Raw genomic sequence first — 121,896 nt, 5'->3', positions numbered from 1 at the left:
TGACAGAGGATGTCACTGACTCAATGGACATGAGTTTGATTAAACCCCAGGAGTTGGTGATGGACAATGAGGCCTGGCATGCTGCAGTCCACGGGGTCACAAAGAGTCAGACACGACTGAGCGGCTGAACTGAATTGAACCCAGTGTCACAGGCCTTGATCCCAACCTCTACAGCCTGATTCTTCCTTGTGTCCCTGGCCCCAGCCCTGAAGGGCTCATGCTACAGACTGAAGGACAGAGTAGTGTGCCCATAAAACACAGTTTGTGGACACAAACTGTCCATTTAGAGAGCTTCTTCAGGTCATAAGCACAAAGCCACCTCATGAGAAAACCAGCCATTTACCTCATGGTGTAGAAGAACACAGCCTTTTCCCAAGTCAGAGAGGAAAGAGTAAGCCCAGGTTCAGTGCATTTACAATAAACCAAAGAACAAACCGGTAAGAAGGAGTAGCTGGGATGTTGCTACTCACAGGAGTAGTGATAGTTACTGAACACTCCTGTGACCCATGAAGGAACAACTAAACCAGGCAATTGAGTGAAAGCTGGTGCCACCACGAGGAGCTCTCAGGTTTTAAAATTAGTCTTGGTGATTCCCTGGTGGCCCCATGGATTTGGAGCTTTCACTGCTGGGGTTTGATCCCTGGTTGGGGAGCCAAGATCCTACAGGCCCATGGTGCAGGCAAACAAAATTTTTTTAATAAAATACAATTCAGCTTTAGCCAAAATCAGAAACCCAAGAAATGAGGAGAGAGGGACATTAAGAAAATTAGTTGAACCCTGGTTCCAAATGTAACCCCCAAGCACTATTTTCTGAACATGTTCTGATTCATGGAGAACCACAAATGGTGAATCAGCTTATTCCAGGACTGCCCGTTGTAACCATGGCCTGAATTAAAGCAGATTTATATCTGCCCCCATAAGCCCTGAAGTGTCACGTCCAGTCCTGTTGCACTGATTTCAAGTTCACTGCTACCAAGTTAAGCGCTCACATTGTTTCATCCGTGGGACTTCCCTGGTGGTCCACCGGCTAAGACTTCGTTCCCAATGCAGGGGGCCTGGGTTCAGTCCCTGCTTAGGGAACTAGATCCCATCTGCTGCAAGTAAGAACTGCAATTAAAGATGCTGCATGGCAGAGTGAAGACTGAAGCTCCCAAGTGCTGCAAATAAGACCCGGCGCAGCAAATAAATATTTTTTAAAAATTTTGTCTAAAAAATAAAATCATTTCATCCATAATGTAGATTTATTCCTGGGGAGACACTGTCCTCTAGCTCAGTAAGTATCCCCTGAGATGACATCGTGTCACGGCAGAGTTCAATGACTGATGTCCATTTATTTTCTAAAATGTCAAGGATGGCCCCCCAAAAGTACATATTCTACATTCATACTGTTTAGTAAGGCAGGAAAGTGGATACTGTTATTTTTATTCATGAAGGATAGCTAAATCAAGAAAGTATTGGTACTCAAAAGAGGAAGTTCCAGTTCTGGAAGTTTCCTTATGTGCAGCAGATATAAGCGTTCTGACTTCAGCTTGTGGCCTCACCCTGGTCACGGGCTGCCTCATCCACATCCTCCGGGGAGCACAGCATTTTGCCGGGGCCCTCCGCTCCTTCAGCCTCATGGCCTGTGGGATGACAGGCATTTTGTAGGTCTTCTTACAACAGCCCAGTCCTGCTCCCCCACCCACAGACTGCCCACCAGAGAACAGCAGAAAGGTAGACAGTGAGGCTAGGGGTCAGGGTGAACAGAGCAGCAAAGAGGTCCTAGTATGTGGGGCAGGCACTAGGGAAGAATTAGGAAAGGAAGTGACACTGGCTGAGCACTTGTGTCAGGCCCCAGGCTATGAGTGTCACAAGAACCCTCTGAGAAAGATGATGATTATGGGGCTGTAACAGGTTTCGTCATCTCCATCTCACAGATGAGGCAACTGAGGTCCCAAAGAGTAACTCTCCCAAGGCTATTCCGCTAATAAATAGCAGTGGCAGGATTCAGACCCAAGACTCTCTGTCTCCAGGGCCCAGAAAAAGTGCTGGGTACACGGAAAGCACACTCTGCTCCTGACGGCTGAGAGGCTGCAACACGTATGTCAGAAAAGGGGCAGAACACTCACACCCCAACCAGGCCACTTCCGGTCACCCCCACGGGAAGCTGTGCACTTATCTCAGGTGGGATCCAGGCCCAGACCCTTCAGCTCATTATCACGGGAGGTCAGGCTCACACTCTCCCAGCTCTCCCCGAGGTGTTGCCCAGCCAGTTGCCTTTCCTCCTTCCCCAGAGTCATACCTTCTTGTTCCAGTCACTACCCCAAACGGATGGGGAGGTCCCCTGACCACACATGGTGGGCTCCCTGTGAGGGTAGGTCCCTAGAGGCAAGCTGGTCTTGCCAGTACCGCCCACACCAGAGTGAGAGTTCCTCCCTGAACTCCATCTCACTCCCAGTTGTCCCTCAGCCAGCAGCAGGCCGCGCCAGGATTAAACAAGAGCCAGCAGGGGTCAGCTCTCACCCTTCCCTTCCTTGCCTTCTGACCACGTACTCTTACTTGGCTGGATGTGGATCTTGAGGAGACCATGATGAACATAAACATTTAGGGAAGTATTTGGGTGAAAACCCCTAACATGCAGGCATACAGAGGTTATTACCGTTTCAGATCTGCAGGCAGCCCTCTCCCAAGAAGGCCACCTTCACATCCTTTGCTTTTCCCAGCATGTTCACTCCTGGCCCCTTCCGCCTCACCTCAGGCTCAGAGATGTGCAACTCGGCAGGGGCAGCAGGGGCCTTGTTTTCCCACTCATGGAGTGGGGCAGATCACATGTGCTCTGAGCCCCGTGGCTTTCTCACCCGGATTTGGAAGGGGTACCTCCAAAAAAGCCCATCACACTTTTCCCAAATGTGGGGGCTGAGGGATACGACAGCCACAGCAGCTCCAGGTGGAGGATACTTCTGTATAACCCTATATTTCTCGGCAACCCCATCAAAGGCTTGGTGGGGCCTGCGGAGCTCAGAGAAAGTGGCCCAGTGACTGGCCTCTGCCTTGGAAATTGGCTTCTGGAAAGTTAGTTACATTTTCCTATGGTTTCCAGGGGAGAATGCAAAGTAACTCTGCAACAAGAGTTTGGCTTCAAAGTGAAATATGCAGCAAAAAATGTAATGTATTAAGAAACAACACTATTACTCTGAAAATAAAACAGCAGGACAGTTGCTAAAGTTTCCTAAGGGGCCCAGTTTTCCTGAAGGTGGTTACCACATAGTTACTATCAGTAACCAACACCCCCACCCCCAAACCACAGGCAGGCACACGCACGCGCACGCACACACGCACGCACACGCACACACACACACACCATCCCCACTGGGGATTAAATACAGACCAGATCTGCCTGGATGACTTACCCAGAGGGGCGGATTCTGGAATCTGGTCTGAAAACCGAAAGCTGGGGAAGAGCAGGGCCAGTTCCCGACGGGCGTCTTCTGAATCCCAGCTTCCATGGACTGCATTAAAGGGCATTTCCGTGCCATACTGAGCCCGGAGACTAGCAGTATCCAAAATGTACAAGAAAGAACAGTCTCATTTGAAAAGAATGTTTTGATCTCTGGCAACGTAGCCACTAGCTACCCATCAACAGGCAGCATTTCTGTGACGTGGCCTTCTCGGCTGGAAATGCCAGGAACAGCATCAAGGGTGATGGTAACCAGCGGTGTTCTGACCTTGTTTCATTTGTGCAGCAACCCTGTGAGGGAGACTAGGGAGACCATCATGACCCCCAGTTTAAATGTGCATGAGTCAGGACTTCCCTGGTGGTCCACTGATGATGAACCCGCCTTGCAATGCAGGGGGTGTGGGTTTGACCCCTGATTTTGGAACTAAGATCCCACACGCCATGGAGTCACTAAACCCATGTGCCGCAACTCAAGAGCCCATGTGCCACAACTACTGAAGCCTTTGTGCTCCGGAGCCTACGTGTGGCAACTAAGACCTGATGCAGCCAAATAAACATTTTTAAAAGGGGGTAAATATGCATGAGTCATGGTGTGAGCCCAGGAGCTGTCATTTTGTAGTCGTTACTACTGGGGGCTAGGCAAGCACCCTGCTGAGGACTTGATACAAATTGGCATAGTTAATCCCTCAAGATTCCCTAAAATAATACTAATACTGCTAAGATTTCCTTTATCTCAAACAGTGTTCCAAGTTCCCTCTTTCTCTCTCTCAATCTGAGGCAGGTCCTTTCCCATTGCAGTTCCCATTTTCCAGATGAGGATATTAAGACAGACGGATTAAAGCACAGATGACCCAAGACCACACAGTTAGCAAGAGGAAGAAGAGAGATTCTAACCACAGCACTCTAACAGCCTCCCAAGATAGGTGCTCACAACCCCATTTTATTGATGAGAGAACTGAGGCTCAGAAAACCTAAGATCTGAACTCTGGGCTCTTTCATCAGCCCCGGCTGCCTCAAACATGAGTGTTCCCAGCTCCCTACAACTATAAAGTACAACTGCAGTTAGTCTCTTGCTAATGTCTGTCTTGTTGGCGGGGCCTCTCTCAGCTTCAAAGGCAAGACAGTGGATTTGGCAGTGGTGGCGTCAGGGTAAACATTCACACGAGGCCAGGGAGCCGACCAAAGCAGCCTAGTGCTGTGTGCAGAACAGGGTGCTCAGACTCTAGGGGACCTCAGGACACCTTGGGTATGGAGTAGGGGATGAGAGGTGGGGGGGCTGAGTCCACACTGCTGATTCTTAGGCCCCACTCAGAGTCTCTGACTCAGCAGGCCTGGGTGTAGCCCTGGAATCTGTACTTCCTGGGTCAGGGTTTCAGATGGCTCTGGGACCACAAACCCTCTGCTACAGACAGAACAGTGAGGACTGGACGCACAGCAGCCTTCAGAAAGAGGGGAAGAGGCAGCAAGAAGGCAACCTCTGAAGGGCTGGGATGGGATCAGAGGGAGAGGATGTCAGGGTCTCCTCAAATACATAACAAAGGGCAGGGACTCCTCAGCATATAACAGAGGGAGCTTCGTGGCCATCAGAGTGCCTTCTGTGTTACCCACAATTCTGGGCTGAAGCCCTAGCAGGGCTCTCAGCTTCCTCGGATGCAGGTGTTGAGATGCATGAAGGACCATTGCTGGTGACATTACCTGTCAGGCTGCTCCCTCCTTGCCACATGAGGGTCACAGGGCCCCATGAGGGTTCGCCAGGCAGTGACCACGTCGTCGGTGCCCTCAGTCCTGGTGAGGATCAGGAGGTGGCTTGGTCCACTGCACATGTGATGTACCAGCTTCTCAAATGTGTCCTAGCACAGGGAGGGAAGGGAGCGGATTAGGCCAGGGGCCCCAGGGGCCCACCCCACCCACAGGATGGGAGAGGGCCCACGAGCTGCCTCACCACCAGCCAGCATGCCCTGGAAGATCCCAGGAAGGGGAAGTGGTACCCAAAGACACAGAGAACCCAAATATAAGTTAAAGGCAGGAAGATGAAGCTCTGAAATGACATGCTGGGGTTGAGCATGAAATTATAAGAAGTTAGACAGCATTTAGAAGACCACCACATACATGGAAACCAGGGGATACAGCTGAGCATCTCGCAACCTTTCCTCCTTCTTCAAGTAGCAGCACTCAAGCTTCCTTTGGGGAGCAGCCCTTCCCCATTTCACTCAGTCCTAGTCGGGCCGACAACCACAATGCCTATCCACCCCTCCCCACACACCCTCCACACCTGAGAGGTGGGGCCCAGGCTAGGAGACCCTGTCTCCCAGGTGGATGAGTCAGAAGCAGAAACAGATGAAAAGTGGTTGAATCTATCCGCCAACAGGGGCACCTGAAGTGACTCCCTGTGAAGTTTTGTTTCAGAAATCCATACCCCTGCCTTGGTTCTTCTTGTCCCCACACCTTCTCCTGCAACTTCTTCAGCCTTCTTTCTCCAGTGCTGGGAGTCACAGAGAATCCCCCCAATAAATTCCTTACTTCATTACTTAAGTTAGAGTCAAACTCTAGTCGTTGGGAGCATACCAAGCAACATCTCCCTGACACAGCCTGTAATCATTATGCTGAGAGTAAATCCATGGCCCACTTGCTGTTCACAATCTTGTTCTTCATAAAAGTCTAGTTTCTCCCAAACTAATATCAATTTGAAACATAATATTGGAGGAGGAGAAAGAAATGAAAGCATGTTGGATAAGTCGAAACTGGAAAACCGACCTCTCCAGCTCTGTGTTGGTAGAAAAGTCGCATTTCTGCTTCTGTCATGGTTCTCTCTTCATTCGTTAAAATGTCAAACCCAGCTTCCTGGATCTGTAGGAGATATACACACATATATACGGTAAAGAGCCAGGCATCCTGGAATGTGAAGTCCTGTGGGCCTTAGAAAGCACCACTATGAACAAAGCTAGTGGAGGTGATGGAATTCCAGTCGAGCTATTTCAAATCCTAAAAGATGATTCTGTGAAAGTGCTGCACTCAATATGCCAGCAAATTTGGAAAACTCAGCAGTGGCCACAGGACTGGAAAAGGTCAGTTTTCGTTCCAATCCCAAAGAAAGGCAAGGCCAAAGAGTGTTCAAACTACCACACAATTGCACTCATCTCACACGCTAGCAAAGTAATGCTCAAAATTCTCCAAGTCAGGCTTCAACAATACATGAACCATGAACTTCCAGAAGTTCAAGCTGGATTTAGAAAAGGCAGAGGAACCAGAGATCAAATTGCCAACATCCACTGGATCATTGAAAAAGCAAGAGAGTTCCCAAAAAAAATCTACTTCTGCTTTACTGATTATGCCAAAACCTTTGAATCACAGCAAACTGTGGAAAATTCTTCAAGAGATGGGAATACCAGACCACCTGACCTGCCTCCTGAGAAATCCGTATGCAGGTCAAGAAGCAACAGTCAGAACTGGACATGGAACAACAGACTGGTTCCAAACCGGAAAAGGAGTACATCAAGGTTGTATATTGTCACCCTGCTTATTTAACTTACATGCAGAGTGCTAAGTCACTTCAGTCGTGTCCGACTCTGTGCGACCCCATAGACGGCAGCCCACCAGGCTCCCCCGTCCCTGGGATTCTCCAGGCAAGAACACTGGAGTGGGTTGCCGTTTCCTTCTCCAATGCATGAAAGTGAAAAGTGAAAGTGAAGTCGCTCAGTCGTGTCCGACCCTCGGCGACCCCATGGACTGCAGCCTTTCAGGCTCCTCCATCCATGGGATTTTCCAGGCAAGAGTACTGGAGTGGGGTGCCTGTGAAATGCCAGCCTGGATGAAGCACAAGCTGGAATCAAGATTGCCAGGAGAAATATCAATAACCTCAGATATGCAGATGACACCACCGTTATGGCAGAAAGCGAAGAAGAACTAAAGAACCCCTTGATGAAAGTGAAAGAGGAGAGTGAAAAAGTTGGCTTAAAACTCAACATTCAGAAAACTAAGATCATGGCATCCGATCCCATCACTTCATGGCAAATAGATGGGGAAACAATGGAAACAGTGACAGACCTTATTTTGGGGGGCTCCAAAATCACTGCAGATGGTGACTGCAGCCATGAAATTAAAAGACGCTTGCTCCTTGGAAGAAAAGCTATGATCAACCTAGACAGCATATTAAAAAGCAGAGACATTACTTTGCCAACAAAGGTCCATATAGTCAAAGCTATTGTTTTCCCAGTAGTGATGTGGAGAGTTGGACTATAAAGAAAGCTGAGTGCCAAAGAATTGATGCTTTTGAAGTGTGATATTGGAGAAGACTCTTGAGAGTCCCTTGGACTGCAAGGAGATCAAACCAGTCAATCCTAAAGAAAATCAGTCCTGAATATTTATTGGAAGGTCTGATGCTGAAGCTGAAACTCCAGTACTTTGGCCACCTGATGTGAAGAACTGACTCATGTGAAAAGAACCTGATGGTGGGAAAGATTGAAAGCAGGAGGAGAAGGGGACGACGGAGGATGAGATGGTTGTATGGCATCACTGACTCAATGGACATGAGTTTGAGCAAGGTTTGGGAGTTGGTAATGGACACGGAAGCCTGGCATGCTACCGTCCATGGGGTTGAAAAGAGTTGGACATGACTGAACGACTGAACTGAACTGAAAGCAAGCACGAATTCACATTTCAATGTGTTGAAAGTAAAAGGTGATGGAAAAACAACATTAAAAGCAGTGGAGACCTTCATTCTCGTCATATCTGACCTGATTCAATTTAAAAATTGTAATTTAGGACTTTCCTGGTGTTTAAGAAATCCACCTGCCAATGCACGGATATGAGTTCGATCCCTGGTCTGGGAGGATCCCACATGGCACAGGGCAACCAAACCCGCGCACCACAAGTACTGAGCCTGTGCTCCACAACAAGAGAAGCCACCCCAGTGAGAAACCCAGGCACGGAAACAAAGAATAGCCCCCACGTGCCGCAACTAGAGAAAAGCCCTCACACAGCAACAGAGACCCAGTACAGCCAAAAACAAAGAAAGAAATATTGTGACTTCCTTCATTGGAATTTTAATTAAACTCCTTAGATGCCTCTTCCCCCTAGGACACTGCTACACTATGCCCCAGCCCTGTTTTTCCAGCAGAGAAGACACAAGTACAGTCTGTAAGGGAAATGTTGTCTCTCTTGCTGCTGGGCTAGGTCTTTCCATCATGTCTGACTCTGTGCGACCCCATGAACTGTAGCCCACCAGGCTCCTCTGTCCATGGGGATTCTCCAGGCAAGAATAATGGAGTGGGTTGCCATGCCCTCCTCCAGGGGATCTTCCCAACTCAGAAGTCTCCTGTTGTCTCTCTTACCTTCATGATAATCTCATCTGTCTTCCCATGGACCACCGCGTCTGGTTTAATGATGGCCAAGGTGCAGGCCTTCTCTGATGACACTGCAACAAGCCGGGGATGTTGCTGTCAGACCCTGGACTCGCAGGAGGCTCTCAGGATGCTCTCCACAGGGACTGTGCAGCTCCACACAGCCCCCGCCTCCCTCCCCCAGCCTCTTGGCTGAGCTTCTGCTGACCTGGACTCTAGTGAATGCAGGAGTCTTGCTCCAGACCCCACCCCCAGCCTGGCTGCAAGGGACACGAACTGGGAGGGAGAGTGTGGGGAAGGAGGAGAGGATGGGAGGTGGAGAGGGAAATCAAATAGACTCAGGAGCAAAACCCAGAAACAACCAAGTCAGCCTGGAGAGGGGACAGAGCTGGAACAGAGGCGAAGCAGGCCACGACCCTCTCGTCCCTTCCTGTGCAACACCCCCCCCTCTCCCCCTGCAATGATTCTTGGTCTCTAACTGCAACCTACTGTATTCTCCTCTCGGTGTGTCTTTCTGACTTTCTAGCATGTGGTCAGTGGTAGCTGCCCCAGGCCCCAAGTCTGCTCAGGGCTGGCACGTTCTACCAGACTCCTCTGTCTCTGTCCCATTCTCCTGAGAATCAGCCGCTTTGTTGTTTGGAGCCCAGGCACCAGTCAGAGCTCACTGGCCAGGCTACTGGGAGGCTATGTCCACAGGTCAAGCAGCTGTGGTGATGAGGGAGATGCCGCATGGCCTCTGTCCACTGCTCAGGCCCACAGACGCCTCGGGGGAACCCACATCTGTACACAAACCCATCCCTGTCGGATTCCCATTTGTATGGACTTGGCCTTGGTGAGCTCTGCACGCTGTCCACAGACTATATCCCCCATGGCCTATTTTCTCTTTTCAGCTTTCACATCAGTTGTGTTGACTCTGAAAATCTAAAAAATATGGGCTGAAAAAGAAGTGTTGATCATGTTAAGCAGCCAATCGGTTCATCCTTCCATAAGCACTATTTCTAATATCCTATGAATCCTTGGACTTTAAATCCCCTTATGAATTGACCAATTAAAGAGACCACACAGAGGTATAAGGTGAGAAGAGAAGAGGCCAGAGCAGGAGCCCAAGAACTCCAGTCTGAAGAGAGAGCAAAAGAAAAGAAGCTGAGGAAGGGGAGGCTATGGACAGGCCAGAGAAAATAAGAAGAAAATGAGAAAGGTTGAGATGTCTCAGACATCAGACGAGAAGAGGGGTACTTTTGTTTTTGTGGGGTTTTTATGCAGACCGTTTTTAAAGTCTTTGCTGAATTTGTTACAATATTGCTTCAGTTTTGGGGCCACAAGGAATGTGGGATCTCAGGGCTTCCCAGGTGACACGTGGTAAAGAACACACCTGCCAGCACAGGAGACATAAGAGATGTGGGTTCAACCCCTGGGTTCGGAAGATTCCCTGGAGGAGGCAGCCCTCTCCACTATTCTTGCCTGAAGAGTCTCCTGGACAGAGGAGCCTGGCGAGCTACAATCCATAAGCTCACAACGATTTGGACATGACTGAAGTGACTTAGCACATGGGGCATCTTAGTTCCCCAACCAGGGATTGAACCCATCCCCCTTGCACTGGAAGGTGAAATCTTAACTACTGGACCACCAGGGAAGTCTCAAGAAGAGGGTTTTGAGTAGGAAGACGCTATGGACGGCAGCCACGCCTGCAGCAGGACACCATAGGCTCTGACTGGCAACTGCCTGCTGGATTTGGCCCCAAGAAGGTCACTGGGGCCCTGGGAGGAACAGGTGGGCAGAGACAGAGGAGAGGGCGGCCCAAGGAGTGCAGACCAGGAAGCCGAGCTGGGAGAGCGGAAGGCTAAGGGCAGGGCAGGCGCTGTGTAGTTTCCTAAGTGGAGAGACTGGATTTAGGAGAAAATAATGGGGAAGAGAAGAAGAGATAATCCGTAAACGAGACAACAAATGTTTCCTGCAGAAGCCAAATCGCTGACTTCTCTTTCATACTTGAAGTTTCTTGCTCTCCTAAACTGCACCACATCCCTTATTAGAATCTATCTCAGACAGTCCTCTTCATCCACACATAAATAGCAGTTTTTCTCGTTCCGGCAGTAATCAGAACTTCCTCCTCTCTCTTGCTTGGTCCCTGAGCCACATCCTGGTTTCCTCTGGTGTCTCAGGGACCATCAGGAGCCACCTTGCCAGCAACAACTTCCCTAACTTTTAGCTTCTCTTCCCACTGTCAGGTCAAGATGTTCACATATTGAAGCCTCAGGAAGAACAGTGGTGCTCAGGAGTGTAAAATCCATGAGTTGATACTTGAGGACTAAGAGGAAGAGGGTACAGGGCTATGGGGAGGGAAGGGGTTCAGTACAGCTGACTTTCTCACACTTGAGAAAAATGGTTAAAGAAACTCAAGTTCTTAACTCAAATAAGGACTAAGGAAACCCCAGCACCTCATCACTTTACCTTATTAGTGTCATCCCCCCCCCTCAGTTTATTAAGAAAGCCTTTCCTGATGCTCAGTAATTGTCATGAAAGTCACACTTGTTATAGTTGAACATGATCAGAAAGACACTCAAGATGCAATTAAAGCACAGGAGGGAGATTAACACAGTATGTTTGAAGTCAGGTGATTGGAGATGAAATGTTTTATGGGTTATTTTCCCAGAGTTCAGATTATTCAATAAACTTACTACTCATATATTTTCTAAGAAACACACCAAGTCCGAGTCTGCACTGCCTTTTGCTTGCTTGTTGGTTCTGTACTCACCCAGGTCCTCATCATCACCATCATTCTTTTCATGAGAAAAGCATTCATCTTCATCAGAAAGAGCTTCATCTTTAATCTAGTACAAAGTGGTCACAGACAGAAAGTAGACAGCTGATTAAAATTCCACAAAGACCTTCAACAACCAACGGAAGCCAAGAAAGTAAAGGTTCCAAATGCAGAGCAAAAGAAAAGGGTCAAGATTATCAGTCTAGGAAACTTTTCAAGGTCCGTTTGAGTAACTGGATGGTGGTAGAGGGTGAGAGCAATTAAATCCATGCTGATCTTAAGGTTTAGAGCCTGCCTGTTTCCATGAGCATCAAATAGAAACTAAGGAAGAATAAAGATGAAATAGAGAGTTGACAAGCAGACAAACAAAGAACTGAAATACAAACATTTAGAAAGCAACCGGCTACACTGCGTGGGGAAGTAGTAAAGATAGATCATTTATCTGTAGAGGAGGCACAAGTGCTTTCTTTCTTGGGGAAAATTTGCCGGTTTTCTGGGGGAAAATATATGATTTGATTCCAATCCATTCTATGAGAACAGAGCTTTGCTCTTTGGAATTGAGTGTGAAGACTTGAACACTGGATACTGCACAACGTTGAGGCTCCTGTGGCAGCTGCTCAGAGCACCAGGAAATACTTCTTTCTAACTAAGGGGTGTCAGTTTTCAAAGGCTGCCAATTCTTTATGAAAAACTCACAGTCCATGTTATTCTGAAAATACTGTACCTAAATCACAACTAGTGCTTACTGATCCTATTTCTCAAAGTAATGACCCCTTTCTAGTTAAAGAAATGAACCCCCTGGGGTCACAAATAAAACCCAGGAATGAGAGGGAAGGGCAGGTCACCAGGAGAGATGTTCCCCTGAGGCTGACTCCTCCAACCCACTCCTGGACCCATAACTTCATTTTCATTTCTGAATTCGCTGTCAGGGTTACAGAAGCCCCTGTTGGGAAATAAAGTGGGGATGAGCGAGAAATAGATGAGACACTAAAGTGTTCTGGATGAAGAAGATGACTTCCTCAAAGACTTCCTAGTGGGCTTTGCACATCCCCTGAGCAGGTGGGCATTTACTGAAGCTTTCCAGGGATAGGGAGGACACTGGCGGGGCAGGGGAGGGACCTGCTGGCCTGGCCACTTACCACCCTCCGTTCTCTGCCTTCAGCCAACACCCTCTTTTCTGCCTCCAACTGCTCGCGGATGGTTTTCTCCAGCAGTGGGGCATTCGCTCCTCTCACCACTGCCACCAGCTCTCCTCCCTGGAACACAGCACAGAGGTCCCTCAGATCACATGACAGCAACCTCTTTCAAGAGCTAGCGAGTGTCCAAGGGCTTTGGGGGTGTGCCCAAGGTCAAGATCCATGGACCCCACACCCATGGCCTCCAGTCACTTCTCTGCCCCCTACCCATGCTCCCCTCCCTTCAAAACTTCCTTCAGGGCAGCGGGGAGTAAGGTGGGAGAGGACCAGGGCCATAGGTTGTGAGTCACTAAGTGTGGCCTCTCTGTGGCTCCTTCATCCAACAAGTATCAGCTGAGCACTTACTATGCCCAACACCAAGACAGAGGCATAGAACATAAACCCGAAACATGGAAAGACACAGACATCACCCTCAGTGACTTGGGTGTGGAGTGGGGAGGGAGACGGTGGTGTCAGAGAAACAACTACAATAGGATAAGGCCATTGCATTCATAAGGGTGCTTGGGATCTGGGGCAAGAGTCAAATCCCAACTCCATCTGGGGTGATCAGGGAGAACCTCACAGTGGAGGTGCTGTTTGCAGGGAACTGGAGCTTCCCATCTTTGATTCTTCAGAAGTCTCCATGCCTGTCACTCACAGACCATCACATATACTGGGTCCTCCTTCTGTGTCCATCCCACCCTCGGGGACCACCACTGCATGACGATGGTGACAAGCTGCCACATGCCCCCACATGGCCGTTATAACTGATGCTTTAATCTGCATGCTCCAGGGTCAGGCAAGCAAACCACTGCGGTAATGATGCCTTTTCTGCCACTGAGCTCTGATGCCATGTGGCTGGGGGCATGTCCATCTCAGCATCTCCCGCTCCCCATCCCCCCGACCAGGTTCCATCGAATAACTTCAATCTCCCTCCTGAAGGCCAAAGCTCAAATGATGTTTCACCAGAAGCTTCCAACTTGTGAGACTTGCTGCCGAGGGCAGGAGCCTGAAGGTTTCCAAGCTAAACAACCCTGGCCCTGGTGAGCAGACCCGTTTCCCTGACTGTGTGACGGAGCACTGCACTGAGTCAGGAGGAGAAAATCAACCCGTTGTCTTCAGGGCCTGGCAGGTGACCTAAAGCCAGGAGCCAGATGTGAGATGGTAGACCCTCAGGGGCCAGGAGCCCCACGTGGATGTCGCAGCTGAAGGCAGCCGGGCAGTTTTGCAAATGCTAAACCACTGGTTGTCATGCATCGACCTTCTCATTTCCAACTTTATGTCAGCATATCTTCACATTTAATGATGAAGCAAAGGTAAATACAGGAGCGTTCATGTTGTGGAGCATTCATGTTCCCTCTGTGGAGCACAGTGGGACTCGCCAAACCCTGTGCCGGGAGTGAGACTTGGGTCAAGAGTGCTCACAGCTAGAAGGCGCACAGGCGTCCGAGGGGATCGTCCTCTGTCCCAAGTCCAGCCCTCAGGAGGCCTGCAGCCCAGAGTGACTCCTCAGGGTTCTGCCCGCGAGTAGTGCCGTGATTGAGGGCATTGGTCCTCGGCCAAACAATAAAGTCAGGAGAAGCCAGCACCTCTTGCTGGGAATAGTGTGGGCTCTTGGTGAGAGGTGTCCTTCTGAACCCTCAGGGGTGCAGCTGTGGGACCATCCCCGACTGTAAAGGTACTCACGGCATAAAACAGAAAGGTTGGCTCACACCTCCCTCGGTATCTTTCGAGCACATCAAGACAGTCTGCCTCTGCCTAAAGGAGACAGATGGTCAGCAAGGTGATGGGAGAGCCGCGTGGGACACACATCTCACACACGCATCTCACACACACACACACAGCCTTCATCCCCCCCGTCACATACCACATACACACACATAGATACCACAAACACACATACCCCCCATCCCACACAGCACACACACACCACACACCTTCACACACCACACACACACACACCTCATCCCCATACCACATACTCTCACACCACACTCACCACATAGACTTCATATACACACATACCCCTCATCCCACACAACACACACATACCACCCCTCCACATACCACACACACCACACACCCTCACATACCACACACACACACCCCTCATCCCCACATCACATACATACACACACACACACCACACTTACCACACACAGACATCACAAACACATATACCCCTCTTCCCACACAACACACACACACCACACACCCTCATATACCACACACACACACATCACACTTACCACACACAGACATCACACACATACCCCTCATCCCACACAACACACACACACCCCCCAAATACCACACACACTACACACCCTCACATACCACACACACACACACCTCACCCCCATACCACATACACACACACAGACACCACAAATACACATACCCCTCATCCCACACAACACACATACACCACACACCCTCACATCCCACACACACCACATCCTCACATACCACACACACACACATACCTCATCCCCATACTACATACACACACACAGACACCACAAACACACATACCCCTCATCCCACACAACACACATACACCACACACCCTCACATCCCACACACACCACATCCTCACATACCACACACACACATATCACATCCCCATACTACATACACACACACACCACACTCACCATGCACAGACATTACACACACATACCCCTTATCCCCATACCACATACACACACACACCTACACCTCATCCCCACACCACATACCACATACACACACACAACACTCTCACCACACAGACATCACATACACACATACTCCTCAACTCACAAAACACACACACATACCACATCCCCCTACATACGACACACACACACTTCATCCCCATTCCACACACACACACACACTACACCACACCACACCCCCAATACTACACACCATATACCACCTACACACACAGCACATACATACATTACACGTAACACATACACCACACCACACGCACTACATACACATAACACACCACACACATGCACACACATACATTATATACCCACACACAATTACACACTACACCACACACAATACACATAACACACATATCACATCACACACACACATTACACATAAGTCACATACTATACTACACAGATTACACATAACACACACCATACACACATATCACACACACCACATCACACATATACATTACACATAACACACTACTACATAACATTACTACACAACACACATATGTTACACATAACACACCACACACATCACACACATCCATTACACATCTCACTCACACACACACACACGCACACACACACACACGAGTGATGCCCTCCCCAGGTGGAGCCCTGGCTTTTCTCTCTCATGCTGCTCCTTCTAATGTCTTTTCATCTGAACCTTAACAAGTGTCCTGTCAGCATATGGGTAAAAAGTGTTGCCAGTGTAGTGTTTTGAGGAATAAAATAAGGAGGGAATGACAGCTGCTCCTCCGGATCAAGGGAGCTCCTCCGCTACCATCCCACGTCTGCTCCTAGTGGCTGGGACACAGGAGGGTGCTTGAGCTCTGCCTCCAGGTTGGATAAAGCCCACCATCAGGCCCCTCCTGCGCTCCTCCACCAAAGCCTCACCACAGGCTCCCCAGAGCGGGGCAAGCCCCGGAAGCCCAGCTTCTCCAGAGTTATCGCGAGGGAGCGTCGCTCCCGTGTTTACTGGCTGAGCCTCACCCCTTGCAGCTCATCCCGCGTCTCCTACGCGCGTCTCCGGAAGTGATTCCCATCTCCATCCAAGGACCCAAGGAAACTTTTGCTGAAAGTCCTCTTTAAGGAGCAAGGATAGAGATCTTAAACCCTGTGCTCTGGAAGTGAGACTCCAGGCTTCACAGTGTCCAGGAGACAAGAAAGCGGAGCACTGGCCTCAGAGTGGCCAAGTAGTCCCTGCTCCAGCATCAGGGGTGGCCAAGCCCACCAGGACTGTGAGAGGCGGGAAGGCAGGAAACCTCCTCGCCCGAGAAACTGGCATCAGCAGAAACTCCACAACGAATACTCTCTCCATGATCTGCAAAAGGCCCCTCAGGCTTCCTGTTCCTGTTTTTCAATGTTTAAGTTTTTTTGCAACCGTTGTTCGACATTCTGCTGAGAGAGGATCTTACTGATGCAAAATGCAGAAGGTCCGGGCCGACCTCCACCCTCATCTTCTGGAAGAGGCTCACCACGGGCTTGCAGGGGCCACACCAGCCTTGGTAGACGTCAACAACTGCGGGGAACCAAGAAACCGGAGCGCCCGGCCACGTCAGGCAAAATTGATACCAGCGCATTCCCACCCACTCCGATGGCCATCTTTATTTGCTGTGGTGCTTTAGCGGTTCAGTCGTTAAGTCATGTCCAACTCCTGTGACCTCATGGACTGTAGCCCTCCAGGCTCTTCTGTCTATGAGATTTCCCAGGCAAGAATAATGGAGTGGGTTGCCATTTCCTTCTCCAGGGTATATTCCCAACCTAGGGACTGAACACAGATCTCTTACATTGCGGACAGATTCTTTACCAACTGAGCTACAAGGGAAGCCCCATTTGCTGGTTAAAAGGATGTATTCTCCCAGCAGAGCAGGAGCGAGAGTGGAAACAGCGTTCCCTTATGAACTCAGTGTTCCAAATTCTAAACTCAATGAAGTGAGTAGAGTGAAAATCACTTACTTAACATGCATCCTTTACCACAAGGAATTTTCAGGCCTAGCACAGAGAGGCCCTCTGTAACTATTTGAATTAGACTGAAAGTATCCCTTCTGAGAGGAATAGTAGGTGACCTGTCAGCATACAATCAACTCTTAGCTACTAAATACAGCATTAACCTTTCCTCCTGACAAGTTAAAAGCCACTTGCTTTGGGTAAAGGGGGATTTTACCTACTCTATCAAATCAACATTGTTCTCCCAGAAAGTGAACCTAAGAGAGACCTAGGTGGAAACTGGGGTGCCTGTTTCTGCCTTGGTCCTGGTCTCTGGAGTGTGGCAGGAACTGGATATGAAGGACCCGCTTGTCTGACGGCACTAGACCTCGAGGCCTGCGAGAAGCTAAGCAACAAAGCCAACACGTGTGCAGCGGACACACACAGGACCCACCCAGCCCAGTCAGACACTGCATGTAAGTGCTAGATGGTGACATCCTGATGGTCACATTTTAGAGAAAGGATGTCTTCATGAAGACCTCAGCAGTCAGGGTTCATGCCTGATCCACACAGCAGGGCATTTCTGTTCAGCAGCAGGCGTGCTTGGTCATGGGGAGGGAGTGTGGACACTGCTTACAAACTCTCAGCTCTGCCAGTTTTAATAGCAAGCAATTTGTGATTTTACTTTTTGAAGGTTCATATTTCAATTTTCACATCATATGAGAACATTTATTAATAAAGCATGGTATAGAATATCTTTTCCCCCCTTTTTTGGCTGTGCCATATGGCTTCAGTTCAGTTCAGTCGCTCAGTCGTGTCCGACTCTTTGCGACCCCATGAATCGCAGCACGCCAGGCCTCCCTGTCTGTCACCAACTCCCGGAGTTCATTCAGATTCACATCCATCGAGTCAGTGATCCCATCCAGCCATCTCATCCTCTGTTGTCCCCTTCTCTTCCTGCCCCCAATCCTTCCCAGCATCAAAGTCTTTTCCAATAAGTCAACTCTTCACATGAGGTGGCCAAAGTACTGGAGTTTCAGCTTTAGCATCATTCCTTCTAAAGAAATCCCAGGGCTGATCTCCTTCAGAATGGACTGGTATGGCTTACGGGATCTTAATTCCCTGACCAGAGGTTGAACCCAGGTCCTTGGCAGTGAAAGCACCAAGTTCTAGCCACTGGACTGCCAAGGAATTCCCTAAATTATCATGACTGAAGTTAGCATAGACTCTGGCAGCACTAACACTGTACCGTAGGAGTTGGGAAGAGGTTACCCAGTGGAGGGGTGACTTGCATTGGACACTGTGGAAATGCCAGGCTTGGATGGGCAGAGAGGGAGCCCATGATGGGAAGCATGATAGGGGTGTACAGGGGCCACTGGGGTTGGGCTGTGGGAAGTGGTGACAGAGACCACTGGACAAGCAAGGAATGTGGGTTTGAGGAGCTCCATCCTGATTTACTAGGCAATGAGGACTCACAGTAAGTTTTTAGAAAAGAGAGTTAATATTTACTAAGCCATCTGCACTTGGCTTTTCTCTCAAAAAAATCCAGCAACATAGGTATTTTTATCCTACCGTAGAATTAGAAATGAAATAACCAACCCAAGGTAAAACAAAATAAAAATTCTCAAGGAGTAGAACCAAGTTTTGGACTGAGGTTTGTCTGATGCCATAGTTCATGCTTTTTCAATGACTCTAGGAATGAAGATGCACAAATTCAAGAGTATAAGTCAGTTCGGCCAAGCTACATAGTTTTACAGAGATAGAATCAGACTGGGTTTGGGAGGGATCGAGAAGCCAGACACAGGGGTGGCAGTGTCAAGGGAGGGATGGAAGGAATGGAAGAATCCCTGAGACTTTGAAAAGGAAGTGGAAAGACTGGGGGGAGGGGGGTGACAGTCCTGCGGGTGTGAGGAATACCCACCATTGAGCCCAGCAGAGGAAAAGAACCGAGTGAAGGCAGGGAGAGAGCGTTTGGGGAGGGAGGGAGGGAAGTGCACTAGCTTCCAGATATGCTCATTTCCCGTAGCAACCAGAGAGTCTAAGCCAAATAGTCCCAAAGGCAGTTAGACATCAGCAGGGGCAAGAGAGAGGGATTTGGTCCTTAGCATCCAGGCAGAGGATGAAGCTCTGGGCTTCCTTAAGGACAACAGCTTCACAGTTGAGCAATTTCAGTAGACCCCCAGTAATGGGAGAGAAAGGCATTTGGGTCATACTGGGAAAAAGTCCTGGGAGACTCAGATGACCCTGTATCCAAGCCCACCAAGGAGAACAGGTTCAAGCTCTGGCAGATTAAAAAACAAAACAAAACAAAACAAAACTGGGACACAGTTAGCTACCAATCTGTATGCAGGATTTCCATTGATAGGTCAGCCCAGTCATTTGTACCAACTTCCCATCTCCTCTCACACTCCCTGGCTCTCCGAAGAGTGGTGGGGACAAAGGCACACTTGCCATGGTTAAGGGGGAGAAGGGACTGGGGACTGGGGAGACACTATATGAAGAGATCGAATGGCAGGAAGCAGAGAAGGGAGGGAAGAAATGGCAGAGAAGTGAAAAGGGAGGTGTGTGTGTGTGTGTGTGTGTGTGTGTGTGTGTGTGTGTGTGCAAACCTGAATAGACTTCTGCATGTTTGAAGGCAGATGGAAGAGAGCCAACCAGAGTTCCAAGATGGTGGTTGACTTTGGGCACAAATCTCTGCTGGCTCTAGAAAGATTCATGTCTTCCTGAGACTGCCTGATGAACGAGGCAGATGAGCCCCTGCTGCCTTCAGTCTGCATGATTTCCTCATGTCGCGCTTAGCGCTGGGCTCAACAATTCCACGCTCCATAGATGGCAGCTATGATCACATAGGGTGCCTGGAACATGGCAAATCCTCAAAACACGATGAGTTTGTGGTTTTCTTACTTATGAGTAGTAAGAAATTCACTTTCTTATGAGTTTTTATTAAAGATATAAAAGTTTTATCCAGGAGCCGTGTTCTGATTGCACAGACAAACAGTATGGACAAAATAGTTAAGAACTGGCACCATCAACAAAGCTTTGTAGCCCCTCAAGTAATAGAGAGTGGCCAGACTCACATTCCATCCTGGATCAACGCAACCGCATTCATTAAGTACCCACTCAGCCCAGGCCTGGACATGTGTGCTCCAGGTAGAGATGAAAAGACATTGGCCCTGTGTCTAGAGGCTGGGTGCAGGCATGGAATCCCCAGCCACACAGGGGCCACACAAGGCTGGCTGTTTGCTGGAAGGCTGAGACAGAGTCCATCCCAGATGCCCTAGAGACACCAGGTGGAGGTGACCACACATAGGTTCAGTAAAGTTTTCATTCAAGGAGGCTGCTTTAGAGCTGCCTGAGAAGGAGAAAGATTTCTACAGTCTGTTGGGGGACCATGATACTCCAGGTAGTAGGAACAACATGGATATGAGTGAGGAAGTGGGGAAACTATTGGCATGTGCTGGAAACAGGCTGGAGGCCAGGACACACCCCAGAGTACAGTGAGTGACAAGGCTGCAGAGACAAATTGAGTCTTGAGAGAGGGCTGGGGGAGGGGGTTTGAGTGCTAAAGTCATGGTGTGGGGGGCAGCGAAGGAGAGAGATGAGAGCAGATACAAGTTGACAGAGCAGGTGCATTGATAGAAAGAACTAACCAGACACAAAAATAGAGCCCTTCTAGAAGAAAAGAAGTGGAGAAAGAAAGAGTGGGGAGCAGCTGTGATGGGCACCCTCTAAGATGCCATCAGTGGGCCCTGTCTCCCAGGATTCACACCTTTGTGTGGGCCTCTGCCCTTGAGTGCAGGCTCGACCCAGAGCTTCTCACAAACAAACAGGGCAAACGTGATGGGATGTTACTTTTGAGATTAGGTTACACGAAGACTGTGACTTTCACCTCTCTTGCGTACTTGCTCGCTCTCTTTTTCTCTCTCCCTGAACCCTGCTTTGGGTGGAGGGGCTGGGGGGAAGAAGCTACCATGTTGTGAGTAGCCTTATGGAGAAATTGATGGCAAGAAACGGATGTCTCTGGCCAACAGCCAGTAAGGACCTATATCCTGCCAATGGTCACAGGAATGGACTTGGAAATGACCTTTGAAGATCTGCCAAAGCCACATGACCAAGTTTGGAAGTAAGTTAAACTCTAAGTTGAGCCTTGACATTCTTGGTCTGACTCCTTAGCTGCAGCCTGGTGAGAGACCCCAAGCCAAAGGCACCCATCTAAGCAACCCCTGGATTCTGGGTCCACAGAAACTGTGGGATAATAAATGTTGAGTGCTATAGACTGCTAAGTTTTAGGGTAAATTGTTACTCAGCGATAGATATTGATACAAGGAGGGTAGGGGACCAGGAGGCTGTGCTGTTTCCTAGTGACTGTGCAGCCCGTGGTTCCACTCTCTTGAGCTACCTGGCTCTCAGTCCAGCCCTCGAGTTCCAAGAGATCATCTGTTCCTTTCAATACCTTCCCCTTTTGTGCCTCAAGTAATTTTAACACCAAATATGCCCTGAGCATGACAATCAGCTCTAAAACAAGGGAACCCTGCTATCCGGCAGTACTGACTAGTTTCCTGAATTGGACTAACAGATGTTGAAACCAGATATGTACATACACACAAAAGAATTACCTTCTTCTTTATTTATGAAACTCAAGGTTATAGGGAAATGATACTCTTTGCAGGTTTTCCCTCCATGGTTCAATATGCCATTTAGGAATTTTGAAAAGAATGGGTCTAAAAAATCATCTTAAATTACCAATTAGTCCTTTGGAGCAGAGCATTTCCTCCCAAAGTTCTTGGGTGCTGACGTTGACCTAGCATCAGAGAGGAACAGACGCTATATTACTGTGGGTGCCCATGGGGAAGCAATTTGGTGCGTTTGCTTTAGGTTACCTACTAATATCTATCAGTCAGGTCTCTCTCTTCTCTCTCCATCTCTTTCTCAGTGAAATACCGACAAATACAGCTCAAGCTGCCCTCTTTGCCCAGTCTTCTTTTCTCCTCTCTCTCCTGCCTCCAACCCCAAGAATAACCACTATCCTAAGAAAAATCTCATTTTAAAAACTGTTGGGACTTCCTTGGTGGTCCAGTAGTTAAGAATCCGCCTTCCACTGCAGGAGACATGGCTTTGATCCCTGGTCAGGAAACTAAGATCCCACATGCTTCAGAGCAATTAAGCCCAGGCAGCCCATGTGGGGCAACCGCTGAGACGGTGCACGCTAGAGCCCATGCTGTGAACTGGACAAGCCTCCCACGGGCAGCAACTAGAGAAGAGCCTGCATGCCACAATGAAGACCCAGTGCAGCCAAAAATTTTAAAAAAAATTTTTTAAATTAAGAAATCATTTTTACTTGTTACTTTGCCAAAACTATATATAAAATTGTTTTGTGTACATAAATAGTATCATATTGAAGATCTCCGTTTGCAATTTGTGTTTTTACTCAACACTAAATTTTGACATTTATCTGAATTTATGTACAAGGAGGTATTCATTTGTTTTTGCTTTTTTTGTCTTTTTATACATTTATGGAGGTATGAATTATACATAGTGAGACATACAGAACTGAACTGTTACACATGAGTGAGTTTTAACAAATGCATGTACCCAGGTAACCACACTTCTCTCACAATACAGAACATTCCAGCTCCCCAGAAAGTTCCCCCTGGTCTCCTCCCACTCACTCCCTACTCCTCTCCCCAGGTAAACACTAACCTGCTTTCTGTCATAACAAATTAATTTTACTGATTCTAAAACTTCATATAAATGAAACAGTACAGCGTGTCTTGTTTTGTGCTGGTCTCTTTTGCTCAGCGGATTTGGGGTGTTCATCTGTGTGATTGTATCTCAATAGTTTGTTCACTTTTATTCCTGAGCACGTTCCATTGTATGACAACGTCACTTTCTGTTTGATAGATGATTTGGGGCTCTTATGAATAAAGACTTAGGAACATTCTTGTTAAATCTTTTGCGTTCAGCCTTTCATTTGTCTTCAGTAAGTAAATACCTAGGAGTTATATTGCTTGGATATTGGGTCAACTGAGGAACCCTAAATAGTCTCACCTAGGGAGAGGACAGGGTTCCTGGTTGGTAGACTCTAGAACACTGTTTTCAAGGAGTTGACCAGGTAGAGAAGCAATGCTTACACAGAGGCCTCAGTGCATAGCGACCCCCCACCCCCTGCCTCAGCAGATGGGCGCACTTCCTTTGAGCACCACAATGAACTCAGAGCTCTGGGGAATATGCATGAAAAAAATTGATAACAAATGTTATTACTCTACAAAGGGAATATCAGACACAGACACATGAAGAGACAATCATATGGAGCAAAATGCTTAGAGCCACAAGCCTGGACATATCTACAGGAGTCTCATCACCACAGCTCTGCCAGGTATGTATCATCCCTCCTGTTTACACAAAGAACAAGGAGGCTCAGAGAGGTTGAGGCTTATTGTGTTGTTCACAGCAATAAATGATAGGACCAGATGCTTAGAATTGATTTACAGACACAGAAAAAGTCTCATAACTCTAAAGTACTAAAATCTCAGTGCTGGAAAGGCCCTTAGGGATAATTCACCCAACATGCTTCTTCGACAGATGGGTGAGCTCTAGCCCAGAGCAGTTATGTGATTTATCCAAAGTCCCAGAAGAGTCAAGAACTGCGTTAAATCTTTGACTTCCAGACCAAAACTCTTCCCTTCTCTGCCCATCCAGCCCCCCTGCATACTATCCTTAGCCTGACACTGCCTTCTTCTTTTTAAGAAGCACATGCAAATTCACATGTAAAGTGCTGATGCCACAGAGAACAATAAAGGAGAAATCAGATGCCTGGAGACCACTGCCCATCTACTGAAAGGTGCCTAGAGCCTGACCATGAAAAGTTTTAAAGTTTACTTTAAAAGGCATCCACGTTACATTATGATAATAAAGACTTCCATTCCCACATCCATCCCCTTCCATGCCTGCATTTTTTTTTTCTTAACCATCGCTTTAGAATCAACCACTACTTATTGGGCCAGGGCCAGGACAATAGGTAGTCATTGTCTTATTAATTCCCTTGTCACAGGTGCAAACAAAGTAAAGCACTCTATAAGGAAAGTATAGCGCATAAAATATCAAAACATTCTTTGAATAAGCAAATGATTTCAAGAAAGCAGTGATGGGAGAAGTGGGTCTTCAGAAAGGGCACAGTTACAGACATATGCCCAGACTCTAAGAACTTATATTCTCTCAGCAAGTCATAATTATATACCTCAACAAAATATATGTCAGATTGAATTATACTGATTCCTATTTTCTTGCTATTTTTTGTTTTATTTTAATTCATGTTTCAGGTTCACGGTTGCATAAGCATTATAAAGATAAGCAGCTTTTATCTAAGTTTATGATTATACATTTATATTTGCATGCATGCTGCTGCTGCTAAGTTGCTTCAGTCATGTCCGACTCTGTGCAATCCTAGGGACTGTAGCCCTCCAGGCTCCTCTGTCCATGGGATTCTCCAGGCAAGAATACTGGAGTGGGTTGCCATGCCCTCCTCATGTTTATATTTACGTGCACACACAAAAAGTTGTCATCATTAGAGGTCAAGATAAGCTTTTATTCCTTTAAGGCAGAAGGGTACAATATTCAAATTTGCGAACATTGTTATATGCCACATTTTAATAGTATATTTTAATTTTAACTTTTTGCTCACACTGTGCAGCTTATGAGATCTTAGTTTCCACACCAGGGATAGAACCCTTACCCCCTGCAATGGAAGCGCAGAGTCTTGACCACTGGACCACCAGGGAAGTCATTTTTATACTGCACTTCCCATTCCAGACCATCCTCCCCCACCCCTTCTCCATTCCACCCCAATCAAGTGCTGGAAGCCAAGTTCGCCTTGAGACTTACCTGCAGGGCAACTTCCTTTTTCTTGCTGCCCATGGCTCTACAAAGAAGACAGAAGCTCTGTTACTGAGGGTTCAGGCCATTCTGGCCGCAGCCTCACGACAAAACATTGAGTAGATCTGCAAGCCTAGAGCCTCCTTCAGATAAGGCGCCCCCCTCCCCAACCCCACTCCTTCAAGTTAATTATGAATGGCAGCAAATAAACGCAGTGATCCAAAGTGAACACCCCACGGAGAAAGCTGAGCTTAAGCCCGAGGGCTCTTGGCTCGCCAGAAGGTTTTCTGTGGACATGCCGAGTCCCTTCCCCGCCGGGAGCTGGCGGAGGGGTGCGCGCGGAGGCCCTAGTAGGGGCGCCGGGCCACGCAGCCCATCAGGCCCTGGAAGCCTGCCAAGGCATTTGGACGGAAAAAGCCTGCAGAACCCTGCCATCCCTACTGTTCCCATTTATTCCTGGGAAACTGAGCCCCTGCAAACAGGTACCGGGTCCTCAACCTGCAGCGAGAGTTTCCAACACAGTTTGCGGCGACCCAGCCACGGTCGTCATGGCAACACTGCGCGGGCGGGGTGGGGGGGTACTAAGGCGGCCAAGAAATGAACCCGAGTACACATAAGCCACGCCCACTCTGGGCTAGCGCTAAGGCAGGAGGGTGTCCCGCCTCTTGCTGTGAGGACTGGACGGTAGAAACCCTCATTGGCTGAAGAGTTTGTCCTCTCTGGGTCTTTTGCACCCACCAAGCACAGATCTGGTGCATCATGTACTGTAGAGCTGCACCCTCCATTCCTGCATCCCTTCTGTCCCACCAGGCCTGGCATGCAGCTTTTCTATTGCTACTGAATACATACTGGGCAGGGGTGGCTCCCAGGTTTTGACAGATCTGAAGAGGTTTCCTTCAGGATAAAGAATACAAAATTACAAATTCAAAATGAAGTATGAAAGTCAAGTGGAGAAAATAGAAGCAATTATAAACATGGTGTGAATGATCTACATCAATTAAAAGAAATTGCCAGGAGGTAAAAAAAAAAACAAGGCCCAATTATATGTTGTCTTCAAGAAATCCACTTTAAATATAAAGCACAGGTTTAAAAGCGTTTTTTTTTTTTTTTTAACTTGTTTTTAAAGACAGAAGTAAAAGGGTGGAGAAACTATGGCATGCTACAGTAATCAAAAGAAAGCTGGAGTCACTATACTAATTTCAGGCAAAGCAGATTTCAGAGCAAGGAAATTTATCAGGGATAAAGAGAAGATATTATATAATGCTAAAGGGATCAATTCTCTGAAGACATAAGAATACTTGTATATGCACCTAACAGCAAAGCATCCAAATACCTGAGGCAAAAACTGACTAAACTGCAAAGAAAAAATAAATAAACCCAAATTGAAGGCTTCCCTTATAGCTCAGTTGGTAAAGAATCCGCTTCAATGCAGGAGAGCCGGGTTTAATTCCTGGCTTGGGAAGATCCCCTGGAGAAGGAAATGGCAACCCATTCCAGCATTCTTACCTGGAGAATCCCATGGACTGTGGCCTGCCAGGCTCCTCTGTCCATGGGGTCGCAAGAGTTGGACATGACTTAGCAACTAAACCACTACCGCTATTATAACTGAAGACTTTAACACCACATCTTTAGGAATGAGCAGATCCAGCAGGCAGCTGAGAATGAATATAGTTGAATATAGTATCAGCATGTCAGTTCAGTTCAGTCACTCAGTCGTGTCCAACTCTTTGCAACCCCATGGACTGCAGTATGACAGGCCTCCCTGTCCATCACCAACTCCTGGAGTTTACTCAAACTCATGTCCATTGAGTCGGTGATGCCACACAACCATCTCATCCTCTGTCGTCCCCTTCTCCCCCTGCCTTCAATCTTTCCCACCATCAGGGTTTTTTCAAATGAGTCAGCTATTCGCATCACGTGGCCAAAGTATTGGAGTTTCAGCTTCAGCCTCAGTCCTTCCAATGAATATTCAGGTCTGATTTCCTTTAGGATGGACTTGTTGGATCTCCTTCCAGTCCAAGTTACTCTCAAGAGTCTTCTCCAACACCACAGTTCAAAAGCATCAGTTCTTCAGTGCTCAGCTTTCTTTATAGTCCAACTCTCACATCCATACATGACTACTGGAAAAACCATAGCTTTGACTAGAGGAACCTTTGTTGGCAAAGTAATGTGTCTGTTTTTTAATATGCTGTCTGGATAGGATGTTTGTGGATAGGAAGAATCAATATTGTTGAGATCTGACCTATGGATTAAACACAATTCCAGTCAAAACATCAGCAAGCAATTTTGTGGATATCAACAAACTGATTCTAGAGTTTATATGAAAAGATAAGAGGTCCAAATAGTCAACACAACAGTGAAGATTCACAAAGTTGGAGAACTGATACAACAAGACTACAAGACTTACCATTAACTCACAATAAGCAAGACAATATTTTAGTGAAAGGATAGATACATACATTAATGGAATAAAATAAAAAGTGTAGAAATAGACCTATACAAATGTAGTCAACCAATCTTGGACAAGGGAGCAAAGGAAAATCAATGTAGAAAAATAAGTTTTTTCAAAAACTGGTGCTGGAATAATCGGACATCCATTTCAAAAAAAAAAATTGGACATAGACTTTACATTTTTCACAAAAAATGACTCAAAATTAATCATAGAAATAAAATGGAAAATCATAAAATTTCTAGAAGAAAACATAGGCAAAATCTAGGTGATCTTGGTCTGGCAATAACTTTAGACACAACATGAAAAGAATGAACCACGAAAGAAAAAATAGATGTACTTTAAAACTGGCTTCCCTGGTAGCTCAGACCGTTAAGAATCTGCCTCTAATGCAGGAGACCCTGGTTTGATCTGTGGGTCAGGAAGATCCCCTGGAGAGGGAAATGGTAGCCCACTCCAGTATTCTTGCTTGGAGGATTCCATAGACAGAGCAGCCTGGCGGGCTACAGTCCGTGGGGTCGCAGAGTCGGACACAACTGAGCAACCAACTCCTTTATACTTACTCAGGGCTTCCCAGGTGGCGCTAGTGGTAAGAACCTGCCTGCCAGTGCAGGAGACAGAAGAGACACGGGTTAGATCCCTGGGTCAGGAAGATCCCCTGGAGGAGGGCATGCAACCCACTCCTGTATTCTTGCCTGAATCCCATAGGCAAAGGAGACTGGTGGGCTGCAATCCATAAAGCCCCAGAGCTGGACACAACTGAAGCGACTTAGCACATACACATACTTACTCAACTGATTTGAAAACAGGTGGACACAAAAACCTGCACATAAATGTTTATAGCAGCTGATTCATAATCACCAAAAACTAAAAGCAACCAAGATATCCTTCGATAGATGAGTGTATAGTCTGTGTTATATCTGTACAATGGTATCTGTTAAGCACAACATTACAAACTGGGTTTACTAGGTGCAAGTGATGGCTTGTGTGTTTTTCTTATTTTTGGCTACATGGTGGTGGTTACTCAAGCTCTTTAATAGTTTGAAATCTCCCTTAGGTCTTAGTTCCAAAAATAAAATTCAGATCAGTTATGAAACTCCTCCTGCCAGCACACTGAGAGATAAAGACTTTTTATTCACTTTAAAAGGGTTCGATTTCTTACCACACAGCCTCTATAAAATGCAGTCACAACTTTGCCAGGCTAACCCACACAATTTAGGGGAGCCATGTGTCTTCACACCCTGACCTTATACCTGCTGTCCTCTGTAATTACTAATAGCAGCCCCTTTTTACTTTCTAAAGTGTACAGTTCAGACAATATGGAACCTCTTCATTTTTTTTTCTCCAAATGGATCACCCCAACTTTTAGTATCTTCTTTTAAAGAAATTTCCATCTTTGTCGTATTTTATAACATGGGTCAGTGATTTGATTTCTTTGCTCAAAAGCTATCTTTTTCATTGATATCTCTTTTATTTAAGCCTCTCCTAAGGAAGGTACTTTTCTGGCTCGTTTGTTTTGTTTAATGCAAAAATTTCCAACTTTAAGGTTTGCCACTGCGTTTTGGAGTGTGGAAGACAGGAAACAAACAGAAACCTTTCCTGGTCCTGCAAGTTATGCTCATTGCCACAAGGTGGTGGTTTCCTCAAGGGAAACCCTTTCTGTGATCCCAATTGAGCACCAGGAGCATTTTCTCTATTAAAACATTTCAGAACTGTGATGTGACTGTGTAAAAGAAGAATGAACCTACTTGCCTTAAGAGCAAATCACAAACCATAGCAAATTTTTTTCCCCAGACAACTTCCAGTTTTCCATGTTAGACAAGAATGTACATTTTTTGTCTAGGCTGACAAATATCTCTGCTCCCAGATATTGTTTTCTTTCCCCATGAGTACCAGCATCTCCTTACTGTAAGTTGCTCTGAGGAAGGGAGCCAGACGTCTTAGAACTGGGAACTTTCGAGTCTCATAGGCTTGGGTTGGGCCCTGAACCTGCCACTTACTGCCCATATGAGCTTGGGTAAGTCACTTCAACTTCCTCAGCCTTGGTTTCCTTGTCTTTAAAAGAAGAAGTATAACACCTCCCATTCGGGGATGTTGTGAAGAGAGACAATGTCCTTTAAAATTTCTTGACAGCAAAGCCATTATTGGTATTGTTCAAGTATCACCTTCTGAAGGCAGTTTCCCAGTCAAGGATCGCAGTGGCTGCTCCCTCCCCTGCCCCTAGATGGAGCTCTCTAATTTTCCTCAATCAGCCTGGTAACTTTGTAACCTAAGTGATGAAGTATTGGAGGTAGAATTCTCCACACTCTGACCCTAGCCACCAGATTGATGTTTTACCAGGTTGGATTTAATGACCATAAATTTTAAATTTTTGAGGAGATTTTTTAAAATTGTTTATTGTTTTCTTTGCCCTAAGAAATCTTTTCCTAAGAAATCTGCCTAGTCCCATGAAGTTATTTTTTAATTATAATAAAAGGAGTTATTTAAAATTTATATGTAGGCTTATGAGCCATCTCAAACTCACTTTTTCACTGAAATTTTTGTTGAGATAACTGCAAATTCATACAGTTGTAAAAACCACCCTGAGAAAATATTTGTATATTGTGACAAGTGTACCCCAATGGTAATATTTTGTATAATTATAATATCACAACCAGGATATTGACATCAATACAATCCACGCATCTCACTCAGGTTTCCCTAGTTTTAGTTGTACTCATTTATGTGTGTATTAGGTTCTATAAAATGTTTTCATGTTTAGGTTCATGTAGCCACCACCATGGGGACTTTTCAGGTGGCACTAACGGTAAAACAAACAAACAAACAAAAAACCCGCCTGCCAATGCAGATAGACTAAGAGATGTAAGTTCAATCCCTGGGTCAGGAAGATCCCCTGAAGGAGGGCACAGCAACCCACGCCAGTATTCCTGCCTGGACAGTATTCTCCCAGGGACAGAGAAGTCTGGCAGGTTGCAGTCCATGGGGTAGCAAAAATTCAGACACAACTGAAGCAACTTAGCATGCACGCACACCCACTGCCATAGTCAAGATTCTGAATGCAAGAATCCTTTGTGTTACCCTTTATAACCTCACCCACCTCCCTTCTGGATCTCCGCATAGTCCCTAACCTTTGGCAACCAGTATTCTGCCTTCCTTTTCTAAAATTTTGTCATTTAAAAATTATCTAGTATAGCACTGGGAGCCCTGCTCAGTACTCTGTAATAATCTAAATGGGAAAAGAATCTGAAAAAGCATGGATTACATGCGTAACTGAATCACTTCGCTGTACACCTGAAACTAACACAATATTGTTCATCAACTATATCCCAATAAAAAATAAAAATTTTTATGATATCTAAGTCGTATCACATGGTATGTAGCTTTTGAGATTGGCCTTTTGTCACTCAGCATAATTTCCTACAGCTGTTGCATGTATCAATATTTTGTTCCTTTTAAATTGCTCCATTCCACAGTATGGTTGTACTACTGTGTGAAGTTCATTTTTGTGGGGGATGTGAGGTACAGGTCATGTCCTTTTTCCCATACAGACCTCTGATTGTGTGAGCACCATTTGTTGAAAAACTTTTCTTTACTCCATTTGGCACCTTTGTCAAATATCAATTGGTGGTTAAGTGTGAGTTTCAGGCTCTCTAGTCTATTCCACTATATTTGTGTATCCTGATGGTAGTAGGATCATAGACAAAACAAAGGAATTCCAGAAAAACATTTACTTCTGCTTCACTGACCATGCTAAAGCCTTTGACTGTGTGGATCACAGCAAATTGTGAAAAATTCTCAAAGGAATGGGAATACCAGACCACCTTACCTGTCTCCCGAGAAACCTGTATGCAGGTCAAAAAGCAACAGTTAGAACCAGACATGGAACAGCAGACTGGTTCAAAATTGGGAAAGGAGTATGTCAAGACTGTATATTGTAACCTCGCTTATTTAACTTATATGTAGAGTACATCATGTGAAATGACAGGCTGGATGAATTACAAGCTGGGATCAAGGTTGCTGGGACAGATATCAATAGCCTCAGATATGCAGATGTCACCACTCTAATGGCAAAAAATGAAGAGGAACTAAAGAGTCCCTTGATAAGGGTGAAAGAGGAGAATGAAAAAGCTGGCTTAAAACTCAACATTCAAAAAACTAAGATCATGGCATCCAGTCCCATCCCTTCATGGCAAATAGAAGGAGAAAAAGTGGAAGTAACGACAGATTTTATTTTCTAGGGCTCCAAAATCATTGCAGATGGTGACTGCAGCCATGAAATTAAAAGATGCTTGCTCCTTGGAAGAAAAGCTATGGCCAAACTAGACAGCATATTAAAAAGCAGAAACATCACTTTGCCAACAAATGGCCATATACTCAAAGCTATGGTTTTTCCAGTAGTCATGTATGGATGTGAAAGTTGGACCATAAAGAAAGCTGAGCACCGAAGAATTGATGCTTTTGAACTGTGGTGTTAGAGAAGCCTCTTGCGAGTCCTTTGGACTGCAAGGAGATCAAACCAATCAATGTTAAAGGAAATCAACTCTGAATATTCACTGAAGGACTGGTGCTGGAGCTAAAGCTCCAATACTTTGGCTACCTGATGCAAAAAGCCAACTCATTGGGAAAGACCCTGATGCTGGGAAAGATTGAAGGGCAAAAGGTGAAGGGAGCTGCAGAGAATGAGATGGTTAGATACAATCACCAACTCAACAGATATGAATCTGAGCAAACTCCAGGAGATAGTGAAGGACAGGGAAGCTTGGTGTGCTGTAGACCATGGGGTCACAAAGAGTCAGACATGACTTACTGACTCAATAACAAGAACAACACCAGTACTTCTCTGACTTGATTGTTATATTTGTATAGTATTATGGACTGAATTTTTGTGTCCCTTCAAAAGAAGGGAAGCAAAAAGCAAAGGAAAAAATGAAAGATTACCCATCTGAATGCAGAGTTCCAAAGAATAGCAAGGAGAGATAAAAAAGCCTTCCTCAGCAATCACCGCAAAGAAATAGAGGAAAACAATAGAATGGGAAAGACTAGAGATCTATTCAAGAAAATTAGAGATACCAAAAGAACATTTCATGCAAAGATGGGCTCAATAAAGGACAGAAATGGTAGGGATCTAACAGAAGCAGAAGATATAAAGAAGAGGTGGCAAGAATACACAGAAGAACTGTACAAAAAAGATCTTTACGACCCGTATAATCACGATGGTGTGATCACTCACCTAGAGCCAGACATCCTGGAATGTGAAGTCAAGTGGGCCTTAGGAAGCATCACTACAAACAAAGTTAGTAGAGGTGATGGAATTCCAGTTGAGCTATTTCGAATCCTGAAAGATGATGCTGTGAAAGTGCTGCACTCAATATGCCAGCAAATTTGGAAAACTCAACAGTGGCCACAGGACTGGAAAAGGTCAGTTTTCATTCCAATTCCAAAGAAAGGCAATGCCAAAGAATGCTCAAACTACTGCACAATTGCACTCATCTCACATGCTAGTAGTGATGCTTAAAATTCTCCAAGCCAGGCTTCAGCAATATGTGAACCGTGAACTTCCAGATGTTTAAGCTGGTTTTAGAAAAGACAGAGGAACCAGAGATCAAATTGCCAACATCCACTGGATTATCGAAAAAGCAAGAGAGTTCCAGAAAAAACATCTATTTCTGCTTTATTGACTATGCCAAAGCCTTTGACTGTGTGGATCAAAATGAACTGTGGAAAATTCTGAAAGAGATGGGAATACCAGACCACCTGACCTGCCTCTTGAGAAACCTATATGCAGGTCAGGAAGCAACAGTTAGAACTGGACATGGAACAACAGACTAGTTCCAAATATATTGTCACCCTGCTTATTTAACTTCTATGCAGAGTACATCATGAGAAACACTGGGTTGGAGGAAACACAAGATAGAATTGAGATTGCCAGGAGAAATATCAATAACCTTAGATATGCAGATGACACCACCCTTACGGCAGAAAGTGAAGAAGAACTAAAGAGTCTCTTGATGAAGGTGAAAGAGGAGAGTGAAAAAGTTGGCTTAAAGGTCAACATTTAGAAAACTAAGATTATGGCATCTGGTCCCATCACTTCATGGCAAATAGATGGGGAAACAATGGGAACAGTGACTGACTATTTTTCCGGGCTCCAAAATCACTGCAGACGGCGACTGCAGCCATGAAATTAAAAGACGCTTACTCCTTGGAAGAAAAGTTATGACCAACCTAGACAGCATATTAAAAAGCAGAGACATTGCTTTGCCAACAAAGGTCCGTCTAGTCAAGGCTAGGGTTTTTCCTGTGGTCACGTATGGATGTGAGAGTTGAACTATAAAGAAAGCTGAGCACCAAGGAATTGATGCTTTTGAACTGGGGTGCTGGAGAAGACTCTTGAGAGTCCCTTGGACTGCAAGGAGATCCAACCAGTCCATCCTAAGGGAGATCAGTCCTGGGTGTTCATTGGAAGGACTGATGTTGAAGCTGAAACTCTAATACTTTGGCCACATGATGCGAAGAGCTGACTCATTGGAAAAGACCCTGATGCTAGGGAAGATTGAGGGCAGGAGGAGACGGAAATGACAGAAAATGAGATGGTTGGATGGCATCACCGACTCAGTGGACGTGGGTTTGGGTGGACTCTGGGAGTTGGTGATGGACAGAGAGGCCTGGCGTGCTTCTATTCATGGGGTTGCAAAGGGTCGGACACAACTGAGCGACTGAACTGACTGACTGACTGGCTGACAAAACGCATATGTTGAAATCCTAATCCTAATGGGGTGGTATTTGACGGTGAAGCTTTAGGAGATAATTGGGTTATGAGGGTGATGCCTTCCTGAATGGGATTACTCCCCTTATAAGTAGAGGCCAGAGAGCTAGCTAGCTCTCTTTCTGCTGTGTGCCATTCTAAAATATGTGTGTTGGACTTCCCAGTAGTTGGGACTCCACGCTTCCAAAGCAGGGGACGTGGGTTTAATCCCTGGTTGGGGAGCTAAGATCCCACATGCCTCAGGGCCAAAAAATAATGATAAAAATTGTGTGAACATCTAAAGTCTTAATTCTAAATGGCCTCTGAATTCTCTAAACTTTGCAAATATTTATCTCAAAGATTTGTGTATTTGAGGATGCTATCATATCCATATTTATTTTAATGTAAAAGTGTTTCAAAATCTTAACCATCAGAGATCTAAAATTCTTCTTTGTTGACAGGGGGTGATGCTACTGGATTTCAGAAAATTGGGCTAAATTGAAATAAGCCAATCTTGTATTTTCCGTTTCAAAATCAGGGCAATTTCCCCTTTTCTGACTTGGTGTACTTCAAATCCTAAGGATACTTCATATCCTAAGACATGAGAACATGCGGCTACAAATTATGATCATTTACCTACCATTTTGCAAGCTGGGGCTGGGAATTATTTAGAAGTGGTGCTCAGGATGCTGGTCCCAGGCTCTGAATTGCAGAATGACATCGGGGTTGACTCCTGTTGAGAAGCTGGCCACGTTGTTCACATGGCAGGGAATGGCTTTCACTCAAGCTCAGCTTCTAATCAGCTGCCAGGAAATGTTCATCAAAGGGTTTTTTCAATGTCTGATGCTTAAAATCTTATTTTTTACTCTTCTGTCAGCAATAACTATGATGAGCCTGCCTGTAGTTTTCTTTGGACTTAACTACATGAATTCCTTTGGGGAATTCATCAAACTCCTTGAATCTACGGATTTATGTCTTTCACTGGTTTTGGAAAATTCTCTCCCAATGTCTTTCTGAATACAGGCATCCCACTTTTTGAAAGTTCACTTTAAGCCACTTTGCTTGTATGAAAGACTACATAAGTATATGTTTTTACTAACAGAAAGAAATCCATAGAGGGTTTTCACTTTTAAGGAAAAAGGCAAAAAAATTGAAAATAACGTTCAGCATTTGTTTTCAGGGAGCTGTTACACAGGCAGCAAAAATGGCAATGCCAAGCTCCTTTCCCAGGAACTACACCCAACATCTCAGCGTCAAGGCACCATAGCTTTGAACAGTGTCTATGAGCATCTCTGCTTTATCTCAGTTTATTTTGTGCATCCATTAGCACCAAAGTAACTGATATTTCATTTTATACCATTTCAGCTTATGAAAGATTTGCTCTACTTTCGGATAGTGGGGGAAACCCATATTGCTTCTGTTCCATTTTCTCTCTGTCTTCTCATTCTGGAAACTTGGGTGATAGGAATGTTAGACATGTGAATATGCCCCACATATCTTTCTCATGCTAGTTTCTCTTTTTCTCTCCATTTCCCACCCTGTGCTTTAGCTTCAGTGTATTCTTTTGACTTGTCTTCAAGTTCATTCATTTTGTGCTCAACAGTGTTCAATCTGCTATTAAACTTATCCAATAACTTCTTGGTTTCAGTTCTCATACTTTTTAAGTTCTAGAGAGCTCATTTGATTTTTATTGCTTTGGATTTTTTTTTTTTGGTAGATTCCACTTATCTGGTGGCATTTTTATCCATCTATTTTATTAATACCTTTTCCTCTACATTACTCAATATATTAATCTAAGTGGAGATATTATGAGTTTTTAAAGTATAGTTTACGCTTGAAAAGCATGGATTTGAACAATACTGGTCTACTTATACATGAATTATTTTCAATAAATATACAGTTGGCCCTTGGTTGCTGTGGGTTCAACCTACTGTGAATTTCATACTTAACACATACCCAGAAGTTCGTTAAATCCACGGATGTGAAACCAACAGATATTGGAGGGCCGACGATGGAGCTTGGATTATCCATGGATTTGGGTATCTATACCAAGTCCTAGAACCAATCCCCTGTGTATACTGGGGGATGACTGTGTAACACACATACAGTGAAATGTGAAAAGTGTTCTTATTGTTTAGTCACTAAGTTGCGCCTGACTCTTCAGATCCCTCGTGGACTGAAGCACACAAGGCCCCTCTAACCTTCACTGTCTCCCAGAGTTGGTGAAAAGTGTACTAATCATTCATGCTCAGCTTGTTGAACTTTCACGTTAGTGTCTATCCTTGCAACCACCACCCAGATCGAGATACATAACATTTCCAGCATCTCTTTCCCACCCATGCAGTTCTCATTCCTCTCCCCCAAGAGAAAACCACTATTCTGATTCCAATCACCATCAATTAGTTTTACTTTTTACTGGACTTAGTATATTTTATCTTTTGCATCTGACTTCTTTCACTTAATATAATGTCTGTGAGGTTCATTTCTGTTTGTGTATTATTCTTAGTTACTGCAGTAGAATATTCCATTATACGAATAAACTATGATTTATTTATTCATCCTGTAGTTAATAAACATTCGGATTGTCTCCAGTTTGGGGGCTATTATGACTAAAACTGCTATAAATATTCTTAAATGTGTCTTTTGGTGAATATACTAATTTGTCTTTAGATAAATACGTAGGAGTATTAATAAAAAATTTGAGTCCAAAGGTAGCTGTATGTTTAGTTTTAGTAGAGTCTACTAAATAGTTTTGCAAAGCCAGTTTTGTCAGTTATCAATTTATTACCTCCAGGTCCATTCTCAGTTACCTGCCCTGTCCTGACGGAGCTGGGTCCTGCCAGCATTTCTCCTTTGCCATCCAGTACAGTGTCAAGGTTTGTCAGTAGGGACCAATGGTAGCCACCATAGGGGAAAGAGGCTTCTCTTCTGGTTCTGATGTCTTCCTTGACAGGTTCCTGCAGCGTGTGGCAGTCAGAAACACAAAGCATATCTCCATGTGCAGCTTCCTTCAAGCCCCCAGAGGTTGACCTTCCAATGTATTATTCCTGTGGGAAATTTTCCAGCAGTTTCCACAGTGTGACTCCCTTCCATGGATGACTTCTCTCAGCACCAAGAGGAAAATGCTTTCCAGTAAATTCCATTTGCATGGACCTTCAGCAAAGGGCCTGCCTTGTGTTTGAGATGGGCCGTTCTTAGTCATCCCATGGGCCATGGCTACATAGTCTCCAACAGTGGAGATTCTCAGCCCTGTGGTAGAAGGTGAGGACTGGGACTCATACACATTTGTTCCCCCTTTGGGTTCTCTGCCTCAGCCCTAGAGTCTACTCCTGACATCTGCTATAACTATATTCTTTAGGGTTATCTTTTCTCCTTAGTAGACAGTCTCCTCCAATGCTTAATAATTGTTTACATTAAAATGCATTATTTATTTTGGGGGCTGGGTCTTCGTTGCTGTGAAGGCTTTTCTCTAGATGTGGAGAGTGGGAGCTACTCTCTCTCTAGTTGCACTTCATGGCCTTCTCATTGCAGTGGCTTATCTTATTGCGGAACACAGGCTCAGGCACACAGGCATCAGTAGATGTAGCACGTGCCCTCAGTAGCTGCAGCTCCTGGGCTCTAGGGCACAGGCTCAAAAGTTGTGGTGCAGGGGCTTAGCTGCACTGCAGCATGTGGGATCTTCCCCCACCAGGGATCAAACCTGTGTCTCCTGCATTGGCAGGCAGATTCTTCACTGCTGAGCCACCAAGGAAGCCCCTGAATAATTCTTCACAGTAAAATTTCCTGTCCAAAGTACTGTGTAGTTTCTGTATCCTTAGTGTGCTCTGGGCAGATACATGGATTTTACACTTCCACCAGCAATGCATGAGAGTTCCAGCTCTTCCATTCATTATTATAAAGTTCTGGCTACTGACTCCAATATTTGAATGATTTGTGTGTCTTTTGTCCATCTTTTTTTCTGTTGTTTATCAATTATATATTCATGCCTCTTCACAGGACTAGTTATGTTTTCCTATGGAAAAAAAAAAGTGAAAGTTAATCACTCAGTCATGTCCAGCTCTTTGCAATCCCACAGATTGTAGCCTGCCCAGCTCCTCTGTCCATGGAATTTTCTGGGCAAGAATACTGGAGTGGGTTGCCATTTCCTTCTCCAGGAGATCTTCCCTACCAGGGATTGAACCTGGGTCTCCAGCATTGCAGGCAGATTCTTTTTTTTTCCCAATTGAGCCACTGGGGAAGCCCCCAGTTTTCCTATACACAGACTCTTATTGTATGTAAGAGGTAGAGAGACCCCAGATTAGGTCATTGGCCCCACAGAGTGTACCCTCTTTCCTCTCTTAAGCAGGTGAGGTTTAGGCGTGATCATCTCAATCCATGGAAGGATCGAGCTAGGTTGCGACTGGGTTTTAGGTTTTGCAAGACTCACCCTATCTCTGGTTTACCCCTACTTCTCATGTGTGGTTTTTGATTGAGGGCCTTGAAGATCTGTCTCCTAAGATGGAAAGCTGTAAAGAGTCAGCTCTGCCCTTCAGAAGTCCCCAACCCTGGGACTTCTCAGGTGGTCCTGTGGTTAAGCATCTGTCTTGCAGTGCGGGAGGTGTGGGTTTGATTCCTGGTTGGGTAACTGGGATCCCACATGCTTTGGGGCAACTAAGCCTGTGTCACAACCACAGAGCCTGTGCACCCAGGCAAAAGATCCCTCGTGCCACAGCTAAGACCTGACGCAGCCAAACAAATAAATAAATACATTTTTCAAAAAAGACATTCTCTTAAGGAAAAAAAAAAAATTCCAACCCAGCTGTCTGGACGCTGTCCCCATGGAGTTTCAAAATCTGGCAAATCTCAGGAGGAGGCAGGCACTGGGATTGGTTTTGAGGCGGGCCGTTCCTTCTTGGGAAAGTTTTATTTTCTAAGCACTGTGGTACTTTGGAAGATTTCAGTCTTTTAAATGCATTGTCAGGCCCGGAACTCAGCCAATGTCATGTGGAGAAAATTGGTCATGTTTTTAAGGCCCCCTGTTTCCAGTTTGTCATTCTAATACCATGTAGCCCCTAAAAACTTTCTCTTTATTCCATTAGAAGTCTTCCTTCTGGGCAAAGAGTGATCATCAGCTGGTATCCCCAGTTAGCAAATGTCCTTGGAGAGGGGAGAGGGCACTGCTGGAGAGCCTCATCTCATTTTGTTGCTGGAGAACTGGCCTGCCACAACCTACACATCCCACCTAGAAGAGGAAATCACCTGAGGGTGATGCCTTCCTGCATGGGGTTATCACTCTTACAAGTAGAGGCCGGAGAGCTAGCTAGCTCTCTTTCTGCCCTGTGCCATTCTACAATTTGTGTGTTGGACTTCCCTGGTGATCCAGTGGTTGGGACCCTGTGCTTCCAAAGCAGAAACTCAGAACCTTTCTCAGATTATTGTCCCCAGCATGTGTTTCAAAATCTTGGTGTAGAATTTTCTTTTTTGACTAACTTTTATCATGTTACTACTCTGAGGCTCCAGGAGTCTAAACGTGGGTCAGTGATTTTCAAACCGTAGGTCACAACCCATTTGTGGAGCATAAATCAGTTCAGTAGCTCTCACTAGCATTTTCTCACCAAACAGGATGGAATAGATCAGAGTGCCTGGCACACAGTAATAGTAAGCACTGTTTCGCAAAATTCTTGTTTCACGTGTTTGTGTCTGTTCTGGGTTGCAGTGTCAAACCTCTTTGTTTCTATGGGTTGCAGGCCGAAATGTTTCAAAATCGCTGGACTTTAAGTAGAGGAAGCACCAAGGGAAGAAAAATAAATGATCAGAAACAAATGTCAGTTGAGTGTGGACAACTTTGGGGAGAAGTTTGGCCTTGAGTGGGAAGTTGACTGATCGCAAGCTGCTCTTCTGGCCCCAGAAAGCAAGACGGAGTCCATGCAAAGGATGGACAGCAAGCATCAGTAAGCATGGGCATCAAAGAAGAAAATCTTGGGAGGCCTCCCCAAATGGGGCTGAGGCAGGTGTGGCAGGTGTAGAGCAGGTAGCAGAGAGAGCTAAAGATGAGAGATGGCTGAACCTGGCTTGGGAAAGACCATGGCAACCCTGAGAGAAGACTCTGTGCAGCTCTTGGCGCCAGATCACGGGCGGCCCAGGGGAAGAAAGGCCTTGTACTTGGCAGAGAAGAAAGGTCAGCTAAGGGGAAGAACAGGCTTGGGGGTGCAGTGAAGCTCTTCTACTAAGCCATGATTGGCGCTCCAGGATCAGCAAGAGATTAATTTGGGCCATAGACCTGAGGGGACTAGGGCTGGGATGAGTGCTAGTGTTTTCTTCACCTCTGCCCTGCTTTCCAAACACATGCACACACATACACACACACACACACACACCTGACCAACTGACCTGCCACCAAGGCCACCAGACACCAGAGAAAGAGTGGAGGCTCTGTGGGCAGAAGGCCCTGATGCTCAGTCCACTGACCGGGAGGGATTGGGCTTGTGGTCTTCTTATGTCTAAAGCAGGGCAGGTAAGACCTTCTGCCCCAGGCCCTGCGAGGCATGCAAGTCATCTCTGTGCCCGTGTGAGGCATGCTGTGTGCTCCAGAGCCCAGTGCTGCCAGAACCCCCAGGGGCTGCTGTGGGCAGAGTTCTGGAGGAAGGTTGTGCCACAGTGACTTACTTGGCTGGCTCCAGGTCCTGAAATCTGAAGCCCTCCTCCTCCAGGTTTGCTTCCTGAACCCCAAGACACCAGTGTGGGTCTGCTGTGAGGCCTGGCGCTCAGCAAGGCTCAGGCAGAGGCAAACACGGGATGCACTGCGGCCCATCAGGCATGTTTGCTCTTGTCACTGAGCAGGGAAGTTCTACTCTGGGTCACAGCTCTGATCTCTGTCCTATTTCAGGAACTATCTCCTGGCCCCATGGCTGGCCTTAGACCTCAGTGCCTGAAACGTGGGCTTTAACCCTGCCTGGGTTCTTGGCCATGAGCCTAGCCTTCTATCATGCCCCAACCATACTTGATTGGCCATAGGGTTCTGCTGGAGTTGAGGCAAAGACTTCAACTCAGCCATACCTCAGTCTATAAGATTTTCTCCCTCCCTTCTCAGCCTAGCTGATTGGTCTTTGTCCATCAAGCCCGGGTTTCATCATCACCTCTCACAGAAAATCTGCCCATGGTGCTTACTCCTCCTCTGGGCTCCATCAGCCCCCATGCCTCTCAACTCCACACCATTTCCAGCTCTGCTGGCACTTGGAGGTAGGATTATGCATTGCACCGGCACATAGTAGGTGCTATGCTATGCAGCGATTAGTCGCTCAGTCGTGTCTGACTCTTTGTGACCCCATGGACTGTAGCCTGTAGGGCTCTCTGTCCATAGGGATTCTCTAGGCAAGAATATTGAAGTGGATTGCCATGCCCTCCTCCAGGGGATCTTCCCAAGCCAGGGATCAAACCCAGGTCTCCCACATTGCAGGAGACCTGTCTGAGCCACCAGGGAAACCCACATAGTAGGTATACTGACAGTATTTACTGAATGAATGAACCATCAACCCCAGGCCTCACTTTGCTGCTCAGTGACCTTGTTCTTTAAAGTTCCTATTTGCTAGCAGCTGTTTGCTTTATTTCCAGGCTCAAAAAGCAGAGGAGGCAGCCCAAGTGGGACAAGTGCCCTGTAGTGGGACTCCAGTGTCAACCTGTAGTGTCTAATCTCACCCTTAGAGAAATCCAGGTACTTGTGTGTTAGTACTAACTGGTTACGTTCCATTTTAAAGGGAAACAGGTTATTAAAGATTTGTGTATGAAAGTGGTATAAAGACAAACCTTTGAGGGACTTTCCTGGTGGTCCAGTGGCTAAGACTCCACATTCCCATCGCAGGGGACCCGGTTTTGATTCCTGGTCAGGGAACTAGATCCCACATGCTGCAACTAAGAGTTCACCTGCCTCAACAAAGATCAAAGATCCCACATGCTGTGACTAAGACCTCATGCAACCAAATAAAAAAATATAAATAAAATAAATATTTAAATATAAAAATTTTTTTAAAAGACAAACCTTTGACTCCTTTGCAAACCAGGACACACAGACCCCTGCCTTCTCCTCCAAAAGTGGAGTGAAGTGAAGTGAAGTCGCTCAGTTTTGTCCAACACTTTGCGACTCCATGGACTGTAGCCGACCAGGCTTCTCTGTCCATGGGATTCTCCAGGCAAGAATACTGGAGTGGGTTGCCATTTCCTTCTCCAGGGGATCTTCCCAACCCAGGGATTGAACCCAGGTCACCAAGGCCTGTGGTAAATGGAAGGGGCAGGGGAAGAGGCAGGTCCCAGGGCAAGACTAGACTGTCAAGATGAACAGCTGTCCCTCAAGGCCCCTCCTCAACTGGGTCTTTCATTCCCTCCCAAGATGCAATAGTCTTGATGGCATTCAAACCCTCCCCCACTACCATGGGGACTCGGGGAATCCACAGAGCCTTCAGGACAGCAGGTGGGGGTGGGTGCAGGGGACACAATCAGTTCAGTTCAGTTCAGTCACTCAGTCATGTCCAACTCTTTGCAATCCCATGAATCGCAGCACGCCATGCCTCCCTGTCCATCACCAACTCCCAGAGTTCACTCAGACTCACGTCCATTGAGTCAGTGATGTCATCCAGCCATCTCATCCTCTGTCGTCCCCTTCTCCTCCAGCTCCCAAACCCTCCCAGCATCAGAGTCTTTTCCAATGAGTCAGCTCTTCGCATGAGGTGGCCAAAGTACTGGAGTTTCAGCTTCAGCATCATTCCCTCCAAAGAAACCCTAGGGCTGATCTCCTTCAGAATGGACTGGTTGGATCTCCTTGCAGTCCAAGGGACTCTCAAGAGTCTTCTCCAATACCACAGTTCAAAAGCATCAGTTCTTCAGCGCTCAGCTTTCTTTATAGTCCAACTCTCACATCCATACATGACTACTGGAAAAACCATAGCCTTGACTAGACGGAACTTTGTTGGCAAAGTAATGTCTCTGCTTTTCAATATGCTATCTAGGTTGGTCATAACTTTTCTTCCAAGGAGTAAGCATCTTTTCATTTCATGGCTGCAGTCACCATCTGCAGTGATTCTAGAGCCCCCCAAAATAAATTCTGACACTGTTTCCACTTCCCCATCTATTTCCCATGAAGTAATGGGACCAGATGCCATGATCTCAGTTTTCTGAATGTTGAGCTTTAAGCCAACATTTTCACTCTCCTCTTTCACTTTCATCAAGAAGCTTTTAGTTCCTCTTCACTTTCTGCCATAAGGATGGTGTCATCTGCATATCTGAGGTTATTGATATTTCTCCCAGCAATCTTGATTCCAGCTTGTGCTTCTTCCAGCCCAGCGTTTCTCATGATGTACTCTGCATAGAAGTTAAATAAGTAGGGTGACAATATACAGCCTTGACGTACTCCTTTTCCGATTTGGAACCAGTCTGTTGTTCCATGCCAGTTCTAACTGTTGCTTCCTGACTTGCATATAGGTTTCTCAAGAGGCAGGTCAGGTGGTCTGGTATTCCCATCTCTTTCAGAATTTTCCACAGTTTATTGTGATCCACACAGTCAAAGACAGAAATATATGTTTTTCTGGAACTCTCTTGCTTTTTCCATGATCCAGTGGATGTTGGCAATTTGATCTCTGGTTCCTCTGCCTTTTCTAAAACCAGCTTGAACATCTGGAAGTTCACGGTTCACATACTGCTGAAGCCTGGCTTGGAGAATTTTGAGCATTACTTTACTAGTGTGTGAGATAAGTGCAATTGTGCAGTAGTTTGAGCATTCTTTGGCATTGCCTTTCTTTGGGACTGGAATGAAAACTGACCTTTTCCAGTCCTGTGGCCACTGCTGAGTTTTCCAAATAAATGGTGGCTTGGGTACCTGGGTACCAACTGAAACCCTGTGCCACAGTACAGCATGAAGGACTCAGGATAGCAAAGGCCTGGGGTGGTGGGTGAAGCTTTGAAAATAATAAGAGGATGGGTTCCAGATGGGTTTATCAGATGTGTAAAGCTGGTTCCAAGTTATCATTAAGGTCTGTCTACAAAAAGAACATCCTCAAAAACGATACTGATAGGAGACTTCACTGGTGGTCCAGTGGTTAAGACTTCACCTTCCAGTGCAGATGGTGTGGGTTCGATCCCTGGTTGGAGAGCTAAGATCTCACATGCCTCAAGAACAAAAATAAAATAAAAACATAAAACAGAAGCAATATGGTAACAAATTCAATAAAGACTTTAAAAATGGTCGACATTAACGGGACATTAAAAGGACACTGGCAATCAAAACTACAGTGAGATACCACTTCGCCATCGCCACTACTAGGATGGCTATAATCAAAAAGACAGATGATAACAATTGTTGGTGAGGATGTGAAGATGTGGAACACTCATACACGGTTGGTCGAATGTAAAATAGCAGCTGCTTTGGAAACCAGTTTGGGGGTTCCTCCAAATGTCAAACATGGCATATGGTCCACAATTCTACTCCTAGGTATATACCTAAGAGAAATGAAAACATAAGTTCATACAAAGACTTGTACATGAATGTTCATAGCAGTTTTATTCATAATAGCCTCAAAGTACGAACCATCTAACTGTCCATCAGCTGGTCAAAGATAAAATGTAGCGTGTCCACACAGCCCAGTCTATTCAATCACAAAAGGGAATGAAGCATTGCTACACGTTGCAACGTTGATGAACCTCGAAAAAATCCTGTGAAGTGAAGGAAGCTGGGTCACAAAAGAGCGCATGCATGATTCCACTTTCCTGAAATGTCCTGAGTAGGCAAATCCATAGAGACAGAAAGTAGAGTAGCGGTTTCCAGCAGCCAGTAGGAGGAGGGAATGGGGAGTAACTGTAAATGGCTTTTCTTCTTCTTCTTCTTCTTCTTCTTCTTCTTCTTTTTTTTTTTTTTTAAAGGGGAGGTAGTGTTATGAAAGTGATCTGGAACTAGGTAATAGTGATGGTTGCACAACTTTGTGAATATATTAAAAACTACTCTATTGCCCACTTTAAAAGCTGGAATTTTTTGGTGTGTGAATTATATCTCAGTTTTTAAAATCAGGGGAACATGATGCCGATGGAGAGGAGTCAGCGGAACTGAAAAAATGAAATGGATCGCGAGTGTCGCCTGTCCCCGTGCATCGCCTCCATCTGAACGAACTTTAGGCTCAAAAACCGGCACCGAGGGGGCCTTCGGGAAGCGACGCTGGGGACTGGATCTAGGAAGAAACACGGCGCGGGATTCGAAGGGAATGCGGTTAAGGTGGCGGCCTGGGATCGCCTAGGACAGGGGAGGCGTCTGTAGGCTCCGAAGTTGGCCGGGCGGGAGCGGAGATTTAAAGGCTGGAGCGCAGAGGCTCTTAAAGAGGCCCGGGCGAATTCCCACTCGGCGTCCACCTTAAAGCCACCTCCCGGGCGCCAGTGGTCGGACCCGGGTAAGTGCGCGGGACCGCGGGGGAGGCCCGGTACGCGTGCCCTGCTGGGTCCCGGGAGCTCGGCGCAGGTGGCACAAACCTCGTGAGCCGCGCGTCCTCGGAGTCTGGGGCCCGCGGGGGTGGCAGGGTCGCAGCGCCGGGCCCGGCCCCCCCAGCGCCTACGGAGGCGGCGCTCTATTTTTAGCAGGCGCTGTTGCAATATAAGGAATGCGCGGCTCGCCAGGCGCTAGGCTGGGGCGCGCGCGGGCTGCGCGGTCGCTTTAAGGAGGCGCCGGGGCGGGGACCGGCCGAAGCGGCCGGGAGGCCGCGGGCCCAAAGCCGTCAGTCCGGCCGCCTTGGGGCCCGGAGGGCGCGGCGCTGTCTTCTGGTTGGCGCGGGCATGGAGGAGGTGGCCTGAGGCCGGAGCCAAGCTGGGCTGGAGTGCGCGGTGAGAGGTCGGGGCGGGCTGGGAGGGAGGGGACCGGCCGGGCGCTTTGTTCCGGGCGGGAGGTGTGGCCGCCCCGGGCCGGGCCGGAGGACGGCGCTTGGGGACTGGCCTTTTGCCCCCATCTCAGGCTCCAGCGTAACTGTGTGCGATCGAGAAGTCGGCGACGATCGGGACCCCAGTGAGATGGGCCTGCTCACCACCTAAAAAGCCCCTTTCATGGTAACCGCCTTTGGGTTCCTTTTTCCTCTGGCGAGAAGCCGCGGGGAGTGGGCGGCGGGTCTCGAGTGGGATGGGGAAGGGTTGGTGGTGGCTCTTTATATTTTTAGAGGGGCGTTAACGAGGGCAGGGATCTGTCGAGAGAGTTGTCACATTTGTCTGAATGATAAAAAGCAGACTGCTGCATTAACAGTCTTTTGCGGCGCCACAGGGCTTGGGGCTCTGGTCACCACCAGGGCCCCGGCTCATTCATTGAATGGAACCTGCAGGGGCTCCCACTGCGTGTGGGGCACAATGCCAGATCCTGTGCCGCGGGGAAGGTAGGAGTGCAAAGTGAGCCCTGTGTGTCGGTTCTGGGGTCAGGGGAGCACAGGGGCTGTGGGAACAGACAGCGTGGAGGGTCAGGGAAGGCCTCCTAAAGGAGGTGATGCCTGGCAGAGCATGGGCACTGGACACCCAGATAGACTGTGGCTGGCCCTGAGGTCTGTGCTGGCTAGGGCCAGAGGCCAGTCTGGAGAGGCAGACAAGGGCCACTTCATATGGGCCCTGATCCCTGCGCTCTGGGATTGTCCCTCCTTTCCCACCCAGCCCCTACTCCTAGTAAACCTCTTTGGACTAGAATGGTTCTTGTCCCTCCAAGACTCACACTGTGTCCTGGACCTGACCAGAGAGGGTAACTGACAAGGCTCAGATCTGTAGCCTCAAAAGAGTGACCTTCCGCACAGCAGGAATGATGAAGAAATCTGACCAAAAAGCCCCGAAGCTCCACTGTAATAATAGCTGCCAGCAGGGCTTTCACAGACCAGGCACTTGACGTGTATATGCTTGCTCATCATTTGACGAGACTCCAGAAGGGTCTTCTTATTACCCCCATGAAGATGGGGTACAGGGGCTAGAAAGAGTCAGTAACTTGCCCAGGATCCTATCTAGGGTCCATGTAGACCCTCAGCTCTCCAGCCCTTCTGGGGAGGGTCTGGCTGCCCTGGCTTCATGGCTCCCGGTGCAGCCTGTGTTAGGCTTTGACTCCGTTGCCTTTCACTGGTTGGTTCAAGTGTGGGGTGGTGAGCTGCTGGTATTAATAACTGACACGTGTCAGGGGCTTTGCAGCAAACACAGCATTTTCACCATGACAATTCTTAAGAGTTGCTCCTGCTTCTCATCCCAGGAAAGAAACTTGAGCTGGCTAACATTTTTGTAAATCTCCCAATTTCCTATAAATCGCATTTCCCTGCTGACTAGGGGACTGAATATGTTTTGGGTCATGATTTTGACCCTCAGTTTCTTCTCATTCCTAGCAGCTAGTTAGCTTCTCTGTCTGTGGATTAGGGTGTAGTTTGTCCTTTCTCTGCTAGGTCAGGAGGTTTGAAGCTTTGATGCTCTGGAGTTTTGGAAGCTACAGGGTCTGCCAGCTTCTATGGGGGTGGGGTGGGTGTTGTGTAAGCCAGGAGCTCTAGCAGAAACTGCCCCTTACCCGCCTACTTCAGCGTTTCCTTACGGGACGGGGGGCGATCAAGGCCCTCTGCTGAACACTGGTGAGGCAAGTGACAGTTGTCCAGGGCTGCCAGCTCTGTGTGTATTTGCCACCACTTATGTTTTCACCTGCCTAAGATATCTTTGTGACAGGTATAACTTTTATTAGCTCTAACCACAGGTATTTCACACTTTCGGTTGATCTGAGTTGCTTAGAGAGAGACAAGTCCATTATCCCTGGGGTTGGCTCCTGAGCTTGAGTGATCACGTGGAACCAGGGAAGACTTCTGGGCTCTGATGGACTGAACCAGTTCCTGGAGTGTCTGGGTTTAATATCAGCTCGATTCACAAGTTGACCAGCCTGCTGGATCAAGTAACTTCTTGGGGAAATATGACCTCCATTTTATATTTCACAACTGGTGTCATCACTGTCTCCCAATGAAATGCCCCATAAGGAGTATGCCTCCCTGGAAGCACTTGGAAACATACCTGCTCATGAATATCATGTAGTTTGCACAAAACACAAGCATGTGAACTATATAGGAACACATTCTTGTGCAAAGTTGGGATGTTCTTAAGCATCCAAAAAGTGTGCATTGAGCTCCAAAGGCTCCAGGCCTGGGGCAGGTATCTGACTAGCTAGAAGTTACAGTTACCTTTGTCTGGGGATGGGAGAAAAGAAGGATGCTTCTGATTGCAAATAACAAAACCCAAGTAGTAGTGGATTAAGCAGAGTTTAGATCTCCCAAAGATGCTCTCAACTCTGGTGAAGTCTCTATACAGGGATGGGATATTAATGCCATTTCCAGCAAGTTCTTGCATAGGACAGGCAGCCAAGAAGGCTGAGTGTTCAGAGCAATGGTTTTTACCTTCTTGGGCCACTACCTCTTTAATATGCCAGTGAGACGCCCAGAGAAACATTGCTTGGATGTATGAAGTTAGGCATACAGTTTGGGAGATTTGTGGATCTCTGATAATGAGCCCTGGATCCCAGGCTAGATCCCCTGCTTCACTACTGTTCACTGAGCACCTGCTCTGAGGCTCTGACCTCCCAGCCAGGCCAGCAGGCTGTCGTAGCAGAGCCGGACGGGCATAATTCTCAGCCATGAGAGGAATTCCATGCAATCAGCCAGCAGATCTGTCTTGTGGAACTCTGAGAACAAAGTGCTGCCATCCCCTGTTCAGACAACAGAGGACGTTGTCAAGGCCAGGGGGACATCTGCACTGCACGCTTTGGTGTCTGCCGTGCATCCCTTGGTGCCCATCTCTAGTCTTCCAGGTAACATTCTTGCTGTCATAACGAGGCTGGTGCTGCGTATTCCGACTCCCCACCCCTGGCCATCTACTGAGCCTCACCACCGAGCCCAGGGTCTGTTACCCGCTGGCATGATCCAAGACGGCTTTCTGCAGTCATCCGCATTGTAGGAGTCATGAAGTAGCAGTGTGTATTTAGCTTTTAAATGTCCCTATCATTGTCCTTTCATGTTTTTTTAAAATATTCATTTATTTGGCTGTGTTGCGTCTTCGCTGTGGCATGCAGGATCTTTAGTTGTGGTGTATGAACTCTTAGTTGCAGCATGTAGGATCTAGTTCCCTGACCAGGGATTGAACTTGGGTCCCCTGCGTTGGAAGAGTGGAATCTCAGCCACTGGACCACCAGGGAAGTCTTTCCTTTAGTATTTTTGATAGCTTTAGTCAGTGGAAACTGCTGATGGCCAGGTGGCCAAATGACAATGTGGGTTACCATTGGTTATAAGATGACTTGCTCAGAGGGGCACATTTTCATCTACAGAGCTGGCATCTGGCCACCTAGATGGATAAACATCGTGATTTGGATGTGGGCTGTGTTCCTAATGAGATTTTGGAGAGTACAGGAAGGGATTTGGCTGTTCAGCATGTGGTAATAGAAGGAGGTGGCAGGGGATGGAAGTCCTCAGCTCCGATTCGGGCCCTCTGTGACCCTATCCATAGAGCCTTGGGAGCATCCTGCGCTGTAGGGGCTCAGGCTCCATCTGTGACTTCTCTAGCTCGCCCTCAGTGTTGTCATGGGGATTAGATGAAATACACAGATGAGAACATTCTTGGGAAACCAGAAAGGGCGGTAAGAACTAAGAGCATTATCAGTATTCAGGCAGCCTTTAGATAACAGAATCACAGACCAGGAAGGGGCCCCTGGAGCATATTTAGTCTCAATTCAGATCTAGGAGAGCATATTTCTCATAGTGGTGAGGTAAATGGTTTTTAGGCAGGACATATTTTAATAGTTACATACATACTTATTTATGTATATTTTAAAAATAAAGGTATGACATCAAACCTATTTTTTTAATGGCTGTTTTGCTCAGATTAAGGCTAAGTAAGGATTTTAAGTTAAAAACTATGCTGATTTTTAAGGTAAAGATTAAGCCAGTAACAGTTCAGTAGTAGACATTTTGGCCCAAATGGGCTCTTGAGTAGAGGCTGGGAAAATTTGTGCAGCCTTTGAGGAGCAGATCTTAGCTGGGCCCTTCTAGAGGCAGGGAGGTTGCTGCCCCTCAAATCAGTTTACCCATTGGGGATTCACTCATCCTTGCAAAGTTCTTTCCTTTCTCACCTTAATCTATCCCACTGGATCTGTGCCTCATGAACCTTGACAGTCAAGCTTTTCTCCAGCACGAGCGGCCTTGCATTCTGCAACTGCTCCTCAGATAACGTGGCTTGGAGATAGTCTCTCTGGATGTCCACCCTCCCTCCGGGCTGGACTGGACTAGAGGCTCTGCACTGGCCATCTCTAAGCCTCACAACGGTTTTGCTGTTGGCCCTTTACAGATGTGCAAACAGCAACTCAGGGTGGTAGTCACCCCCATGGCCATGAGCTGAGAGGAGCAGAGCCTGGAAGGAGTCTCACCAAGGTCTGTTTGGTCCTGGAGGGCATGCTCCACCTGTAACACAGTGCTGCTCCCAGAACTGATAGATGACTTTGGTCATTCTGATGACGCCCCCCTTCTCTCTCAGTGCTTGTGGGGCATGGCTCATGGGGGTCTGGCCAGATATAGTCAGTGCTGGAGTGGAGTAGAGGCCTCATGGGGAGAGGGGACAGAGCAGTTCACACACAGGGATGCTGTGAAGCGACAGCAACCGTGGAGGTGCGTGTGCGGCTGGTTGACAAGAGAGGCAGAGGGGCCCTAGATGGTGGCAGTTTTCCCCTAATTTCCATTAATCCTCTGGTCAACCAGGAAGCCCTGCATCATTTGCGCACTTGACATATTTTGTAATTTTCAAAGATATAAAAATACAAAGGATGATATATAACAAACACCATGTATCCATTACCCTAGTTGAGCAGATGGGACCCTTTTGTCTGCCCTTGATCCCTTCCACGCTGGCAGGGCTTCAGCATGTCCCTGCTCCGGAGACCTGGCTGGCTGGGCCTGCCCTCAGCTTCCGACTGACTTTCAGAGCCCCACTCCCAAGTTTCCATGTCTTGGCGCTCTTAGCTCCACATCCCCAGCAAATTCAATGAATAACCACCTGGTTCTCCATCGAGGTTGTCAGTAGATCTTTTTGCTGCCTGAACTCACACTGAGGAGAGATAAGTGTGCATCTTGGGATTTAACCTCTTTCAAAAAGTTCCTCCACCCACATACACACCTGCCTTGACCATCGTGGTTTCAGGCCAGACTGTGGCTCATCATTTAGTCACAGCTGCCCAAACCAAACTGTGATTCAGATAGTAAATGTAAATATTTGGAAAAGAGAGGAAAAAAAACAATTTTCTTTTTCTAATTAGATGACAGTTTGTTAAGCTGCTCATCTTCAAAACCTTGAGCATTTTATGTTCTAAAGTGCAGGACTGCTTTGAAGGAAGGAAGGTGGAGTCTGATATGGTACCCTGACATGGCCTTGGGAAAAGAGCCTGATGCTGGGAAAGATTGAAGGCAGGAGGAGAAGGGGGCAACAGAGGATGAGATGATTGGATGGCATCACAGTTTCAGCGGACATGAGTTTGAGCAAACTCAGGGAGATAGTGAAGGACAGGAAGCCTGGCGTGTTCCAGTTCATGGGGTCACGAAGAGTCAGATATGAATGAGCAACTGAACACCACCACCGCAGCCTTGCCAGCTCTCCCTCTCCTGGAAACAAGGCTCCCATGTGCCTGGTCCTGGGTCCTCCTCTCTGCCAAGCATTCCAGCTGCAGAGGGGGCAGCTCTCCATGACAACAGGAGATGGTTTCTCACCCAACTCTGCAGGCTCCTTCTTCTACCCCGGCTGACTGAGCTGGAACCTGACATGGCCTATTTGCATGTAGTTTAGGCTTGAGTTAAGACAGTTAGCAAAGCACCACTTGTAAAGCTGTGCAGGAAAGATTTAAAAACCTTCTGGAAAAGCCTTGCATTCCCCAAGCAGATTGGCTTTTCAAGGAGTCACCGTTGGGGACAGAGATTTCAATTAGTTTTGTGATAGAACACAGGGGCCTGAGGTGGTCCCCAGGTTTTCTTTACTAAGTGGTGAGAATGAGTTGAAATGTTTTCTGTCCCTGAGTTGCCAACAAAGGATCCCACTGTCTACATCCTTTCCCTTGACTCGATGGAGATGCTGCAGAAGCTGGCAAAGGCTAGGACCCCAAAGACCTCAGAAGGATCTGCTTTGTTGGGGTTTCTGTTGCAATAGAAATAGTCAGAGGCTGTGCCAATAAAGGCAGTTAAGTCTGTTCTAAACCTGATAACTATTTGTTTATGCGAGAATACACATACATATTCTGTTGATGGCCTACTTTTTAAAGAAAAGTTTTGGTTTAAAAAGAATCTGCTAAGTAATATTTCATTATATATATGTACCACAAATTTATCTATTCATCTGTTGATGGCCCTCTGGGTTGCTTCCATGTTCTAGCTATTGTAAAAACTGCTACAATGAACGTTGGGATACATGCATCTTTTTCAGTTATGGTCTTCTCAGGGTATGTTGCTAAGTCACTTCAGTCGTGTCCGACTCTGTGCGACCCCGTAGATGGCAGCCCACCAGGCTCCCCCGTCCCTGGGATTCTCCAGGCAAGAACACTGAAGTGGGTTGCCATTTGTTACTCAGCCATAAAAAGGAATGCCTTTGAGTCAGTTCTAATGAATGAGGTGGATGAAGTTAGAGCCTAAGAAGTAAGTCAGAAAGAGAAAAACAAATATCATATGTTAATGCATATATGTAGACTCTAAAAAGATGGTACTGATGAACCTGTTTGCAGGGCAGCAATGGAGACTCAGATATAGAAAACAGACTTGTAGACCCAGTGGGGGGAAGAGAAGGGAAAGAGTAGCATGGAGACATATATATGACCATATGTAAAATAGATAGCCATTGGGAATTTGCTGTATGATGCAGGTAACTCACACTTGTGCTCTGTGACAACCTAGAGGAATGGGATGGGGTGGGAGGAGGGAGGGAGGTTCAAGAGGGAGAGTCATATATATATCTATGGCTGATTCATGTTGATGTATGGCAGAAACCGTAAGTTTTAAAAAAAAATTGTTTTCAAAGAATCTGCTACACATACTCTATGTTAGGATGTCGCTTGAATCCTAACTACCCAGATTAAAAGTAAAAGTGTTTGTAAGCATGTGGTGCTGTGTGGAGATAGCTGAAGATGTGCTGGAGCTAGGGAGACCCATCTTCCTCTTAGAGCTGAACATTCTGGGGGGACCTGGGGACAGCTTCTTTCCTCCCCAACAAAATTTGTTTTAATTCAGTTCTGTTTTTTCTTCTTTTTTAGCTGTTAGAACTTTTAACACACCTTGAAAATTCCACCTTTTAGATGACCCCAAACTCACTCCTTTGTATTTTAATTTTACTGGGAATGGAGGTCCCAAGGGAGAGGCAGAGGCAAACACATCTCTTTTGAGGAGTACCATTCTCTCACAAGGAGGCTTGGCAGCCCAAAATAGCATCCATCATGTTCTTTCAATGCCTGCTTTATTGTAACCGGAGATGATGGAAAAGGGTGGAACCACTGTCCCAAAGCCTTGGGGGCATATGTTAAAAAAAAAATAACTTCTATGAGATATGTCTTCTGAGTGGTCCCTCCCAACCCGCATTTCTCAGGTTGAGATTCCCCTGGCGTCAGAGTCAGGAAGGCCTAGGCTCCACACACAGGCTCACTCACACCCATTCTCTTCTAGAAGAGGAAGTCAGCCCCCCCCCCCCCCGCCCCGTGCTCCCCGCACCACCACCTCCTTGCCCTGCTGGTGCTCCTGGGGTGCTAAGACACGGTGACCCCCGCCCTGCCCGCCCACGGGGCTCCTTTCCGCTTATCTGGGGCTGGGTGGGTGTTTCCTGCATGTTTGAGATTTTAAAGAGGAAATCAAAATAAAGAAACAAAGCCTTTGTTTTACTTCTGGGCTCAAATTGAGGGCGGCTAGAGGGATAGAAAAGAGAGAGCAGGAGCAGGTCACTTGGCGCTTCCACAAAATAACCATTCTCATAAGCACTTAACGGGGGCTTTTTTCCTACTTGGGGCTGGTGTGTGTGGATAGAAGAGCTGGGTGGAGGGTGGGAGAGCCCCTGTGTGGAAGGAAGGAGAGGGCCCAGGCAGGGTCTGGGGCCACCAGCAACTGGCCTCAGGGGGGCTCAGGGCCCCTCAGTCCTCACTCCTGTCCTCAGAGGACCCACAGGAGAGTGGGGAGGGTCCTGGGCCACAGGCCCCCCTGCTGACTCTCTCCCCCCTCCCTGTCCTCTGTGTGACCTTGGGCAAGTCCCCACCTGCTTGGCCCTCCTTTGCCATGTCTGTTAGAGGGACGGGGCTGCTGCGACTTACATGTCCTGGCCACACCGCCCTCGTTTCTTGTTTAATCCAGTTAGGCTGGGCAAGCTCTCATCCCACAGATGTGGAAGTGGGGAGATGCTCTCCCCAATTGTTTTTCGTTTTCCACAAAGATTTTCTCCCTGTGGAAGCTCTCTGAGAGTATCATTTATTTTTCTTTGAAGATTACCCGTTCATTGATGGACTTCCCATCTGCAGTATTTCTGGGGATTGCAGGGCGGGGACCAGGCCCGCTGGCCATCTGGGCTCCAGAGTCAGCCGCCACACTTTGCATGGGTGCCCTAGGTGTGACTTTCTCACTCCCTAAGCCCCACCGTGCCAAGGCTGTTGTGTGTAACAGGCTGTCACCGAGGGCCTATGAGAAAGGGCCCATCGCTCAAAATGGAGCAGAAGTTAAAACAGCGCCAGACCTCTTCCCCCACGCTTTGTGACCCCATGGACTACAGCACGCCAGGCTTTCCTGTCCTTCACCGACTCCCACAGCTTGCTCAAACTCATGTCCATCAAGGCAGTGATGCCATCCAACCATCTCATCCTCTGTCATCCCCTTCTCCTCCTGCCTTCCATCTTTCCCAGCATCAGGCTCTTTCCCAATGAGTCAGTTCTTCACATCAGGTGGCCAAAGTATTGGAGCTTCAGCTTCAGCATCAGTCCTTCCAATGAATATTCAGGTTGATTTCCTTTAGGACTGACTGGTTTCATCTCCTTGCAGTCCAAGGGACTCTCAAGAGTTTCTCCAGCACCACAGTTTAAAAGCATCAGTTTTACACATGGTAATGTATATGTTTCAATGCTACTCTCTCAATTCTTCCCACTCTCTCCTTGCCTTGTTGTGTCCATAAGTCTGTTTTCTATGTCTGAGAAATAGGTTCATCAGTACCATTTTTCTAGATTCCATATATATGCATTAATAAATGATATTTGTTTTTCTCCTTCTGACAGACTTCACTCTGTATAACAGGCTCTAGGTTCATCCACCTCGCTAGAACTGACTCAAATTTGTTTCTTTTTTAAAAAAATTTGTTCGTTTTTATGGCTGTGTAATATTCCATTGTATATATAGACCACAGCTTCTTTATCCATTCATCTGTTGATGGACATCTAGGTTGCGTCCATGTTCTAGCTATTATAAATAGTGCTGCAATGAACACTGGGTTACATGTATCTTTTTCAGTTATGGGTATATGCCCAGTAGTGGGATTGCTAGGTCATATGGTAGTTTTATTTCTAAGAATAAAACTCCTAAGAAATCTCCGTACTGTTCTCCATAGTGGCTGTATCAATTTACATTCCCACCACCAGTGCCAGAGGGTTTCCTTTTCTCCACATCCTCTCGAGCATTTATTGCTGGTAGATTTTTTTGGTGATCGCCATGGTGACAGGTATGAGGTGATACCTAGTTATAGTTTTGATTTACATTGGTCTAATGATGAGTGATGTTGTGTATTTTCTCACATGTTTACTGGCCATCTGGATGTCTTCTTTAGAGAAATGTCTGTTTAGGTCTTCTGCCCTTTTTTTGATTGGGTTGTTTGTTTCTCTGATGTTGAGCTGCATGAACTGCTTGTATATTTCAGAGATTAATCCTTTGCCAGCTGCTTCATTTGTAATTATTTTCTCCCATTCTAAGGGTTGTCTTTTCATCTTGTTTATAGTTTCCTTTGCTGTTCAAAAGCTTTTAAGTTTAATTAGGTCCCATTTGTTTGTTTTTATTTTTATTTCCATTACTCTAGGAGGTGGATCATAGAGGATCTTTCTGTGATTTATGTCAAAAAGTTTCTGCCTACGTTTTCCTCTAAGAGTTTTATAGTTTCTGGTTTTAGCATTTAGGTTTTTAATCCATTTTGAGTTTATCTTTGTGTATGGTGTTAGGAAGTGTTCTAATTTCATTCTTTTACACATGGCGGTCCCAATTTGCCCAGTTATCTTTTCTCCATTGTGTAGTCTTACCTCCTCTGTCAAAGATAAGGTGCCCATCGGCGTGTGGGTTTATCTCTGGGCTTTCTGTTGTATTCCCTTGGTCTCTATTTCTGTTTTTGTGCCAATATCGTACTGTCTCGATGACTGTAGCTTTGCAGTATGGACTGAAATCAGGACTGTTGATTCCTCCAGCTCCATTCTTCTTTCTCAAGATTGCTGTGGCTAATCGGGGTCTTTTGCATTTCCGTGCCATTATTCTTGACTACAGAGAAATGATGACATGGAGACTAGGCTGGGATCCTACCCTTTTACTTGTGAAAAGAGCCGTTAAAGAGCTTGTTTGAGCAAGAGGTGTGCACCTGCACCCCAGACCTACACCGTGACCTTCTGCAGAACCACAGCAGGAGCTGTGGGATTGTTGTCATCACTGTTCTGAACCCGGTCAAAGTCTTCCGCCAGGCTTTCTTTCCCAATGACCAGAGCAAACACAAATGTTAATCTTTTTTTCTTTGTGTTAGAACAGTGTGCACTGTTCTAACTGTTCTAACTATTAGTAGCTGTGAGGATTAGAACTGAGGTAGGTCAATATATTTATTGAGCATCTTCTCAGTGTAACATGTGTGCTGGGCTCCAGAGATACAATGGAGGATAAAACGGAGCATGGGCCCTGTCCTCCTGGAACTGACAGTCTAATGGGGATACACACTGCATCATAAACAATTAAGCCATGAGTGCAGCATGCAGAGTGCTGACAAGACAGACAACCGGGTCTCTTGGGAGGCAGAGCAGTGACCTCAGCTTGTCTGAGGTGCTGGTCAGAAAAGGTAGGTGAGTGCTTGGCACTTGGTCAGGACGTGATGAACAGCCCTGGCCACAGGACTCAGCCTGCTTCTGCTCCATCTGGTTACTGCTACCCATCCAACAGTGATAGTTTTGTACAGAGAGATTTATACATTAATTTGTCAAGGGTCACACAGCTAGTAGGTGGCACAGCCAGGATTCCAAACCGGGCCCATCGGACTCACTCCCGTGTCTCTAACACCTGCTCTGCCTCCAGCTTTACCTCCTGTGCTCGTCCTTGTCGGCTGGGATGAGGCGTTGTGGTTTCTGCCTTTCTCTGCACCCCAGAATAAGCCACCCACGGGTCGTGGTCATTCCTTGGGTCATCAGGAGTAAAATGTGCTTCCTTGTTGAGCCCTGGCTTGCACTCGCAGCAGGAGCGATGGTCTTGCATCCCACTGGGTGGCCGAGGTCTCGCTGCTTGCAGGCTGAAGGAGGTGGTCCAAAGGAAGCCCCTTCGTTCCCCTCCAGCCCCATCCTGAGTGCTTCAGGGCAGCCTGGAGGGCAGCCCTGAATGCCCCAGGCACCCTTCTGCGCAATTCTGTGGAGGAGACCCTGGCGAGAGTTCCCACAATACAGTGATGACAACGATGATGACGACGACAGTAATAAACAAACACCTCACGTGCCAGGTGCTGTTCTAAGCACTCACGCATATTGGCTCATTCCATCCTCAGAACAACCCTGTGAGGTGGATACTGTTGTTAACAGGTGAGAAGGCTAAGGCGCTCATGGGTGGAGCGATTTGCCTAAGGTCACACATGAAGCAGGGCTTCCTAGTGGTAAAGAACCACCTGCCAGGGCAGGAGGCATAAGAGATGTGGGTTTGATCCCTGGGCTGGGAAAATCCCCTGGAGAAGGAAATGACAGCGCACTCCAGTATTCTTGCCTGGAGGATCCCATGGACAGAGGAACCTGGCGGGCTCCAGTTCATAGGGTCACAAAGAGTCAGACCCAACTGAATTGAGTTTGCACCAGCCAAGTTTACACACGTAGCCAAGGGGGCAGATGCTTTGATTCACAACCTTCTATAAAAGTGCATATTAGAAGAAAGAGAGGTAGGCAGCCAGCGCCCCCAGCCAATGGAGGCTTCTAGGTGGCCCCTGCTGCTTGGGAACTGAGCGGGCCTGCCCACTCTGCCGTTTGCTCTCTGTCCATCCCGGGCTTGCGGTCCAGCCAGGCCAGGAGGGCAGGGAAGATGCAGCTGCTCTTTAGGTCTGGGGAAAGAGATTGAAAAGTGGTCTCCTGCCCTTCCAGAGTTTGGCAGGGTCCTTGAGAAGTCCGCCTTCCTCACCTCCAGCCAAGTTTAGGCCTTCAGACTCAGGGAACTGGACCCTCCCCCCGTCCTGCCTCCCTGGCCTTTCCCTTTGCCCAGGAACGCCACCCCCATGCCACCTCCCCAGGGCGCTCATTGCCATGCCCGCCTCGCGTTCAGAAAGTCTCCCCTTTGTTTTGCTCCAGCCCTTTTCTCTACAGTGTGCTCACTCATCTAGAGTGGGGGTTGGATTGCCTCTCCTCACCTCAGGGATGGGCCTCAATCCTGTTTCTTTCTCATTTTTGGTTGAACATAAAATTTTTCACATTTTTCATTTATGGTGTTTAACATTTTTTATGTACATGATGGAAAGAAATCAAAGCAATAGTCAATTTTGAATGTGCCTCTCTGCCCTCCTCCTCCTCAGGCTGTGCCAGGATTTGGGGTGGTTGCGTGCACCCCCCGCCCCCTGCCCTTCCCAGCTAAAGATGGCCAGACTGGAGAGTCTCTGAGCTGAGCACCCACCCCCTACTGCTGCTCTTTGGTGTGAAGGTCACTTCCTTTAATCTGTGCTTAGTCACTCAGTCCTATCCAACTCTTTGCAACCCCATGACCTGTAGCCCCCACCAGGGTCCTCTGTCTATGGGAATTCTGCAGCCAAGAATACTGGAGTGGGTTGCCATGTACTCCTTCAGGGGGTCTTCACAACCCAGGGGTCGGACCCAGGTCTCCCTCATTGAAGGCATATTCTTTACCATCTGAGCCACCAGGGAAGCCCAAGAATACTGGTATGGGTAGCCTGTCCCTTCTCCAGGGAGTCTTCCCCATCCAGGAATAGAACTAGAATCTCCTGCATTGCGGGTGGATTCTTAACCAGCTGAACTACCAAGGAAGCCCTTCCTTTAACCTCACACCAAAGTCAAGGCCAAAAGCCAGGCCAGGCCAAGGCTGTGCAAAAGGTTATCTGCCTTGGAGTGGCCACACCACTCAGTGCTGGCATGCTCAGGGTGGCCAGGGTAGCAGCAGGTGCCTTTATGGTCTGGGGTCCCCCAGGAGGGTGATTTGTTGGTCTTACAACTTTTTAATTGGTGCATGTGTGCTAAGTCACTTCAGTCATTGTCTAGCTCTTTGCAACCCTTTGGACTGTAGCCTGCCAGGCTACTCTGTCCATGAGATTCTCCAGGCCAGATACTGGAGTGGGTTGCTATTTCCTCCTCCCAGGGATCTTCCTGAAGTAAGTAAGTAAGTGAGTAAGTGAAGTCACTCAGTCGTGTCCAACTCCTTGTGACCCCATGGACTATAGCCTACCAGGCTCCTCTGTCCATGGGATTTTCTAGGCAATAGTACTGGAGTGGATAGTAATCAAATCCTCATCACTCTCTTACATCTCCTGCATTAGGAGGTGGGTTCTTTACCACTAGCACCACCTGGGAAGCCAACATTTAAAAAAAATTAGTTTCACATAAAAATTCAGATATGTGGCTACTCTTAAAAAATTTGGACTCTCTGGTAACCCCGTTGCAGACATGCCCCTGTCGTGACCGTCAGCTGGTGAAGGCTGCCAGAGGTCTCCTGTTTACCCCAGGCCCCACTGCTCGCCCTTGCCTGTCTCTGTCCCCTTCTCCCATTTATCCACCTCGCCTCTGCCTACATGTGAGTTTGGGGTATCCATTTGTCTCCCGAGCTCCTCTTTCTGCTACTGTGGGATAAAGCAGTTCAGATGGTGGGTCAGCCAGGATGTGGGAGGGTGGAGTTTAACAATTCACCCCTGACAAGGAGCATCCATGTCAATGGCAAGGGGCTGTTGACACAAAGGGAGGCCTGCTCCCTGCACCCAGGCCTTCCCTTTGCTGTCACCATGCCTGCCCTTCTCCTGGGCCACTTGCCTCCTGGGCTGGTGGGAGGCCCTGGGTTCTGGGAGGCAGCAGCTCTAGGCTGGGTCATCCCTGAGGGACAGCCTGTGAAGTTGTGCCCTGGTGAGCACACACCCCACTCAAGAGAAAGATAGTGACCTTGAGATAAGGAATATGAGGTCCAGCCTATAGCTCCCCAGCCCCACTCTAGCGGGGGAGATGTGATAATAAAACAACTCCTGGCTCGTTGATTTGAAGGGAGAAGAGTGAGTGTGGCCGTGCAGCCGAGAAGGGGGCTCGTGGTCACTTGCAGATGGAGATGCGTGGCCTAGACAACCTCGGGGACCTCAGGGGCTGGACAGAGCCCTGTCAGTGAGGTGGCCGTGATGAGTCTAATGGAATAGTGGCCGCAAAGCCCTCTGGCTGCCATCTGGCCAGCACTCCAGGTCGTCACAGGCAAGGTGGCTCAGTGGAAGGTGACCTGGGGAGTGAGAGAGGCCGGGGAGGAAGGGGTGGCTTTGGGAGGCTGGGGGACAGGGCGGCTGTTCCTCAGAGGGAATGTTTTCACAGGCGGGGAAGGTAAAAAGGCAGTGCAGGCAGATAGCATTCATTTGCAGACCCCCTGACAGGTTGGCACCGCCTCTGTCCCTAAGGACGCAGATGCTGGGGCAGTTCAGGTGGGCCTGTGGGAGGAGCTTCCAGCTCCCATGGTGGGTTTTCCAGGAGCACTGTGCCCGGGATTAGGTGAGGGATGACAGCACTGGAGTCGGTGGGGGACAGCGCTGGAGTTGGGGAGGCTAGCACTGGTGGAGGGGTCCCAGGCGACAAGGCAGAGCCAGCCACTGAGGGGAACGTGCCACCAGGCCTTGGCCTGGGATTCAAGCAAGGTAAAGGGATGTTGGAGCAGATGGGGGAGGCAGAGGACAGAGGGCCAGGGCAGAGGGTGGGAGACGGGGCCTGTGGGGGTTGAGCCAGGGCAGCCCAGGAGGAGATGTGAAGATGAGGGGGGCTCACAGGAGCCCTTGCTCCAGGCGTGGCCTGAGAGGGCAGCTGAATCAGAATGGGAGCAACCTGCCAGGCTTTGGGGAGTCTGAGGGCCTCACTTTGGGAGCCCAGAAGTCAGCCCTCTGCAGTGGGGTGACACCCAGCCTGACTTTCCCAATGTGCACACAGATGCCTCTCTAAGGTTGAGAAACTCTCCTCCTCAGCTGTTGGTGGAACTGCCCTGCACTATGGCAACCCATTCCAGTATTCTTGCCTGGAGAATATTGTCCCCTGGAGAATCCTAGGGACAGAGGAGCCTAGAGGGCTGCCGTCTATGGGGTCACACAGAGTCAGACACGACTGAAACGACTTAGCAGCAGCAGCAGCAGCAGCAGGCATCACTGACTCAATGGGCGTGAGTCTGAGTGAACTCTGGGAGTTGGTGATGGACAGGGAGGCCTGACGTGCTGCGATTCATGGGGTCGCAGAGTCGGACACAACTGAGCGACTGAACTGAACTGAACTGAACTGAGGGAAACGGAGAGGCCTCCAGGACTGAGAATAAGGACAACAACAACAAGTATTTCTTTCTTTCTTTGGCTGCATTGGGTCTTAGTTCTACAATGCAGGATCTTTCATCGCAGAACATGGACTCACTTGTAGTTTGAGGGCTTAGTTACTCCACGGCATGTGGGATCTCAGTTACCTGACCAAGGATCGAACCCACGTCTCCTGCATTGCATGTTGGATTCTTAACTACTGGGCCACCAAGGAGGTCCCTGAGAATAAGAATTTAAATTCCTCTCTGCCTCGTGAGGTAGGGCGGCAGCCCTGGCCCTCACCCCTGAACTGGGTTCAGCTCCGCCCTCCCTGTGGCGGTGGGATGTGGGGACAGAAGGGGCAGGGGGTTGGTGGGACCCCAACCCATGAGGACGTGGGTCTGTGAGGGCCAAGTGGCCGATGGCAGCACCCCGTGACCCAGGGGTGCTAACAGAGCATGTGGTTCTGAAGGGCAGTGAGGACCTGAGACCCTGAAGCCCTCGTTAATCCCTTGGTCCTGAGAGCCTCTCAGACCACCCTCCCCTAGTGTAGCTGGGTGGGGAGTGGGGCAGAATTTTAGTTTTTAGTTGTCAGTCTTGGTGCCAAATCCCAGCTTGGCCCTCTTCCAGCTGTGCCCAGGGGCACATGCCTTGGTATCCCTGACGCTGCTCCTGGCTGCCAAGTGGGGAGACCAAATGCCACCCCTTGCAGCTCTGCCTTGAGACCTTTGTGGCCATGTCAGCTCTGCCTATGTGACCTTCCTGCTCCCACCTGACCCTGCAGCCCCATCCATCTGCCTCCCCTCTCCTCGGAGCCTCTGGAGCCCTTAGTTCTCACACAACTTATCCAGTCTCCACTGGGCTTTTCTGCTGGGTGAACATCGCTGTGGTCATCAGAAAGGGCTGTGGGCCCACCAGACTGGGCAGCCTTCCAGAGAGCCTACATGGCACCCTGAGGGGAGGGGAGAGTCCCACCCAGGGCCTCCCGGCCCCCTGTGCTCCCCCTGCCTCGCCCCACAGCCCTGCACTTGTTCATTCACCATTCAGTGCTCATGGGCAGCCACCACGTGCCAGATTCTGTGCTTAGTGCTCAAGATACAAAGACCAACATTCCAGGTTGTCAGGGAGCAGCAGGTGCTCCTCACTGCCGCCTTCCCACCCCTCCCCAACCCTACCGCCGTGGCACACGGGACACATCCAGCAGTCCAGTCACAGTGTGTTGTTTGCAGAACTTGGCACCTGCTTGGTTTTTCACACCTCTGTGCTTTACTCCTTTGCACCTTCTGGTCCTCACCTAGGATGTGCTTGTCTCCATCACTCACCTTAGCTGATACTTACTTGGCCTACAAGACCCCATTTTGGCATTGCTTCTACCAGGAAGCCTTCTGCAGTGCCCACAGGCTGGGCATGGTGCCCTCCTGCTCTCCCTGTGTGCCTACTCATTAGCCTCTTGTATTGTAACCCTCTGTCTGCCCCTCCCCCTGCACACCCCTTGAACCCTGAGGCCAGGGGTGGGGGCTTATCCATCTCAGGCTCTGGGAGCACTGACTGGACGTGCATGCCTCCCGGATCTGAGCCTCTGTGTGCACTGGTGGTCTGTCAACTTTACTCCTGGCTCATTCTCCTCTGGGCCCTTTCTCTTGTCGTGTGTCCCTAATAGGTTTTTCTTTCCAAGGATAAATCTGCCAAGCCAGTAGTAACCCAGAGCAGGGCTACGTTTTATGATGGAGAGCACCTCTGGATTTAAAGAGGGAGAAACTGTGTCTCATGCTGAGTTCCCAGTAATTTGATATTTGCTGTGGTCTCTTCAGTGAACAAGCATCTCCTGAATATTTGGGGAAATGTCTTTGAGGAGCTTAAATCTCCATTGTTGGGTCAGCAGCATGTGGGGGCTTGATGTCTTACAGCATCGCTACAGGAGACTGCCCCCTCCGCCCAACAAGGAGAATGGGGTGTTGAGACCAGCTGGCAGATGGGTGTGAGAGTGCCCCAAGGAGGGACTGGCGAGGGGCTGAATTCTCATGAGTCGTTATCTGTGGAACCAGCTGGTTAGCAGGGCATGAGCTCAGGAAGGACTCTGGGGAGGCAGGAGGGCTTCCTGCAGGAGGAGGGACTTCGGATGAATTTTGAAGGATGCTGATGATGGTAACTTTGTTGTTGTTCAATAGCCCAGCCGTGGGTGACTCATTGCAACCCCATAGACTGTAGCACACCAGGCCTCCCTCTCCATCACCATCTCCCGGAGTTTGTCCAAGTTCACATTCATTGAATCATCCAGCCATCTCATCCTCTGACGCCCCGTTCTCCTTCTGCCCTCAATCTTCCCCAGCATCAGGGACTTTTCCAATGAGTCGTCTGTTCTCATCAGATGACCAGAATACTGGAGCTGTAGCGTCAGTCCTTCCAGTGAATATCCAGGGTTAATCTCCCTTAAGATTGATTGGTTTGATCTCCTTACTGTCCAAGGGACTTTCAGGAGTCTCCTCCAGCACCACAGTTTGAAGGCATCAATTTTTGGCATTGTGGCAGAGAAATGATGGTAACTACCTGATGTTTATTGAACACTGTCTGTGAGCCAGAGCCCCACAAGTCAAACGCTGCCGTCTCCGCTTTTACAGAAGAGAAAACCAAGGTACAGAATGTAACTTGTCAAAGTTTGCAAATGTGTGATTCCTAGCTCAGGCTCCTTGGTGAGGGGTTTTAAGTGAGGTGCAGCCCCAAGCTGGGCAAGGAGCAACCGGTGTGTAAGACCACAAGAGGATGGACTGAGGCAGGGACAAGCACAGTGGAGAGGGTCCCAACCAGGGTGCTAGAAAATGAGGTCTCAGAGCCCTGCTCCCACGACACTGAGCAGCCACTTGATCCCTCAGCTTCCTCTCTGATCCTCAAAACAGGAGTACCTGTCAGTACCAGCCCTGTGTCCTGCTTGGTCACAGGCAGGATAGGGGACGGCGGGGGGGATGGCTTGTCTGTTCCCAGAGACTAGCATTTGCCCTGATGACTCTTGGGTGCAGACGGGCTCAGCTGCTCCTCTGGGGGCAGCAGTCTAGTCATGGAGGTCGCCCTGACTAACACCTCCCCGGCTCCCTGCTGACCTCTTCCCAGCGCTTCTGGATCTTTTCTCTCTGGCCTGGCCTGACTCTGTCCCTGCAATATCCTGCCTATCATGAGAGGATGCCTAGCCTGGGCTGGCCACAGGCTCTGGAGCCATAATGCGTGGTTTCAGACCCTGTCACTGTTGCTTTCTAGCTGATGACCTAAAAGAAGTTTGGGAATTTCCTGATAGTCCAGTGGTTAGGACTCTACATTCTCATTGCTGAGGGCCCCAGGTTCAGTCCCCAGTCAGGGAACTAAGATCCCACAAGCCACGGGGCATGGCAAAAAAAGAGAGAGAGAGAGAGAGAAATGTTATTTTACTTCTTGGTGTCTCAGTTTCTTCAACTGTAAAATGGGGACAATTAAGTTATACCTCATAGGGTTGTTATGAGAATTAAATAAGTTAATTTAGTAAACTCTTCCAAAAGTCTCAGACACATCGCTTACATTAGTTAAGTGTTCCTGTTATTTTTAATAGGGCCACTGTTATAGTCATTACAACAGGTCGTTCCCACACACCTACTCTGGGACTCATAGTGCTGGTTGTAAATGGCTAAGCTCTCAGGCTCAGTCAGGAGGCACCCACAGACTAGCAAGTAAGGCCCAAGTGTTAATGCTGTGATATAAGGAAGCACATCGTACTTGGGGTTCATGAGGAAGGTCAAGGGCATTGTTTTCCTCACCTGACTTACTTCAAGCAGTGGCTTTTGCCTGGGTCTCTGGACTTCTGGTCTGGTATTTCTGCTCTGCTGCTGCAGTCCAGGTGTGATCCTGGCAGAGGAACTTGTATTCGATGGGGTAGAAAAGCAGGGGCTGATCCATTAGCAGAATTCTCCAGAGATAGCCAGGCAGGCTCCCCCTAAAGGTCCTGAGCCCCTCCCATGGAACAGGATGGCCAGTCCATGGGATGTTTTGGAGGGAACCTGAAGAGTAGTGCGGCTTCCCTGGTGGCTTGGACAGTAAAGAATCTGCCTGCAATGTGAGAACCTGGGTGCGATCCCTGGGTCGGGAAGATCCCCTGAAGAAGGAAACAGCTACCCACTTCAGTATTCTGGCCTGGAGAATTCCATGGACAGAGGAGCCTGGCAGGCTACGGTCCATGGGGTCACAAAGAGTCAAACACGACTGGGTTCCATCTGGGATGGCAAACAAGTTTCATCTCTGGACCAGTTGTCTGGTTCTGGCTGCCAAGGGCGCTGCATTGAAAAGGGCTGTAAGACTGAGCAGGGAGGAGGAGCACAATGGACTTCGATATCTGCCTTGGCTCTGGGAAGGAGGGGCACCCATGCCATAGACTCACCATCTAGACCTGATAATATTTAAGGTCCTGTCCAGCATAAAATAACACACACAGTTGGGTTGGTGGTCATCTTTTTTTTAATCCTAACTTGTTTACTTTTAATTGGAAGAGAATTTCTATACAATATTATAGTGTCAGTTTCTGCCGTATATCAACATAAATCAGCCATAAGTGGTTAAGTCTTCATGATTAAGTGAGCTGAGTGCACCAGTAGCTTCCTGGAGGGCCTGAGTGATGCAGTGACAGTGCTGGCCTGGGAATAGCCAAGGTGGGAGACGAAGGGTGGAGCAAAGTCTCCTCGAGGTGAGAATGGAGCCTTAGGGATGCCAAGTGGCCTAGACTCCTGGCGGGTCTGCACATCATTTATGCACTGCCTGCAAATCAGCAGCCCCCGGGGAAGCTGCCCGTTTCTGGGAATTGTGCAGAAGGGAAGGGCAGCTCCTGGAATGCAGAGCTGTTTCCTCCACATGGGTTGGGTCCTCCTCCGCAGTGTGTCCTCATCCCCCTGCACTGGGCACACCCAGACATCACAGAGATGAGATTAACTTCCCCAGGCTGATTCCAACTCAATGTGAATGACAGTCCATTCACTCTCCCAAGAGCTGCATTAATAATGGATGTGTCTCCCTCTTCCAGCTTTATTTACCAGACAACTTGCCGTTCAACTGATCAGTTGAGGAAGGGATCTTTAAAATGATTAGTCTAGAAACAGAGAAGCAAAAAGCACTGAAACGAAACCTTCAATTAGTTGGTGGCATCTTTGGGGGAGGCTCTGGGATGACCACTGCCACGGTTCTTGTGGTCAGGGAGGATGAAGAGTGCCCTTTGGGTTATGAATCACAAAGACAGTCCAAGAAATGTACTGTGATGCTGCAAAAATAACCAGAAGAATTCTAGGCAGTGTGGCATGATGGCCCCAAGCCTGACCTTTGGTGTCTGATCCATACCCAGTCGATGCCCTCTAAATGGCGGGGGTTGTTACTGCTGTGAGGCTTCTCCTGGGCGCCTCTTATTCTGGCCAGGAGTACATGACTCTACTTTGGAAGTGGTGCTGGTGGGGTGGGGTGCATGGAGAGGCCAGGAAGCCCAGTGAGCCCCTTGACAGGGTCTGCGGCCAAAGTCTTCTTTTACCATGTGTCCACTTGGAAAAATGGGCAGTGTTCTGGACTATTCTTTGGGGAAATAAGCTCTGTAGAAGCCCTAGAAACTGGGAACTTAGGGAGGAGGGGGCAGATTTGGTGAGGGATAATAGCCACTGGGCACTGCTGTTCTGAGGGGCTGCTGGGGCCCACCGCTGTCCTAGGCATTCGTTACTATGTTGGGTCCTCCAGCAGCCCTCTGCGGTACGGGCGCCTTCAGGACGGGGTGGGCAAGGTCCAGATCACTGGGGCCTACCACACTGGAGGGAGCCCAGGGGCCCGGCTACTTGCCACATCAGTGCAAATATGCCCTTACTCGGGGACCCCCACCCCCAGTTTTTTTTCCACTGGGACTGTAATTACACATTCTCGAGGGTTCTGTTCTACTTTATAGATGGGGAAACTGAGGCTCCCGGAAATTAAGAAACTTGCTCCCGGTCACACAGGCAGTCCATATTAGAGACACTGAGTGGAATTCAAGCTGCCTGGCTGAAGAGTCCAAGGCTATGACTGACACACCCCTCCAATTCCCCCTTCTCCCAAGAACAGAGTCTTTGCCCAAGACTTCCCAGGAGGTGTCAGGAACCACCCCCCACTTCCAAGCACACTTTGAAAATTGCTGAGTGGAAAGGTTATTCAGGGGTCCTGTGTCCACCTAAGCCCACCCCACCCACACACACACACACACACACACACACACACACACACCTCCTAGGGCCACGACGCTGCCCCTATCAGAAGAGCCGGTGTCTTGCCCTGCTTCTTGATCCAAGGGAGGGCGGGCTGGGTAGTCAAATACACTCTAAGGGGTATACATCCCTGCCTGGCTGCATGAGTAACAAAGGATTGAGGAGACATGGCTGTTGTCCACATGGAGCTCCCCAGTTGCTGGGGAGGTGAATCTGCCATTCAGGAAATAACTTCAACCCATGCAGAACGGTGCTAATTCTGGGGAGAGAAAAGGAGCAAAAGACAGCCACCAGAAAAGCTTATTTCTCAGCTGAAAGATGCCTGAAGTTTTCATATACACGTCACTAAAATCATCCAGACAGTGATACTGCCTTTTAGGAAGAAGTTTCCAATATGAGGTAGAATTTGGGTTGCCTGTGCACTGGGAGGGGCGCTGGGAGCGGTGGTTGCCATGGCAGCCAGCATTCAGCCGCCTCCTCTGCCCGGTGGCTGCTGTTCCAAAAGTTGGTTTCTGAGTGGAGTGGGCTGCCTGGAACCTCAGAGCCATTTCCCATGGAAACAATGTTCTAAATGACGGGTGACGTTGCCACACAAGCCTATTTAATCCGACTGCAAGGCAGCTGAGGTGGCAGTGGGGCCTCTGATGGGGGCGGGGGAGGAGGCTGGGAATTGCTGAGCCCCAAGAGTGGAGGGAGGGAGTCTGTGGGACTGTCTTCTGGGAGCAAAGTAAACAAGGCAAGAGAACAGACATCTGAGCACCTTCTCTAAGCTGGGCTCCTCTCATACATTTTAATTTCATGCTTAGAGCAATCCTGCAAAAGATGGTTCTCTAGCCAACCCCATCCTACAAGTATTAATAAAAACTGAGGCTGCGAAAGGTTAACTCGCCCAAGGTCACTCAGCTGGTGGGTTGGGAGAGTATCAGGTATGGAAAATCAGTGGGGAGACTTTAAAGGCAGCCCCAGACCCACCTTATTTCACCCTCCCACCTCCGAGGGGCCATCTATGACCCCCAAATGGTGAAGAACCAGTGTTCTAGAGTGATGTCGAAGATACTGTCTAGTTGAATAGGCCGGAGAGGAGAGGGATGTTGTAAATGGAAGCAGTTTGCTACTTAACCACCAACCAACCTTTTACCCTGTGGTGACTTTCAAAAACCTTTCTCCACACCACGTGAGATCAGCCGACTTTGTAGGAGGGTGGTACACGCCCCTTGGCATTTTGACTGCCTTCCCTGTTTACAAAGACATCCTTTGAGTCAGGGATTATTTCAGGGGAGGTTCTGCTCAAGAGACCTTATGGACTGGGGAGTTTTCTGGACTCCAATCACACCCTTGCAAACCTTCTTTTCCTCCTAGGCTTACAGTTGGTTCCAGGAGCGTCTTATCTGTGTGACCAGTCGCGCTTGGGAGGGGAGGGAGACAGTCCCAACCTGTGGCTGAGTGAGCCACCTCTGAGCCCTCTGTGTGGAGAGGCTGGCACTGTGTGATAGGTCGTCTAATGGTTGTTTGGACTTCCCTGGTGGTCCAGTGGCCAAGACTCCTTGCTCCCAGTGCAGGGGCCCCGGGTTCGATCCCTAGTCAGGGCACTAAGATCCCACATGCCGCAACTAAGACCTGGTGCAGCCAAATAAATAAACTTTTTTGTAAAAGCCATTGATGGGCCCTGGTACCTCTAGCTAACAACTGTCCTTGCTGATGCTGTGCCAGGCCAGGTGATGAAAGGATGAGATGCAGCCCTCCCCTGTTACGTGCAGTAAGTGTAGAGGACTTTAAGTCCTCTACGAGTAGTGGGGCCTCTGCACCAGGAGCTGCGGGACATGTGTTGGAGGGGGCACCGCCCATGGGAGGTGATTCCTGGGCCTGGGCTCTTTCCCCTGGGCCCCAGTGGGGGTGGGGTGGGCAAAGGGCACCGCATGACTTCAGGGTACACTGGAAAACACAGTCGCTTGGGAGAGAGCAGTGTGAGAGGTCAGCCATGAATGTCCAATGAATCCCCATCTGCTATGGGAAGTGCTGAAGGGTTTTCCCCTATGAGGGACCAGTCCAGTGTTTATGTTAACCATGCATTTTAACCCTGCTCCATTGAGTCTGAGTTTGGAGGGAGCTCTGAATTGCCCCCCGCCCTGTGATCTCTTGGGCTCAACCCCTGAGTGCAGGGCACTGTGAAAGGAAATCAGCCTCATCTGCTTCCTGCCAGCTGCCTCACTTGCAGGCAGAGGGCAATTTTTTCAGGTCCCCAGGTGATTCTGCTGTGGGTGGTTTGAGCGCCGCCTCAAAGGTTGGATTCATGTCCTCTATCATATTTATGATGTATTTCTTGTTTTATTTTGAGAAGAAAATCAAGAGAAACTATTTTCCTTCCTGATACCTTTCCACCCGCTTAGTATTTTTTATTCACGTTGCTGCCAGCGAGAAGGGAAGATAGCTTTCATTTTTTTTTTTAATTGAGGTATAGTTGATGTATAATATTATATTAGTTGTAGTGTACAACATAGTAATTCAAAATTTTTATCGATTATATTCCATTCAAAGTTATTGTGAAATATTAACTATATTCCCTATGCTATACATTATATCCTGGGAGCTTATTTATTTTATGCATAGTCGTTTATATCTCCTTGGAAGGGAGCTTTAAAAACAGCCTCTCACAGGCAGACACATTCACTCTGGCCCATCTGTCACCACCCTCCTCAGGCTAGGTCAGTGGTTAAGGAGAGGCAGTGAGGAGCTGACATCAGACTGCCCTGACCCCCGAGAAGCAGAGAAGACAGAGCGGCCCGTACCCTCCCCGGCCCCCATTTCTGTCTCCCTCAACACGCCTCTCGCCCTTTGGGACCACCAGCTTTGTCATGTGGGAGAGCTCAGTGCATTGAGGCCGTAGCTTATCCCCACCATTATCCTCACCTTTTGGGGGGATGAGGGAGCCAGATGCTGGGGCTTAGCTGGCACCTGGTCCTTTTATCCTTGCACCAGGGGAGCTTAAATTCCCACTCAAAAGGACAGGGAATCACACATTTCCAGGTGGCCTGAACATTCATAATACTGTCTGGCTTTTCTAATACACAAATAGAATACATGCTTATTGTAGAAAATTGAAAAAGGGCCCCAAATCTGCCTTAGAGACAGCTACCTGCCAATCCTCTCTGTGCCTGGAAGCACACAGACATGTAGATTCATAGGTGGGTAACTCTGTGGAAATGTAGTCATATGCACTTGCTGTTTTGCAGCTTTTTTAAAAAAATAGATGTTGTAAACCTTCTCTAGGCTAGTCAATAGCATCCTTTTTCAATGGCTATCTAGTACTTCATTGTTGGATAAACTTTTAACTCTTCACCCCTCTACCCAGTATTTAAGTTATTTCCATTTTCACCCCTGTTCTTAACATCTTTGTACGCTTGTCTGATTACTTCCTTGGACTGCATTCTCACATGTGGTATAGCTTTAAAAGAGGATATGCCCATTTTAAATTTTGACATATTTATGCAAGTGTACTCTCAGCCCAGTTTGGACAGATTTATACTCTCACCCGCAATGTATAAAACTGCCTACTTCCCCGCCACTGCAGGGAAATCCTAAATGTCAACATCAAGCTTCAGTAACTGCACAATTGCCCATACCCCCATGCAAATCAGGGTGGCCTCATGATCCACATTTGTGTCTAACACCCTTTCTGTTGAAATCTAGAATGGAGGACTCTTGGAGCTAAGAACAACTGTGAAAACTCAGCCCTTTAATCTATTAGGTAAGGAAACTGTGGCTCAATTGGTGGCATTCCCAAGCAGCAGAGATGCAAACAGGACAGCGGTGCATTGCCTCCTGGCATGCCACCCCCCACCCTTCTACCAGCCCTGAAGCTACTCGGGAATGGCCCACCGCAGGTGGTTTGCGCTTCCCTCCAGCAGCATCTGCAGTGAGCAGCTTGGGTCTCTGGCAACACCCCCCAATTCTTCCTTAGGTGACTCTCCTCCTGTTTCCCCCACCAGTGTTTAGCCTTGGTGCTGTCACCCTCCTCCTTCTGGAAACTCTGGGCCTCCTTTACTGTGACAGGTCCTAGTTTCCCTCCTGTTTTCCTGAGTGCTCCTTCCATGCTCCCTGCCCACCTCTCCTCCTTGTCACTTTGTGATACAGTTTCCAAAGACCGCTCTTCGTGTCTCTCTGTCTCCTCTGCACAGCCAGTCCTGAGCTATTCAGGCTCAATTGTTTTTTGGAATCTTAGTCCCATGTTTCCAGCCCCTGCCTAGTCACCTTGACACTCTGGACATTTTAGGATGGATAATTATGTGCTGGGAGGGGGAGTCTCCTGGGCACTATAGGATGTTTAGCAGCATCCCTGACCTCTGCTGATGGGACGCTAGTAGCACTCACTTGGTTTTGGCATCTAAATATATCTCCAGGCATTGCATTTTGCCCCTGGCTAAGAACCACTGCCTTCTCTGGACTCCATACCATCAACATAAAACTTGTCTCTGATCCCCCTCTTCTTCCTCCCCAACTAAAAGATGGGTTGACCAGATGTCATGAGATTCTCACATGACTTTCTGCATGATCAAAGGCAAGTTGAAACAGAGACTGGAACCAGGATCACTGAATTCTGAGAGTCAGAAGGGGCTCAGGACTCTGAGTTCAGGTGTGCTAAGCTCTTGTGCTCCTCTTTCCATTGAGCTCAGAAAACCTCCCATCCTTCTCAGCCCTTCAATCCAATGACCAGACTCGATGTGAAAGGTGAACCTCTATGCCCTCCCTGCTCAGACCAATGCCCATGTGTTTAGCTGTACAGGAACATAGTGCAGAATTCAGTGGTGGTATAGCTTGTTTGACATGGCCTTTGGCTGGTTAAAGACTCCATGCCGTCTGCTAGTATTAGGTCCCCAGGGCCAGGCCTGGCACATAGTTGGTTTCCAGTAAATGACTGAATAAATAATTTTAACAGTAATAGTCTCTGGGTGAGGGATCAGGGTTGGTACTTTTCTTTTGCAGGTCTTCATTTGTACAATTGGGAGTATTTGTTACTTTAGAAGAAAAAAGGAAACCCTGTGAATATTTTCCCCTAAGTCAAAGAGGAGGAAGCCCCCTGCCTCATTCCATATGTCTTGCCTCCCCAGGTCTGACCAACCAGCAACATGGCAACGAGTGCAGTCCCCAGCGACAACCTCCCCACGTACAAGCTGGTGGTGGTGGGAGATGGGGGTGTGGGCAAGAGCGCCCTCACCATCCAGTTTTTCCAGAAGATCTTTGTGCCTGACTACGACCCCACCATCGAAGACTCCTACCTGAAACATACAGAGATTGACAATCAGTGGGCCATCTTGGACGGTAAGATTGACAGGCCTGCATGGGGATGGGGCATTAGTACAGGTTTAGGGAAAGTTGACAGTCTTCAGCTGGGTGTGCTGTTTTCTTCCATGTTGCCGTTATGGGGTGGTTGGTGTAAGACTGTGTGTGTTTTCCAGTGTGAATTCTGAACAGCTTTGTAGAAACCAAAATATGTATTCAACAAAGAGGCAAGGCTTAGAATCATGCCGACTCAGTGATGTCATGGTTGTTATATCTGTCTGATCAGAAGCTCTGATTAATATTTATTGCTATCGCTAGCTGATTAAGAAGTTTCCAGGTGGTGCTAGTGGTAAAGAATCCATCCGCCAATGCATGAGATGCAAGAGACCCGGGTTTGATCCCTGGGTCAGGAAGGTCCCCTGAAGTAGGAAATGGCAACCCACTCCAGTATTCTTGCCTGGGAAATCCCATGGACAGAGGAGCCTGGAAGGCTACCGTGTATGGGGCTGCAAAGAGTTGGACACAACTGAGCACTAACTAATTAAAAAGTAGTAAACCAACCTTTTTCTTAATAAGCATAGTGTGTTTGGTAACTGCCCCTAGGACAGGCTGGGAAATCTTGCTTTTGACATTGTGTTTCTAGTTTAGTCTATGTTGGTCTGGAGTAGCAGTTTACCAGCAGGGAATTTAGCAGAAATGAAAACCCTCAGGCCCAGCTGATTCAGAAATTCTGAGGTTGGGGCCCAGCAACCCGTATTTTAACAAGCCCTTCAGGTGATGGTGATACTGATCCTTACTTTGTACTGTTCTGAGTATTGAAGCAAAGACCATTAACCATAGAGTGTTATACTATGAGGCGAGCTTTGAAAACCACCAGGATACAAGTCCTCTATCAGATATGTGAATTGCAAATATTTTTCTAGTCTTTGGTTTGTTTTTTGTTCTCTTAACAGTGTCTTTCAAAGACAAGAGTTTTTAATTTTGATGAAGTTCAGTTTATCAGTTTGTTCTTCTATGGATTGTGCTTCTGGTGTTGTGTCTGAGATATCTTTTCCTAACCCAAGGTCACAAAGGTTTTCTCCTATGTTTTCTTTTAGAAATTTAATCATTTTAGGTATTACCTTTAGGTCTATGATCTGAATTAGTTTTTGTATGTGGTGTGATATGGGACAAAGTTAATCTTTGGGCATGTGGACATGCACTTACTTGTCCAAGCACTATTTGTTGAAAAGAATGTCCCTTCCCCAATAAATTGTCATTTTTGTACCTTTGATGAAAATTGATCGTCCATGTATTCTATTTGTTTGATGTATTGTCTGTCTTAACACCAGTAGCATACCGTCTTGGTAACTATAGCTTTACAATAAGTCTTAGAATCAGGTATAGTTAAATCTCCAACTTTATATACTTTTTCAAGCTGTTTTGGATAGCCTAGTTTCTCTCATTTCTATATGAATTTTGGAATCAGTTAAATTCTAATATTCTGGATTTTGATTGAGATTATATTGAATTTATAGATCAGTTTGAGAAGAACTGACGTCCTAACAATGCTGACCCTTCCAATCTATAAAGACAGTATCTCTCTCCATTTATTTAAGTCTTCCTTAATTTTCTCATCAGTTATTTTGTAGTTTGAAGTGCATAGGTCTTTTACGTATTTTGTCAGATCTATACCTACCTTTGTATTATAAACGATACTAGTTTTTATTTGTTTTTAATGTTTGTTGCTAGTGTATAGAGATACAATAGAATTTTATATATTGTAACCTGCAGCCTTGCTAATTACTTATTAGTGCTAGTGGATTTGGGGAGATTCTATTGGATTTTCTGCAGAGATGATCATGTCTGTGAAAAAAGATAGTTTTACCTCTTTCTTTCCAATCCGGAAGGCTTCTATTTCTTTTTCTTGCCTTATTTCATTGACTTAATGTTGTACTTGTCTTGTTTTTGATCTTAAGGAGAAAGCTTTTGGTCTTTGAGCATTAAGTATGATGTTGGCTGTAGAGTTTTTATAGCTATCCTTTATCGAATTGAGGATGTTCCTTTGTATTCCTAGTTTGATGAGAGTTTTTATCAGGACTACATGTTATATTTGTCCATGTGCACATATCAAATGGTTTTTCTGTGTCTCTTGAGATATTATATGGGGTTCTTCTTTTTAGTCTGTGATATAGTAAATTACATTGATTAATTTTTGTAACATTAAAACATTGTATTGTAGATAAACCTCACTTTTTTTTTTAGAATTATTGCATCTATATTCTTGAGAGATATTCAGTTCAGTTCAGTTCAGTCACTCAGTCGTGTCCAACTCTCTGCGACCCCATGAATCGCAGCACGCCAGGCCTCCCCGTCCATCACCAACTCCCAGAGTTCACTCAGACTCACGTCCATCGAGTCAGTGATGCCATCCAGCCATCTCATCCTCTGTCGTCCCCTTCTCCTTCTGCCCCCAATCCCTCCCAGCATCAGAGTCTTTTCCAATGAGTCAACTCTGTGCATGAGGTGGCCAAAGTACTGGAGTTTCAGCTTTAGCATCATTCCTTCCAAAGAAATCCCAGGGTTGATCTTCAGAATGGACTGGTTGGATCTCTTTGCAGTCCAAGGGACTCTCAAGAGTCTTCTCCAGTACCACAGTTCAAAAGCATCAATTCTTCAGCACTCAGCCTTCTTCACAGTCCAACTCTCACATCCATACATGACCACTGGAAAAACCATAGCCTTGACTAGACAGACCTTTGTTGGCAAAGTAATGTCTCTGCTTTTCAACATGCCATCTAGAGTTGTCATAACTTTTCTTCCAAGGAGTAAGCGTCTTTTAATTTCATGGCTGCAATCACCGTCTGCAGTGATATTGGAGCCCAAAAAAATAAAGCCTGACACTGTTTCCACTGTTTCCCCATCTATTTGCCATGAAGTGATGGGACCAGATGCCATGATCTTCGTTTTCTGAATGTTGAGCTTTAAGCCAAAGTTTTCACTCTCCACTTTCACTTTCATCAAGAGGCTTTTAGTTCCTCTTCACTTTCTGCCATAAGGGTGGTGTCATCTGCATATCTGAGGTTATTGATATTTCTCCCAGCAATCTTGATTCCAGCCTGTGCTTCTTCCAGCCCAGCATTTCTCACGGTGTACGCTGCATATAAATTAAATAAGCAGGGTGATAATATACAGCATTGGTTTGTTGTTTTCTTGTAATGTTTGAGTAATGCTGGCTTTTAGAATGATCTCAGAAGTACGCTCTCTTCTTCAGTTTTCTGGAAGACTTTGAACAATATTGGTATTCTTCCTTTAATGTTTAGGAGTGTTCACCTATGAAGACATCTGAGCTTGGAGTTTTCTTTATGGAAGGTTTTAAACTAAAAATTCAATTTTTAAAATAGATATAGGGCTATTCAGGTTATCTGTTTCTTCTCCAGTGAATTTTTGTGGTTTGTGTCTTTTAAAAACTTGATCAATTCATCAAATTTATCAACTTTATTGGTGTCAAGTTGTTCAGAATATTCTCTTATTATCCTTTTATCATCTGTATAATCCATAGTGCTGTTGCCTCTCTCATTTCTGATATAGGTAATTTGTGTTTTGTCTTTTTTCCTGATCAGACTGGCTGGAGATTTATCAGTGTCATTGATTTTCACAAAGAACCAATTTTTTAGTCAACTGATTTTTCCCGTGTGGTTTTATTGATTTCCACTCTTATGTTTTTTGTTTCCTTTTGCCTGACTACTTTGGGTTTGAGTTTCTAGACTGTTTCTAACTTCTTAAAGTAGCAGCTGATATCATTGATTTGAACATTTCTTCCTTAATAAGATATTCATTTTTGTGTTATAAATTTCCCCTAACCACTACTCATTTAGCTGTGTCCCACAAATTTTAATATGTTATGTTTTCATTTTCATTAGGTTAAAAATACCGTTTAATTTCCATTTTGATATCTTCTTTGACCCATAAGTGATTCAGAAGTATATTATTTAGTTTCGACTATTTAGGAATTTTCCAAAGATCTTTCTGTCATCGATTTCTATTTTAGTTTCACCGTGTCAGAGAATGTACAGTATATTATTGGAATTCTTTAAAGCTCACTGAGGCTCGTTTTATGCCTCAGGATATGGTCTATCTTGGTAAATGTTCCGCATGCGCATGAAAAGAATCCTGCTGTTGCTGGGTGTGGTGTTCTGTAAATGTCAACTATATCAAATTTGTAAGTAGTGTTCTCTAGGTTTTCTGTATCCTTATTGATCTTCTCTCTACTTGTCCTCTCAGTTATTGAGAGAGGGGTGTTGAATTTCAGAGTTTAATTGTGGATTTGTCTATTTTTTTTCCTTTTAGTTTGATCAGTTCTTGCTGCATGTATTTTGACACTCTGTTGTTAATTGCTAAGTGTTTAGGATAGGTACATTCGCTTGATGAATTGACCCTTTTATATTATAAAATGACGTTCTTTATCCCTGGGTTTCCCCTCTCAGCACTGCAGCCTGGTAGTGCTCAGGGCAGTGAACTGGGCACTCATAGGTGCCCTCTTTTGTATCCCATCCCTCAGTAGTCACTGTCCTTTGTTGCCTGTTGTCTGATGTCTTGAAATCCAGTTTCATCTATTTTGTCTGTTTTTTTGTTATTTCAGGTAAGAAGGTAAATCTGGTCGCCCATACTCTATCTTGGTCAGAACCAAAACCAAATCATCACTTTAAAAAAAAATAGAACAATTTTGTGTATATTCTAAAAAGCACTGACATGTATACTTTAAAAGGGCAGATATTGTGGAATAAGAATTTAATTAATTTTAAAAAGCATCCTTCAGAGCTTGTCTGTAGTCCTGGAGCTTAGAACAGTTCCTTCAGGTACCAGGTGCACTCCCGCCTTGGGGATTTGTGTTTGCTGTTCTCTCTGCTGAGCACGTTCTTCCTGCAGAGATACAATCTCCTTCATTTAGACCTCCGTTCAAGTGTCCCCTCTATCTGAGACTTTTCTCTACACTCGTATCCTATCCACCCCTGTCACTTCTGTCCCTCTGCCCAGCTCTTTTTCTTTATTCTACCTTTTGCTGTTGAACATGTGTTTATAAATGTGCAGTATATTTATTTGTTTATTTGAGTTTTTGTTGCTTCCCACTAAAATATAAATTTATGAGAGCAGGGACTTTATTTACTGCTATATCCTCAGCATCTAGAGTATTGAGTAGGTCCACAGTGAATGTCTGTGAAATAAATGAATGAGTCCTGAACAATGTATGTGCAATCACAGGTTTGATGTGTTAACGATATACATTTGCTAACTGACATCAAAATAAATATGTGTAACCAGTAAAGTTTGAAACTTATGTTTACACGCTTTCTAAAATCATCTCTTGCATCACCCATTTGAATATATACCACACTTTGGAATATACTGAGTTAAAGAAATATAAACAGTTTCAATACTACATGATTTGAAAGAACCTTCAGTATACAACATGTTAGAAGTATATTGGAAAAATATAGTGCCCTTAGGGTTTCCCAAGGGACCATTTTTTGCACATCATTCTTGGTCTATTTCCACAGAAAACATTCTGAAAAACATTGCATAATGCCTGTAAGAGAGTAACGTCATGCCTGGTATGTAGATGGAGCTCAATAAATATTATTTCTCTTCAGAGCCATATTATCTTCTCTAGCTTTTTAAAAATCCATTAATTAACTGTGTGGTTGTTGGGCTGGGTCTTTGTTGCTGCTTGCGGGCTTTTCTCTGCTTGTGGTGTGAGGGGCTACTCTTCATTGTGGTGCGCGGGCTTCTCATTGCAGGGGCTTCTCTTGTTGCGGAGCACGGGCTCTATGCGCAGATGTCAGCAGTTGCAGCTCACAGGCTCTAGAGCACAGGCTCAATAGCTGTGGTGCACGGGTTTAGTTGCCTTGCAGCATATGGGATCTTCTCAGACCAGGAATCAAACCCATGTCCCCTGCATTGGCAGGCAGATTCCTATCCACTGTACCACCAGGAAAGTCCCTCTCTAACTTTTTAGAAAGTAACTTTGGGTATTAGACTACCCAACTTAGTTCTAATTAGTGGAGCCAGGGAGGGGGAAGCATAGCCACAGCATTACTTTGTAAGTGTGAATCTGCAGAGCTTGTGTTCTGAAGCTCCTGGGCTCCCCTAGGGGTTGCACCTCTGATCCTGACCCCAGAATCAGACCTGATTTAGGGCATTGCCCACTCAGGCCTATAGGGCTTCCCAGGTGGTTCAGGTAAAGCATTGGCAGGTAAAGAATCCACCTGCCAATCCAGGAGATGCAGGAAACATGGGTTTGATCCTTGGGTCAGAAAGATCCCCTGGAGGAAGAAATGGAGCTTGCCTGGAGAATCTCATGGACAGAGGAGCCTGGTAGGCTACAGTTCGTGGGGTCACAAAGAGTTGGACATGACTGAGATACTGAGCACACACTACCCAGGCCTGCCTCAGGAGTAGATACTAGATTCCCAGGTTAGCACAGTTTTCCACTCAATCAGGTCTTATTAAGAAAAGAAAGGATTAAAACATTACAACTCAGTTCTAATTAGTCTAGCATTTAAAAGGATGTCCCATATTTGGGGAACTTTCATCAAACGCTGGGTATGTTCAGGCTTGGGCATAATTCTGACCCCTGCTGGGACTGAACTCTTCTGAGTGGTTTGCAGCCCTGGGATGGATGGGGCTTTCCCTGACATCTTGCTTCCCTGGAGGCCATAGCATCCTGGGGAGGTGCTGAGCCTGGGATGCAGGCCAAGTGCCCCAAACTCTGGGGTTTCTCCTCTTCCAAATTCAGAGGGAGCAAAAACATGGCAGCTTGATAGTGATGATGAAGAGGAGGAGACAGTAATGATATCTGCGGGTGATTACTATGTGGAAGGTCTGTGCCGCATGCTTTTCGTCCTTACAAACATAATTGTGGTAGCTACTGCTGTTATGAAAATAAAGCGCAGAGAGAGTCACACAGCCAGCAACAGTCTCAACCTCCCTTTGTCTCCTCTGCTCTCTGTCAGTCTGGCTGGGTGGGAAAACCTCTCCAACCTCACACAGCTGGTCCCTGCGCCTCTGGGAATAGAGTTGAAATCCCAAGAGCATGAGGTGTGGCCTGGATTATCAGGGTCGACAGACAGCTGCTACTGCCCTTGCAGCTCCTTGCCCCAAGGTCTCCAGAGGGCCAGGGGCCCCGGTTCTGATCTGAACCTCAGAGCAAAGATGCTCACGATGCTCAAGGGGCCTTCTCTGTGGTTTCCACACTGAAGAGTCTCACAGGCACCCTACCTACTTACTCACAAACCTATTTCTTATTTTCCTTTTTTTTTTTTTTTTTTTGGCCTCTCCACAGAGCACATGGGATCTTAGCTCCCTGACCGAGAATTGAACCTGGTTCACTGTAGTAGAGGTGAAGAGTCCTAACCCCTGGACCCCCTGGGGGCTTCCCTATTTCTTGTTTTCTTTCCAGGAGTCTCATTGCCAGAGTCCTCCCAGAATCTAAAAGACAGGAGATGGATGACCTCAGGGGCCAGCAGCCAGGTTCCTCAGTGTCTGCAGGGGTTCCCTAATTTTGGAGCAAGCCTGCTCTGTGTTCTTTCCTACAAGCGTTCAGGACCTTTGTCTCACCTTCCGCTGTTAAGGGCCCAACCCTGGGAGCATCTCCCCTCGTTACTGGGCCCACCACTCGCTGTGGGGTTGCTTCTCCCCCCCATCTCCCAGGTCTCTGGCTCCCTCTTTGGGGGTCTGTGACTTGGAGCTGTGTGACTCCCCATACCCCAGTCAGAAAGACCCAAGCCTTAGGCATAGTCCTGGAGCTTTGTGGGGTTTGTGTCTGTATGTTGTAAAATAGATATGAGAGTGACAATCTTCATCGTATTTCAGTGGACAGCTCTGTGACATTAAGTACATTCATACTGTTCTGCAGCATCACTACCATCTATTTTCAGAACATTTTCATTTCTTCCAGCTGAAGCCCTTTTACAACAACTCCTATTCCCCATTCCTAGCTCTTGGCAACCCCCCTTCTCCTTTCTGTACTTGGGGTACCGCATATGAGCGCAATCATACAGTGGTTCACCTATGGTACGACATGTGTCAGAATTCCCTTCCTTTCTAAGACTGAATAATCTTCTGTCTGCGTCTGCCACATTGTGCTGAACCATGCATCCAGCGTGGACATTTGCATTGTTTCCACCTGGCCATTGTGACCATTGCTGCTGTGAATGTGGGTCCACAAATATTTGCTCCAGTCCGTTCTCTCCCTCGCTTTGTCGTGGAGTTCTTGCCTGCCTCCTTTTCTTGTTAGCTTGGAGGTGGAAGGCTCCTGAGCTGTGTGGTATCAGCCCCTTTACTTTACACCCGAGGAAAGTGCGGTGGCGATGGAGAAGTGACTCGCCAGGGTCAGACCTCACTGGAGGCAGAGCCAGGCCCAGGGCCTCCTCACTCTGCCCAGCACATCCCGTCCTGTCAGCCTGCCTCCTCCTCTGGCCCAAGCCTCAGGCCTGCAGGGGAGGATGTTGACCAAATCCTCTGCCCACCCACAGGGCCGACAGCCCCGCCCTCGGCCCTGCCAGCCTCTGGAGGCTGGCATCTGTCTCCCCTCGACAGAGGACAGTGGTCCCTGGACACCCCTTCCCACCTGGAGGCTCTCGGGCCCCTGCTTTGCAGCCACTCTGTCTTCAACAAGGGCTTGGTCTCTGCCAAGAGCGAGAGCGTCGGCTCCCCTCCCGCACCCTCAGAAGCTGGGATGTTTCCACCCTGGCTTCTGCCCAGACCACAGACACAAGTGCTGTTGTCTTCACGGAGGGGCCTGGATCTGGCCTTTCCCCGAACACTTGAATCCACATTCTTTCTGGGGAGGTCGGGGTGGAGGGCGTGGGTAGGGCAACGAGAGGACAAGAATGCTTGCTGAGAGTTTATTCTGAGCCGGGGGCTTTGCGTGGTGGGCTCTGTGCTCAGCAGTCCTTAGGTCAACTGCAGAGCAGGCTCTTCTCCGTGGCCCTCACTAAGAGGGGGTTCAGGCAGAGCTGGCTGTCCTTCCTCCACTCCCACTCCGTCCCCACCACCACCCGCCTTTCCCTGTGGGCAGTGATGGGGGAGGAATTCCCCTCTTTCTTCTCCTTTCTGAGGGAGCGAGGCCACAGGCCTGAGATTATGCAATTCAGCCCTGCAGACCTCTGCCTGACCCTTTGTCTCGCCTCCATCAGCCATCACTGCTTGAATGCTCCCAGTAACATGGAGCTCATGATCTCCAAGGTGCTGGGGGCAGTGCCTGGTGGTAGAAAGTCCTTCCTTCCCCTGAGGCCAGGCCACTGTCACTCTGTCTGCCCTCCGCACTGTTAGCAGCTACTGCTGGATAGATAGGAGGGCAGGAAGTCTGGGGTCCCAAGGGGAGGGCTCTTGGGGACACAGGGTGGCCACTGGGGCGGCAGTTTTCCAATGGCACTAAAGTACTGGGTTGGCCAAAAAATTCGTTTGGGTTTTTCCTTAATATTGTATGGAAAAACCAGAGTGAACTTTTTGACCAACCCCACACTTCACCATTTCCCCCACAGGTAGAGTAGCTCCGGCGCTTCCTAGCCAGACTCTGTGCTGAGCGCTTCGCGGGGATTGCTTTGTTTCATCCTTGTAGCAACTCTGTTACACTGAGATTAGTGTCTCCACTTTACCAGTGAGCACAAATGCTCTTTAGCCAGTATGCACCGGTACTACTGTACCAGTGGGTAGGTGGTAAAATCCTTCGGTACCACTGGAAACCTGCTGCTGCTGCCACCCAGCACTCCTCCTGGGAGTGCTCCCAGACCTCCTGCTCCCACACCTGTCCAGCAGCCCTCTGATTGGTCAGGCCTCAGCAGGGGCGGGAACTAAGACTCAGAGAGATCAGTGCCCCATTCCCTCTGACCCCAAAGCCAAGTATATCTTGCTCTGTGCTCACCTTAGCCCTACTGGCCAGCCTGGGAGCTGAGGGACCAGCCATTGGCCAGTGACCTAGAGTCTGCTCGGCAGGGCTGAGCGATGAAGGTCTGAGTGCAGTGTGGGGGTCATTCCCTGCTTGTCAGCAACCCGAACCCCAGGGGGGTGGTTTCCTTTTACTCACAGTCAGGCCCTAGCCTCCTGCAGTTAATTTTGGCTTCTGCCCTGATTTTGGAACTTCTCGTTGATCACTGTTGAAAGTCACATGACGGCCTGGGTTGAGTGCTCCAGCCCACTGTGAGATTTCTCCTGTCTGCCCTTGTGTTGGGTGATGCTCCTGGCTCCAGGCCCCAGTGCAGCCACTGTCAGCCTCTTATCACCAGGGCCCAGGTCCAGTGACTGGGGACTCCTCTTTCCCTCAGACGCAAACACCCTCTGGACCAAGACCACATGCCCTTGTTGGTGGAGTCTCTGTCTGAACTCTAGAGCCTCACAGTTGTTGCCAAGAGTAAATGAAACATTACAGACTGTAGCTCCTGGAGGAGAGAGACTGCCCACCACTGTGTGTCTGCTGCCAGCAGCTCCTTCTGTGCTCGGCTGTGCTTAGTCACCCAGTCATGTCTGACTCTTTGCGACCCTATGAACAGACTGTAGCCCGCCAAGCTCCTCTGTCCATATGATTCTCCAGACAAGAATATTGGAGTGGGTTGCCATGCCCTCCTCCAGGGGATCTTCCCAACCCAGGGATCGGATGCAGGTCTCCAGCATTTCAGGTGGAATTTTTATCATCTGAGCCACCAGGGAAGCCCAAGAATACTGGAGTGGGTAGCCTATCCCTTCTCCAGGGGAACTTCCCGACCCCAGAATTGAACCAGAGTCTCCTACATTGCAGGCAGATTCTTTACCAGTTGAGCTACCAGGGAAGCCCAGTGGTGCCTATCAGATGCTTTGCTATTGTTTGTTGAGTGAGTGAGGGAATGTGACATCTTGTGAAGCACAGCACAGAGTAAGCCGCGTGATGCTTTCATTGTTCGGTTCAGTTCAGTTGCTCAGTCGTGTCCGACTCTTTGCGACCCCTAATGTGACATTTGAAGAGGGTGGCCTGTTGTGTTCAAGAATAGGTCCTGTTGGGAGAAGAGGAGGGTGGGACAAACTGAGATTAGCATTGACATGTATGTCCCCTGGGAAAAAAGAAATGTGACAGTGTTAATTACTCAGTTGCGTCCGACTCTTGGCAACCACATGGACTGTAGCTCACCAGGCTCCTCTGTCCATGGGGATTCTCTAGGCAAGAATACTGGAGTGGGTTGCCATTCCTTTCTCCAGGGGATCTTCCTGATTTAGGGATCGAACTCGAGTCTCCTGCATTGCAGGCAGATTCTTTACTGTCTGAGCCACCAGGGACGTGTATGCTCAGCTCTGTGCTCTGTGTTGACCTAGAGGGGTGAAGTGGGGGTGGGGTGAGAGGGAGGCTCAAGAGGGAGGGAGGGAAGTAGCTGATCTACTTGCTGTATAGCAGAAACTGACACAGCGTTGTAAAGCAATTATACTCTAATTTAAACAAAAAGAAGCAAGCAATAAAATGCACCATCCAACCAGGTGAAAGAAGGAAAAAGAATAGGTCCCATCACACATGCAGGTGAGGGGTTGCTCACCTGTCTGCCTGCATCTGGGGAGGTCCGGAGTGAGGCTTGTGCCCTTGACTTGGACCTGGCACCACTCCCCTCCAGTGATGTATGGATCAGCCCCTGAGATCTATGTAGGTGGGAGTGTTCACTAGTTCATTCTGTGAACAATTCTGGGTACCTGCTGTGTGCCTGGCCCTCTCTGGGGCTCTTTGGTTGCAGCAGTTGGCAAGGTCAAGTCCCTGGTCTCATGAAGTTTCTGGTAGAATGGGGAAAACAGAGTGTAAACAAATATGTAATGTGCCAGATGGTATGAATGTTGTGATGGAGAGTGAGGCAAGGTAGAAGAAATAGACGGGGCGGAAGAAGTTGCTACCTTATCCACACAGAGCAGGGAAGGCCTTCCTGAAGAGGTGATATTGGAACAAAGACCTGGAGGAAAAGCTGGGAGGAAAGGATCTTGGATAGAGAATCAGGGACAAAGGCCCTGAGGCAGGGATGTGTTTGGGGAATAGATAGGAGGCCAGGGTGCAGAGGAGGTGAGCGAGAGGCTAAGAGGAGAGGTCAGGGAGATAGCTGGGGGCAGTGACTTCCAGAACCTAAAAGGGATATAAACCCTTTTGAGCAGAGGACAGGCATGGTCTGACTGATGTTTAAAAGGTTCATCTGGCCGTGGGGTGGACAATAGACCAGAGGGGAACCAGGACTGAACTAGGGAAACCAGTTAAGAAGCTCTTGATGGTAGAATAGGATATCAGTAAAGGAGGTGGTGAGAAGGAGTTAGAGTCTGGATGTATTTTAAGGAGGAAATAACAGAATTTGTTGATGGAGTATGTGGGATGGGTGGGGGGAGAATGAGAAGAGCTTTCAGACTGGACAGTTGGTAGAATAGAGTGATGTTTGCCAAGATTAGGAAGACTGATAAATCAACTATACCTGAATAAAATAAAATTTAAAGGAGATTAGAAAGACTGGGAAAAGTAAGTTTGATGGAAAAATCAGGAGTCTAGTATTGGGTGTGTTAAATCTGAGATGCCTTTCACGCATGCAAATAGAAGTCAAGCCAGTGGCAGAGGTCCAAGTCTGGAGTAAGGGGAGGTGTGCAGGCTGGAGATGGAAACTTGGGAACTTCCATGTAAAGCCATGAGACAGGAGACCTCTGAGAAAAAGTGAACATGGTTAGAGACGGGGTCCCAGGACTGAGTGCAGGCACCCACCAATGTTCAGAGAGTGATTAGAAGCAGAGAAGAAGCAGGATAGAGTGACTCACCAAGGCCAAGTGCAGAGGCTCTTCAAAAAGGACGGAACCATCAAGTGTGTCAGATGCTGGCGAGTGACCCAGTGGGATGAAGACCACAAAGTGTCTGCTGGATTTAGTGATCTGGAGATCATGGTGACTTGACAGGATCAGCTTTGATAGAGTGGCCTGATTACAGTGAGTTCAAGAGACGGTGGAGGAGAGGAAGGGCAGGCAGTGAGGACAGGCCAGTCAAGGAGTGTGGCTGTAAAAGGACTAGAGAAATGGACGATCATTGGAAGGTGTGAGGTTAAGGGGAGGGTTGTTTTTCACTTTGAATTTTTTGGTTTTATTTTTGTTTTATTAAGATAAAAGAAACTATGCCATGTTTACATACTAATGGAAATGAACCAACAGAGAAATGGATGATGCAGGACGGGGAGGGGTCAAAATAGTGCTCTGTCCTTGCACAGGGGCCGGGAGACAGGATCCAGCATGTAGCTGGAGGAGAGGGGATGGCCTTGGGCAGGAGTGGGCTGAGTCATCCACCGCGAGAGAGGCAGGTGGAGAATGCGCTGCAGAGGAGGGAAATGGGATTTCCCCCCATACAGTTTTTTTTGATTGAGATGTAATTCTCATGTAAAATCCTCCCCACTGCCCCCCTTTTACAGTGCACGGTTCAGTGGCTGATAGTGTATACACAAAGGTGTGCAGTCAAAATTTCTGGTGGATTAAAAAATCACCCATCACTGGGATGACTATCTCATCCACATTTTCATCACCCTCTAGAAACCTCACCCCCATTAGCCATCCTCCCCACCTTCCAGTTCCCAAACCTCTCATCTCCTTTCTGTGTTTATGGATTTGCCTATTCTGGACATTTCACATAAATGGAATCATATAATATGTGACCTTTGTGTCTGGCTCCTGTCCCTTAGCACTTCAGGTTTCATCCATGTTGTAGCATGTTCCCAAAATTTCATTCCTTTTTCTGTGTAAATAATATTCTAATATGGGTGGCTCTTGAATAACACAGGGGTTAGGGGTGCCAGCCTCTCATGTAGTTGAAAATCTGGGTATAACTTTTGGCTCCCTGAAGACTTAACTACTAAATAGCCTACTGTTGACCAAAGTCTTACTGGTAACTTAAATAGTTGTTAACATGTATTTTATATATATATATATAATATATAATAGATTGTATTTTTACAATAAAGTGAACTAAAGAAAATATTATTAAGCAAATCATAAGGAAGAGAAAATACTTGACAGTGCCATAAGTATATATTGATACCATAAGTTTATGTCATCTGTTTATATCTGTCAGTACCTACATCAATTTTTGTCTTATAGGACATAAAACACTGACAATATTATATGTATTACTACACTAAACACCAAAAATGAAAGGATGATATGAAAAATACATTGTACAGGTATAATGATTCATGAGGAGCACACAGCAACCCACTTCAGTATTCTTGCCTGGAGAATCCATGGACAGAGGAGCCTGGCAGGCTACAGTCCACAGGGTCGCACAGAATCGGACACGACTGAAGTGACTTAGCACTTACGTACATGATGATTCATGCATTGATAACAGAGAAGCAGCGATATAAGTGTTTTTGGTAGCCTGGTGTAACTGATACAGTTATTTCCCAGTAGCCTGTTTTTTACACTAATGAAGGGTTATACAGTTTTTATGACATGTAGTATTATACTCATATTCATAATACAGTATTGGAAACACTGTTGCATTTTAAAAAAAAATCACTTACCTGTGATGATAGACTGATATGCAGTTTAATTATGAAAGAGAGAGGGAGAGAGAGAGAAAAGAGGGGTGGGGCCAAACATATTGTACGGTAATATAAGTCTTTGAAGGCAAAGTTATTAAAAGAAACAATAAGAAAACTAACACATTTTTAAATTAACTTATTTATTTTAATTGGAGGATAATTACTTTATAGTATTGTGGTGGTTTTTGCCATACATCAAGATAAATCAGCCATGGGTGTACAGGTGTCCCCCCATCCTAAAGCCCCCTCCCACCTCCCTCTCCACTCCATCCCTCTAGGTTGCCCCAGAGTATCAGCCTTGAGTGCCCTGATTCATACATTGAACTTGCACTGGTTGTCTGTTTTACATATGGTAATATACATGTTTCAATGCTATTCTCTCAAATCATCCCACCCTCACCTTCTCCCACAGAGTCCAAAGTCTGTTTTTTACATCTATGTCTCTTTTGCCATCTTGCATATAGGTCATCGTTACCATCTTTCTAAATTCCGTATATATGCATTAATATACTGTATTGGGAGAAGGCAATGGCACCCCACTCCAGTGTTCTTGCCTGGAGAATCCCAGGGACGGAGGAGCCTGGTGGGCTGCCGTCTGTGGGGTCGCAGAGTCGGACACGACTGAAGTGACTTAGCAGCAGCATGCTGTATTGGTCTTTCTCTTTCTGACTTACTTTACTCTGTATGATAGGCTCCAGTTTCATCCCTTCATTAGAACTGACTCAAATGCATTAGTTCACACCTGTGCTGTTCAAGGGCCAGCTGTATATGGAGGGATGACATTTTGTTTATGCCTTCATCAGTCAGTGGATGCTTAGGCTGTTTCCACTTTGGGACTATGATGGAGAATGCTTCTGTGGACAGTCATGTGCAAGTTTTTGTGTGGACACGTGATTTCACTTCTCTCGGACGCACCTGTAGGAGTGGAATTGCTGGGTCGAGTGGTAACTGTGTTTAACATTGTGTTGTCGTTATTCAGTTGCTCAGTCATGTCTGACTCTTTGCAACCCTGTGGCCTGCAGCAGGCCAGACTTCCCTGTCCTTCACCACCTCCCAGAGCTTGCTTAAACTCAGGTGTGTTGGGTCAGTGATGCCATCCAACCATCTCATCCTCTGCCATACCCTTCTCCTCCTGCCATCAGTCTTTCCCAACATTAAGATATTTTCCAATGAGTGGGCTCTTTGTATCAGGTGGCCAAAGTACTGGAGCTTCAGCTTCAGCATTAGTCTCCAATGAATATTCAAGGTTGATTTCCTTTAGGATCGACTGGTTTGATCTCCTTGCTGTCCAAGGGACTCTCTCCAACACCACAGTTCAAAAGCATCAATTCTTTGGCACTCAGCCTTCTTTATGGTCCAACTTTCATATCTGTACATGACTAGTGGAAAAACCATAGCTTTGATTATATGGACCTTTGTAAGCAAAGTAATGTCTCTGCTTGTTAATATGCTGTCTAGGTTGATCATAGCTTTCTTTCCAACGAATAAGTGTCTTTTAATTTAATGGCTGTAGTCACCATACAAAGTGATTTTGGAGCCCAAGAAAATAAAGTGTCTCACTGTTTCCCCATCAATTTGCCATGAAGTGATGGGACTGGATCCCATGATCTTTGCTTTATGAACGTTGAGTTTTCAGCCAGCTTTTTCACTCTCCTCTTTCACTTTCATCAAGAGGCTCTAGTTCCTCTTCACTTTCTGCCATAAGTATGGTGTCATCTGCATATCTGAGGTTATTGATATTTCTCCTGGCAATCTTGATTCCAGCTTGTGCTTCTTCCAGCCCAGCGTTTCTCATGATGTACTCTGCATGTAACATTGTGAGAAGCTGCCAAACTGTTTTCGGAAGTGGCTGTACCCATTTACCTTCCTCACCCACAGTAGGTGAGTCTTGTGCTGTCCCTGAGGCGGGTTGGTTTGGAAGCTTGTGGAGTTTAGTTCCTGCTGATCTGTTCTAGACCTTCAGCTGCAGTGGAAGCTGAGGACTGAGGACATAGTGGAAAACAGTGGCTGGAGAATGCACGGACTGGTAGGGCTCTTTTAGATTCATTGGGTGCTCTAAGGATGCCCTGGGAACTGCTGTGGGGGAGCTAGGCCAGTGTACCCGGGCTCTCTCCTCCTGGCTCTGCGGGGCTGCCCAGGGGCAGGTGTGGAACAGGTAGAGGGTTTGGGGTAACCAGGGGGGGATGGGGGAGGAGGCATAGCCCTCAGGCCTTTGTCTTCCATGCCCAAAAACTTCAGGGGTTCTGTCCTCACCCCTCCTTTAGGGCCCGCCCATCTTCACAGGCCACGGAGACAGGCAGAGCCAGGAGCAGAGCCAGGCCAGGCCCAGACACACTTGTGTTCAGATCTTGCCTCTGCTGCTCATTACAGCAGGAACCTGGGCGAGTCGCAACCCTGCCTGCTTCAGTTTCTTCTCCTGTAAACCCCTCACATCCCTGTGGTTGTGAGATGGAAATGGGGTCCCAGGACAGTGCTTCGCCTCCCTGTTTCTCTCCCTTCCTGGGCCCCTTCTGTCTCTGGGATGCTCCTGGGTCCCTGGTTACACTGGTGAGTCCCCTGCTACCCTCTGCCCTCTGTCTTCTCTTCCCTCCCTGAGAGTGACATTGAGGCTGGACTAGGGGGAGGTCCAGGCTCCTCTTCGAATCCCACAGAGTCAGGGACCCCTCACATGCAACATGCCCACCAAGTCAGGGGTCTCATGGGCCTCATGAAAGCATCTCCCAAGATCTCCCCCCATCCCCCCAGCCCCCAGCCGCAGTAGTGTGGTCGCGAGGACAACTGTTCCCTGGGGCCGGTGGCCAGCAGTCTCCCCTGACGTCAGCCAGTCAAGGCTGGGGCCACTGCCAGAGGGAATCTTCCCCCATTGCCAAGGAGCCAGCCGGCGCCTGCCACAGGATTTTAGCTCCCTCCCACTTAGAGCTGCCTGGCTCAATATACTGGGCCAGTGCTTCGGAGAAGGAAAGAGCAGCCCTTTTCCTGGGCATGGTGGCTAGTTGATGCATCGAGCCCTCTGCCAGGCACCCAGCCTACCCCATAGGGGAACCCTCATCACTATTGATCCTCAACGAACTGGCATTTTTTAATGGGAGTCTTTTCCTAGGCAGAGCCTAGGCTTCCCTGCCTGACTGCCCTGTGAAATTGGACACAGTCCCTCCCGCCTCCCAAGGTGGACCTTTGGATGAGAGACGTCAGTCCTTGGAGGCATGGTATCTCTAGAAATTATCTGTGTTGTTTCATATTCCAGAACACTTACTTCACTCTGAAGGGTGAGTTATAGGGCTTTAAAACTCTGTTTTTAGCGGTTTCCCTTGCAGCTGGCGTGGGTTGTTTGAACACAATAACTGCATTTCCTGTAGCGTGTGTATGATTTGTCCAGTCATTCTGCAAATATTTTTTGAGCCTTCATTGGGTGCCGAAGCTTTGCGGGGACCCAGGGAAACGAAAGCCAGACTCGCACCCTCTGGGGCTGCACCCTAGTGGGGAACTGAGCAGAGGCTTGGAGGAAACAGAGCCACGTGCAACAGGAAGGGTTCAAAGATGGAGATCAGAGGCCAGGGCCCTCAGGAAAGGAGAAGGGCTGCAGCCCTGCTGGGGGAGCCCTGTGTGGGCATTCTGGTAGAGGTCATGGCTAGGCAAGGGCTTTGATCTGAGGCACAGCTGGTCGGATCCACACCCTCTGGTTGAAGCAGACAGCCTGCACGAGCTGAGGCAGTTGGGTCTTGGGGAGTCAGGGTGACCTTCTCCCCAGCATGTGGCCTTGAGCAGATCCTTTAACTTCCTGGGCCTCAATTTTCTCATCTGTACTAGGGAGACAATAATACCTCCTTTCCAGGGCTATGAAGAGGACTGCAAGGACAGACGAGTGTATAAAGTCCCAGTGCAGTGCTTGACATCAGTCGGAACACACTGGGCAGAACTACTTTTAGCCAAAGAGCTTGGACTGTACCCTGGCTGTGGGCCAATGTCAGAGCCCCCAGACCCCTGTCCAAGGGTTTGTCTCTCTCTAGGAGCCCTGGAGGAGAAGGGGGAGGGATAGGGAGGGACCGGGGAGGGGTTAGGAGGGGAGGGCTTAGCAGGGACCCAGGCTGGTGCTGCCTGCATGCTGACTGCCCGCCTGCCTGGGGCCCCATCCCCGCCAGCATGTGGGCTTGGCTTCTAGAGTCCACCAGATCCAAGAGCAGCTCCAGGGTGTCCACTTAAATCTTCCTCAGCAATACTGCAGGGTCATCCGGGACCAGGGAGGGGTTAGGAGGGGAGGGTTTAGCAGGGACCCAGGCTGGTGCTGCCTGCATGCTGGCTGCCCGCCTGCCTGGGGCCCCATCCCTGCCAGCATGTGGGCTTGGCTTCTAGAGTCCACCAGATCCAAGAGCAGCTCCAGGGTGTCCACTTAAATCTTCCTCAGCAACACTGCGGGGCCATCCACCCCCAGTAGGAAGCCTGGAGCAGGGCAGATGGAGTGCACAGCCCTGACCTGCCCTGTTGCCAGAATCTCTCTCTCTCTCTTCGCTCCTTCTCCAGGCTGACTGCCTCTGTCTGTCTCTGCCTCTGTCTGTCTCTCACATGCACACATTGGCAGGACCCCTCTCACAGTGACTAATACTTTCTGTCTCAGGAGTCCTCCTACCTTCATGACATCAGGCATGAGGGATTCAGGCAAAATCATGATTTTTTTTTTTTTTAAAGCACAGCTGCCTGTTTTCTTCTTGGAGGCAGGGCCCCTGACAAGGGGCCTGTGACCAGGCATTTGCAGGATGTGTTGGGGGGAGAGGTGGGCGAGGGGTGGACCCCAAACCAGACAAGGCTCAGCTCAGCCCCCACGTCCTCCGTAGTTGTACCCGACCTCCCCTCCTAGGGCCCAAGGTTAGTCTGCGGTCTCCCATTGGCTCCCATCCCTGTGTTCCATATCCTTGGGGCTCCCCGTTCATTCCTCTTCCTCTGTCTGAAGCACGCACCCTCTATCTCTTCCACCCTGGTTGCCTCTGCCCAGGCCCCTCCTCCACCTCTTCACCAGCACTTCCTTCACTCACTCTCCTGTGACTGCGTCTCTTCCCTCTCAGAACCTTCAACAGCTCCCCCAGTACCAGCAAGTTCTGACGTCTTAGTTTAGAATCCGAGGTCCTGGCCGCTGACCTCTCCGTCCCCTCTTTCTCCCACGTCTTCCAGCACAAGCCTTTTCCCCAGTGCACCAGCCTCGTTACTGCTCTTTCCTTTCCAGCCCCTGGGCCCTTGCTTCTGCTGTTCCCCTGCCTAGAAGGACTTTCCCCAGGCTCTGCCTTTTTATGTCAGTTTCTGTTCTTCCAGTAAGTGCCCTCTCTTCACTAAAACTTTCCATTATTCCTCTAAGTTGAAGGGACCCACCCCTCCTCTAGGTCTCCAATAACATGTATAATTTTCTGTCCTGTCCAGTTCAGTTCAGTCATGTCCAATTCTTTGCGACTCCATGGACAGCAGCACGCCAGGCTTCCCTGTCCATCACCAACTCTGTGAGCTTGCTCAAATTCATGTCCATCAAGTTGGTGATGTCATCCAACCATCTCATCTTCTGTTGTCCTCTTCTCCTCCTGCCTTCAGTCTTTTCCAGCATCAGGGTCTTTTCCAAAGATTCAGTTCTTCGCATCAGGTGGCCAAAGTACTGGAGCTTCAGCTTCAGCATCAGTCTTTCCAATGAATATTCAGGACTGATTTCCTTTAGGATGGACTGGTTGGATCTCCTTGCATTCCAAGGGACTCTCAAGAGTCTTCTCCAACACCGCAGTTCAAAAGCATCAATTTTTCGGCGCTCAGCTTTCTTTATGACCCAACTCTCACATCCATACATGATTACTGGAAATACCATAGCTTTAACTTTAACTTAACAGACCTTTGTTGGCAAAGTAATGTCTCTGCTTTTTAATATGCTGTCTAGGCTGGTCATAGCTTTTCTCCCAAAGAGCAAGTGTCTTTGATTTCATGGCTGCACTCACCATCTGCAGTGATTTCGGAACCCGATAAAATAAAGTCTCTCAGTGTTTCCATTGTTTCCCCATCAATTTCGCCTGAAGTGATGGGACCGGATGCCATGATCTTCGTTTTCTGAATGTTGAGTTTTAGGCCAGTTTTTTCACGCTCCTCTTTCGCTTTTATCAAGAGGCTCTTTAGTTCCTCTTCACTTTCTGCCATAAGGGTGGTGTCATCTACATATCTGAGATTATTGATATTCCTCCCGGCAATCTTGATTCCAGCTTGTGCTGCATCCAGTCTGGCATTTCTCATGATGTACTCTGTATATAAGTTAAATAAGCAGGGTGACAATATGCAGCCTTGACATACTCCTTTCCCAGTCTGTTGTTCTGTCCTGTATTAGTTAAGTATCAGCCCAACTGGCCTCTTAAGTACCCTGAGAAGGAGATGCATCTTATTCTTTAACCACCCAAAGTACCAAGCAGCACAATGGTTTAGCACCAAATAAGTGCTCAGAAAGTAACTGGCAAATGGATGGCTGTACCTCACAGATAGGGTCATAACGCAGGCTACTTCTGTTCCCCAAAGGTGGTCCAGGCCTGGCAGTCACCACATGCCCACGTGCTATTTCTGTCCAGGTTATTAGGATTATGCTAGGTTGTTACAATGAGCTAGAAAGTTCTGCATTGTTCTTGTTGTTGTTTAGTTGTTGTGTCTGACTCTTTGTGACCACATGGACTGTTGCCAGCCAGACTCATCTCTCCGTGGGATTTTCCAGGCAAGAATACTGAAGTGGGTTGCCATTTCCTTTGCCAAGGAATCTTCCTGAACCAGGAACCAAACCCACATCTCTTGCATTGGCAGACAGCTTCTTTACTACTGAGCCACGTTGATTATAAAACTAGCTTTGTGCTCCTCACAGAATAGTTTTGTCTCTTCAGTTTCACTGATAAGTATTGGCCTATTTGTGTTTTACATATTTTCCTGAGCATTTATATTTTCTTAAGTTAAATAAAGAGTTGAAAATGTATTGCTATAAAACTGTAGATAGTTTTCTCTTGTAATTAAATATTTATCTATATCCATAGACAGGGGCCTTTTCTCATTCCAAATATCTTTTTTATTCCTCTGATAAGAATTCCTAAAGAATTTTTTTAATTAGTTTTCAAAGAATCAGCTTTTGATTTTCAGATATCAGCCACTTTTTCCTTCTTCCCATTTTCTTAATTTCTACTTTTATTGACAATTTCTTCTTTCTTTGGTTTTATTTTTTCTTTTTAGCCTTTTGGTTTAAATGCTTAGTTACTTTTCAGTCTTCCTTGTTTTTAAAAGTACATTTAAAGCTGTAGTTTTCCTCTGAGTACCACTTCAGTTCAGTTCAGTTCAGTCGCTCAGTCGTGTCTGACTCTGTGACCCCATGAATCGCAGCACGCCAGGCCTCCCTGTCCATCACCCACTTCTGGAGTTCACTCAGATTCACGTCCATTGAGTCAGTGATGCTATCCAGCCATCTCATCCTCTGTCGTCCCCTTCTCCTCCTGCCCCCAATCCCTCCCAGCATCAGAGTCTTTTCCAATGACTCAACTCTTCGCATGAGGTGGCCAAAGTACTAGAGTTTCAGCTTCAGCATCATTCCTTCCAAAGAAATCCTAGGGCTGATCTCCTTCAGAATGGACTGGCTGGATCCCCTTGCAGTCCAAGGGACTCTCAAGAGTCTTCTCCAACACCACAGTTCAAAAGCATCAATTCTTTGGCACTTAGCCTTCTTCACAGTCCAACTCTCACATCCATACATGACCACAGGAAAAACCATAGCTTTGACTAGACGGACCTTAGTCGGCAAAGTAACGTCTCTGCTTTTAAATATGCTATCTAGGTTGGTCATAACTTTTCTTCCAAGGAGTAAGTGTCTTTTAATTTCATGGCTGCAGTCACCATCTGCCACTTATTACTGTTTATTATACAATTCTAAATTGCCTGTGATCTCTGCTTCACTTTTCTCTTTTACTGAAGAGTTGCAGAGCACTGTGGGCTTCCCTGTTGGCTCAGAATCTGCCTGCAATGGAGGAGACTCAGGTTCCATCCTTGGGTTGTGAAGATCCCTTGGAGAAGGAAATGGCAACCCACTGCAGTATGCTTGCCTGGAAAATCCCATGGATAGGGGAGTCTGGAGGGCTACAGTCCATGGGGTTGCAAGAGTCAGACACCGCTGCGTGACTAAACCACCACCACACCACAGAGCACCATAGCTTCTTAGATTTTTCAAGTGGATGGTTTCTTTTAGAATCATGTTACTGTTCATTTCTGCTCTTATAGTGCAAAAGATGTTCCATATGACTTCTGCTTTCTGGAATCTGTTGACATTTTTATTTATGACCTAATATATAGCCAGTTTTTACGACTGTTTCACATGTGTTTGAAAATATTTATTTATGGTTTGGATGTAAAGTTTGTTCTTTCAGTCTCTCAGTTTACATTTTTGAATTGTGTTATTTAATGATAAATCATTATTTTGGGAGTGACTTGTTCTATCTCTAAGGAAAGACTGTTCAATTCTCCCACAATGATTGTGGGATCTGTCAGTTCCTACCGTTTTAAAAAAATCAGTTTTTTATACATATACATATAATTTAGGCAATATTCTTACATATTTATGACTCATGACTTTGACACTTTTTGATGCTATACTTTTTCCCATTATAAATACTCTGGTTTGTTCTATTTAATGCCTTAGTCTTGAATTCTGTTTTGTGGGTGCATGTGACTGGCATATCCTTTTTTATCCTTTCATTTTTAATTTCTTCTACGTCATTTTGTTTTATGCATGTCTTTTACAGTAGCAGACAAGTGAATTTTGCACTGAGTATCTGCTTTTAATAGGTGAATTTAACCCATTTGCTGTCATTTGTTGTAGATTTATTTCTGCCATCTTATTTCATGTCTACATTTTAAACTTCATTTGTGTATAGTTTTTTTTTTTTTTTTTTTTTTTTGCCATACTGTGTGGCTTATAGGCTCTCAGTTCCCCAACCAGGGATTGAACCTAGGCCATGGCAGTGAAAATCCGGAATTCTAACTACTAAGCCACCAGGGAACTCTGTGTATAGTTTATTTTTGCCTTTCACTGAACTGATCTCATTTACTTTATCCTGTTTTTCTTTCCTCTAATGATTAGGAAGTTTTGAGTTTTATCTCGGGTGATTATTCTATATATTGTATATATGTGTGTATACTTACATTTTTATATCAACATCTGGATGTAATCAGTATCTTTAGACTCTTCCCAAATGAGGCAAGAACTTTAATATTTATTAATGATAACTTATCTTTCCCAGCCCCTACCCTCACATATGGATCGTCATAGATTTTAGTTCTAAATTGTCCTTCATTGTCTTCAAATTGTTTTATAATATTTATTATAATATGTGTTGAAACTTAACTCAGGTTTTGCTGTTTCCTTTGCATACCACTGTTGGCATCATTTATAATACCACTCATCTTTCTTTTTCATGGATCTATTTTTCACTTTGCTGGAGTATATCCTCCAGGAATTCTTTTAGAAAGCATGCATAATGTAATTTATAAGGCGATTGATGTCTGGAATGACTATTTTTCCTTTCTAGAGGGGTCCATTTTGATTTTCAGCTCCCTGTTGAATTTTTTTTTAATTCCAAATGATGGTATTTGTAGATACCCCAGATCTCTACTTTTGTTTCAGGTAGTATATGCCCTCAAAATCTGTGCATACATGAATTACAATATTACCTGAATGTCTTCTCGGTTCAGGCCTTGCCATTCCCACTCTAGTCAAACCCATGCCATTTGCATTTGTTTTGTTGACTGCAGTTCTGGGTGGGATTCACTCCCTCTGGGTAAAGGTCAGTCTTTATCCCTCCTCCCAAAGAAACTGGGGAAACTGCCTCAGTCCCCTCACTGGTCCTCAGCTGTAGATCTTATTTTCTTAACCCCTTCATTTATTATTAATATCCAAACCAAAGAATATAGGATGTCAGAACTTAAAGGACCTGAAGACCCAGGAGCCCTGCCCTGCTGTCACACGTGAGGAGACCCAGGCTCTTATGTGTGGGGTACGAGCTGTGGGGACACGGTCACTTTCTCAGGCTTGATCCCACAGTGTCTGCCTGGGATGTGAATTCCTGGGGTCCTGCCTGGGATGTGGATTCCTGGGGGTCCTGCCTGGGATGTGGATTCCTGGGGGTCCTGCCTGGGATGTGGATTCCTGGGGGTCCTGCCTGGGATGTGGATTCCTGGGGTCCTGCCTGGGATGTGGATTCCTGGGGTCCTGCCTGGGATGTGGATTCCTGGGGGTCCTGCCTGGGATGTGGATTCCTGGGGGTCCTGCCTGGGATGTGGATTCCTGGGGGTCCTGCCTGGGATGTGGATTCCTGGGGGTCCTGCCTGGGATGTGGATTCCTGGGGGTCCTGCCTAGCTTGTGCTCTGGCTTTCCTGGCCGTCCACACACTGGCAACTCCTACGTCTGTATCTCTTGCCCCTTTTCTGCTTTTCTGACTTAAGTCTCCAAATGCCTGTTTGAAGTCTCACATACATGTCTGAGAGGTTCTGAAGTGTGTCAGAAACTAAGCGCCCCCTAACCCTGTTATTCACCATCTTCCCCCATTTAGGATATGATACCACCATTCATTTGGCTCAGCCCCCAAACAGCCACCAGCCTCAATGCTCTTCTCTTTCACCCCCACATCCTCATGTTTCCCTCCAGAACACCCTGCCCCTGTTGGCTCTGTCCTAGACAGTGGCCTGAATCTGGCCACTTCTCACAGCAGCCACCTCACCCCACCTTCAGTCCAGCTCTCCGTCTTGTCTTGCTGGATTACTGCATAACTGCCTACCTAGTGCCCCCGCTTCTACTCTTGGTCTGGATTTCCACAACCAGGGTAAACTTGCCAAATGTCCTATAGATCATCTCTCTCTGTTGCCCAGTCTCTGCAGTGAATGAAGTCAGCCTTACCCGGACGCAGCAGTCCCACCCACCCTTGACCTGCCCCACCTCCCCCCATCTTCCACTCAGCAGTCCCTCCACTTCCCCAGTTCAGCCAGCCTGCCTTTGCACACCTCCACCCCACCATGTTCCCTCAGCCCGGAATGCTCTTGCCATTGGCCACTATGGCTCCCCCACCCCCATCATTTAGTCACTGCTCAAAAGCTTCTTCTAAAGGAGGAGAGATGCCATCTTTCCCTATCCAAAATGACACCAACTTCCACCAGATACCTCCAACTGGCGCTACTGTTCCTAGTATATACCCATCTTTACTAGAAATTACAGCATCCATTCATTTGTTTATCTGTCTTCCTATTAGATTGTAAGTCACATGAGGGCAAGGATTTTGTCCCATTCCCCTGTATGTGTAGTGGCTAGAACACTGCCAGACACACAGTAGATGCTCAGATATTTCTTGAATAAATGAATGAATGAAAGTGAATAGACTTCACATTCATTAATTCACTCAGCTACTGTTGAGTGCTGTTTATGCCAGGCTCCGAGTAGATGGGTGACACACGAACCAGGTCCCTGCCTCTGGGAACTGACAGTCCAGCTAGGGGCCTTTTAAATGGGCAGTGAGAACAGAGCCATGAAGAGCCTCTATGGGGGTGGAGAATCAGGGCTGAGGCAGCAGTATTCTGTGAATCAGTATCAGCTCACCAAGGCAAGAGGAGCAGGGAGGAGGAATGGCTGGGGAAAGGAGCCCCAGGAGAGGATAGATACTCACAGCAGACGCTCCTAAGGGACTTCTTTGTGTCAGCACTGCTCTAATGGCCTTAGTATATTAACTCAGGACAACCCTGACCAGCCCCATTTTAGGAATAGGAGGCAGAAGTGAATTTGTACAGGGTCGCACTCTGGGAATGAGGAGCCAGACTCAGCCCAGAATCAGGCTTCAGAATCTGTAACCAACTGCTGCACAGCCTCCAGGAGAGGCGAGGTGTGTGGTCAGAGGTAGAGAGCTGGGGGAATGGGGAGGGTGGCAGGCAGCAGAAGTTTGCAAGCCGCTGAAGGGTTTAAATTTCACAACCCCCATGGGCCTGGAGCCTGTCGGGCTTGCAGGTCTAAAGAGAGCCTCCCCCTCAGCTGTGGCTGTGACCTCTGAAACTATCAGGAAGAACCTTTATCTCTGAAGAATAGGCTTATGGGGCGGGGGTTGGGGACGGTGAGGGGAAGAGCGTTTGGGGAGATGGTCCCCCCAGCCTCTGTCTCCTCAGCTGCCTCAGTTCCCAGATCCCAGGAGGCCTGCAGCAGCCTCATCCTTGGCGACAAAGGCCCTGGTTCTCAGGGGGCTGCCCTGTCCCCTGGTCCCCTGCACACAGGGCTGGGGACCCTTTCTCACCCGGGAAGGCCTCTTTGGGCTTCCCGCAGGCTGGTCCGAGGCCTCTCCTTCCAAGGGGTTGCCAAGTAGAGGCACTGTGTCCATTTTACAAATGAAGAAACAAGGACTCAGAGAGTCAGTGACTTCCCCATAAACTCAGCTTATAAGGGCTGCTGAGGGCTCCAGGCCCAGGTCTGGGGACTCCTGAGGAGTTCTGCCACAGAGGTGATCACTGACTTCATGAGGCTTTTTATTCAGACAGAGAATTAAGGCCCAGGGAGCCTTAATGGGGTAGAATCAGTGGGTCCACAAATAAGTCAGTCAGGGCCTCACACTGAGGTGCCTGAGGCCCTGCTGGTTCCTGACAGCACAGCCGGGGGGCCTCGAGGAGACAGCTCCATGAAGCCACCCCGAGGGGGCGCAGCTGTAGCCTGGGGGTCTGCAGGCCCCAGGGGCTCCCAGACGGATGGTTCCAGCCCCTGAGTGGCCTCCTCCCACCACAGTTCTGGACACGGCCGGACAGGAGGAGTTCAGCGCCATGCGGGAGCAGTACATGCGCACGGGGGACGGCTTCCTCATCGTCTTCTCGGTCACGGACAAGGCCAGTTTCGAGCACGTGGACCGCTTCCACCAGCTCATCCTGCGCGTCAAGGACAGGTGAGGGCTGGGACACCCCATGCCTGGCTCAGGGTAGGCTCTGTCTATCTCTCTCAGGTCTTCAGGTGAAAGCTGAGGTTCAAGGAGCAGAGCTGAATTCAGCCCTTGGTTCCTCCAACTCCCACCAGCTCCCACCCTAGTCCTTTCTACATGGCAGAGGGGTCAACATGCATCCACGGCCTTGAGGGGCTGGCTCCCTCCCATCTTGCCTAAACTGTCCCCACTGATGACTCAAGCAACCATAAATAACATCTGTTTTTCAGCTCCAATTTAACCAAATTTTATTACAGCCAAAGGAAAAGTGAATTTTCTCTCCAGTGTACATTGTAATTGGTTAAATCACATTTGACTGTGAGATTTATAAGCCTCTAATTAAAGGCTTGGGCTTAACAGATGGCTCAATGGTAAAGAATCCGCCTGCCACTGCAGGAGATTCAGGTTCAATCCCTGGATCAGGAAGATCCCCTGGAGGAGGAAATGGCAATCCATTCTAGTATTCTTGCCTGGGAAGTCTCCTGGACAAGGGAGCCTAGCAGGCTAGAGTCCATGGGGTTACATAAGAGTCAGTCAGACACGACTTAGCAACTAAACAATAGCAACAGTTAAAGGCTCATGTTTTCCTTAGCATAATGTGGAGTAGTTAAGTAATTTGAAATTTTTGTAAGTCCAACTGAGGTTAGTATAAAAACAAAAGGATAAACTAATAGGAGTTTTGAACAAATCTCAGTAAATTTGAAAAGTCCAGTTAACACCTATCTTAAAGGCAAAGTGTTAGTAACTTTTCAAGATAAAGATGCTTACATACATGTACACATACATACACATAAAGTTCTAAGAGATAAATGTGGGTTAAACCCTTGGCTATAGGAATCTCTAAAGAGAAAACATAAATGACACAGATGTGGGAAGATATTCAACTTTCTTGCTAGTCAAAGAAGTGCAAGAAAGCAGGATAAAGTACCATTTTTTACCCATCAAATTACAACTTCTTGATGAAAATACTCACTGCTGACAAAGATGCTGTGAGATGGGCATTTCATTAACTTTGGGACAGGAGTGTGGCCACACGTATCCTTCGGAAACTTTCAGGCAGACATGCCTCCAGATCCCTTCCTGACTCTCCTGGGAGCCATCCTGATTCTGTAGCTGCCATTGTTGAGGGGCAGCTGTGTGCCCACCCCTGGCCCTGGTACTCTTCACAAGTCATTGCTGATGGCCACAGCATGATGGCCTGCATAGGCGTGTGTCATGGTGCCTGGGAGATGGGAGGAAGTGGGCCCAGGAACCCAGCCACTGGCCCAGACAGTGTAAAGCCACGGGGTTCCCAGGGGGGTCCCCACTCACCTTGCAACAGGCATGAGGCTTCAAACCAAGGCAGCGAGCAGCCCACAGGCCCTTCTTCCATCCCTGGAGATGTGGAAGGAAAGGCTCTGAAGTCAGCCTCAGGCCCATAGGGAGGTGCTGTGTGCTGGGTCAGGCCTGAGGCGAGGGTGCCCCGCCTTCACCAGGGAAAGCTCACAAGCTGCTGTTCCTTTTTTCCCCAGGGAGTCATTCCCGATGATCCTCGTGGCCAACAAGGTCGATCTGATGCATTTGAGGAAAATCACCAGGGAGCAAGGAAAAGAAATGGCGACCAAACACAATGTAGGTGGGGTGTGTGTGTGTGTGTGTGTGTGTGTGTGTGTGCGTGTGTGTGTTGGACTCGGGGGCTCAGGGGATGTCAGTGTCAGCTCACTCCTGCAGTCCCGGTGTGGGAATGGCACACAGACCTCCTAGGTCATGGGCTGGATTCCATAGAGATGGGGCATGTGCAGTGTGGGATATTTTGTGAAAGAAGATGCCAACCTAGAGAGAAAGCATGTCCTTGTCAGTCAGTAGAGGCCCTGCTCTGGGGAGGGCCCTGGCCCTGATGCAGCAGGTTCATCACTGGGCCATGCAAAGAGTTGGCTTCTGTCTCTGAGCCAGCACCTGACTGTGCTCAGAATCGTCAGATCAGCCACCTTCACTGAGCCCGGCTTGTGCCAGGCGTTTTGTTGGGGGAGCATCTACTCCCGGCTGCCACACATGGAGGTAGGCGCTACTGTCTTCATCTTGGAAGTGATCAAACCCAGGTTGGCCCAGCCCACAGTGCATGTCGTAGACTTGGGTTTTTTTCCTATTCCTTGTGATACCCCTTTACCCACTGGATGGTGGGGTCACTGGGCTTCTTCCCACCTGTCCCCTGCATTGGCCCAGCCGTGTCCTGGCCTCACTAGTCAGTTATGTAGACATCCACCTAGCCTCCCGGGAGGTCTACAGAATTATTGCTTCCCTCTGCCCAGTGCGTCTAGCTCTGCGAGTAGAGGAAAGGGTTGACTGTGGGTTAGTTTTGCTTATCTCTGCCTTCTGTGTTCATTCACATATTCATTCAACCGTCCTGTGTCCTGGGATACAAAACTCCATGCTTCAGGTGTTGACTTCTAGTGACAGAAGACAGTCAATAAACAAAGCAGGGAATTCCCTGGTGGTCCAGTGGCTAAGACTCCAAGTTCCCAATGCAGGGGGCCTGGGTTCCATCCCTGGTTAGGGAACTAGATTCCACATGCTGCAACTAAGATTCAGCCAGTGCAGCCAAATAAATAAATAATTTTTTTAAACCCAGCTTTTTAAAAAATAAGTAAACAAAGTAAATTAGAGTGTGCCCAAAGGTAACATGCTGTGGGGGAAGGTAAGTTAGGGAGAGAGGGAGGGAACGTGGAGTGCGGGGGCGGGGCACACTTTTACAAATAGGTGATCAGGGATAGCCTTGCTAGATGGTGCATGTCAGCCAGGACTGACTGGAGATGAGGGAGTAGGTTCTCTGGATATCTGGGGAAAGAATGTCCCAGCAGAGGGATAATCCAGCAGTCCAAAGACCCTGCTGTGGGAGTTTGAGGAACAGCAGGGAGGTGAAAGGAGGCCAGAGAAGAAGGAATAGGAGGGGTGAGTCACAGGAGGTGAGGTCAGAGCAAGGCGGGTACAGTGGGGTAAGGCATTAAGGGCTTTTACTCAGAGTGAGGGGGAGACCACTGGTGGGTTCTGAGTGAGGAGAGACATGGCCTGACTCCTGGCTGAACAAGGGAATTCCAAACTACGCTCAAACCTTTGACTGTGCGGATCACAACAAACTGTGGAAAATTCTTAGAGAGATGGGAAATCTAGACCACCTTACCTGGCTCCTGAGAAACCTGTATACAGTTCAAGAAGCAACAGTTAGAACCAGACATGGAACTCTAGATTTCCAAGTGAAATATCAATAACCTCAGATACTCAGATGACACAACCCTAAAGGCAGAAAGCGAAGAGGAACTAAAGAGCCTCTTGATGAGGGTGAAAGAGGAGAGTGAAAAGCTGGCTTAAAACTCAACATTCAAAAACAAAGATCATGGCATCTGGTCCCATCACTTCATGGCAAATAGATGGGGAAACAGTAGAAACAGTGACAGATTTTCTTTTTGGGGTGTCCACAGTGTCTAAAATCACTGTGGACAGTGACTGCAGCCATGAAATTAAAAGACACTCCTTGGATGGAAAGCTATGACAAACCTAGACAGTGTGTTAAAAAGCAGAGATCACTTTGCCAACAAAGTTCTTTATAGTCAAAGCCATGGCTTTTCCAGTAGTCATGTATGGATGTGAGAGTTACACCATAAAGAAGGATGAGTGCCAAAGAATTGATGCTTTTGAATGGTGCTGGAGAAGACTATTGAGAATCCCTTGGACAGCAAGATCAAACCAACCAATCCTAAAGGAAGTCAACCTTGAATATTCATTGGAAGGACTGATGCCAAAGCTGAACTTCCAATACTCTGGCCACCTGATGCGAAAAGCCAACTCATTTGAAAAGACCCTGATGCTGGGAAAGATTGAAGGCAGAAGTCGAAGGGGGTGATAGAGGACGAGATGGTTGGATGACATCACTGACCCAATGGACATGAGTTTGAGCAAACTCTAGGAGATAGTGAAGGATAGGGAGGCCTGGTGTGCTGCAGCTCATGGGCGTGGCAAAGAGTCGGACACAACTTAGCGGCTGAACAACAATGACAAATACCAAATCATTATGTTGTACACCTGAAATTAGCGTTATATGTCAATCATACCTCAATTTTATGTGTACATATATAGTTATATGTTTATATACATGGAAAAAGAAAAAAGTGCCTTGAAACCCAAGAGGAAAAAAGTCATGAAACCCCTGTAGGTAGGGCAAGAGTCCTGGGATTGAGGTTGGGGACAGTTCAGTGCCATGCATGTGGGGAGATGAGCGGAAGCAGAAAAAGCAACAGAGTGGTCGGTGATGTGTGAGGACCAGAGTGAGGTCTTGAGAGCCAAGAAAAGGACATGCCTCAAAGAAGAGGGAGTGATCGACCAAGACAGGTGTGCTCAGAAGTCTCCAGGTGAGCACTGAACTGACTGCTGGGTTTAGAATTAGATTCAGACCTCAGAAAGCACCCACCTCTCTACCAGCCAACATCCTGAACAGAGAGAGGCCAGGAGCGATCCCCATCCCATAGACTCAGGCTCCACACAGTGAGCTGATGCTGAGGACTTTCGCAGACCCCCTCTGGGTGGGTGGGTAAGGATGGGGGGGAAAGGGGCAGTGCAGGGGTAGCAGCAGCCCGATTCTTCAGGTAACAGAGAATGAGACACAGGGTCTGGTAAGGCATCCCCCACTTACCCCCACTGGAGCCCAGGTCTCCAGTGTCTCAGCTAATGTTGCTTTTACAGCAAATGCTGCAACTTCATTTATCATTAGACCACATGACCTTGTTAATGCCTGTCCTAATTTTCGAGCTCATAAGGCAAATTCCTCTTGAGCTGACCAAGGCAGGTCACCCCCACACAATGTAAGAAGGTGGCATTTCCTGGCGATTTCAGTGGAGCCAAACAGTATTACCATTTGTTGCATAATTTTCCCTAGTTAAAGTGTTATTACTACGAAATCTTAAAATTCTAAGAACCCAGATAATGCACATCAGTGTTTCTGCAGAGGCCAAATCCCCCAGAAAAAAGGTGGCAGTGTCTGGAGACCGGGGATATTACAGCTGGTGTGTTTGTGAGGGGGTAGGCAGGCAGCAGAGGTCTGGCCCTAGGAACCTGGGACATGCAAGCTGGCAGGATTACAGGATGCAAAGAGGCTCCAGGTAGGTCCCTGACCCCTGGATGTCCACAGGGGAGAACGCTGTTCTGCCCTCAAAAGATCTACTAGGACTCCAGCTCCCGGGACCTACTGGGGTGCCTACCGTGCTTAGAAGAGGCTCTGTAGTGGACCTCAGCACCCCTACCTGTCCACGTCAGGCCAGGCAGGAACTGGAAGGTGTTCCCGGTCCAGATCTTGACTCTCCGCTGGCTGCTGTGTGGCCTTGGGCAAATACATCACCACTATGAGCTCAGTCTCCCCAGCTGCAAAACGGAGATAGCTGATTTGCTTACCTCAGTGGGTTAACGTGAAGATTAGCAAGGTCGGGGACATTGAGACCTGGGAGGCCAAACAGCCCACAGTCACCTCAGTGAGGAGCCTACAACCTAATCGCCTTCAGTGGAAGGCAGCTTCCTCTCAGAGTTATCAGAGGCTCAAATATTTGTTGAATGGAAGTTTGGAAATTTTGAAGGTCTGAGCCCTGGCCTTTGGGCTCTGCTCTTTGTGTCTGGATCAATAGAGCAAGACCCCTGCTCAAAGCCACAGCAACGTGTGAACATCTGATCTGTGATGATCGTTGGTGGGAAGGTGCTTTTTGATGTGTTCTGGGCAATCATTTACAACCTGCTCCTCCTCTAAGATGACGACTTACCCTATCCCCGCGTTTAACCTATCGGTCATTTTTATTTTCTTCACTGTGTTTTTTTCCAATGTGTTAATAGTGAAATGTCTTAATTTTGTAATCAGGAAAAAATTGCAAAAAATACCAGAGTTCTTCAGTCTAATCACGATTGGCTTGCCTGCATCTCATCTAGGGAGGCCAGTGCGTGCTATCTGGAGCCCACACTCTCTCCACTTGTTAGGAAAGTAGGGGTGTGCCTCCTGCTTTTATGGGGTCCCTATGAAAGGAGGAGTCTCTGTCCTGACTTCATGGAAGCTTTGTTTTCCTCGCTGTGCCAGCCCAAGGCTTGGGGTAGCATGGACCTACGAGGTCCCTTCAACCACGTCTCCTAGTTACTGCCACCCTCCAGCTGGCTGGTGACTCCTCAGTCCTAAACATGCAGACACGAGCCTTCTGTAAACATACTGAGCTCTGGGCTCACAGATGCACACAAGAGAGAGCTGGGCCAGGCAGGCTGCTGGAGACCAGAAGGGATGCCCAGACCACCAGAATCACCAGGGTGCAGAGTCCTGCCCAGGGCCATCCCCTTTCCCACCCACATGCCCTCAGGAGGACCCGGGAAGGAGGGCAGGATCCTCCAGGGCACAGAAAGAAAGCTCGAGGAGGAAAGTGAATAGAATCACAACATATGTCAGTATGAGAAATGAAACAGTTTTTAGTCTTCAAGTGTATGAAAAGGTCTTTTTCATTCTATTTTTAGGGGGCTCCAAAATATCTCTGAACCAAGAACAAAGAGAGAGTCAGAAAAGCCGTCAGGAAAACTTTCCAACTTTGAAGAGTGAGAAACCAAAGATAACTAATGAGAACCTACTGTACCGCACAGGGAACTCTACTCAGTGCCCTGTCATGACCTAAATGGGAAGGAAATCCCAAAACAGAGGGGCTGTATGTAAACATATAGCCGATTCACTGTGCTGTACAGCAGACACTAACATTGTGAAGTGACTGTACTCCAATAAACATTAATTAAAAAAATAAAATCCACACAGCTTCTAAATAAAGCAATAGTAAGTAAACAAAGAGTGAGAAGCCACCCAAGGCTTGAGATTGTAGGTGCCAGGGGGCTCTGCAGGGTTCCTCGGGGACTCTGAGAATTTTGCATTTTTTAGAGAAAAGGGCTTTGTGTATCTCAGTGACTTCGCTTTGCCTTCCAGATTCCGTACATAGAAACCAGTGCCAAGGACCCACCTCTCAACGTCGACAAAGCCTTCCACGACCTGGTTAGAGTAATTAGGTGAGTGAGGCTTGCCACCCGGAAGCAGGGCACCTTGTCCAAGGTGGTCTGGGCTCTTCTGGGCCTTGTTCTGGGTTTCTTATGCCTCTGTCCATCTCTCTCTGTCCTCCCCACCCACCTGTGCCTTCCCCTACTCCCTATGGATGGAGCCACAAGCAAACAAAGTGCTCTCCTGCCCAAGGTACCAGCGCAGCCTCCTCCCTGGATCTCCTCCATCCTATAGCTCAGACTCCCCTTGGGCAGTGCCTCCATCCTCTCCGCCACCCCCCCCAATCCCAGGCTCTCCCGACACCAAAGCTGCCAACTCAGTAAAAAGTAGGCCCTCCCCTCTTCCCTGATGTCAGAGCACCCCTTCAACTTTTAGCTGAACGACCAGCATCCGATTCCTAGGCTGCAGTCACAGAAGCTTTGCACACGTGTCTTCTCACCAGTCCCCACACACTGGTGGTCTGTGAGGATTGTCAGAAACCCCAGCCATGGTCTCTTGTACATTCTTTTGCATAGTTAGGTGTAAAGCTTCATCATCTCATGCTTAGATGACGGAGACAGCCTCCTGGCTGTCTCATCATCTTCTATCTTTCCTGTTTCCAAAGTCCTCAACCTGCAGAGACACCTAATCAGTGGTTTGCAGACGACGTGCATTTAGCCTGTTGTCTTGTGCTGGGGACCTCTAGGGCTGGCACAGAGTTGTGGAATCACATGCAGGCTGTAACCGTGCGCTTCCTGACCTGCCATCTCTCAGCCCCCGACCCCCAATGCGTGCACACCCTCATACTCATGCACACACACCCAAAAACCTCCTTTTCTGATTATTCCCCAGCATGGACTGTGGTTGGCAGCCTTCACCTTATGCTTTAGCTGGGAGTCTTGCACTCATGAAATTATTTTCTCATGGGTGTTTGCCTGGTGTTAGGAGATGCTACCACACCAGGAGGGGGTGATGTCTTAGTTATGGACCTCCTAGTTCCAAGGACAGGTTTTAGACATAGGAAAAAACGAACAGGACTTCCCTGGTGGTCCAGTGGTTAATACTTAACCTTCCAATGCAAGGAGCAAGGGTTTGATTCCTGGTCAGGGAGCTAAGATTCCCACGTCTCTCGGCCAAAAAACCAAAACGTAAGCCAGAAACAATATTGTAACAAATTCAATAAAGAATTTTTAAATGGTCCACATTAAAAAAAATCTTAAAAAAATAAAATATGAAGCACAGACGTAGAAGCAACACTGTATGGCATATAACAGCTTGATATTATATGTGATGGAAATAAATGCAGCCGGAGTATGTTATCAGGAAATCTCACCAGTAGGAGGCAGGTTTTGCTCTGCCCTCTCTCCCTTCCCACTTACCCTGCCTTAGAGATGCTTTCCAGGCCAGGCCTTCTTCCTCCAGCGTCCAGGACCAGGATGTCCCCTCCCTACCCCTCTTCCCCCACCCCTCCCCATCCAGAACCAGAGCTGACCTCCCAGTCACAGACCCAGGAGCAAGGGAGAAGGCAGGGAGAAGCAAAGGCCCTTTGTAACATGGCTTTTCTGTCCTTCCTTCTCTCAAAAGGCAGCAGATTCCAGAAAAAAGCCAGAAGAAGAAGAAGAAAACCAAATGGCGGGGAGACCGGGCCACGGGCACCCACAAACTGCAGTGTGTGATATTGTGATGGCCCGAGGCCCTGGGCACAGTGACCGGGAACTGGCCAGCCCTCGGGACCCTCCACTGCCTAACTGCATCGAAGACCATTCTAACCATGACCCTTGGCCCGAGGACTTGCACAGGAAGGGAGAGAGGGAGGGTGGGCAGGGAGGAGGTACAGTCTGGCTTTCCTGGAGGGGCACAGGTGGCCCGGTGTCTCACCAGAGACGAGGAGGCAGCGGTGAGCAAAGCAGCGTCCGAGCCCCTGTGTTGACGCAGTCCGGTCCCTTCCTCTCTCAGTGGCTATGTTGTTTCTCTGAACTCCATAGTGTGGGTTTGATGTGGGAGGGTTTCTCCACGTACAAAAACAAGCCATGATCAAGCTCCCCCCAACCCCACCCCTAGTCCACAGTGTCTGAGCCTGGGTGTCTTTTGTAGATTTTTAAATTATTTTAGGGACTATTATTTTATTAAAGGGGTCTGTGCCCACTGCCTGCTGAAGTTTCAAGTCTTCAGCAGACCTCTCTGATATCATGTCTGGAATATTGTGGGTTTCTTTTTAACTGAATTTTCCCAGCCGTGCCAAAGCTCAACTCATTATGAAAGTAGAGTGACCGAGAGACTGGGAAGTTCACAGGGACCCTGGCTGGAGGTTCAAGAGAAACAGACCCCACTCACAGCCTGTAAACTGGAGAGAAGAGAGATGTGTTTACCCAGAAGGCTTTACTGTGGTTCAGGATACAGATATTATGAAACAAAATTTTATTTTGCTGAGGAGAGGGGCTGGCACATCAGTTTTTAAAGGGCTTCGCCTTAACCTGGAGATGTATAAATTAAGCAAGCTGACTGGCATTGTGAAAGTGTTCGTTTCTTTTTCACGTGTTGTGGGTTAAGTTCTGTGTTCTTTGCAGCAGCTGTGAGAGAGCATTCTCCCGTCACCTGCGCTGTCTGGTGCCTCTGATACATACAAACACACTGAGCAGGTGTGAATGGTCTCCACGCTGAAGTCGTCTAACATGGACTCCATCTGGAAAATTCTAGTTTGTGCTAAGTCTTCACCAAAAATGATCCAATACTGTTCTTACTAAAATAGCACCAAGACCTGAAGCCATTTTCCCTTTGAGTCAACTGACTCACTTCTTCAGTCCAATAAATGAGCAAAAACCCCTTGAAGTATTTGCAAACTTAGTATTACAGGTTGCCTTTCTGGCACAAACTTTTATTAACCTCTTGGATCTTTACTATAATTGGAAGAGAAAGAAAGGTTGGGGTGGTGACATGGCTCCCCTACACCTGTTTCTACAAGGGGCCAGCCCCCAGCTCCTTGACAATGCCCACCTGCCTCTCAGGTGCTGCTGGTATGAGCCAGATGGGGTGGGGTGGGGTGGGGCAGGGTGGAGGGGCAGCAGGAGCCGCAGCACACCCCCAAGAGAGAGTCAGAAGACGAGGCAGTCGGCCAGTGACCTTATTTTCTATCTGTTACAAATCAGGCCACCAAGCAAACTAGAACATCCCTAGCAGGTGGCCTGGCCATCACTTGGAGAAAGAAACTCTGGAGCAAGTGAACACCCAGCTGGACATGGAGACACCTGGATTCTTCTTTAGTTTTGAAAGTATGCTATGGTCCTGACAACGAGGTCACCAGCAACGTGGGGGAAGGGGTGGGGGCACAGCCAAAGAGTGACTCTGCTGCCGAATGAAATAACTTGTTGGAAAATTAGCCTTCGTGATTTGTCTAAATGGCCCTTTTTTTCTGAGTCGGAAAGGAAAGATAACAAAGAACATTCAGCTCAGGCATTCAGATCTTCCCAAGACCCTGTAATGTTAGTGGGCCTTGTAAACACCGACAGGACAAGGCCTTTTCCAACTGCCATGCTCCTCTGGGCCACATCCAGCAGCCCAGGTACAGCTGGGTGGCAGCCGTAAACTGAAGATGAGGAAAAGGCAAGACAGGGAAGAAGGAAGGAGGGAGGTGCGGTGATGGAGAGAGTGGTGGAGCGGGCCAGGAAGCCTTGCCCGCAGGGCAGCATCTGCTGTGAAACGTCCCCAGGCATGGACCACCACCAGCACCCTTAACCACTGCGGAGCCTGCAGTTCCCCAGTGGCACTGGGGAGTCTTGTTGGAAGCAGACCAGTTGACTTAGAATGAAGCCCTTAGCTGTGAATGTAACCAGACAAGGGGATTCCAGCTGCTTCTGGGCCCTCCCCCAACTAGGGCAGTGCCATCTACCCCAGCCCCATCTTCCAGGGCATCTCTCCTGCACTCAGCACATAACCCATGATGCTGAAGGCAGAAACTGGGTAAACGATGGCCTTCAGCATCCTCCCTGTCGAGTTAATAGTCCACCTTCATTTCCCATGACCTCATTTCCCCCACAGCTGTGACGGGTAAATAACACGTTTGAAAGACGGTTCTCTGCATTTTAGAGAACTGTGGGCCCTTGGGGCAGTGACGGCTTCCACCTAGGCCTGAGTTACAGTGTACCCAGGGGTACCCCCAGCACGTGGGCACCTGGCAGGGTCGGTTTGGAAAACCAGTAGCCATGCTCCTCCCTGAGTGCAGAGCCCAATGAGGCTTGTGTCTTTGGTGACACTCTGGTGTTCCTACTGGTTTATAATTTGAATTGTGCTACCGTCATGCCCCCTGGAGCACACCATTCCTGAAATCCCTTCACCCCCTGCCTTTGTCACTGTGCGCTCACAGATTTCCTTCTGACATCCTGCCCCTCCCCTCACTGAGAGGGCTCCTTTTCCCCGCTTAGAGGGCCAGCAATCCGAGCCATCCTCCCCACCTCCACGCCTGGGGCGATAGCCACTGACTGCCCCTCACAGGGGACACTGGATGGCTTCAGTTAGGACTTTGTGTGCCCCCCCCCCCCCCCATCTTCTTGTGGAGAGTGCCTGTGAGCCTAGTGTGGCCTGTCTCCCATCCCCAGGAGACAAGACCTACTAACACAAGGCAGCTCTGACCCCTCAGAGGCCCCTCCGACGTGTTACAGTCAATCCAGAGCAAGAGACAGGTCCCCTCCCTTTGCAGCCCCCATTGGAGTAGGGATTCCACGTCGGGTTTACTTAGAATGAAAGACACTTGAATTGCTGAGCGCCCGTGAGCGCCCAGCTTCTGTCACACAGTGTTAGCCATTGTCTACGCTAGTGGCCGTTGTCGTGAAACGAATGATGCCTGGAGATCTTGATGATGCTTGAGCCTTTTGTGTAACTTTTATTAAGTCTTTGTGTATCCCAACTCATTAATAAAGAAAAGCAGAGGAACTCTTGTCTGTCTGGTTTCCTCTTACTCAAATATTCCTAAAGTTACGACGAGAATATTGTTTGTGGTCAGTGTCCGGCCCAAAATGACACCCTCTTGCAGAGCAAATCTAACGCGAGGAGGAAACCACAGGTGGCTATGAGTGATGTCCCCATCCTGCGTGGAGCCTGAGGATGAAGGCAGGTGAGCACTCGTTTAGAGGCACAGCCTCCTGATGTCCAACGGCCCTGCATTCGGGCTCTGCCTCTGACTTTTATATGCCTTTGAGTAAGTTACCTGCTTTAACCTTTAGCTTCCTCGCCTATGAATGGGACAATGATGTGTGCTTCCTAAGTAGACAAAAGCTAAAGCTAAGTGTGGGGATCCATAGTACAGATCCTAGGAATGATGCTCTTTGTAAAGGACACCAAGTGGATTGTCTGACATTGCTTTTCATGGAAACTGCCCCCTGCCCCAATCTGTAAGGTTACTGTCTTTTGTATAAAGTGATTTCTTTTCTTTTGATTGAAACTGTTGGATACTTGGCAAAAAACTTTGGGTCTTTTTTCCCAGGGTGTAGAGACCAAATCCCTTCCTGGGTACTCTTTGGGTGATGAAAGCTGAAGTAGGTGAACTTGGGGGCTAGAGGAAGCTTCTTGTCCCCTCTGGGCTGGAGCCAGAGAAGACTTGACTAGAATGGGGAGGGGTGGTGTGACTGCCTGCCTATTCATTCCTTCCACACAGATTTATTGGACTCCACCCATGGCAGGCATTGGGCTGGCTACTGGGTATATGGCACTGAGCAGGGCAAAGGATGTTCTGATAGTTCTCCTTTAGTCCTGTCCTACTCAATCGAAATCAGGACAAAATTCTCAACTCTAGTTGTTCAGTGATTAAGAATCCGCCTTGCAATGCAGGGCACATGGCATTGATTCCTGATCACGGAACTAAAACCCCCCATGATTGGAACAACTAAACCTGCGCACCACAACTACAGAGCCTGAATCTTCCAAACTAGAGAGTCCACGTGCCACAGCAGAAGATCCTGTGTCCCTCGACTACGACCTGACACAGCCAAATAAATGAATATTTTAAAATAAGTAAATCCAGGCTCTAAAAAAAGTCTGCATTTCAACAAGATCCCCAGGTAATTCGTATGTGCAGTAAAATCTGAGTATCACTGCCCTACAAAGGATATCAACTCAGCATCGGAATGAAATCCAGGCTGAATGCACTTGTGCCTTGGGAGCCCGCTCAGCCAGTCCACCCAGGAGAAGTCTCATCTGCTTTCAGATTCTGCCTGGCCAGGCAGCAAACTCAGAAGTGTTCTCACATTCAGCAGGTGGTTTCCTTAATTATGGGAAGTTTTTACACAAAGGCAAATTGGATCCCAGTTTGCTTCTCAAACACTCAAACATTCTTCTGAAAATGGAGACAGCCACATTCAATGTACAGAGCTCTGAATCCAAGCTGAGAACACACAAAACCTCAGTGTTCTTGGAGCTTTCTCTAAAGGTGGGTGTTCTGTACCAGCTAGAGATACTCTCATCCCACAGGACTCTCACTTTGCAGAGTTCCACCATCGTGCCCGGGGCTTCCCTGGTGACTTAGCTGGTAAAGAGCCCAGGCGACACAAGAGACAAAGGTTTGATTCCTGGGTGGGGAAGATCCCCTGGAGAAGGAAATAGCAAGCCATTCCAGTAGTCTTGCCTGAAAAACTTCATGGACAGAGGAGCCTAGCAGGGTCCATGGAGTCCTAGCCTAGCCTATCAGTCCATGGGGTCACAAAGCGTTGGATATGATTCAGTGTGTGTGCGCACGCGCGCACACACACACACACACACATTGTGGCAAACAGCGCATTATCATGCTGATGTGAAATTTTAAACATAAGAAAGCTGAGTTCTACCAGCCAAGAACTGATGGATGCTTTCAGTAGAACATACATCCTGGCAATGATAAGGGAAACCATTAACTCTGACTCAAACCAGCTTCCTGTTCAATCACGGGACACATACCTGGACTGATGAACAGAGGTAAAATAATCAGCTAAGTGGCTCTCAAAATTTGGTCCCCAGACCAGCAGCTTCAGCATCAACTGGAAACTTGTTAGAAATGCGAGTCACCCAGGCCCATATCAGCCCTACTGAGTCAGAAATTGTGACTTGAGGCCCAGCCTTGTGTGCTTTCCTACCATGTGGACATAATGGCAGTTTGTTTGGTTCTAATCTGCAGGACAGCAGCCCACCTTCTGGGGGAAGTTGCCCAGATCCTCCTCTTACTCCTCTGTCTGATGAACAAGCGTCCCTTAAAGGGCTCTAGGGACCACCAGCAACCCTAGTATGGGGGTTACTCACCTTGGCTCTGTGGGGTGACAGGTGGGGTGGCTGACCCCCTCTCGACCCCCTCAAAGTCATATGCAGGGCCTTCTCGGGTGGCTCAGTGGTAAAGAATCCTCCTGCCAATGCAGGGGACACGGGTTCAATCCCTGATCTGGAAAGATCCCACATACTGCCAGGCAACTAAGCCCAGCGCCATAGCTACTGAAGCCCGCCCACTCCAGAGCTGGCGCTCCACGAGAGAAGCCACTGCTATGAGAAGCCCACACACGGCAACTAGGGAGTAGCCCCTGTTCGCTGTAACCAGAGAAAAGCCCAAGCAGCAATGGAGACTCAGCACGGCCAAAAATAAACAAATCATAAACGTTTTTCAAAAACCGTATGCAAAATTGTGCATACATATGCATTCTTCGGGGGAGAGGGTCATGCATCTCCCCCCCAGTGAAAACGTGAACTGGCCCCTTGAACCTCCTTTTCTGACCGCTAGTTTCAAGGCCACCAAGAGCAGGGAGAGGAAATGAAAGGAGCGAAGGTCCATCTTTTCTTCTGTGCAGCTCTGACAACATTCTTCACACACCCCTGCATTGTCCCCGCAACATCCTGAGATGGGGGTGGCCTCCCCTCTTCTCCCCATCCCCCAAGTGACTAAGTGCATGACCCACACATGACTCATCCAGGTCCTCCCACTGGGGTTAACACCACCTGCCGCTCAGGCCCCAACCTCCTGGGCAGAATTGGCAAAGTGGAGAGGAAACTTAGGATGCCATGATGGCATGAGATCACTTGGCAAGCCTCCCTGGGTGGAAGCCAGGTTCAGAGAAGGGATGTAAGGCATATAGCAAAGGTTCCTGACGTGTCATCATCTCGAATTCATAACCAGTGGTTTGCAAAGGATTGTATATCAGTATTAGAATCACTTCCAGAGTTTGGGGGAAAAAACCTTGCTGCCCAGGCCACAGCCCCAGAGAATCAGGTGCAGTTGGCCTGGGTCAGAGCCCAGGAATGAAGAGTTTTTAAAGCTCCCCAGAGGATTCAGTTGATGGCCTGGTTGAGACCACGAGATGGGTTCCATTTTTATGCTAATTATATATATATATATATTTTTAATTTGGATGCAAAGTTTTTTGTTTTTTTTTTTTTTTGGCTGTGTGCGGGCTTTCTCTAGTTGTGGCCAGTGAGGGCTGCTCTCTAGTTGCAGGGTGTGGGCCTCTCTCGGCAGTGGCTCCTCCTGTGGTGGAGCACAGGCTCTAGATCACGGGCTCAGTAGTTGTTGCCCATGGGCTTAGTTGCCCATGGCATCTGGAATCTTCTCGGACCAGGGATGGAACTCATGTCCTCTGCGTTGGCAGGTGGATTCTTAACCACTGCACCACCAGGGAGCATTAGGCTGATTCTTTGAACCATATAGTTTCTCAGTGAAAACTGGTTAATAAAAGAAGGAAGTGGGTTGAGGAGCCCAACCCTTTGTAAACCAACACTTGCCTATGAGGATTCTCCCTTCACCCAAGCAAGTCTTCTCAGAGCCTGGCTTAACTTGTTGACCAGTCTGTCCAATCTACAATGATGTACATGTATGACCCCAGATCCAGGGGCAGGCCTGGTGCTACAGTGCTAATGCTGCATGTCTATTAAATGGATTAATAATGATTACAGATATCAGCAGGGGCTTCTATGCCTTCAAACCTAAGTCAGACAGACCTGTGCTGCCCTCCCCTGTCCCTGGTCCCCAGCCTATAGCAGCCCCAGGGCAGCTGCAGACTCGGTTTCTGAGGCTCCACAGCCTCCTTCCTCTGAAGGTCAGCCTCTGCCTCAGTTTCTACAAAGGAAGTCCACACTCAGTAGCCACCTCTGAGCTGTGCTGAGGACTTGGGGTCCCCAGGATCGCCCCTCGGCTGTCAGGGCCTCTCAGTTGGCCTTCACCCCACACCTTGCCCAGTTGCCATCCCACCCACGCCTCCTCTGACAGCAACCTCCCCCTGCAACTAGTCAGCTAAGCACCTGCCCCTCAGATTCCCTCCCCTGGCCTGGTTGGCTTTCTTTTGCCACAATCCCGTAATCCCTTCCTAGGGTACAGTATGGTTCCAACTCTTTGGTTCTTGTCGGGGCAGGTGTGCTATGCTGGGTCTTCATTGTGTGGCCTGGTCTTTTTCTAGCGGCATGCAGGCTTAGTTGCCTGCTGGCATGTGAATCATCATAGTTCCCAGACAGGGATAAAACCTGCATCCCCTGCATTGGAAGGTGAATTCTTAACCACTGGACCACCAGGGAAGTCCCTGGTTCGGACTGTTAATGGGGGATGGGGGCGGAGCAAGCTTCCAGTTTGCCTGTGACCGAGGAGTTTCTTGGGATGTGAGACTTTGAGGGCTAAACCCAGGACAGTCCCTGGTAAACCAGGACAGTGGCTCCCCCTATTAGTAAGAATAAAATTTTTCACCTTGTTCTATAACAGCAATACTAATATTATCAGTTAGGTGGCAGTTCTCAAACATTAGCAACCATCATAATCCCTTGGGAGACTGGTTAAAGCTGACTCAGCAGGTCTGGGATGGGGCCCAAGCACTTGAGCTTCTCCCAAGTTCCTGGCACGTGATGCCGAGAACCCTGAATCAGCCAACCCACATCACTCGGTCCGCACAGGGTACATGCACCACACACATTCGTTACCAGCGAATGTTTCATGATACTAGCTTACAATAAGCTATTTGTGCTGTCTGTGCATATTATCTCGTTTACTCTCCTGGGGCACCCACGAGGTAGGTAAGTACGGCCCTTGTTTTACAGGAAGAGAAGACGAGGCCCAGGGACAGCCGGGGCTGATGGGGCCTGGCCTTGCTTGCGGGTCCATCTGGCTCCCAAGACTGTGCTGAGTACCACCACCTCCTCCATGCCAAGGATGAGTTGGTCCCGCCAGCCACCCCACCCTCTTTTAATTTTAACTTGTTTGAGGCAAATCTTTCACTGCATCTCCCACATCCCCGCCTTCTTCCAAGTGAGCTGATTGCAGATCAACTTCCCCTGAGTGACTCAGCAGAGGCGTTTTGAACCTAGATCACTGTCATTTTCCGGAGCTTCTGCACTGGGCCTCCTTCCAGGGACACCGCCTGGCCTGTCTGCTGCCTTTTTCCAGACTTTCTTCCTGAGCAAGGCTGGCCAGCCAGCAGTTAGCACAATGGGTGAGACCCAGGGGCCCCACTTGCAGTCTGGGGCCTCTGGCCTCCAGCCTGTGAGAGCAGCCTGCAGCCAGGGGCCACTTGGGACCCCGCCTCGACCCTACATGAAGGTGAGCTGGAGGAGCCCTTGATGCAGGCACCACAACCGTTTTCTGAGTCAATATGACAACTTCCCCCCACCCCCTAAGGAATTCAGACTTCTGTTCCTTCTCTGCTGTTGGCATTGCTGAGATTCTGATATTACTGGTGTGCAGGGTGGCATGGGGAGCGGCCATGAGCATGGGTGCCCAGGTCTGGCCCAGCTGTGCTGCTGGCTGATGACTTTGGCAAGGTGCCCAACTGCTCTGTGCCTAGATTTCCTCGTTTATCAGATTTTGGGTTTGAATTAGATATATACACTTTAAGAATAATGGCTGGCACGTGTGTGCGTGCTCAGTCATATCCCACTCTTTGGAACCCAGAGGCTGTAGCCTGCCAGGCTTCTCTGTCCAGGAGATTTCCCAGGCAAGATTACTGGAGTGGGTTGCCATTTTCTACTCCAGGGGATCTTCCCGACCCAGGAATCAAAGCTGTGTCTCCTGCATTAGCAGGTGGCTTCTTTACCACTGTGCCACCTGGGAGGCCAATGGCTGGCACAGGGAATGTCTTATTTAAGTGTTAGCTGAAATTCCAGAATCAAATCAGTAAATGCTTCTGGAGTGCTGACTAGTAACTACAGCCACCATTTATTGACCATAGGTGACCGCAACTGATCACCTACCAGTCATTGTGCTTTGCCTGGTTCATCACTTAAGACTTGGAGGAGCTGGGTGACTGCCCCAGTAAGTGAAGTGCTAGAATCCAAGCCAACCTGCCTCATGGGGTCCCCCTGCCTCCCTTGTGGGGCAGGCCTGGGCATCAACTGTCCTCCCTGGGATGACCAGTCTGAAAGGCTCCACCTCATACCCTATCCTCTGACTTCTGCCCTCCCACTTCTCCCCATCTGCCTCTCTCCCCCAAGTCCCTCCCCTCCACCCCCGCCCCATGCTCTTCAACTGCAAGGCAGCCTCCAGGCTCTACTTACTCCACTTGTTACCCTCATTTCTCCAGGTCCAAGGCTACTCTGAGCTCTGCTCTTACCCAGCTCCCCTTGTTAAGCCAAACATACTGTACCTTCATGGGAAGCCATTTGGATCCAGCATCAAGTGATTTCAAATCCTCTGCCCTAAAATTTCCATTCCAGGGGCCCTTTCCTAAAGAAATTGTTGAAGTTGCAAAGAATGGATGAACAGAGATGATCTTTGCATTCATACGACAAAAAAAAAAAAAAATTGGAAATGATCTAAGTGAACAGTAACTGGGCAAAATTAAATAAATAATGCAATACCTGTGACCAGCTAGTAAAAAGAAAATGTGTGAACCAGCATAAGAAATGTAAATTTCCTATACTTTGACCATCCCTGGTTGTTATCATCTTTTTCAAAATGTCTGCTTAATGTAAACGTGAAGAAAATGGCATCAAATTTCTATTTTATTTTCATTTCTTTGAGCACCGGTAGGATTGGACTTTTTAAGCTTTTTATTTTTCAGTCTTTATTCCTCAGAAATTGCTTATTCATGCTTATTTTCCTAGCATCTAATTAATCTTTTAATTTTATTTATGGTTTGTATCAGTCAGTTCAGTTGCTCAGTCATGTCCGACTCTTTGTGACCCCATGAATCGCAGTATGCCAGGCCTCCCTGTCCATCACCAACTCCCGGAGTTTACCCAAACTCACGTCCATCGAGTCCGTGATGCCATCCAGCCACCTCATCCTCTGTTGTCCCCTTCTCCTCCTGTCCCCAATCCCTCCCAGCATCAGAGTCTTTTCCAATGAGTCAACTCTTCGCATGAGGTGACCAAAGTATTGGAGTTTCAGCTTCAGCATCAGTCCTTCCAATGAACACCCAGGACTGATCTCCTTTAGGATGGACTGGTTGGATCTCCTTGCAGTCCAAGAGACTCTCAAGAGTCTTCCACAACACCACAGTTCAAAAGCATCAATTCTTCGGCACTCAGCTTTATTCACAGTCCAACTCTCACATCCATACATGACCACTTCTAATTTTCAATGTTTAAAACAACAACAACGAAAGAAAAACTATCATTTTCAAGGCTTCCCTGGTGGTCCAGTGGTTAAGAATCCGCCTTGCACTGCAGGGGACACCAGTTCAATCCTTGGTCTAGGAAGATTCCACGTGCCACGAAGCAACAAAGCCCATGTGCCACAACTATTGAGCCTGCACCCTAGAGCCTTTGGGCCGCAACTACCGAGCCAACTCTCTGCATCTACTGAAGCCCACACACCCTAGACCCATGCTCCACAAGAGAAGCCACCACAGTGAGAAGCCCACTCACCACAACTAGAGAAAGCCCATGTGTAGCAATAAAGACCCATCATAGCCAAAAAATAAAATAAATAAGTACATATTAAAAACCTATCATTTTCTCCTTTATGGTTTTCTTTCTTTGGTATTAAGGCTAACCAGGTTCTTTCTCACCCAAATATTTTATTCTGATACCTTTATATTTACACCTTTTTCCCAGATGACTTCCTATCCATTAAATAGCAAAATGGAATCATTCATACCTCATACCATTGTTCAGTTCAGTTGCTCAGTCGTATCTGACTCTTTGCGACCCCATGAATTGCAGCACGCCAGGCCTCCCTGTCCGTCACCAACTCCCAGAGTTCACCCAAACCCACGTCCATTGAGTTGGTGATGCCATCCAACCATCTCATCCTCTGTGGTCCCCTTCTCCTCCTGCCCTCAATCTTTCCCAGCATCAGGGTCTTTTCCAGTGAGTCAGCTCTTCGCATCAGGTGGCCAAAGTATTGGAGTTTCAGCTTCAACATCAGTCCTTCCAGTGAACACCCAGGACTGATCTCCTTTAGGATGGACTGGTTTGATCTCCTTGCAGTCCAAGGGACTCTTCCTTGGACTCTCATACCATTGTAGCGAAGATGAAATGAGCTAATTCATAGAATTATCACACGCTAGTAAAGTAATGCTCAAAATTCTCCAAGCCAGGCTTCAGCAATACATAAACTGTGAACTTCCAGATGTTCAAGCTGGTTTAAGAAAAGGCAGAGGAATCAGAGATCAAATTGCCAACATCCACTGGATCATGGAAAAAGCAAGAGAGTTCCAGAAAAACATCTATTTCTGCTATATTGACTATGCCAAAGCCTTTGACTGTTTGGATCACAACAAACTGTGGAAAATTCTTAGAGATGGGAACATCAGACCACCTGACCTGCCTCTTGAGAAACCTATATGCAGGTCAGGAAGCAACAGTTAGAACTGGACATGGAACAAC

General features: G+C 47.7%; 2 protein-coding genes and 1 long non-coding RNA gene across 17 annotated transcripts; 1 reads left to right on the top strand and 2 right to left on the bottom strand.

Moving 5' to 3' along the window:
• Positions 1-1,222: 1,222 nt before the first annotated feature.
• Positions 1,223-25,756, bottom strand: NME9 (NME/NM23 family member 9). Of its 6 annotated transcripts, none has more exons than XM_012102655.5 (12): positions 25,716-25,756; positions 25,239-25,275; positions 22,101-22,158; positions 16,847-16,950; positions 14,395-14,466; positions 12,673-12,789; positions 11,528-11,603; positions 8,767-8,849; positions 6,191-6,283; positions 5,132-5,286; positions 3,390-3,529; positions 1,223-1,622 (listed from the first exon to the last, which is right to left on the bottom strand). In XM_012102655.5, exons 2-12 carry the CDS (start codon positions 25,269-25,271, stop codon positions 1,525-1,527), a joined length of 1,029 nt encoding a protein of 342 aa, XP_011958045.2. In that variant the 5' UTR covers positions 25,272-25,275; positions 25,716-25,756; the 3' UTR covers positions 1,223-1,524. The 6 variants fall into 6 exon arrangements, with proteins under 6 accessions (XP_011958045.2, XP_042092504.1, XP_011958062.1 ...); XM_042236570.2 differs by having other exon boundaries at positions 25,728-25,756; XM_012102672.5 differs by lacking the exon at positions 22,101-22,158.
• An 11,082-nt stretch (positions 25,757-36,838) lies between these two features.
• On the bottom strand, positions 36,839-46,027 carry LOC121817295 (uncharacterized). The gene is made up of 2 exons (XR_006057149.2): positions 45,905-46,027; positions 36,839-38,435 (listed from the first exon to the last, which is right to left on the bottom strand). It is a non-coding gene; the product is annotated as an uncharacterized LOC121817295 (long non-coding RNA).
• MRAS (muscle RAS oncogene homolog) lies at positions 45,753-113,070 on the top strand. Of its 10 annotated transcripts, none has more exons than XM_060405704.1 (8): positions 46,054-46,252; positions 46,380-46,471; positions 72,031-72,088; positions 73,449-73,659; positions 100,949-101,102; positions 102,647-102,746; positions 108,097-108,176; positions 109,729-113,070. In XM_060405704.1, exons 4-8 carry the CDS (start codon positions 73,467-73,469, stop codon positions 109,826-109,828), a joined length of 627 nt encoding a protein of 208 aa, XP_060261687.1. In that variant the 5' UTR covers positions 46,054-46,252; positions 46,380-46,471; positions 72,031-72,088; positions 73,449-73,466; the 3' UTR covers positions 109,829-113,070. The 10 variants fall into 10 exon arrangements, with proteins under 10 accessions (XP_004003355.1, XP_060261687.1, XP_060261688.1 ...); XM_060405705.1 differs by having other exon boundaries at positions 46,054-46,259; XM_042236553.1 differs by lacking the exon at positions 46,380-46,471.
• The last annotated feature ends 8,826 nt before the right edge of the window (positions 113,071-121,896 follow it).

The sequence above is a fragment of the Ovis aries genome, chromosome 1 (assembly GCF_016772045.2).
Source record: "Ovis aries strain OAR_USU_Benz2616 breed Rambouillet chromosome 1, ARS-UI_Ramb_v3.0, whole genome shotgun sequence".
Classification (NCBI taxonomy): Eukaryota; Metazoa; Chordata; class Mammalia; order Artiodactyla; family Bovidae; genus Ovis; species Ovis aries.
The sequence above is the reverse complement of the archived record's forward strand: the minus strand, read 5'-3'. Positions and strand labels throughout refer to the sequence as shown.

Bases quoted from the DNA above. Each gene is read 5' to 3' on its own strand.
- MRAS (XM_004003306.5), top strand. From the start codon at position 73,467: ATGGCAACGAGTGCAGTCCCCAGCGACAACCTCCCCACGTACAAGCTG. The intron at 101,103-102,646 runs GTGAGGGCTGGG...TTTTTTCCCCAG, and splicing joins ATCCTGCGCGTCAAGGACAG to GGAGTCATTCCCGATGATCC. The intron at 108,177-109,728 runs GTGAGTGAGGCT...TTCTCTCAAAAG, and splicing joins GACCTGGTTAGAGTAATTAG to GCAGCAGATTCCAGAAAAAA.
- NME9 (XM_012102655.5), bottom strand. From the start codon at position 25,271: ATGGGCAGCAAGAAAAAGGAAGTTGCCCTGCAG. The intron at 12,790-14,394 runs GTGAGTACCTTT...GCTGTGTTCCAG, and splicing joins CAACCTTTCTGTTTTATGCC to GGAGGAGAGCTGGTGGCAGT. The intron at 8,850-11,527 runs GTGAGTACAGAA...GGCTTGTTGCAG, and splicing joins TGGTGATGATGAGGACCTGG to TGTCATCAGAGAAGGCCTGC.